Genomic DNA, 125353 nt, shown 5'->3' with positions numbered 1-125353 from the left:
GACTAACTGTAGTAACATTGTTATCAGCCATAGCTGAAGATTTGGCAGGTTGGCTCCGAACAGTTTTTGCTTCCTGGATGGGTGGGAGTAAGAAATTGTGTTTCTGCCACTAAACTTTGGCACAAATTAGATAGTTGCTAAAAGTTATCAGTAGTGAAACAGTTAAAAATATTGGTTTTGAAATTACCATCTCTGGATGATAATGCTGTCATTTAAGGCATTGGAAAATTTACAGTGATACTGTTGTGTGGCTCCACAGCGTGTTCATACATGGCTCATGACAAGCTACAGATATTCTTCTATTTCTTATGAAGGGGAAACAGTCTTGTGCCACCTCCATGGCAGATTCCATGCCCATGGAACAGGGCTCTCTCTGTGCAGAAAACAGATTTCATATAATTGAGATTATATGCCTGATACTTCCAATTGGGGAGTTATGGTACTCGCATGAAAGCCTAGCTTGGTGATAATTTCAGAGGAATTCTAGGAAAGACATGTTATGAAGTCAGCTACAAAAGCAGTGCTAACACATTTCTAAACCCCTCTCAGGCTGTAAAAGGATGGTATCTTCCAATTTAGGTTTCTACAATAATTATCTTCTTTATGAAAAAATATTAAGCAAGATCATGCTGTTGTAAAGTTTGCTGTTCTGTTGCAGTAACTTTTCCATGAAGAGCCCTTAAAGAAAGAATTCCTGATACAAAATTTACAGTTACCTTAAAGAAACTAAAAGAACATGAGATAGGCAAGCAATGCCAGAAAGCAATGTAAAAATGTATGGGTTACTGCTATTTGTGCATATTCATACTTTCAAACTGTTGGACATTTAATTGGGACCTTAATTTTGAATTACCTGATTTTGTCTTTATTCATTTATTTAACCACCGGATTCCTACTTTGTGATCTTTATATTACTGATTTGTCTGCTAATCTAGCTATAGGTTAATAATGTTTTAGATTTAGGAATTAAGAATAATTAATGACATATTCTGTTCAATTTAATCTTTGTATAAAAAAGCATATATAAAAATTTTCTTTTGGGGGGATCCTGTAAGCAGAGAGATTAATTAAAGTGAATGTTCAGGACAAAGAATTGTAACATTTGGCATCAAGAGATGGAATTCCTTGAAACACAGAAACATCTATAGGTGCATACTTGGTATCTTGATCTTGTTTCACATTGAATAAGTTAATTTATCAATTAACTTTTAGTCAAATATTGCTTCATAGACTTGTGAACCTCTGTGATGTGCAAGAACTGCTTCTAAAAAGTCACTAAAATGTTGTAACAACACTGACATACTTTGCAGCAGTACTTGAAAGATTGCCTACAGGAAAGTTAATGTGATATACAGTACATGCAAGTATATTTTACAAACTTATATCATAGACCTATGGCTTATCAGGCAGAGAAGACCTGAGAAAACGTAAGTGCTTTATCCTAGCAACCTAATAAAGAAGGTGAGATAGGCAGAATACTGGGGTCTTTTTTCACTTGGTACTTATTAATATCTTTTTAAAAGTCAGAAGGAAGTAGAAAGAGAACAAACCTGTGCTCTCAAAGACTTATGCATGAATGAATATAAAATTAAAATATTTGTTAATACCAAATAAGATTAATTTTCATTTTCTTACAGCAGCACTTTTTCAAAGAAGAAAGACTAAATTCTTTTTAAAGAATTAATTGGGCTGTAGTAAAAATCATAGAATCATAGCATCATAGAATCGTTAAGGTTGGAAAAGACCCTTAAGATCATCGAGTCCAACCGTAACCGTAAAAAGAATCATTCTGTTTAGGTAAACTTGTCTGAAGAATGGCAAGGAACTGAATCCTCATAATAACAAGAAATGTTTTCAATGGCTTTTGTTTTTCTCAGATACCTATGGTCTCTAAGTATATCTCACACAATTATGGAAATCAGCTTCTTGGCTGGACACCCAACAGCTTGTTGGCTAGACAGTCATTTATTGGTGTTTATTGTTGGCTGGACAGTCATTTATTCCACAGTCATCATTCTTTAGTAATAATTATTAAAGTGTTTATTTTAGTGCACTATCTTCCATATTTTGCCTTTGTCTGCCTAGAATCAATTGTTTAGAATACTATGAAGAGTTTTATATTTTTAGACAATTCATGTCTACCACTTTCCTCGCCCCAAACTATTTCTGAAAATATTGAGTGCATTTTCATTCCATGTTTACAGCAGTTTGTAGGTTCTATTGACATTTTAAAATGTATAGTGAGAAAAGGAAAAATAAAAAGAAGGTGGAAACATTTGTCTTGCTCCATGCCTTCCCAAAATAAGTATCTAAAGGGTGTCCCGAAAACGGTGAAAATTTTTTGGTCACTAAAAGTTCACCTGCATTCCAGTTCAGTCAGAATTTAGGTAATCTGAGTATAGATCTAAGTTAAAGTACCCCAAATTCATGTGTCTTAACACTACCTAAGATAGATCATTCACTTGGTATTTAGCGGATGCTTCAACCGCACAAGGAAACATTTATTTATTACTGCAAGCATTTACTTTAGAAAATAAGCCAATTTGTTGAATAGGGTACTTGCTTGCCATGATAATGTCCACTAAGAATGTGATTTTATTTTCAGCTAATGTAGTTGGTAAGTGGTACAAACTGTAGTGTGAATGCAGTTATGTTATGAAGGTGTATTACCAGTATGGTTTATTGCCATTCCTTCTGGTGGAAAAGTCTATATCGACATTAGCATGTTATGTGAATTTTCTTTACTTATACTATAGTGGGGATTTAGTAATTTAACAACTTAGTTATAATGATATTTTTGTTGTTGCTGTTTAGATAAGACCTTCAACAGGAACTATATTTTTATCAGCAATGTTTCTTATAATATAGATCATTATAATTAGTTATGGTCAACAGTGCAATAAAATTGTTTTGTCCTACAAATACTATGTCTTTAGGGAGAATTACAACTTCTTATTCCTGTGAAAATCCTACCTTTCTCTTGCCTTCACTGAAAGTTAGCAATACTGAAGGATATTAATTTCTAAAGCTCTACAACCTGCTCTGGGGAAACGTGATACATTTCTTACACAGTCCTCAGCATGCTGTCTTTGCAAAACTCCTGTCCTCTTCTAGTCCAGACCATAGGGCTATGTCTGTATTACTAAATAAAATACACCTGAACCTGTTCTCTGACTCTTAAAGCAAATGTCACATTATGCCTTACTTTCATATGACCAACCTTTCTCTTCTTCATCTACATTAAACATTGTGGCCGTATCGTACTGTCTGTTGGGAGTAAGTGCGTGGCCCATGCTGTCCTAGCAATGCGGCATAACTTAGGAGAGCGGTAGCTGACACAGCAAAGACATAGTCAAGGAGCATGCTAAGAGTTAAATATGTTAAACAGTATAAAGAACTGCAAGACAGTGCTTGAGACTGTCCTGGGCCTGTTTAATTCTCTAATACAAACTCAGCTTTTGAGACTTTCTGTTAGTCAGAGGATGCTGCCAGGGAATTAAGTTTATGCCTGTGCTCAGACTTCACCGTAAGATACTGATTATGAATAACATAAACATGGACTTGATCAGACCCTTTTTTCCTAATTCTTTCAATGTTGTTATTACTTAAAATAATGAAATGTTCCTGACTGATTAATAACTTTGACTTTAATAAGTCATGCAGTCATTTCCTTTTCTTCTGTTGAGGCAGCAGAGCTAGTTCCTATGCCCCCTATGCTAGGCTTCAGGATGCATGGCTTACAAATAAAGATGCAGAAGTTGTCCAAGTATTCCTTTCAAAAAACCAGCCATGACTGATAGTCCTTTCCTGACCTGCCTGTTCCTTTTTAGGTCCTTTTTGTGTAGATAAACTTCAAGTCAAAGGCAAAAATTGATATGCGTGCCTTACAATTCTTAACACCTAATAGTATAAATTTTAGAGGAGCAAGTTAGACTGATTTTGCAAAACCTGAGTTTCTTGTTTGTTTGACCACAAAACAGAACCAGATATGATAAAAATATAAACTTAAGACTGGAAGGGGATGTCTTAGGTCATTGAATCAGGATCCTCGGAATTGCATGTAACCTTGCATGTAATTGTCATGTAACCTTTTGGTTTGCCTGAAGATTTTTTGCAGGCCTCAAAATATAGGTTTTTAAAAAAATGTTTTAAAGAAGAATAGCTTCCTTTCTTTGAAGGTAAAACTAATTTTTTTTCTCCAGACAACAACCCCTCACTATTTTAAATTCAGATATTTCTACTGTGTATAGCCAGATCTCTATTTCTATTGCAACTTGGTTGTACACTGTACTTGTAGACCCCTTATAGTGTAAGTTACCTTCCCTCTGTGATCGCGGCGGAGTCCATGCATGAAGAGCACTCTGTATACAGAACACATCCAAGTCAAATGCAGAAATCAGTTTCTTATTGGCTAAAACACACAAAAGATCACTAGGATTAACAAGTTATTCAGCTAAGCATTAGTATGCTCCCCACCCCAGTAAGACACCTGAAGAGTATTTACTGGCCAGACAGGTATTAGTGAAGTGGAGGATGGTTGACTTCTGCTCCTCCTGGAACAGATCCTTGATGGTGCTGAATCATCATCCTCTAACTCCCTGTTTTTTCCCCGAAAGTTTTTATACCTTTATATGTTGTTTTTCTTTTCCCTTTAAATTGCTGAGGATTTCTATATCTCAGTAATTCTCTATTTGCAATATTACCTTTCTTATCTTGCCTGGCTTTACTCTACAGATCCTCTCATTGCTCTTTCTCACCTTGCAATTTGGTTAGCAGTCAGAGCTAAGGTTACACAGCTGGCTGTATCAGAGCTGGGCCTTGGATCTTTGGTCACGGGCAGCTTTGGTGGTGGGAGCAGGCCTTCAGGAGTGGTTAGAGAGAGGTAGACTTACAACTATGTCAGTATAAAATACCATTGTATTTACAGTAATTAACATTTTCTATACATATCAGTGTGTTTATGTTCTCAACTCTATTGTTAAAGTTATTTATGTACAGGCCATTGTTCTGAATGCATTAAAGATTTTTATTACATACTTTTTCAAGAAACATGTTTCTGACCCATAAAAATTTCTCTAGTGAAATATTGAAATTGTTTCATCTTTTGAGAAAGTTTGTTTTCTTTCAGTGTAGCATCAGGGAAAGAGCATGCAACTGAATCACTTCCACATTAAAAAGTGCAGCCTTTTATGTGTGGTGCTCCAACTAGATATCCAGACAACACTGTCTTTTTAAGCAGGATATCAGATGTGGAGACAATGAAGGAACTGGATGCAACATCAGAAGGTAATAATATATCCGTTCTTATTGACTGAAAATCTGTCCCAAAGGCCTATTTCTCTTCCTCTAGAAAGTTCTGTGTTCTTATTTTTATTGAGAAGAATTTATATGGAAATACAAAAGTACATAGTGCTTTTATGGAACATAAAAGAGAGTTCCACTTAGTCCCTACACAAAGTGTGGGCTGGTTTTTGTTGGTTGTTTTTTTGGGGTTTTTTTTGGTTTTTTTTTTAATTGTCAATATGGAAAGAATGGATAGGTAAGGAATAAAAGGCTTAGAGTGGTGTTTGAAGATAGGTAGGTAGATTACATTTGCTGATTAATCTGTAAAATATAATACGTGCAAAACTGCAGATAAAATAACTGCAGGCAAATGACCAAGTTATGGCTTTTTAAATGTAGGCATAGATTTTTATTTTCTTGCTAGAAACACCTAAATTAATGCTTTTCAGCAATACTTGGCAGCAATACTGGGTTGCTGATTAGAAGGGTGAAGGTTCTTATTATTAAGTTGAATTGCTGAGAAACATTTTTGTGGTTTTTTTTTTTTTCCTCCTTGAACATGTCAAATTGATTAAACTGAATAAAACCAGTTAAAGAATAGTAACATTTTTTAACTAGAGGCACAAGGGAGAAGTATTATACCCACAGGGAAGGTTCAAAACAGATTTTTTTTTTTTTTTTTTTTTAAATACAGAGTATATTTGTATGTGTAGGTTAAACAGTGAAACAACCCACGGAAAAAAATTAAAACTAATTGAAGTGCAAATGTAAACTCATTTCTGGTTGTTGTTTCTCCATAATTTGTTTTGTTTTGTTTGTTTATCTAAACACTAATGTGGAGGTAAGATGAGATTTTTGTTTTCATGAGGCTAAAACAGCCTCATGAAAATTTGCTATCCCAAAGGAGAGAACAGCAGTGTTGGCATAAGCAGTTTTACACAATTTCTTTCCCAATATTTCTTCCACATTTTACCATCGTGAACTATGAAAGAAAGTGAAACTTCAGACCATTTTAATCCATGCCAATTTTTTTCAGACCACAAGACAGCTCTGTAGATATTAGGGATTGTTGCTGGGAACCCAGACAAAATTCAAGATGGCCTCAGTGTACCTGTGTTGGCGTTGATTCTGCGCTGTCAGACCATACCTAGGCTAGTGGTAAAGGCAAGCGACCTTTAGATCTGTTGATGCAATCCTAGCATGCCCAGTGTCACTGTATTCAGAGTTCAACTAGACTAAGAATATGAAACTAAATACAAATGAGATTTACTTAACACACCAGTATGTTTTGGAAAAACTAGACTAAGAAACAAATCCCAATTTAGTGCAACACTGGAACAGACGGAATTATATGAAAAAATGTGCAACAGGAGCTCAACCTGAATTTCATTCCTAAATTGTTGTCAGTAGAACAGCAATAGAAGTGTCATCACAGGGATAAAGTACCAGTTATCCTGCATGAAAATCATCAGTTCCAGATCTGTGAAGTAAATGATGATTAGTTAAATTCTTGTGGTCAGTATATGTACATGCACATACACACACATGTGCAGGGAAAAAACTGTGTTACTTCATCACTAAGGAAAAAGACCCACCTCAGTAGAAGGAAGATTTTAAAATTCGTAAGCCAGACAAATGATGGCAAAACATTGGTCCTTGTGCCACGGTCAGCAGTAACAGATTTTGGTTATCACCAACAACTGTGAGCTATGTGCTTTTTAAAAATACTTTTGACACCAGAAACTGGAAAGAGCTTCTTGGTTTTAAGCTTATTTTTTATCTTCCATACCTTTTTCAGCCATGGTATACACCTGAAGGAAAGGAAACCAAAGCAGGATGGTGCTGCAACTTTTTAACACTAGTGAAAAAGCTGGCAGCTAATCAGAGTATCCTTTGTATGAAATACATCCTTTGACTCTTTACTGTGTAGTGTATTCCAATTTATTATTTTTTTTTATTTATTTACACAATAGCTTAAAGGAAAAACACATTCTCCTTTATGTCTGAAACCCATCTTTTCCAGCAGAGGTACTGCAGAGTTCAGAAGCTTCATTGGCAAATAGTGCCTGGATTTGCAGTCCTTAACTTTTACAGTTATTGTTAAGAGCACAAGTGCCTAACACACACCAGGGAAAATGAAGCACCTTAGAAGTAACTTCAAAGAAGCTGCAAAGATGAGTGGAGAAATGCAGAGGAGAGAAATAAGATCTGAATTCCATTTCTCAAAAGTGCTTGTGTGTGGTTGGGATCCTTAGAGCTCAGCTTTGTCCCTGCTGAAGTAGCTTCATTTTAGTGTAGCTGAAAAAACTGAAAGGTAACTCTAAAGATGGCACTGGTTTAGTTACGATTTGCTGTGTAATGCAACTGGCAGTCCATTTTCTCTAGTTTAAAAAAAATTAAAAGACTTGTTATTTCTCCAGGGATAAGCATGTTTAAGACTACAGGCTGGTTTGCAGTTCTTCACATGGAATCATAGAAATATTTGTTGGAATGTATCTTTGTAAGTCATCTAGTCCAGCCTTCCACTTGTAACAAGACTGTTGCTGAATCTAAGTCATGTCAGCTGTGAATTTGTCTAGCTGAGTCTTGAAAATCTCCAGGGATGGAGTTCCCATGGTCTTTCTGGGTAACCTGTTCAGTATCTGCCTAGTGAATGTTTTTCCTAATGCCCAGTATGAACCTCAGCTTGAGGTCATTGTCCAAAAAGTTTGACACCATCATTTTTGTAACTCCCTTTCAGTTAGTTCTTGTAGGCTGCAGTTAGTTCGTCTCAGCCTTCATCTCCTCCTTGTCAAACTAAACATGACTTTTTCCCTCAACCTCTCCTTGTAGGCCATGTGTCCTCTGCCTCAAGAGCCCTCTCCTGTACTTTCTCCAGTTATCTTAATTTTCTGCTCAAACTAGGTGGCACAAAGCTAGATACACTATTCCAAGCGTGCCTCACTAATGCCACGTAGAAAGAGATGTAGTCACTTTCTGCAGTTTGCTGGCCATAATCCTCCTGTCTGTGGTGTTTGCTTTATACGAAGGCGCTCTACTGGCGTATATGCAACTTGAGATCCACCATGGTGACCCCAGATTTTCAGCAGGATTTCTCTTCAGCCAGTCGGTTCCCAGTCTGTTACGATGCATCAGAGTTTTCTGCCTCAGGTGCTGAACTTTGCACTTCTCATGGAACTTCATGAAGTTTCTGATGGCTTGGTCCCCAATATCTTACTGAACTGAAAGTGATATTTTTCAAAATAGAGTTTTTCATTCAATGTCTGTAACGGTGTAGAATTAATCTGGTGTGGTACTTGAAAAGTTTGAAGTACTTTTAGTGGCAAATAACTTTATAACAAGTGTTTCCAAACAAAATCTTTGGCCAGAATTTGCCACTTTTTTGTAATTGTTTTATTGCTGTAGAAGTTAGGTTTCATTTCCAGAAATGGTGTAATGTAGGAATGAACAAGACTTATGGCTTAACTGTAACCTTGTTTTCTCTAATCTTGGAGCCACTAGGTTTGAATTAGCCTGTGGTCTAATTTTATAGCAGATACGATGGTTCCTAAAAGAAATTTTGAAGAAAGCTGAATCGATTCAAGATGTCCCAGGGTGAGACCTAGAATTGTTAACAGTGACAGAAGTTTGCAGATCCCTGAAGAGATTCTCTATAAATCAAGAATATCTACAAATTAAATCCCTGTTCATTTCATGTGGGTTCAACTACTTGAGGAGGAGGAGGGAGTAATAATTTTAACCTTCTCCCCTTTTTAGAAATGTACCGATGTTGATTGAATTATACCTTTATTGCTATCAAATGCTGTTTACCAGCTGATAGGATAGTATGCCTAAGACTTTGCCTGTTGCTCTTTCACAGCATGGTTACAACTTTATAATGAAATCAAAGGCTCACAGAGGCAAAAACACAGCTGTTTAAGCCCATAAAGTAAGTGGTTTACAAGAAAAAGCATAATCAGTAGTATCAAGTATTTTGTCAATTATATTAGCAACAGAAAAATAGAAAATGGTGCCTGTTTGACAAGAGACTGTTTCTGAAGACGTTATATTTGCATAATGCTTGTCTTTTCATACTATAGAAAGCAACAAGACATCATAAAAGAGATATATCCATTATTCATGAATTTAAAGAATCTGACTTGCATGTAGAAGATAAGACAAGTAGATTTTATATTGTTATAGTGTTTTTTTAAGAAAAATTAAAAGCAATTATTGTTTGTTGGTTTTTAACTAATCCTGTTTCTTCAGAGGCTGATTCATTGTGTGATCCTGCAGTTGGTAAATGAAATATTTTCTTATTAACTTCAGTATAATTGACACCTTATATGACTCAGAGTGCTGAGAGTAAACAACTCAGGCAGAATTATCCTGTCACATCTGCGGGGCTGATTAGACATAAACATCAGTCATGACAATTTAGGTTTGCTGTAGTGCATGTGGCTTCTCCAGATGCCCCTGTACTATAAGCATGGATGTCAACTGAGACTGCTTACCAGATCTATGTTGGTTTCAAAAGACAAAAGTAATTTGGAAAAAGAGTAATATTTTGCTATTGCTCCATCTTGTTTTTTAGGCAAGAACTGTTTGTCTCAGCACAGAATTAGTGACTAGCTATAATCGTCAATGGAAGAGGCATAAAGAAGACTAGTCTGTACCTGTTTATCCAAATAACATATGGAACAACCATATTACAAAACATAATACCTAAAATTTGGTTAATTCAAAACGCTTGGATCTCCGTCTTTTTTCAGCTTTCCTGAATATGTTCCAGGTACTCTTTCTGTGGGCTTTATACCCATTTCCTGAACATAAGCTCTTCTCTCTTTCCAGTGAAAAATTGCAATAAAGCAACTCTGTTGTTCAGTGCAACAGCTCTGCAGCTGCATTGTGCAGCTCTGAAATGCAAATGAGATTCTGTTGCATAAGCTCTAAAGCTCCATCGTCTGCCTCCCACAGCCACCCCAGTGGGATGTTAGAACATCTCTCCCTCTCTATATTCAGGCTTTTCCTTTCCAACTGTTAAGGCACAGTCTCAACTTGACCAAGCTGCCTTTGTACTTGTGACTCTGCAACTTTATATTCTTTAAAGATAATGGTGTATCTTGTAGAGAGTGGGTTATCTAGTAACAGTGTTACTGTAGCTGTGGTAGCCTGAAGATGTAAGAAGGTTTATAAGTATAAGAAACACCTTTTATTTATTTTATTAGTTGAAACATTCTATAGAGCAATGAAGACTTCTCTGACATTGTTCTAAGGCAAAATGAGGGATGCTGATACAAGATGATTAATATATAGTTAAAGGAGGAAAATATAATGATAATTAATACAACTTTATGTAAAAAATGACATTGTTAGTTGCAACAAACATTCTTCCTCACCAATGTCATATTTTTGTATCTTACCAAAGATATTCTTTAATCTTTACTTTCACTGTTGATTAACTTTCTCATTTTTCTTTGACCAAGTTCAATTTGAACTAGGAAAATACTGAGTTTCTATCCAGCGATGTGGTCAGGGATCTTTAAGACAACCTGGACAGGACAGAACCCTTTGGAGCTCACTTTGGCTTTGTGACCTGTTACGAATGGATTAGAGGTCAAGATTTTTATATTTAATACTCTTTAAATTTGTATCTTACTGTGGTAGACACTACTATGAGACAGCTAAATGATCTAATTATGTGGACTAGAGCCCATTCCGTTGTGACTCAGACCGCTTCTGATTCACTAATATAAGCGAAATTTTAAATTAGTTTTGCAAATCTCCAAACCTGAAGAGAGGTTTTGTAGCTGCTGTCTGTAGCTGCTGTAGGAATAGGAATGTTCCCATGTTTTGTTTGAATTACAAAAAAATTTTCTTCAATGTTAAAGAAGGAGTTTCTTGAACTCCTTTAAATTGATCATGTTTTGGTGGGTTTCCAAGCTATTTTTCAAAGTACTTGTTTAAAGGATAATAGACTTAAATCTTAAGAAGTATCAATTCTCTAACAGGAAGTCTTTGTTATCTCACGGTTCCCCATGGCCTCCTCCTGGAGAAACTGATGCTTTATGGCCTGGACAAGTGGTCTGTGCAGTGGGTGAGGAATTGGCTGGCAGGCTGCACCCAAAGGGTGGTGGTACATCGCTCTTTTTCAAACTGGCAATCTGTCACAAGTGGGGTCCCCCAGGAATCGATATTGGGCCCAATGCTATTCAATATCTTCATAAGCAATCTGGATAACAGGATCAAGCGTAGCCTGATGAAGTTCACAGATGATGCCAAATTGAGTGGGGAAGTAGACACTCTGGAAGGGAGAGCCACTCTGCAGGAAGATCTGGATAGGCTGGAAGAGTGGGCTAACAAGAACCTTATCAAGTTTAACAAGGACAAGTGTAAGGTCTTGCACCTGGGAAAACATAATCCAGGAGTGCAGCTCAGACTGGGATCCACCTGGCTAGAGAGCAGTTCCGTGGAAAGGGACCCGGGGATCCTGGTGGACAGGAAGCTCAACATCAGTGAACAGCGTGCTGCTGTGGCCGAGAAGGCCAATAGGATGCTGGGTTGCATCTATAAGGGCATCACCAGCAGAGATAAAGAAGTCATTATCCCTCTCTACTCAGCACTTGTCAGGCCACACCTGGAATACTGTGTACAGTTCTGGTCCCCACTATACAAAAAAGATGTGGACAGGCTGGAGAGGGTCCAGAGAAGGGCCACCAAGATGATCAAGGGTCTGGGAAGCCTGCCGTATGAGGATAGGCTGAGAGAGCTGGGTTTGTTCAGCCTTGAGAAAAGGAGGCTTAGAGGTGATCTCGTCACCATGTACCAGTACTTAAAGGGGAACTACAAAGAAGATGGAGACTCCCTTTTTACAAGCAATCACAGAGTGAGGACAAGGGGTGATGGGTACAAGTTACTCCCAGGGAGATTCCGATTGGACATGAGAGGAAAATTTTTCTCAATGAGAACAGTCAATCACTGGAATAATCTCCCCAGGGAAGTGGTTGACTCTGCTATGCTGAACATGTTTAAGACTCAGCTGGATGTGGTGCTGGGCCATCTCATCTAGATTGTGCTAGAAAGGTTGGACCAGATGATCTTCGAGGTCCCTTCCAACCTGGTATTCTATGATTCTATGATTCACTGTAGAATATGCTTCCTGTGGCTCAGGGTTAGGTAATACTCCGTGATTCTCATCAAGTCTACGTTTTCATTTAGATCCATTTGGTTACACAAAGAAGAGAATAAGTTGACGTGTGTGGTACAGTATCAGCAGTCAGCTAAAGTAAGATGATTACACAGCTTTTTTAGAGAACCAGTTCCTTGGCATGGATTATCTGGTAAAGATTTTTTAATATTGTGGAACTGCAGGATTATAAATTATTACGCTTTACTGTTCAGTCTAGTCATTACTAGGAAAATAAAACAAGTTTCCTGCAGTAATATGTATCAGTTTTAGTTCTGGACTGAGGTTATTTTATGCTTAGTCACGTGTCAGTTTGAAATGCAGTTTAATGAGCCTAATTCCTTCCAAATTTGAGGATTTAACTTCTGACACATTCAGACTTTTGCAAAATGTTGTGGCCTGTAGTTACAACTAGGACGGAAGTGATGTGGAGTATCAAAAGTTCCTCTGAAGCCTCTCGGTACTGTGCAGAGTTGGAATTGCAAGCGCGTGCCCTGCATTGAGAGACCAAGTTTCCTGACTTAAGATATAGTTACTTATCAAATAATTGAAGAAGGTTGCTGTCCTTGGTAGAACCTTGTGGCTTGCTTCTGTTGTGTTTAGCAGAGGTCTGGCTGTCTGGTGTAGTGGTTTGGAACAACTTCGCATCCATGTAAAAATTCAGACAGTCACGGTTTCCATAGCAGTCAGCAGCAGGCTTGCAATGGAGAAGCAGCATTGCATATGGGAGATGAAACGAGTCTAAGAAATGGCAGCATGTATCTTCAAGAAGTGTATTATATTTATGTCTCTGGTTAGTATTCATTTTGGCGGCATTTGCACAAGTTTTCCTTGCTAAAGATTAACTTAAACTATGTTGCCGCTCTTGGTGTCAAGGCTTATCTAATCATCAGAGCATCAGTACCAGTGTTTATTAATTTTTGAGGAAGCCAAAACCACTTCAGTAAAAATTTATCATCATAGTAAGTTTCTCTAAATACAGTATTTTTTTTCCACTAGAGTATAGAAAAAGACTGTGTTTGTCTCAAATCACTTTGAAATATTTGACAAGAGGCTTTGTGTAATGGATTTTCAGAATAATATTATCCTATACTGCTTGCATACTTTTATCATAAATATAGTAGAATGGAGGAATGCATAAAGTTTCTTTTGCATTGCTTTTCTTTTTTTTTACAGTTAAGGCATTGATGGCTAAATTACGTTTCTTCTTTGTGATCTAATACAATCTATTTAATTAAGGAGTGTATTAAAATACTTCTGTTTTTAAAATATTCTCTGATTCTGCGTTAACTATTTTTTTTTTTTTATTCTCTGCATATAATTTTTTTACCAATGACATTCCCTGTGTTTATTCAGGAAACATTTTTGTTCAGGGGGTTGGAATCTCTTCCTCCCTTTGACTTTTGTAGGACTGGAAATCTTCTATTGCATTCTCAGTTATAAAAATGGAAAGCCTAATAGTTCAATTCGTGCTTCTTTTACTTTCTCTGTGGCAATGATGGTTCTGTAGACAACAGAGACCACATCTAGCTGCTACTGAAGCCAGAAAAGTCTATCTTTTAATCTCAATGGAGAGTGAATCACGTTTCATGAGAACAGATGATAGCTTTTAGATCAAAGGTACCAGTATGTTGCTGTGGGATGAAGATGTATCTCAGCACTCTTCTGTCCATTCCTTGAATGGAGAGCACTGCTGCAATATATTATAACCCAGCACTGCAGCCTCGGTCTGCAGAGCCAATAATACTACTGATTAAGCAGCCTAATCAAAACTGAGAATTTCTGAGAATGCCGAGATTTCAAGAAGTTTATGTTCCCATTGAATATAAAATCTATATTTCTAGAGTTCTTTTCTATTTGAAATTTATTTAAAAATCTTTTTAGAAAGTGAAACTGTCTTCTTTCATATTCCAAACTGAGCTGAATGCCCCAGCTTTCTGCAGCTCTTAGGTCTTGTTCCTGGAGTAGTAAGAAAATCCTTGTTTCACCAGATGATTCACTGGCTGTGATTGAAGGCAGTGTGCCTGTAACTTCTGTGAGGGCTTCAGCTGAGGGCTTCCTGTGTACTATTTGCAAGATACTTCACATCTTAACTCACACCTGTATCAACGTTTGTGCCCCTAAAATGAGACTACTAGCTGCGAGAAAAGACTATTTGGGGTGCTACAGAGCTGATAGCAGTCAGCATCCTCTGGGAGGTGCTAGTGCTTTACAGTATTGCATTCCCAGTTTGTACATTGTGGGGCTTATCTTCCGAAGGAGGCAGTGAATGCTATTTATTCTTATTGAACTCGGGGAAGATGAGGAGGAGCAGTCTTGAAAAACTGGTCGTTTAAAAGCATTAAAACACTGTATTTACCCATTTTAGAACAGTTCTCTGTGTGGCACTGTTAGAGTATTTAGAATTACTGATAATTTTTAAAAAAATTATAGAATCTCTGGAAATTTCCCTTTGCAGTACAGAATGAAAGATTTTAACCAGAAAAACAGAACATTATTTCTACATTTAACAGTCCCTGTGACAGCACATCCATCTACAATGACACTAAACAAGAAAACCATCTTGGTCACTTATTTTTATCCAAGCCTAGTTGCACATACCTTGTTTTAACTGGAATAATCATGACCATAATGCAGCAAAATCTGGAGGAGATCCTCTGTTCCTTCAGAGGACAAATAATGTAAAGAAAACAGATTTACCAAGGCCATATCAATAAAGTGTCTTTGTGTTTTTCTTGTCAACCTTTCAGAGGCTTAGTGGTTATTTAAGCTTGCTAAAAAGAGCCATTATTGTAGCATCATAGTATTTGATTTTAATTTTCTTAGTGTAAATAATTCAGATAACTACTGTGGCTACCTCGGTCCCTGCTTTGGATCCCACAGGAACAGTTACTCTTTGCAGGTCTTGAGGACCAGTGACCTCTGCCTGTGCTCTCCCTGCTCTTGCTCTGGAGAGCTCTCTTACTGCCTTTGCTCCAGGTGGAATAGCTTGTGCAGCTATGCTTACATGGGTCCCACCTCTGCATTAAAAAGCTCCTGCTGTCTTTTATGCACAGATTAGAAACTGGTTTTGTTTATGTGGCAACCCTATAGTAGAAAAAAAAAAAAAGAAAACAAAGGCTAGATTGAATTTTGGCGTAGTTCTGTTTTTCACGCTTTTTTAATACTTAAAAAAAATTAGCAGGCCTATTTTATCACCTCAATCCATTTCAAGTATTTAGCTGCTTTTTTAAGCACCATTAAAACTTTATGGTAAAAGGACTTTATCTTAGTATTATTTTTAAGTTTCAGGCTTTAATTCAAGTTGTTGTAGCACCGTAATATTGTATTTTACAAACATTCTCAAAGGGCATTTTAGTTTACATTGAAGTTCCTTTTATCTTTTAATGGTATGACATACTAATGCTGAGGTTTGGGGGATTTTTTAAAACTATGGTTATCTAAAGAAAAACTAATGAATATATGATCAGATTCTCAACATTGCTTGATAGCTGTAGTGCCCAGAAAACCCAGCATTGCAGAGTTGGTTCAGAGACTAAATTTAACGGATAATTTAGGAAATTTCCAAAACTCTTGAGGTGAAGCTAAGCTCATTTTTTATGAAAACAAAGCACACGCAGCTCTCGGGCCAACTACTGTCTGCATGCCAGCTTTCAGTCTGGGAATATATAAATAGCAGTAGAAGTAGGAAGAAGCATTTGACCAGCTTCATAGCTTTGTGCAATTGCATAACACTACATTACTGAACCTTCGCAGCAAAGCAAATTGCTTCAGAGAGAGGCATTGCACTAACTCTGCAGGTCTTGGTCCCCGCGTCTGACTACATGGCTTTACACTGTGCCCCTTTGCTGGCAGCTTTACTGCCCTGGATTCGCTGGATCACTAGGTTCTGGTACAGATAATATGGCATTTTACCTGTTCAGGCCTGCCAAGCAGTCAGACATCTCTGAGTTTAGCTACAAGACATCTACATCTTGTCAACTTCTAAAAACCTTTTAGCCATGCCCTCCTGCGGCATGCCCTGTTTAACCTGTAATAAAATCCCCTCTGATCTCCTTTTGATTTGCTCAGATTATGAGATTCATACACTAAGGATTTTCACTCTGCTCCCTCAATGTATAGGAAGCCCATTTGCACTGGGATATTCCCCAAACCCACAGTAATACAGGAAGAGCTGGTCTTTTCTGTTTGACTCAGGTTTTTGTAACTCACAGACTACAGCCCTTGATTCTAAAAAGGATGTTTTTCCCAAACGGTAAGACTGGGACAAGACAAAACGTTGCTCTGCCAGAATCAAATACATCTTGGTGTATGAAGTATATTTCAGACAATGTTAGTAAAACAATTGGGATGTGAATCCTCCCAAGAATATAAGGTAAAAAATAAAGAGAATAAAGGTGATCCTGCAGCACTTGGTTTTAGGCACTTTATAGCAGAAGCCACAATCTGAAACCCTGACTTGCCCTAGATCTGAGAAGGAATTTGTGTGCCAGCACCTTGGTTGAGCCTGAAGTTTGCTGTCTTGTCCCCCAAAGCTTAATCCAGAACCCTGTAGCTACAAGCCTTGGCTCCCCAGACAATGCGCACATATGTTACCCAGACCTAGCCAGGGGTTCTTCTGGTTCTGAAAGATCACTTCCCTTCGCATCAGGGTCTCCCCACATTCACTCGGGAGTGTTTTTTCTCAAATAGTGAGGTGCCTGGGAAATAGCCGCACTGTGCAGCGGAGCTTGCTGCAGAAGTTCTGAAGTCTTTCAGGCAACAGAAATAAGGAAGATGAGCTTTACAGAGAGATTTCTAAGCAGTTACTCTGTATTCTTACATAAGTCACAAAGGACATCCAGAGCTATGCAAAATAGCAGAATTTACACAGCTAATTTCCTCTTGAGTGTTTTTGGGGGATTTGATCCAGACCTGGACTTTTTTGACAATCAAGATGGTTCTTCTGCCTGAGAAAGCATGTCCTTTAAACCTCTCATCTGAAGGTTTAAAACCCAACTCTGATGCTTGTTTTCACTCCCTCAACTCTTTAATTTTCTTTTATATCTCTGTGGACAACATAAGGAGAAGCAATTTCCCAGTCTAACTCCCTGCACAACTTTTTCGGTTATTGATTTTCTCATAAGGAGAAGATCTGGTTTCCAATTCCCTGTCCTGCAGCATACCAGTTCTCATATAAAAAAACCTCCAGAAAACAAAAAGGACAAACTTAGGATTGCAGACATAACAGAGAGCTCATAGCATGCAGATTTCATAGTTTTTAACATATGGAAACAGCATGTCTGAATTTTGCTGTAGATAAAACAACTCTATTCAGTACTTGGATGGATAAAGCCAAACCAGCAGACTAATTTTAATTTCAATCAATAAAACAAAGTGGTAGGCATGAAGTCTTTTTTTTCTTTTTTTTTCCTTTTTGTGCATCATAGCCTGATTTGGTGACATCAGGAGAAAGGCCTGAGTCTTTTAGAGGTCTTGGGTATCCCAGTATGAAGTAAGTCTAGATGCCTTTTTGCATGTGTCGATGAAAGCTTTCGTGTTCTCCCAGGATATGTCCTGCTGGTGCACCCTCCTACTCAGCTTCACCTGTTCCAGAGGGGATCTCAGAGATATAGCTGGGAAATTTTAAACTATATTACAGCAATTTTGGACAGAATTCTGAGTCAGCCTGTTTTCAAAAAATGCAAACAGAGAAGGTGGTCTTAAGACAGTAGGTCTGTGCTAGGCTTGTCTAGTATAAGAAGGTAAAATTTCATGGCTAATTTAAGTTAAACCAATGGTATTTGCATTCTTAAATTTAGCCATTGAAACATGTGGCCTAGTTTTCAGAGATTCTGCAGACCCCTTTGTTTTTTTTTATTAAGAAAATACTGATTACATTTGTGATGTAGAAGAGGGATTTAAAGGAACACTGATGACAGCCTCTTCAATGAAAAATCCATGTTTCAACTTAGATGCTCTGTATAGCCATAACAGGAGACTTGCCTGCCTCTCATGTGCATACAACTGAGTACTTGGAGGAAAGCTATTTAAAAGGTTGTGGGGGGATGTTACTGATAGAAAAAAAATAGACAGAAGAGGACAGCAAAATCCCATTTAGTCCAACACAGCAGAGAGAAATTAAGAGACCCCTTGTGACTAATGAGTTCAGGAGCAGCTTTGACTCAGTGAATTACTGAAAACTCATTTTAATCCAAGGTATTGAAGACTTAATAGCAGTGCAGTTTACTGTACCAGCTTTAACAGATAGTGGTGTATACTCCAGAAAAGTCCATGACTTATTTACTTCACTATAGCGATTTGTTCTACCTTTAAACAAAAAGAAAATGCAGACTATGATGAGGTCAAGCAGAATCGCTCGCAATGCACTGTGGCAGCTTTACAAGAAGACCTCTTTGAAACGTGTTTATCGCTTTGGTCAGCATAATCCAGTTTTTCATTGGAATGCAGAGGAATTGTCACGCTTCTGTTTTCTGCCCTGCTTCTTCCAATTTTTTTGCACTCAGATGTGTGTGTCACAGCAGCTGAACCATTGCTGTTCATGGGTAATCTTTGTAAATCTTTGTAATGCTAAAACATTTCAGCAGCTGTTGCATGAAAAGCACAGACATACCTGAAGCAGGGGTAGGATTTTCCAAGAGGTTGAGGCCAACACAACAGGAATTCCTGGGTAATCTCTGTGCATTCATGAATTACAGCCTTCAGCTTCATCTAAACATCATATTTACAGTGCTGACTTTGCTATAGTGAAGTTGATATGCTCTTCAAATGTAAATATTGGCTCGTTTGGAAGTCTAAATTACGCATATGTACTCAAGATTATGAAATCTGGCATGTCCTGTGCTGACGTGGAATAGCACTTGTGACTCAAATTCAGGCAGGAGTCTTGAAATTCATTTTCCATTTCATAAAACAGGGATTTTTTAGCACTAGAAAGTGAAGGTCACATTGTTTGGGAAGATGTGACCTGCAAATCATTAATCTGTTTATATCTCAAATGTTCTTAGTTACTCAACACTTATCCTAGCCAAAGCAAAGTACCTTGTGCACCTCTGAGGGACTTGTACGGAGAGCTTAATTCTTTCTTTAGGGAGACTGGAGGGGGTCTCTGGGCCAATAAAATGTGGCCTTGTGAAGTTGCCATTTGAAAATGACTTTAGTGGGAGCATACTGTGGCCACTGAACTGCAACACCATCCAGTCTATATAAAGTTCATGCTTCTCATCATTGACAAAAATCAGCATTGAATTTAGAAATTACTGTTGGAGGAAACTGTTTTTGTTCTTTTTACTTAAAGAAAGTATCTTATGAAATGTTCTGCTTTACATGGGTTACAATTCAGCTAGTTCAGAAAAGAAATGATGTGTGAAAGCTTGTCAGGGGCAGAGACTTTATCCTTGTCAAGATAAAAAGCTGGGGAGGAAAAAACTTGGCTTTGCAATGGAGAGAAAGGGAAATTATGGGAAAAGGTGAAGTGTTGGGGCAACTCTGGGGAGAATGGCTGGGGGGGTGGAACTGGAGAAGTAGGAGCAACTGGGTTTATAGGGGATAGAGGTCAGTTGCCTCTTAGTGTGTACCAGGATCTTGGAGGAACTCATCTTTCATGAGCCTGTGAACCTGGAGTCCTTCTGCAAGACCTGACATTAGGCCTCTTACCTTAGAGGCTAGGAGAGCCACTTACCCTCTCATCACCTCAGTCTTCTTGTCCCAGACTCCATCTTGAGCAAGCTGAGTGGGGCATTAGACACCACAAAGCAACCTTCAACTTTTGCCTGCCACTTTTTGTTTTGTCAGCGAAGAATAATGCTGGCAGGCTCCGGCTTCCTGCTTCCTTCGCAGGTGCTCGGCACAAAAGCAGCCAGCCAGCGGGGGGGCAGAGGGCAGGAGTCCGCTGCTGAGGTAGGGGGGCTGCTCTGGGCCCTCCTGAGCTCGGCCTGTGACACGGCGTTACCCACTCTGTGAACATTCCCCACCTGAGGGTACCCGTTTTGTTTTGGCTGAGTCGTTTCACTGGATACCATTTACTGCCTCACAAATGTGTCTTGAAGATTACTTTACAAAACAACTCAAGAAAGTGGTATAGAGAATGAATGTTTAAAACCAGCTATTTTCCTGTGACACTGCAGCAGTTTAGATGAGATGACAAGTCCAAAACTGAAGATGTGCCTTCACAGGGGTATTTATTTCAAATTAAGCTTAGCTACTGCTCATGAAAGCAGCTGCAGCTAACAACTAACAATGCAAAATAATTAGAGTGTACTGACTGCCAAGACAGTGTTTGTTCCTCAGTCTGTTTTGAAGGTGCTTTAAGTTCACTGCTTATTGATGTAGTACAGACAAAGATACACTTTCAATGTATGGCAGTCCTTCCGTTGTGTTTCACACCAGGACCAAGCAGTCCTTTTGCTGTCAAGCCTTATCCGGCTGTGGAGACAATTGTGGGCATTTTTACCTGCACATCCCTGGCATCATTGTCAGCAGAATATGGCTGTGGTACTCCAGCGCTGTGTCAGCCAGCAAGGGGCAGATCTCCGTGACTTTGGGAAAGAAGGAAAGGTTCAGGATGGGCTTGAGAAGTATCCTCTGAAGGGGTACCTGAACCAGGAGGCATCTGGGCTAGCCTGTTTTATTAACACAGTGAGGTAAAAGCAAATTGTAGAAGACCCAAAAAACAAACAGCAGGTTTCAGGAGTAGGAAAAAACAAAGGAAATGAGTTACCCATGGAACTGAATCTCCTAGCTGGACTCTCTGGTATTTAATGACGCTAGCTGTGATTTACACTACAGCAACAAGGACATTCACGATGTATTCACTCTTGTATGCAGTAAGTAGCACGTGAAGTGAGTTCAGCCTTTCATTCAAGAGGGATGCTTACAGGAGGTCCCTCTCCATCTCCTCTGCATACTTTCATGAAACTTGTAGGAATCTAACATCTGTAACATCTCTAGCATGACATGAAATGAGATTTATATTGATCTCTAAGTTCAAAAGTTACTGGGAACATACTCATGTACACACAGAGTTATTATGTGTCCTCTCTATAGGAAATGACAAAACCCAGACCTCCAGCAGTATTTTTATCGTATTCATGTTCTGACAAGCTGGATGGCGTTTCGTCAGAGAGCAGCCCGCAGCAAGCCTCTCTTGGCTGCTGACAAAGCCAGGCCCTCCGAGGTAAGGACAGCTTCTGGTTCACAGGGCTGATGAGAGAGAGAGCCAAGAGGGTTCTGGCATCAACCAACCTGTCTACGTTGGTGGTGTTTCTAGTGTGCCACATACTAGATTTAGGGTAATGAAACTTTCCAGTGAAATAAGTTTCTGGAGCAGTCTAGAAGCGAGGCATCCTTGAAAGCATTTTGATTCAGTTGTATCATTCGGTTGTTGAGATGACACTTATGACAGATGACTCATAGAATTATGTCACGGTGATAGAGCATTTAATTGCCTAACAAGGCAATTCTACAAGGAAATCCTACAGGGGTTGTTATAACCAGTGAATGAACTTTGTACCTATCTGCAGGATACACAGAAGGTACAGCTGTAACTGTGCCAGGCAGTACTCTCTTATCATCTGCTCCACCACTTCAAGCTACACCCTTACATGCCAGCAGCATTTTGTGAGGGAATCAATCTGCCTGTGTCTTGCTGAGTTTCCATTTACCTTCTTAAACAAGTACATCTGTGCTTTTTAATGCTAGATGCAGTCTGCCACTGTACAATTGTTAGCTTACTTCCTGCAGGAATTCAAAGCATGACATTTCTTCCACAGCTTTCCCAAGTATTTCCCTGCCAATGTCCTCTGAAAGATCTTCTTCCTTTGCCCACTGCAGTGATGGGAACCATTGCTGTTGACAGTCAGCTCTTCTTGATCAATGGTCCACAGCAAAAAATCACACACCTACTCCCACTGGCCACACATCACAGGAGTACAGAGGGACGACTCTTGACCATATGGTGTCATACTTGAGGAAAACAAGGTGGGGAAACAATTTTTTGTCTCCAGTCTAGGAAAGATGCAAACAGCTCTTAATTGAAGGGTATGGGAGACCGCATCTTTTAAGTCATCCAAGTAAGAAGTCCGTGTTAATCTACCTGCCTTCCACAGTAATGGAACATGAACCATTGGTGCTGTCAAGGACAATTTCCTCCTTCCTTGCAAATCTGTACAAGAAGGAGAGGAAAATCAGAGGAAGTGCTTGAACAACATCTAGTAGTTTAAGAAGGCTGATAGCAAGCATTTTCAGGACCATTTCAGGATCCCACTTCTGTTTAATATCTTTATCAACGATCTGGACGAGGGGATCTAGTGCACCCTCAGTAAGCTTGCAGATGACACCAACTTGGGTGGGAGTGATCTGCTTGAGGGAAGGAAGGTTCTACAGAGGGATCTGGAGAGGCTGGATCGATGGGCCGAGGCCAACTGTATGAGGTTCAAGAAGGCTGAGTGCCGGGTCCTGCACTTGAGTCACAACAACTCCATGCAATGCTACAGGCTTGGGGAAGAGTGGCTGGAGAGCAGCCTGGCTGAAAAGGACCTGGCGGTGTTGGTTGACAGCCAGCTGACTATGAGCCAGCAGTGTGCTCAGGTGGCCCAGAAGGCCAACAGCATCCTGGCGTGTATCAGAAACTGTGTGGCCAGCAGGACCAGGGAGGTGATAGTGCCCCTGTACTCAGCACTGGTGAGACCACACCTCGAGTACTGTGTTCAGTTTTGCGCCCCTCACTACAAGAAGGACATGGAGGTGCTGGAGTGTGTCCAAAGAAGGGCAGCGAAGCTGGTGAAGGGTCTAGAGAGCAAGTCATATGAGGAGCGGCTGAGGGAGCTGGGGTTGTTTAGTCTGGAGAAGAGGAGGCTCAGGGGAGACCTTATTGCTCTCTACAACTACCTGAAAGGAGGTTGTAGCGAGATGGGGGTCGGTCTCTTCTGCCAAGTTAGAAGCAATAAGACAAGAGGAAACGGCCTCAAGCTGCGCCAGGGGAAGTTTAGGTTGGATATTAGGAAAAACTTCTTCACCGAAAGGGTAGTCAGGCACTGGAACAGGCTGCCCAGGGAAGTTGTTGAGTCTCCATCCCTGGAGGTATTTAAAAGAAGGGTAGATGTGGCGCTTAAGGACGTGGTTTAGTGGTGGACTTGGCAGTGATAGGTTAACGGTTGGACTCAATGATCTTAAAGGTCTTTTCCAAACTAAACAATTCTATGATTCTATCCCTCAAGGTTGGAAAGAGAAAGATGAGTGGTTAGCCCTGTTATAACTGAAGAAAATCTCACCGTAAACAATGAGACTTGGGAAAATAGGGATAAGTGAGTATCGCTCCTGCAGATAAAGAACAGGTAAATGGCTTCACTGGAAAGCAGACTGAAATAAGGCCTTTTTTTCCTCTTCTTTTTTTTTTCCCCCCTCATATCACAGCTTATTTTTTGCATAGGTCATAGCATAGGGCATTAAGAACTGAAGGTTTAGTTTGCGGCCGTACTGAAATAGGACACCCAGCTGAGGGCTCTCTCCCACGCAAAATCCTGGCCCTCAAGATACCTGAAACAAAGCAGGCAGCTAATTGTAAAGTTGGAAACTGGTAGTCTCTTGGACTTTGACAAATTCACGCAATAGTTTCTGTAAGCATCAATATTTAATGACTTTTACTCTTTTTAAGTTTATGGGCTTTCCTCTTCGGTGTAATTTATTACAGCAAAATGAGTTCTATTTATTTGTTTTGAAATGAAGAAGAATTTTGCATCTATATAATTGAAAAAAAGTTCTATAAAAGAGCAACTTTCAGCCAAAGAAGTTCTGCTTTCATATTCAGCAATTTTCATGAAATATCTGAAGGATTTTAAAGAGACTCCCTGATGTTTTCATGAATTATAGATGCCAATGTATAAAGAAAATAATTAAGATCTCAGTGAAATATGTTTTAAGTTGGGCAGGCTCCAAGACAACACACGACCAGTTTTCATGAATTTCTGTGTTGCCTTTCATGAATTGTCCAGACCCCATATTTTACAATATTCATTAAGTTTCATAGCAATATTCATGACATTTAATAGCAATGTTCATACAATATTAACTTAAACAAAGCATAAAAAAACCCATCACAGCCACAAACAATAAATCACAGGAGTATAAACTTCCTTCCAAGCTGTAAGAGAACAGTCATCTTGCTTCATTTTTCTTATATTTCATTAAAGAAAAACAAGCAATGTTTCATGGTAGATTCACAAAATAGGTGTTAAAATTCTTACCAGCCATTCATAGGCTAGCCATTCAAAATTACACACAGCATGAAGACAGCACAGCCACAGCTTCACATTTTATTTTAAATTAATGATAATAAAAAATAGCCCTCTCCTGTCATAGCAAGAATGCTGCTCTGACAGACTTCGTGAGAGGCTGCATAATGTTCTTCTGGAGAGAGCAGCTTTCTAGTTGCTCATAATTTCTACCTCTGTGTCTTGAAGTATATCATCTTAACACTAAAAGGCTGTTAAATGGAAGTCTCCAGCCTTGCAACTTGCCTTTCAGTTTTCCAAGTTCACACTTCATCCTTAGCTTGCAGCTAATCAGACATTTGTTCACCAGCCATTCAGGGAAAGGCTTTGTTGATCAGGGAAACAGAGGAGAAGGTGGGTCTCCAGAGGGAAGACCATCAATTCTACCAGTTACAGTGGCTGTGGAAAGAAGTAGTTGCTTTACAGCACGGTGCATTAATGCTGACAAACATATCACTGTGCTAAACCGCACTTTGGAGTAAGGGACTCCACTAATAAAGACAGACACATAATGTAACAGCAAGGAGAAGTAGATAAGGTTCTTTAATTGCTTCCACCCTTTTGAAAATATATCACTTCCTACCTGCACCAGCTGTACTTTCTTTACATCAGCAGAGCACAATCCCATCACCAGCCAGCAAATGACCTGCTCAGGCCTAACTGATTGCTGCTGAGCACAGGCGGCAGGTTTCTGGGTGGTGCGGGTGACTGGCTTTTGCAGAGATTAGGAGTCTGGTATTGGTGTGCTCTTCCGCCGCTTTGCCAGTTGTTTGTCATTCTCTGGAGATGTGATCTGTCTCATGATGAGGTTCTTCAGTCAGGGCAGGTCACCCCACATCTGAGGAACTGATTTCTCCCTCCTTGAGCCCTGAAACCTTTTTATGCTGCATCAAGGGCATCCAGGAGAACTTGTTATGGGATACGGGTCCATGGCTCCTCGTCTGTGATCTTCTGGAGCTGTCGGCAAAGCTGCTTCTTGTTGACAAGCAGAGTGGAGGCTGTAAGGAGCAGGCTGTCAGGTGCACCTCTACAAGACTGTGTGGGTGTTAGCAGGGCTGTGGAGTGGATCATCATGTCGGACACAAGCACTGGTGATGATCTGGAGAGGACTGGCTACCTCAGGAGGCGAAAGGTCGTGGAGAGGTGTTAGCAGCTTTTGGAAACCACGGCTTGGTGCTAGCTAGACCTTCATGTAAGTAAGCTCTCAGGTAAGAAGGCAAGCATTCTCTTCTGGGTTGTTTCTCTTATTTGTTTTTTTTTTTTAATATTTTGCTATACTCAGCTATCAGTGCCTGTGGATGGCAATACAGTACAAAACGTATCAATTACTGTGTGTAGCTACTCCTGAGTAACGACTACTCTACCTGTAATGTTAAAGCACTCGGGCAGTATGTTTTGCTGCTGCAGGGATGTGTTGTGCGTGCTGGGCAATGGGGAGAGACACTTGGATTTCTTCTGGAGTTTATTCAGTTACTTCTTAGGGAAAGCTTCCTCTAATGGGAGTTTGTAAGAACCTAGCTTATAATTTGGCTCATGATGATTAAATTAATAGAGAGAAGGCAGTGCTTTGATCTAATTTTTTGGTTTCTCCTGAGAGGAATATGCTTATTTGTCAAGAGAGGCCTTAAAATATTCTCCTATCCTCAGCTCCCACTAGGCCAGTAAGTGAAACCTTCAGCTTTTCCACAGGCAAAGAGCATTTGGGCTGAGCAAAGTCTTCAGGATAATTCATGTAAGCACTTGAAGCAATTGAATCCCACATAAAGTTTTTCTCCTGTCTGTGTATGAATGAGAGGTCTGTTGTTGACATTTGTGATTCAGACTCCAACACCGACCACTTTCTCTGTCAGCGACAGAACTGTTTCACTATATAAATATTTAATAATGATGTTTAATATTTCCAGACATGACAGAGCCGAAGTACGATATACTGAAGTGACCTGCTTTTTTAATGTGTGTGGTGGTTGAGAGAGGAAACTCTCATGCTTACTACTTGGAGAAGGGTAGAACAAACTGACAACCACAGAGAGGGGGAAAAAGAGTCATCATAAGGTACCGGTAATGCCTGGAAAGCACTGCTGACAGTAGGATGTTCCCATGAAGCCATTTGATGCAAGCTCATTAGAGGTCTTTGGCAAGGATATTTGGCATAAAATAGATTTTATTTGGAATTAGGGACTGCGCTGCCTTGCTCTTGGCACGGAATGAACTTGCAAATTAAGTTGTCTTGTAATATAATGACATTACCTTGTATTATGAATCATTCTAGAATTAGAAACATGGATCTGAATAAGAAATTAAGACTTCTTAAGTGGAGAAACATGTACAGGTGACATTCAGGGCCGGTACGTGTATGCATGTGCAGAATGTGTTGCACGCTGTCCCAGCGCTGCAGCACTGTGCCACTTTTAAGCCTGTGTTCAACACCTGGATCCTCGTTTCCTAAGGTTTTCAGTTACTCCGTGGTTGCTTCAGTGGTTATCTTTTTCTCAGGTTCAATATCTTTAAAAACCTTTTCTTCTTCACTAGATGTCTCAGGCGGCTTAATATTAAAATTTTATACTTGCTAGGGGCTTACTTTTCAATTAGGACAAGTTTGAGAAGTCTAGGTTAGGTGGAAGAAAGTTTTAAATACATGGAGATGGTGGCTGGGCATGTGATGCCTCTCTAAATGTTTAATGAAGCACAGGGCTCTGTTCTGGCTGCCCATACTCTGCATGGGGCAAAAACCCCACGGGGATGGTTGTGCATTTTTGGAGCAACTCACTAAGTATAAGTTTGGCTTGTTTCCTAAAGTGAATTCAATACTTAAAAAACAAAATGAAAAAAAAACCTTAAAAGAGTCTTCGGGGTTGGTGTCCTCCTTGTAAGAAATGGATACGTTCTGGGTATGATCAGCTCGTTTCCCTCAACATGCTTCAAACTCCGAAAATTACAAGTGAACACAGCTTCCCTGGTATTTCCTTGCAAATATTTCTCTCTCAGATGAAAGATATTATCCAGTCCTCTGAAGAAAGCTAGTTTATGGAGCACTACAGCTATTTTCCTCTAGCCTGAGCATACAGGAATGCAATAAGCTTTTCTGCATGCGTTGCGCTTTAGCATTCATGAGTATCCTTATGAAGGCAAGCTTTGAGTCACATGCTGTGTCACACTACAGGGAAGAAGAATATCAATTATCTAGCATGCTTAATCATGAGAGGAAATGGATTTGACTAACTGAATATGCAAATGCAAATTCAAAATAAAATTATGAGCTCTTCCTGATGTGCAAAATGCCACTGGTGGAAAACATTTTAATATATTAGTACTTGACTTCAGGAGAGTGTGGTTTATGAAGGGAAGAAAGAAAAAACATAAGTAATTTAATTTCTCCTTGCATTGTATTATTCTTGCAGCTGTTGGTATTTTTCTAGCTTGGAAAAGCGTAGCTGACATGAAGCTTTTAAAGCATATTTTGACATTTAAAATGCAGCTTCCTGCACTTGCATTCATGCATGGTTTCCTGAGACGAAGGGCGGTAAGTAAATACTCACTGCTGGTTTTCCTGCAAACACCACGAGGCTGTACAGGATGGGATTTGTTGTACACAACGACAAGCTGCTTCTGGAACCTTACACCCTCTTGCCCTAATAAATCAACAGCTGTTTGGCAAGGAGACAGGAATTTTCTTATTTACCCAAAACTTGGTATTTACAGCTATTCCCCCATGGCGTGGGTGGTCACAGTTCATTTTCCGTGGCTGCTCTGTGAGAACAGCACCTCCCACCCGGTGTTACAGTAGTCTCTGGTGGAGCATCTTTTCCAGTCCTCATCGCAGAAGTGTTTCACTTCACGTGGTGTGGTGGGCTGGCTCAGAGAAAGGTGATGTGCTGTACTCAAGAGTAGCACACTCTTCTGAGTGGGGAAACTTAATCCCCAATATCTTTAAATACTGTTTAAGGTAGCTGGAGTGTTGGCAATTGAGGCCAGTTTCCAATGTCCTGTGAGTACTGGAACCAGTCATCTAGTTAAACGGGAAAGTCTCTTTCCTCTCTTACCATCTCTTGTTTAGAGCACATGTTTGGAGGTCTTGTCTAATTGTGCCCACAAGGTCAAGCTCTGCAAGGAGATTGTGGTGGGTTGACCTTGGCTGGATGCCAGGTGCCCACCAAAGCCACTCTATCACTCCCCTCCTCAGCTGGACAGGGGAGAGAAAATATAACAAAAGGCTCATGGGGCGAGATCACTCACCAGTTACTGTCGCAGCCAAAACACATTCAACTGGGAAAATTAATTTTATTTATTACCAATGAAATCAGAGTAGCATAATGAGAAATAAAAACCAAATCTTAAAACACCTTCCCCCCACCCCTCCCTTCTCCCATGCTCAACTTCACTCCCAAATTCTTCACCTCCTCCCCCCGAGCGGTGCAGGGGGATGGGGAATGGGGGTTGCAGTCGGTTCATCACATGTTGCCTCTGCTGCTCCTTCCTCCTCAGGACTCCTCACACTCTTCCCCTGCTCTAGTGTGGGATGCCTCTCACAGGAGACAGTCCTCCACGAACTTCTCCATCATGAGTCCTTCCCACGGGCTGCAGTTCTTCACAAACTGCTCCAGTGTGGGTGCCTTCCACAGGGTGCAGTCCTTCAGGAACAGACTGCTCCAGCGTGGGTCCCCTGCGGGGTCACAAGTCCTGCCAGCAAACCTGCTCCAGCGTGGATTCCTCTCTCCATGGGTCCACAGGTCCTGCCAGGATCCTGCTCCAGTGCAGGCTTCCCATAGGGTCACAGCCTCCTTCAGGCATCCACCTGCTCTGGTGTGGGGTCCTCCATGGGCTGTAGGTGGATATCTGCTCCACTGTTACCTCCATGGGCTGCAGGGAGACAGCCTGCCTCATCATGGTCTTCACCACGGGCTGCAGGGGAATCTCTGCTCCAGTGCCTGGAGCACCTCCTCCCCCTCCTTCTTCACTGACCTGGGTGTCTGCAGAGTTGTTCCTCTCACATATTCTCACTCCTCTCTTCTGACTGCTGATGGTGTTGCCCAGGTTTTTTTCCCCTTCTTAAATACTTTATCCCAGAGGTGCTACCACTGTCGCTGATGGGCTCGGCCTTGGCCAGCGGCAGGTCCGTCTTGGAGCCAGCTGGCATTGGCTCTGTCAGACACAGGGGAAGCTTCTAGCAGCTTCTCACAGAAGCCGCCCCTATAGCGTCCCTGCTACCAAAACCTTGACATGCAAACCCAATACAGAGATGAATAGGGTGAAAATTTATGGACTTAGAGGTGCTTGTAACCCCGAGCTGGGTGGTTTGCTACACAGCCCGCTGCAGGCTTCCAGCTGGATGCAGAAGCAGAACTGAGGGGACACCGGCATTTCGTTGACAAATGCAGGCACTGCTGCAGAGTTCAGGCAGGGCTCTGGGAAGATGAGGTATAAGCACTGACATCACCTCAGTAATGTGAACCTTGTGCCTGTTCACTGCAAACTGCTCTGACTGTTACCTTAGTGCTGACCAACAGCCTTACTGCCAGTAGTGCCAACTGAGCTTCTTACCTTCTTCTCCTTCTCTTTCCCTCAGTGTGGTTTTAAAATACCATTTTAATGGTGAAACAAGACTCCAGAAATTAACTTGAACGTTAGACTCCAGAACGGACTTCACAGTTCCCAAGCTGCTTACCCATCGTGGCTGGGCTTTCAGCTGATGTTATGGTTGATGTTCCCAGTTCATCAATCACATCCTGCTTTGCTGGTAGCCTTGGAGGCCTGCTTGCATGCCTTGCCTTCTGCATACGAAGGCTCGAAATCCTGGGGGTGGGGCGGCACCGCACCTTCAAACCATGCACTGTGGAGGCTGTGGGGTTGGCCCCCCTTTCTCCTGGAGGGAGGGCAATGGCCAGCAGGGTTTCTCAGGAGGGCAGCTCTTCTCTAGCATTGCGTACACCCAAATGCGCAGGCTTGCTCTGCAATGCATGTGAGGCTGCAAACAGCTTGGGTGAGGGAAGGAGCCGTTTCTGTATGCTGAGGAAACCCTAACAGAGGGCTAAAAGCTGGGTTGGATTTGCTTAGGTGGCAGGATGATGTTTGGTGGAAAAATGCTAGCTGGGTCCTACTCTGCATCCCATAAAATCAGGAGTTTTTGAAGTATGCTATGTCTCCCTTGACTTTTCAGTAAATAAACTGATGTTTATTAGCCTGTAGGATATATGGACTGGCAGAAGCACTCACATGGGTGCCCAGAGCTGTGCAGATACAGGGTGCTCCCCTGTGAGCACTGGGATGCTTCTTCTCCGCTGCCTGCAAGCTCAGTGGTTCTTCCCCGACCCTCTGGTGGTATTGTGCTCATCACGGCTTTGTCTGAGTGGGGTTTGGGGTAAATCTGATGGCTTGAATAGGAGCTGTAGCTGAGCTATGACACTCAAACTGGGGATTTCTGCTCTGGGAAAGACAACCGAATAAATAAATGAAAAGTGAAAGATGGATGAGCTGGAATGAGCTGTGAACTGACAGCTTTGTGACCGGTTTTAACTTATTTCCTTTTTGCGGTCTAAAGCTGAGTGACTCATAAATTCTGAAGACATCAAAACTGTAACTAACACAACTGGAACCATCCTAGGATTGCGGGAAATGTGAAGAGCAGTGACTGTAACTAGAAGACAAGAGACAGTGAAAAGTGAATGGGTTCTCTCCTTAAGGTGATATTTTTTGGTATTTACTTAATTTTTGACATTACAGGTTGAATCAGCACACTGACACAATTGTGGGCATTTGGGGTCACACAGCGACTATCCTACAATTTAATATGGACCTAAAAATGAAAGTAGTTTCACAGTTTATGGTTCTGTGGTATTTTACTGACTGATCTGAAAGATCCTGGGCTCCTCAAATAGCTACCTACTAACCCTCTCACACTCTGTCAGCCATGAGGTGACACATGGTAGACACCATTCGGCAACCTCCGAGCAGCATGCTGGTCTCAGGGGCCATTTGGCGCCTTGCCCACTGGGTAGACAGGAGGGCTGCGGGCTTTTCAGGTGGTGGAGAATGTAAAACAAGAGCAGCTGCATTGGGTCTGGTCAGAGCCCCCATAAAGTCCAGTGCTGTGTTTCTGACAGTGGCCAAAAATGGGACGAGCCATTAGAATGGGTCAAGCAGTTTGTAGCTGAGAGGAGCCCTGAGTTTGAGTTACTAGCTTTGTGTCGCAGAGCTCACAGTGCAGCTGTCTCCTATGAGGCTGTCCTAGATCGCTTTAATCCATGTAAGCATCTGCAACACCCTCTGGCAGGACTTGCAGCTTAACTCTTGATTAAGGTTATTTAGTGGAGAGCTGGGGAAAGAATTAGAAAATGAACGACGGTAACAGTACTCCAGCTGCAACTTGATATCTAGCATCGCGCAATGACCAACAAACCTTCTCTCCAGGGTACGTGCAAGCAAGAGCCGCTAACTGTCCAGAGGCAGCAGTTCACTGTGCAATTGCACGTAACAATTTCCTGGCTGCCATCAATTCCTCTTGTTTCTTCAGAAGAGCCACAGGGCAGCTGATGCCCAGCAATGAATTCCAGAAAAATACTAGCTTTTCAGATGGTTTGGGTTCTGGGTTTTTTTCCTCTTCACAGAAACTGTCTCTAAATAATAGTTTTGTAATAGGCATTAGAAGTTTTGGAGGAGATTCCCAGGAGCTCCACATTGCTAAGCTCAAGTCTGGCATCCACAGCAGGACCAATTGCTTACCCAGAACTGGATATGCCTGAAGATTCTCTACATGTATTACAAGTCTCCAGCAGCTAATTCTGGTGTTGATGTACACATTTTTGTGCATCAAGAGCAAGCTGGTCCTCTTGTCTTTGGGTGAAACCAGTCTGTCCTGGCTTGTTCAGATAGGGGCGATCTCCTGAGTGCTGGCCTGGTACGCACTTACCGGATTTGTAGATTAGGTAGGCTGTAGCTCAGTCATCTGAATCCTCCCTAGTAGTTATCTTAGTTTTACTATTTTTATACACCTATGCCAAACAAGCAGGCATTACAAAATATTTGACTTCCTGCACATAAATCAAGTAGTCTTGTGGCACGTCTGGGTGCAAGACGAGCAGGATGTCGTTCCTTGATAGGGCTTCCCACTCCCCTTCCAGCCTTGCTTTCTGTCCTTCTGCAGTTCACATACCTCGCCTGTGTATGCCAGCACTGTATTCTGTCTGCATTCATCAGATGTCTTATCAGAACATGGTTGATCTTTAAATAATCTATTTCCCTGAGTAATTTTAGGTATTAGAAACCTGCTTCAAATTCAGCAGGGAAGGTACCACCTTTCCTCATCCAGAGAAGCACCTGGAGCTTCACCCAAGAGTAAAAATGAAACAGAGGCGAAGACCTGGCTTAAATGGTCTGAGCCGTCTTCCTCACCCACGATGGAAGAAGACAGGGAACCTTCTTCAGCACCGCAGCAGATGTTTCATGCACAAATACTGCTGTGGGAATGTGCCTGAGGGTCTGTAGCATCCACTATTACCTTCGTACTATAAAAACCTCACTACTTGGCCAGCTGTAGCTGTACAGCATTATCTGGTTTCAGACACTGTATTAAAAATATAATAACCATAATTTTTTAGAAGCCATCTTTATAACAGTAAATTAAATGGTGCCAGGACACGAGCTCAGAACAGAAACTTGCCCATCTATCCTGTCGGTTTGTTAGGATGGGCCGCAGCATACTTCTGGCCAGGCTGACAGCTTTCCCTGGCAGGGCTTGGGAGCTGGCGTGGGATGCATTCGGTCGGCAGAGTTTGCATGCCGCTGCCCTGGTTTGGAAGGTAACAGTCTGACAGTACACACAGGCCGCTTCTGTAAGAAACAAAACTGATCAGTTCTGAAGCCTCACTCCAGTTCTAGGTCTGCAAAGCCTGTTCTCCTGGCCACAGAGCTGAATCTGACCCATCTGATAGTACTCCTTTTCCTCTTGGCTGCCTTTTTTTTCTTCCTTTTCTTCTGCCCTCTCCTTCCTGGGAAAAGAAGTAACCTTTCTCTAAGGATAAAAATCTTTATACTCTTTTGTGAGGCAGAAGAAATCTTGAGGGCTTTCAGCTATATAAACCTAATTTGTCAGGTTTTTTTCCCCCTCCCCGTCTCTCTTAATGGATCTCTTATGCATTTATGATGTACTCAGTACCATGGTATCTAGGGACCTTATACACAATTTATAAAGCAAACATTTTTTTTGCAAAAAGTTACTACTTCTCTTCTGGCTATTTATTGCCAGTCTCTGAATCAGGCTGTTCTCTTTGATTTGCAAAGGAAGCCCAGTTGTCTGTTTTAGACTGACACGAACTGTCTTACAGTATCCTGGCTTTGCATTTGTGGGATGGCAAAGTCAGGTTCACGTTGATTTATTTTAGCAGCTATTAACTATAGAAACTGTCTGTAGTCAACAGAGCTGGCTGCATTTCTCCATCAGCTTCAACACTGGCATAAGTCAGCACTGGCAGTTCCCTAGCTCTGTGCAGAGCGGTAGCCGAGCTAAGAGCCCAGAATGTTCAATACACATTGAAGTGGCTATATAATTACTATATAGAGAAAATAATTCAGTGCTGATGAAGAGTAAAGTTTGACATTTCCGTGTCACTGGTTGTAAGCAGCTGGATGCTGCAGGCACCTGTTGGGAATAGCTTCCTACTCAGTATCCCGAAGAGTCCGACCATTGCCTTGCAGGGTGACCAACCCTTCGCAAATGCCGAAGGTGTGCATCTGGTTGTGCGAGGATGTTGTGCTCGTTCTGGGCCTGAACCTCTAAAGGTGAGCTCTGTAATCCTGATTGATAGCCTTTACTGGATCCAGCTTTCTGGTCTCCAGTATAATACAGCAGTAATAGTGGATTTGTATTTTACTCCACAGTGGTAGTGGGCAATGTATTCAACAGCCGATGGAGACCGGCTGAGTGCAGTGCTGGCACAGTAAGTAACACTGATCAGAGCCTTTACACACTCCTCGCTCCAAATCAACGTGCTTCAATTTTTCTGCTGCACTTGTTTTCCAACACTAATATATAACAGCACTAAGAAGAAATATTATTTCAACATTCATATCTCTATTTACACTAACTTTTATTTCTAGGTCACCAAAAAAGTTGACCAAAAAAACCTCCAAAACCCCAAAACTTTGTTCCATGGATGCAGACCTACCGTAGGTTATCAAACTCCATCTGAAGAGACTTCGAATGGCTGCAGGGCAGCACTGAGGGCGAGCTGTGTTGCTCTCTAGGGTTACCTCTGGATTTGAGACTAAACAGAAAGGATCTACAGAAATTTAATAAAAAAGGAACACTGATTAATAAGTTGCAAAAGTAACATATTCAATCATGAATTAGAAGGATAAGTCAAAACTAAATTCCTTCTGTTAGAAAAGAAGAAAGTGTCACTAAATCTTCATTGTTCTCAGCTAGTCAATGTGCTAAAAGCGCTGCTGATAGTGCAGTGCCCTTCTCCGCAGCTCTGGACACTGGACTACGCCTGCCATGCCCATCACCCCTTGTCACACTAGCAGCTCTGCTTCTCCTCTGTTTCCCACCAAAGTCTCCACTGAACGGTGCACGGCTCAGCCCCGGCTTGTTAAGAATAACGCTGGGGCTGTTTCATGAGCAGGGAGTGCAGGAACCTCCCCGGCAATTTCTGAGAGGCGTGGATGTGCAGACCTGGCCTCCTCAGCATTCGGCGGGGTCAGCGTCCTTCTGCTTTGTTCTCCCAGGCTTGATCTCCCTCAGACAGGAACCCCCCACTAACGTGAGAGTCAGACTGACTGCAGATGACCAGTTTGACTGAATACAAATACTGATGTAAATGAAGTCTTGAATTAAGGCTCTATACAATAGTGTCTCAAAGCATAAAGAACATTTTTACTAGCTTGTTGACTCAGTGATAAAAAAATGACAAGCTGAAAGGTGTTAATAATTTAAGCTAATATTTCTAATTTCTATTAAATTGTTAAACTACAGATAATCCTTAGAGTATTTTCAGTAAACTGAAAAAAAATACTCTGAAACCAGCTGTACAGAAAAGCCCCATGTAATTCAAGAGGGAATACAGAAATTTTGGAAGTGATCAAGGCATAAACAAAAACATGAAATGGAAATGAGCATCCAAACCAGCAAAATATATTTAAGCAATATCACAAATACACCAAAAAAGCCTATTTACAGATCTAAAATTGGTACATCCAGTAAAAATCCTCCCACAAAAAAGTATTTATAAACAAGAAATTTAACCCAGTTACATTGTCTGCTGCTGGCAACAGAGGTGCTTTACAGCTAGCATAGCGTTAATTATGTCTTTGCAAAATAAAGGGAAAACTTAATAAAGGCGAAGAAATTTCCGGGAAAAACTTGAACGGAAGGCTGGACAACAACAATCGCAAGGCATACAAAGCATAAGGAACTGCAAATATGTAACTCTGGTAGTGCAAAAACGAAGAAGAATGGCTTTTTTCCCAAATACTTGTTTAGAGAAAAACACTACTGTGAATTTGCAATTTGAATTACTTTTAAAGACTTAAGTTTGTAGGACTTAGTGCATTTTTATGTTTCAGCAAGGCTGAAGGTAAGTAAAGGAACTAAATGAAACAAAGTCAACATAAAATTACTGTCATGATATAAATTTATAACAACCTTTATAACAAAATGCCTGAATATACAGTACAGAGACAAGCCTCTAAAAAACAGTTTCAATTTTCTCCATCCAGACAATTAATTCGTAAGGATATTACCACTAAAGAAAAACAACTTGTATGTAACTGATAGCATATATAACATTCTTTGGAATCAGATTTCAATTCCGCTTTCAGGTGTTGCCCCTGTGTTTCATACAGGGAACAGTGGAGGGGTAACTCCTCACTCCTCACTGGGATTAGGAGCTCCTGGTGCACCCGCGGCTGGGCAGAGACCGCGGAGGCGCCTGCGTGCCAGGAGCTGGAGAGCTCCACCTCCACCTGGGAACGTGGGTCACAGTAGGACGCCTTGACATTAGTTGGTGTAGAAGCAGGAAATTAATACTTTTGAATTCCTGAGGCTCATCATCCCTCACCCTGGGTTCTACTGTGTTTTGAAACACACAAGACAGTCTCTTTGTCCAAAAAGGCCTCACAGTTTTGAATGGCTGTAAACATTTTTTTTAGTTTAAACCAGCATTTTCACCATACCTTTGCTGTTTAAAAAAATAATAAAATCAACAGTAGGAATACATTAGCTCATGTTAAAACTATTTCAAATTCAGAAAACTAGAGTTCTTTAACTGAGAAAACTGAAACAAATCTGCAAACACGTGATTAGTTTTGCAAATAATCTTCCTGCTATATTTTTAGCTGACTCTTTATCTAACTTTCAGCAAACTGCTAAAGATCACCCAGTCTATTCTAGAGAAAATCTAAGAGTTTGATAAGTAAGCTGGAAACCATTTAAAGAGGGAAAAGATCAGCACCAACTGTTGCGTTTCTTCTGCCCAAAGCTAGGCCCATTACTGCACTGCAGAAGGGATGCTCTGATTTAGTCTGCTCACCGTCCCAGGGCAGGTCAGGAGTGCCACACTTTTCCTGTTCCCCTTGATGTACAAGAAGAAAGATACAGATGATGTTCATAAAAATGTAACAGTAGCAGATACAGAGTAAGATTTACCCATTATAATTAGCGAGAAGTGTTACAGTTGATGTTCAAAGGTTTTCCAAAACAAAAAGGACTAATTTCTTGACTTTCAAATGTTCATAGGGTGCCTATCGCGTATTACGGTGTTGCTTTAAGGGGACTTTGTTGCAAATTTCTAGTGCTCAAGTTGGAACAGTTTATGATGCAATCAGATGAACTTTTACTGAAATAGCAGTCAAAATAATGATGTTTTTACAAACCAAATGATTGCCTTTATGCAATCTTTTTTCTCTGTACTCAAGGGTCGTTGCCCAGAAATGGCTGCAAATTACTTCTGCAGAAGCGGCAGTGGTGCTTTTCTGCAACCTGACAGGTGCTCGTTCAGCCTAACTTCAAGTATCCAATTTATGTGCTTGAACGAGGAGCTTACGTACCCAGCCCAGGCTCCAGAGGATGACTTAGAACAGAAGTGCTCGAAGGTTATTAAACAGACATAGGGGATTTGTCTGCTTGACCTTTGACATATGAAAGCAAAACCAAAACAAATCTAATAGGCGCAATCACAAGAAAATTAATTCTAAAATAGAGATCAAATGAGTCTTCCTCAATTGGAAATTATGTATTTCTCTTTGTTAATGAGCAGTGGAGCACTTCAGGTCACTCGCATGGATTCAGATTTCTAGCTTTCAGACATCTGAATGTAAATGAGATGACTCCGACCTCAGGCTCCCACGTTAGGAACTTAAGTTGGATACCTGAAGTTAGATGGTGAGACTATCATCTCTCCTTACTGAGAACTGTCACCTCTCGAATCCATGACAGAGCTGCAATCACAGCATTTACTTAGAGAAGACCCAATGGAACTGAGTCTTGGTAGGATATCTCATCTCATCTCTCCTTTCTTTATCCCCTTTGCACTTTATGGAAGGGGATAGAGAAAGGCAAAGCGGGGTGGGGATGGTGTCTTGCTAAACAAAGTTGTGTAATACACAATAATGAAGAAACTTAGTGACTGTCACTTGTAAATCCTACAAAAAATCACCATTTTGAAGTTGGTGGGTGCAAATTACTCTGGCTATTGCAGATCTCATAATTTATTTTCAGGAGCTACTAACGGGTATCAGTGTTAGCAGATTCTGTAACTTAGTTGGCTAAAAAGTTTAAATGGAATTAGAAAAACCCTTGATGGCAAAGACTTAAAGAGCTCCTAAAATATTTTCAGGTCTTTAAATAAAAAAAAAAAATAATAAGTTATATTTTAGACAAATATCAGGAAATGCCTAACATTTTTATTAAAATACTGATGGAAACAGAAAAAAGTAAACTCTAGGTCTACTGGATTGCACACACATATGCAAAAAACCCACCACAAACTGTACAGTCTTAGCTGCTTAGTTGTTTCACTCCTTATTTTCTGCACTTGAGAAAACGAGATCAGAAAGCTATGCAGCTTCTCTGACTGAAGAGGAAAGGCCGGGGCAGGATTTCTAGAGTCCTATCCAGCTCTGTAAATGGAAGGATTAAGATTAGGACCTTGTGGCTGGGAGAACAGAGTTGAGGATTACTCATGATTCACTCCTGTCAGAAGGGAATAATCTATTCTTTCTGAGAAACTTTGCTCGTGGTTTTAATAGATAATGAACTCGTTGGTCCGATCCTGTACTCAGCATTTTACAGAATCAAGGTCTTAGGCACAGCAAAGACTTCATATAAAAATGGAAGCAAGGTAACACTTGTCTTTCCATTTTTTATCTAGGGATTATTTTCTTTGTTAAATTCCTTGGGTTTTGTTTTTTTTTTTTTTCTTCAGGGTAGCTTTCCAAAATACAAACTAGTAAGAGCCTAGAAAAGACAGAACTGCCCTAACAGGTGAGGGAAAAACTCTCAGTGTAATTTTTGGTTCCATATATGAATTAACTACTGGGAATATTTACAAAAAAAAAAAAATAACCAGCAAGATATTGAATTTTGAAAGTAACGCTGAAAGTTTTTAAAACTGCACTTCAGAAAACATTGTCTAAGCAGCACCAGAACATTTGAGGGTTGTCTGATTTCCTTGTTTTCTGTGGCAAATTTCCACTGACAGCAGTAGAGAACTGAGGCAGGGACTGAAGATGTAAAAGCAAATAAAACTAAAGATTCTTGGTAGCTACTTACCTATAATGGCTATTCATTCTCCTATTTTTTTGGCTCAATGCTGTTTTATAATACCCTTGACCCCACCATGTAATTTCAAGGACATATAAATTGATTTTAGTATTAGCTTGGTTTCTTTCCTGTATTTGAACCTTATAGTGGATATAAATGACAAATAAGCATGCTATAACATTCACAGGAGCTGTTGTCCATCAAACTGGTGACTCTAAACAAAGGCTGCTTTAAGTAACACATATGAACATGCAAACTGTCTCCAAAATGCATGGTCATATTAAATAAGTCTCTTACATATGTACACAGACCAGTAACAAAACTCAAATATCATAGTCCTACCCTCTTCTGTTTAAGATTGTAGTTTCTATCTGTTGCATATACTGTAGCTGCTCAAAGAGCTGAATAAAGTGAGCGTAGCAGACTTTTTCAGAGAAAAAGAGTCATATAAAAAGCTGTAAGTACAGTACAGTGAGAAAGTTCCCAGAGCTCTCACTTCATTTTCTCTTTGGTTGCTAATTAGGATTTGACAAGTTTGAAACCCTGTCCCGTGTCCAGCACTGTGGGAAGAAACCAACTCATTTTCAGTCTTTTCAAGCACCTAAAACACGCTTTACAAACCCAGAACAGGTTGAGACCACAAAACCAGTTTGCCAAATGTACTAATGGATAGGTGATACGGGGGAAGTATATCATCCAGTGTTTGGCAACATCACTTCCTGTTGGCAAATGCAAAGTGTAGTCGCTCCAGCATTTTGACACACCGTACACCGCTTTCACTGTACGTCCCTTTTCGGACCAGCTGATGTTACTGTCGGGGTTGCAGTTGTACTCAACCCATTGCCTGGTGAAGTCACCAAGCTGTGGAGGGTCTGCTTCCTCGATGTCTACAACTCTGGCCATTTCTGCTCCTTGCACGGCAACATACTGGTCATTTACTTTTCTTACTTCTTTAACCCAAGGCTGAGAGTTCTCACAGTCTAAAACGATGATGAGTCGAGAACAAAAAGTGCTGTTCTTTTCTCTCCACCATTCCAACAGTGTGTCAAGTCGTAAAGCATCACCCCCTGCCACAAGGAAAAAAAGATTTTAATATTAGGATGAAGAATGAGAAACCTCTCTAGAATTTTGACTGCGGGTTCCAAGAACCCCTTATTTTAACAACTTGGACAGATATAACAGAAGTTTTCAACTGATCCTCCCTGTTTGTAGATGTTGCAGATCTCCAGAGAGGTATTAACTGATTCCACCTGACTTGCTGTGGCAGATGAGGCCATTAACTCACCCTTGATTTCAAAACAAAACAAAACGAAATGAAAAAAACAAAGGAATTCCCTCACAGAGTGAAAGAAATTACACCCTATTGAAGAAATCTGCAAATAGCTAAACAAGAAAAGAAAACCTGAAATAGTTTATTTTGTATTAAATCTTAATAATTTTAAGGAAAAAAAAAGGCTTTTTAATATGTTTTTATTAATATTAAAAAGGACTCCAACTGTATCCTCACCAACCATATCCTGGGCCAACTGTACCCTGGGCTGCCTCAAAAGAAGTGTGGCCAGCAGGTCAAGGGAGGTGATTCTCCCCCTCTACTCTGCTCTCGTGAGTCCCCACCTGGAGTACTGCGTCCAGCTCTGGAGCCCCCAACAGAAGAAGGACATGGACCTGTTGAAGCAAGTCCAGAGGAGGGCCACAAAGATGACCAGAGGGCTGGAGCACCTCCCCTATGAACAAAGGCTGAGAGAGTTGGAGTTGTTCAGCCTGGAGAAGAGAAGGCTCTGGGGAGACCTTATAGCAGCCTTCCAGTACCTGAAGCGGGCCTACAAGAAAGCTGGAGATGGACTCTTTACAAGGGCACACAGGACAAGGGATAATGGCTTTAAACCATTCTATGGTTTCATTTTATGATTCTATGGCTCCTTTTAAGGAAAACAGAGGACTTTTGAACACAACACATGCTAACAGTTTCGAAGCACAATGAGAAAGCCACCTACAGGCACAACCATCACTTTGGCTTGAAAAATTCATGTTACGAGAAATGGAGAGATTCAGTCTATAGACAAGAGTTGTCTTCAGAGGTTCAAGAAGACTAAAATTGGTATGGATTTACAAGTTAGTGAAACAAAAATCTCAGAGGAATTTTTCCACAACGTTTATTTGCTATCAGCTCAGGAAACACTTGCAGCTAGAATGGCCAACTTCTCATGTTCCATCTCAGCTCTTGCTCCAATAATGCTTTAAAAGAGTAATTGTAATTAAACAAAGTTACCTGTAGTGGGGAGTCCTTTTGTGTAAGTGTAATGGATACTGCAGAATCTATGTACCTTTGAAAAACAGACTACTTACTCAAGTGCCTAAGGAAAGCATCTTGCAAACGAGTGAATAAATCTCCATTGGCTCCACAGTGACTATTAATGTGAAGAACTGATATGTCTAGGTGTTGCCAGGTTGGAGCTATGACACAGATTTACAACAAGGACACTCTAGTTTGAAAATATCAACTTTAAAAAAAAATTAAGACTTTTAGAAGAAAGGTAGAAAAATGTGATTTAAAATAACTGCATTTTAATAGTGACTTTCATTTTGGAATGTAAGTACATTTAGCACTGTTTAAAATCTTGTTAGTAGGAATTTAACTGCACAGATGAATCTCAAACAGTATAGCTGCATATTTCAGCACTTACATTTCTATCTGTAAGGGGTGACAAAAAAGTGCTTCAAATTAATAGCTCAGAGTTAAAACTTTGAGCATGCTATCGCAGCTAAAGTAAAAACAAAATTGCTTTCTCCAAAAAATACAAACCTGGAAAATTTAGTACCAAAGAAAGTCTTAATATACAAACCTACAGTAATGACTTGTCTTGGTACATGATCCCCAAATTGCTGTAGTTATTTACAGCAGAGACTTGTATAGAAACAGTTTCCCTTTTCTAGGTAAGCCTTCTGTGTCAATTAGCAGTAAAAATTTCTTTATTTGTTCATGTTTTAAAGGCTTATAAATAAACTTTATTTTAGTGTAACTACGCAGGGGTCCGGGTGATTTCAAAACAGTAGTGGGCAGAACTGCCCAAAGAAAACCATCTCATCCTTCAGACACACACACAAACACCTGCTCAGCTTCTAACCCTACTGACCTCAAACACATGGACTTACCAGCCAGCACGAGATTTAGGCACCAAGCTGTGTAAGAAATCTATGCGTCTGGCCACATCTGGCTCTTTGGCAGGTTTCGCAGGCAGTTAAGCCAACAGTTCCAGCAACAGAGACAAAGCTTCATTAGCTCAGCTCTTGCCTTCGCCTTCACTCAGAGAACACGACCTCCCAGGTCATTTGACTTCTCATACTTTATGCATGACTAGTTAACTTTCTTTTGTACACCACTGTGTTACATCTCAGCTTCCAACAACAGAGAAACATCATTAGTGAATTAATAAATCCAGTAAGCCTCCTTTAAAAGATGCTATTATAAAGCAAAGACTACATTGCTACTGCTGTGCTGTACCATGGCATAAGCCAGCAGTAAGACACTACTTTTTCTATGAGATCCAAATGTTATATTTCACTGTTGCCATCTCTCTTCAGCCTCTCCAGAGGTCGGAGGACAGTACATGTTACAGGAGCTGATGACCAAATGCTCCATCTGTCAAAAAAATGCCACTATCCAATACACGCGGTATAATTGCACAATCAAACAGCCTTCATCTTTTCAGTTTATACTCCAAGTTACATTCAGGGCCAATGCTATCTGGAAGGAGTATCAAGTTACCCTCCATGATTTATCTGTTGAGATTCAACAAGGCTAAATGCCGGGTCCTGCCGGGTCCTGCACTTCGGTCACAACAACCCTATGCAACGCTACAGGCTGGGGGAGGAGTGGCTGGAGAGCTGCCTGGCTGAAAAGGACCTGGCGGTGTTGGTTGACAGCTGGCTGACAGCTGGTTGATTGGCCAGCAGTGTGCTCAAGTGGCCAAGAGGGCCAATGGCATCCTAGCTTGTACCAGGAACAGTGTGGCCAGCGGGACCAGGGAGGTGATAGTTCCTCACCTCCACACCTCGAGTACTGTGTTCAGTTTTGGGCCTCTCACTACAAGAAGGACATCGAGGTGCTGGAGCGTGTCCAAAGAAGGGCAGCGAAGTTGGTGAAGGGTCTAGAGCATAAGTGTTACGAGGAGCGGCTGAGGGAGCTGGGGTTGTTTAGTCTGGAGAAGAGGAGGCTGAGGGGAGACCTTATTGCTCTCTACAACTACCTGAAAGGAGGTTGTAGCGAGGTGGGGGTTGGTGTCTTCTGCCAAGTAACAAGCGATAGGACAAGAGGAAATGGCCTCAAGCTGCGCCAGGGGAAGTTTAGGTTGGATATTAGGAAAAACTTCTTCACCAAAAGGGTGGTCAGGCACTGGAACAGGCTGCCCAGGGAAGGCGCTGAGTCTCCATCCCTGGAGGTATTTAAAAGAAGGGTAGATGTGGCGCTTAAGGACGTGGTTTAGTGGTGGACTTGGCAGTGATAGGTTAATGGTTGGACTCAATGATCTTAAGCATCTTTTCCAACCTTAACGATTCTATGATTCTATGAAAATTAATCACAAAAAAGGATGCAAGACATGTGGCAGCTGTGTGTTCCTCTCCTTTATGTGACTATACATATCTCCAAGTAGAAGCTGAAGATGTGCTTGGATTGAGAACTGAAAAGCAACTTTGTGAAAAAGCTGAACACCACTGCATTTATACACTGTTTCCGTTAGCAGAGAAACTTTCTTTTTACTGTAACGGTTACCTTGGCCCTTATCCTAGAAGTGAAGACAGAGCGTAATTTGGGCTGCAGCTACCTGAACAGGTATACAGAGACCTGAGCTCCCCTGTCGCACTCCTTGGCTGGCCAGATGTAAGCCAAGACTGGGCTGGAAGCTGTCCGATTTTTGCAGCAATGCTCTGTTCTCGGAGAAGTCATTCAGCCACCCTGGCATACACTGCGGGACATCACTTGCGCTAAGCTCAGAGTACAGCTGTGGCTTTTTAAAATCATTGATATGGATGAAGCCTTTGACAAAAAAATACGTGTTGCTCTTCAGCAGGTGTAACAGTTCAGGCATGGAGTTGCACCAGAACAGGTATGCAGCCTCCAGATGAAAACCGACCTGCACCTGAGAACCGCAGCACGACCGCACGCAAAGCTAGTAACTGTCCACACTTTTGAAGAGCACATGCCCCTGGAGAGAGACTGCTGACAAACAGCCAGGAGCTCGCAGGCAGAGCGCCATCCAAGAGAATTAATTCTGTCCCAGGAAGAAAAAAAGTTGCAAATTTTCCATGTATTTACTACAAGATTCACTTTCTGCACACAGCAACCTCAGAAGCCCAGTTCCATACAGCAGGAGAGCAAGGCTAAACCTGCCAATGATTTGAAAACTTCAGCAGATTTACGAAAGAATACAGTTGAGATAGGACTGCCCATTATAACGAGATCAAAAACAGGCCAAGAAAGGGGAAATGGCGATGTCTATGCCAAGCATATGACGAGGCATTAAACCTGCCCTTTATACAGGGGTTTGTAGTCTTGAGGCTACACTGTGCCCACAGTGACTCTCAAACTCTAGGATGCCAGCAAACCATAGCTGTTTTCATGATACGAGATTTGCTATATGTTTGAAGACATGCTTTTCTAGTGTGGATTGTACACCTGCCTCCTATTTCTTTTACTGATTCTATCTGTTACAAAAAAAACCAGAGCACATCTTAAGGACATGAATGTGGTCCTTCATGACAGCCTAACTGACAGAGTGACACAGAACGCTGTATAATTCACTCTGCCATGCCCAAGGAATGAGAAGAGATTATGCTTGTTCATTAGAGTGAACAAATATTCCTCAAAATACAGGGGAAATCTGTCTTTAGAGCAGGAGGGTGTCATTTCCACTTTACTTTTTTGGGAAAAAAAAGTAACCTTTAAAGTTAACTTGTTGAATTGTAAGGGGAATATGAAATCATGTTTAAACTTGTAAGTGTACGTTTGCGGTCAACAATATTTAGACAATTTTGAGAACAAGTGTAAGATTAGTTAGCTGTAAAAGGAATTTTATCAAAGTGACTAAATACTAAAATGACACAGAAGTTCATAAAGTAACATACCTGACTGTCATACAGAGCAAGGTAAGGAAAGAGCTGCTGCTTTACATCAATTTAACTGCATACAAAAGGGCCTTCTGCATTTCTCCATTCTCTCCACTAGCAGAGGTAGTTAGCCTGCAACCTTGCCTATTTTGATGATTCCTTGTAGCCCGTGAATATCTTAACAGCCGTGCTCTGTATATTACCCTTTCCTTTCTTCCTTCCCTGCCAGGAGCTTGTATGAGCCTGTTCTCCAAAGACTGGTGGTTCTTTGCCATTCCGGACATAATAAATGTGACCAAAACTTCAAAGTTTTGCAATACAGTATGATTTTTTTTAAAGAATGAATTAGTTGATTGGGAAAGCTTATCAATACCAAAACTATTAATAAAAAAAATCCCCAAACCACTTACCTGCCAGTGCCCATTCGCCAGTGCCATGGGAGTGACCGCTGTAATATAAAATGTAGGTATCATGTCTGGGTCCATCTGCTGTCCGAAGTTCAAGAAAAGACTTGATCTTGGAATGAAGGGTATCAAAGGTCAGTCCACTTGTAGAGTAATCACAACCATATGTCTCAATCATGTGATATGCAAAAAATCTTTGGATGGCATTAAGCATGCCAGTAGACCTCAGATTTAACTCTTGTACGTGCTCAGGTGGAAGAAGAGTTGGTTGGCCATCAGGACTAAAGAGAAGAAAAAACAGCTGTGATTATGATTTATAATTATTTCATGCTTAGTGGACTTGGTCATTTTTTTGGTCATAGCAATTGGTAATTTTTTTTTGGCCATAGCAATTGGTCATTTTTTTTCCCCTGTGCGTGTTTTCGCTGAAGTAGCACTGTTCTAAATTCAAATTGACTTGAAATGTACAGTTTATAAACAATTCAAAATACTGTATTTGAGTGAGGGACCACTATCTCCCCTTCCCTTTTGTCACATTTCTTCACTTAAAGCATAGTCCTTACACAACTCCATGCTATTCCTGCAGCTGAGAGACAGAGGGAGAGAGAAGGGAGCTGTGATGTGAACATGCTGGGCTTCAATGATTTCATTACGTGCCACTGAAAGAGCACTGCCTTCAGACAGGCATTTGTTCACACACAACTGGAAAGAAGTGGAGGGAGAATGAGCATTAGTTTGCACAAAACATCATGCAAACTAGTTTCCAATAACAGACTAAACAGAAATCCAAGTACACATTTTGCTCAGATATTTTGAATTAATTTTTCTCTGTTCCAAACTAGCTTTTATTCAATATGGTACTCAGGCAAATACAGTAGTTCTTACTTGTGTGTGCTGTTCAGATGCTGATCTTTCAGCATAAGAAATACGTTTCAGATTATGGTATTCACCACTTAGAAAATTAAAGTTCTAAGAAAATTACAAACTAGACCTGGAACAAACGACATATATATAGATGTGTGTATGTGTGTATGAACATGCATATATAACAAACGAGTCCCTGGGTTCCCTGGGCAATGGACAGATTTTGTGGATGAAAATATGGAGATGGTCTTAATCTACTAATACAAAATATGACTTCTGGTTTTTATATATATATATTTATGTATGTATGTATTCTTCATGTATTTTGTTTGCAGGTCAGTGTGTAAAGCTCCCTGCTTTCTTTTTTGGTCTAGCTAATTGAATTTTGCACCTCCTCACCTGTCTAGTGCCTTCATGAAGGCTACCGTTCCACTACTACAATTATATTGAATACATCATCATTACTGTTTGTCTCAGCAAGTGAAGACTGGGTCCATTACTGAAAGAGTCAAGCTTTGTTAATAAGGAAGTTTAGTTCTGTGAGGTCCTAAACAGTTGCTCAGCAGTATCTCATTCACTCAGAAATTAGAGGGAACTGCAGAGGCAGAATAATATAATACAATGAAAGAATTAAATTATTGCCATGGAAACAAAAATAATTTATTTCTATTGTAATGTAAATTTTGAAAAAAAATTTTTTTTATCCCCAACAATAATTGACTATATGGATCTTTTTAAAAGTGCACAGCTGAAGACTGTAGATTGAAGCTCAGAAAATTTATTTTTACAGTACTTTACACTATTTAAGACACAGTGATCTAAGATGAGCACACTACCTTCTGTTTCTTTGCCCGTTAATTTTTTTCCCCATCCACTGAATCCATTACACCTACTGCAAGCTGGGCAGTTTTCATAAATTGGGCAGTTCTATTTTTAAGCCTCTCATTTCAACTTACCACTCTGTTTCTCTTGTAACTCAAGTAGATAACTTACATAGCTCTTGTTTATCATTTACAAAAAAAATGTGTACACACAATTTTAATTATACAGGTAAAGTAGCATTTGCAAGTTTAAAGCTTATAAGAAACACACACAAATGGGCAAATAATAATAGTACAATCCCTCCACCCTCAAGCATTTCTCATATGGTAACATTTATATTGGAACAAAAATCACCTGTAAATTCACAATACCAATAACTGACACGTAGTCCACTCAAATCTTACTTCAATGTCCTTTAAATGTAGACACCATCTCACTTAATAGAATTCAAAATTGTTTTAAACTGATCTGTTTGGTTTATTAAATCTCCTGTTATAAAATATCTGCACTCAGTCAAATGCCCCGATCCTCCTTTGCATGAGATATGGACTGTGGAATCTGCCTATGCATGATTGGTGTGTAAAGCATTCACTGGCTTTCTAAAAGCAAATGAAATACATATAAAAAGGTGGAGCTGGAGTTACTCATTCTTTTTGGAAAGTGAGGAAAAGGAAAAATACAAAATCTGCCTATTATTTAAACTTGTATGTAATGATTGAAAAATACAAGCAACAGCACTGCATTGCCTCTATGAGCTAACAGTACACTTACACTACTGTGAAGGTAAAATACATGGTAACCATACCTACAAAAGTTGGTGGGAATCACAACAGCATACCCAACACAGGTTCCTCCCAAGCAGTTTCCCAGCTCATGGAAAAGCCCATGAGCCATGGACTCCAGAGGTAACACGATGAGAAACGCACTCATGAAGATCCCATTGGTTGGCTAAAAGGAAAACAGAGAGATTTTCGATTGCATGAAAAATCCTTCCTATCTGTTGGTTACATTTTTATGAATAATTCCCTGTGTTTGATCAAACATAACTGGGTCGTGAAACACGCAAGTTATTATACGTAATGTATACTTATTTTTCCACATACTACACGGTGAAGCACTCTAAAGACAAATGGAAGGCAAATTTGGGGGTTTGGGGAGAAGGTGGCTGGCAAGCAGGGATCGCTCTTCTGAAAGGAATGCATTTGAAAACACTAACAGCACAGGACTTAGGTTTAAAAGCCCTGATCATAGCTTAGCTTTACCCATTTAAGTAGGAAAATCAAACACCACAAAATTATTTATAAGGATAAAATAAGTATATCTGTAAATATCTGCAGGATCAGGCCTTAATCAGTAAAGTACAACACAGAATATTATGTACCAAGCATCAGATGGTAGCACACTATATTGTGTAATTAAAAATATAGATTTAACTATTCTTGCCTTTTAACACCAAGAGTTTTTAAAATATTCTTTGTGGAATACTATATATCACACAAAAGATTATTTGTGAGAACATTTATAAACATTATTGCAATTAAAAAGTCAATTCTTAATCAGCTACATAAATATCAGATGAGAAGGGACATCCACTACAGGACTTTGTAGCATTCACACAGCTAATACCCTACACTGAGCTTTCCTGTTTTGTAAGTAAAAAGCAGTTTTGGAAAAGATTACAGTCACTGATATATGGATGATTTCTGTAAAAAAAGAGAAGTTTCAAAAGTTAAGTCTCAACCACTAGTACTAGTAAAATAAAAATGGACTTCTGAAATGCCAGCTGTCAGTGACAGGCAGAACAGATACAGATTCATTTTAATTATTTTAATGTGATGTGAATGGGTTTAATGAGGCATTAAATCCTTTAGGAAAGGTAGAAACAGTATTATAATATACAATTAACCATGAACTTTGATATCCATGATGCAGTTATTAAATATTAATGTTTGTTACATAGCAAAGGAAATAAATTCATAGCTACAGGTTTCTGTCTTGGAAGAGTCCTGTGGTCTCTGACTACATCTATATTTTTTTTTTTTTGCCCTCTTTTCAGAAATATACAATATTTATGTTTTTAAAAATCTGGGTATTGCCTCATTGTTTAACATTCAGTGATTTAATGTGGACTGGTAGTTCAGCTTAACACACAGACAAAGCTGTTAATAATTTGGAAAGTAAATTACACTGAAAAAAATTACACATAAACCAACTCAGTTCTTGTTAGCAAATGGCACTAACTCAACTATATTCAGTTTTTAAACACAGAAATATTAAACGATTTAGAAAGAACAGCTTTACCCATCTAAATATGCTTCCTGCCCTAAGGAAGAATTGTTTGCTACTTGTCCTGGTTTTAAAAAGTGTCCCATTATACTTCTGATGGAAGGATCTCACCTATGTGTCCTTGAAATGGTCACAGTAATACTTCTAACTACAAATAAACACCAGAATCTGATATTAACTGATAACTAACTGATAGCACTATTCTCAAATAACTGGTAACTGTTAACTGATAGCACTATTCTCAAATTCCAACATCTGAAACCACTATAAAACGATATCCAGCTCCTACTATGCTTTATATAATTCATGACAAATGAAAATTTTATTTATTTAGCTTCTAGCTCTCAAAGACATGAGGACATGACACTGAGCAGACATCAAATCGTGTTACAGAACAACCATGGAGAGCTTCCCTTTACCCACAGCCCTGCGCACCTTATCACAAGTGCAATTAATATGCTCATGGACTTGCTAACATTCGAGCTACAAAACTGGTTCGGATAGAACAAGTCCATCAACAGGTGATAACGCTAGTGTTAATACTGCAATCCGATTTCATGTGGAACCATGCCATTTGATGTTTTGCTGCTAATAATTTGCATCTACACGGAGCAATGTGTGCCTACAAAGCGCACATACGTTATAGGAGATTCACAATCACTTTCATGTACATCATTTTCTTAGCCATCTCGGGATCATGCCAGATATATTCCTTTCCCCGTCCCAGTCTTGCCTAAACTCAGAGGGTCAGGATCAATGAGTGAATGAGCAGCTGGAATGTATTTAGGACAAGTGCAGAGAAGCATTCACATACTGATTCTTGAGTTTTGCATCAGAGAATAAGGATTTCCAGAATAATTTCCCCAAAATCCACACAATTACCTGAAATCACTGGAAGACAGGAAAGCTTAAAACACTCTAACAACTATGGTGCAACCTCAACTTGTTTTGTTATCCGTAAGGAGAAAAAAAATCCTGTAACTAAGACAATACAATTTTTGTTTCAAATGTATCAGCAGGAAGTGCTCATTTTTGTTGCTCAGTTTTCCAAATGCACTCAGAAAATGAAAAGGACTCAGAGCAGCAGCAATAAAAACTTACAAAGACTTGGTTATTTTCATTCTATAGAAACCTTGTGAAATATAAGACTTTGATGAAATAGTGGAGCTCTTTAGCTAAATTAGTTTCAAGATTTGGAAACTTACTTTTGCAATTGTAGATACAAGAAGGATAATTTGCTTTAAGTTTAAAAAAAGGAAGACTTGGCTCCCGCAGAAATTGAAGGGCTCGTCTGGAAAAACTTCCTATTCGTGATCGGCTAGTTAGAGGATTTTCTAAGCTTTGGAAAGACTGAACACATGCACTGGGAAGTATTATAATGCACTTTTATGACAAGTTCAGCTTTTCCATCATATATAAATACAACTTTTCTTGGATCTTGTTAGAGCAAACTGCTCTTACATTGCATTAGTGTTTTGATCACAGTGAACATATTACAAAACAAAACCCCCATTTGCCCATAAAAACTACAGCAATCATAATATCCTAAATAATATTATTCTATTATTACTTTATATGAATTTTATTGTAGAAGTTTTCTTACAACATGCCATGTTGTTCTAAAAACACCCTGCATTTCCCCAGTCCCCTAAACACAGGCACGTTATTAAGCCCACAGTGTTCTGCAATAAACACAACTTGAGATCATCACAAAGATAAACAGTTTTCACCAAACTTCTGATTGAGTCTGACTTCTAAAAAAAATTCACATTTAATTGTTGAAAGTATTCCTACTAATGAAGATACTGCCAAGAAAATTCACAAGTACTTGTGAGTTAAGGATCCTACATAGAAACTGTAAGGATCATCTCAGGGATCCATCTTACTCTGCATCCTGCTTTGAGTTTGTACCAAATATTGAAGAGGAATGGGAAATATGCTCTATAGGGTTATGAATCAACTCAGCTCTATCTGAAGTTTCAATTTAGTCTTCATTTAGTGGCCATCTTATGCTATGGAGTAGGAAAGTATTGTTAGTATGGATATTTTACATTTATAGATGTCTAATGTAAAGATGCTGGCACTTGCTGTCAGCGCTTTCTCAAGAGTTTTGATTTAGAAGAAATATATGACTAACAAATATAAAAATGATTAATGATGTTTAGAGCAGCTCTATAGTAAGATAATAAAATATTTTAATTCAGCGTGGCAAAAAATGAGTGGTGGCATTTTGAAATACCTAAACTATAAGAACTTGAAATAGCAAAAAATAATATCCAGTTAAGTTAGTAATTACTGTAAATCTGAAGATAGGTTCCTCTTTTAAGATAATAGCTAGGATGCCAGGTGGAGACTGTCAGTGCTTTACTAAATCCAACAGATTTGATGACTGGTCCTTAATGGAGCAGATGGCCATGGATGCATAGGCGGAGCCAGAAAGGGATTTTGTTCTTTCATCTGTTCAACCCATTTTCATTCTGTTTTCAACTGCACTGGCAATCTCAGCCTGCAGTACATCCCTGTATTCCAAGTGCCAATTGATTCCAGACAGGCTGCTCAAAAAGCAAACAAGTCAGGGACCATCTCGGCAATCCCACTGAAAACACAAGGAGCCATTTTATCTCTTAGTCTTTGGGTTGTTTTTGCCTTTGTCTGTCTTCTTCTAAATGAATATTTAGGAAATACACAGTGTGTTCTCATTTCAAATAATGTGGAAAAGGTAAAAAAAATATACTTCTTGCCTCTGATGACTGAAATGACAGACAATAATATTATCTTTCCGCTTTCTTTAGCTTTTCAAGCAATGCTTATTGTTAAGTGTAACTTAAAACAACAGAAGAATTTAGAGCTATTTTACAGCCAAGATATATAATTTTATATTCATGGATAGGACAACTCCAGTCCCAAGGAGTAAACTGCTGTTGGAAGTGGAACGATTCTGGAACTGTATTTAACTGACACATGACTGATGAAAATATTGAGGAGGAAGAAAAAAAAAAAAGAAATGTTAGTTTAAATTGGAAGCCAGTTACAAAGACCTATAGAAGATCCCTTCTGATTAAAATAGAAATAAATTACTAAACATACGTCAACTAAGATGCTCACAGAATCACTGAATGGTTGCGGTTGGAAGGGGTCTCTGGAAATCGTCTGGTCCAACCTGCTGCTCAAGCGAGGCCACCTAGAGCAGGCTGCCCGGGATTACATGTAACAGACCAACAAGTGAGGAGGCTTAGAAAGGTGTCTTTGTGTATTTCCAAGCAAAAATTCTGCCCTGCTTTCCATTATCCACGCTGAATAATATTTACTTATTTTTATATATCCATATACACACACACACGTAAGTACAAAATAAACAGTTCTGCTTAGCTCCTCTGCAGTGATTCTGCAAAAACAAAGAAGTTTATATGCTCCATCAGGGCAAAGGCTCAGGAGAAAAACGATAACGTGATAACTAATCCACAAATATTTGATGGATAGCTTATTCCAAATGAAAACAAGATATGTACATTACAGGTAAAAAGAAGCTTAAAGACAAAATTTGTAAAGTTACAATGTAGATCTGCTGCCAGAGGAAACTGCCTTATAACAAATCATTGAATGAAAGAATAGTCTCTAGAGAACAATAAATAAACCATTACTTCTGACTATTAAAACAGCCCTAGGAAAATCTAGACAACAGTTTGCAGAAAATAGTCATCATGTTCACTGGCAGGCGGATTTAATGTGTTACATTTCACAGCCCTGACTCCTGTTCTAACCATGGGAAAGCCTGTGCTTTAGTCTACATGCATTTGTCCCAGCAAAACCAGAAGTGGTTGTCAATTTAAAAGCACTCTAAATGGATTTCTGATTTTTTTTTTTTAATATAAAAATTTGAGTTCTGGAATTAATGAGACTTTGACAGCAAAGCTTAACACGTAAATCAGATTCTTTAGACTAACACTGAATGCTTCCTTCCTCTTGTCACCCGAGATCCCCTTCAGGACCTAGGGCCTCTAGAAGTGGTGGTGACAGCAGCAAGGTGTGCTGCCAGCGCGGACGTGAGCAGGCAAACTGACGTAGCCCTCGGGACAGGACTGGAGAGGTAAGAGCCAAGGAGGTCTGAGCACCTACTGCGGAGAGGAAGATGGGCAGCAAAAATAAACAGGATATCGTGTGAGTTTGAGAAGAAATGATGAGCAGTGAGCAAGGGGGATTAAAGATCCAGCTTAAAAGATGATGAAATAGTTTGGAAAGAGAGAACAATGTTATTGCAAAAGAAACTGAACAGATGAGTCTATAAAGAAATAGCAAGGCACGGATATGCAAGTCAAATAGGCAAGGAGGGGAAAAAATGGCTGAGGAAAAGAAAGGGGGGAACTAAAGATGACGAGACAGACAGAGAGGGGAAAAAAAAAAACCAGGAGTGGAATGGTTATTTGGGAAAGTATGGAGAGAGACCAGAGGGTGCAGCAGAGCCACAGGGAGGGGTGGGGGGAGAATATTTAACTGCACAAGCAAAGGCTGAGGAGGACTGGATTAAAACTACAAGTCAGGAAGAAAAGCAGAGGAAAAGGAAGGAGAAAGACTGGATATGATTTGCATTCAAAACAGTTATTTAATCTGTTATGCTAACAAAAGTATGTGCAGGTAAATATAGAGGTTACTTAGATAACTTCTTACTATTCATAAAATAATCTTGTTTTTAGAGACGTTAAAAAAAGTCACCATCTTCAATTTTAAGGCATTGTAAACTGAGCTTTCAAGAAACACCAGCCAATCATGCCACAATAAAGAACACAAAATCACTAACTCTCCCCAAAACAAGAAAATACTCATACATAAACTAACTTTTCTTCCATGAATAATTTGAGTTCAATAGTATCGTCCATCTAAGTACAAGTACCCATGAATATCATGAAGACTATTATTTTACTAACCCATAAAATTCACTAAAACCAAGAATAATATACTGAAAGTACTACATTCCATTACTTTACCTGTCTCTGACATAGTTAATTTTTCTCTTGGTAATACTAAATACAGGTCTTCCAGGGATAATAATTCTCTTTGGCCAGTAATTCAGAAAAACTGTACTGTTATCTTGGCATAGAGCACTTAACAAAATCTGATTTTAAATTTCTGAGAAAAAGATTCCTCCAAACCTTTCCAAGATCTTTGCTTGCAAATTCCAAGACCTCCATCTGCAAATTTTTCATCATTTTACTGGCTTCTGAGAGAAGTAATGACTGAGTCATTTGCATGACTTCTGCTGGATCTTGTCCCATCCAAGGGCCTAATTATGGACAGGCATGTGAGCAATTGCTGGAATGAGTACGTTGGGAGTTAAAGAGTCTATTGATCTGACTGAAATTACTCACAAAAATGTAAAAGCGGGTGCAGAACATTTCCTGCAGATTTTGCAAGGAAAATGTCAATGTATTTCCACTGACAAAGCAAAGTGTCTCTCCTCACCAGCTAAAGCAGGGATTATTCTCAGAAGCAGACCATGTCCCAACTGAAACATGCCCCACTGAAAAGCTGTTACTCCATTTCTGAATGCAACCAGCTTTAACAAATTACTTTTACGTTTCTCGTGCTTCCTGAGCTCATCCTCCAGCTTCAGAGAGACCCGATAATTCTGCTCTTCAGATTTAAAGCCTGATCTGTTGGAGAGAGATTCTGCTTTCAGGAGCCACAGTTCTTCCCAAGCACATACCAAAGCATCAGGAACAGCGACTTTCAACCCTTGGCTTATTACAAGGGTTAAGCTCCCCTTAAAGAAAGGTCCTTGGTTAACAGGACTTCCAGCCTCAACAGTTCTGCATGAGTCAGAAAACCAGTGTGTCTGCAACAGCGAGTTAACTGACCTCACTTTAAAAGCCCTTCCACAAAAGGAGATTTGATATTTTTCTGGCAATTTTAATCAAATAGGATACTTCTAGCCACCAATTAGCAGACAACTGTCTCTTTAGGTATTGACCTTTCATACACTTGAGACTTATATGATGCATAGATATTATAGTTATTAAGAATGTTAAAAGGGCATATATAATGTGCCTGTAACAAACTTTTCCATGAAACAGAGCCCCTCCCCTCCACCACCTCATTTCTGGCTACAACCTAACACACACAGCTGAGCTAGACTTTTTATATGCTAGGGCTAATTATTTATAGTTGACTGTTAGGAAGTACCTTTCCATGGCTTAGGTTTTTAGCCAATTCTATTCATTATATAGGAGGTCAAATGGCAGACCATGAAGCAATTTCAAGCCACCTCTCTTATCAAATGCAGTATCATTAAACAAGCTTTCAGTACATCTTCAGAGTGAGGAAAGGTATAAATAAAAAATGCTTCACCTTCTAGGTCACACTTAACAGATTTCAAATATAATTAGTGCTTACTAAAATGACAACATAAATCCCAAACCACAAGTTGCAAAGACTGAAAACTGTTAATCTTACATATATGAAAAATGTTTTAAACATTTTAAAAAGCGCAAGCATATTTTCAGGAACTGGTGACTGAGGAATACTTGGCATTCCTAAGGATATAAGGAAAAAATATGTTGAATGTGTAAGTAAAAAAAAAAAAAATCCATAATATAAGAATGTAAGAGTGGCTGTATTAAGCTGCACCAAAAGTCCATCTAGAAGATTGTCTTGTTTCCAAAGAGGCCAAATGTATGCCTAGGAAAGACTGTAAGGACAGACCAAGCACATATGTTTCCGGAGTACTCCAACCACTGGTGGCTCAAGGACTTCCTGAGCCAGATGCGGTTTCCGTACAGTACATAAACCTCAGTGAATTTGTTTCCATGAACGTGTCCAGCTTCCTCCCGAGCCTCTGCAACTGCTTGGCACACGCAGCACGCCACAACACACAGCCCCAGAGCTACCTCAGTGCTGTATGAGGAACTATTCCCATCTGTCTGGCTCCAACCTGCTTCTTGCCAACTTGACTCCTCTCAACTTTTGCACTGGAACTGATCATTTATTGTCTCTTACTGTTTACCATCTCCCACATCACACATGATATTTTATATGTTCATATTCTCACTTAGTTTTCTCTTTTCCTGACTGAAGCATCCTGGTTTATTCATTCCTTCCATGTAAACTGTTTCATGTCTATAATGAATTTAATTGCCCTTCTCTGAACGTTTGCTTGTTTTCTAACCTATGGGATGGCAAGTAAGAATTGCACTGTTATTCAAAATATGGAAGCTATGGATTCATACAGTGGCATAATGATACCTCCAGTCCTTCCCTAATAATTTCCAATATTTAATTTGATTTTTTGACCACTAATAAACACAAACCTAATGCTTTCATGGAAAGGCACCTAACACAGCCCTAAGATCTCTTTCTACCACATACTGATGTCACCTGATTTTTTCTGCAGCAAAGTTTTCTTAAAAATAAAACCAAACAAAACCCTGAAATCCCAACCCGCTAAGTATTCAGCAATAACTATTACTTTTTAAAGAGGAAAGGCAGAGAGCGTTCTTTAACAGTCTGATTTGTCTCTTTAACTGTTACAATACATATAAATCACCATAAGGCAAGTACATATTCACTGGAGAAGCTTGTTTTCTGCATTACTGTTGAGCTTGTTAGACCTCCTGAAACAGCAGACTTGGAAATCCAGCAAAGGATTCTGAGGCCTTGAATTCCCCCTACAAAGAAAAAATACTAGTCTCCTTAAACCTCTAGAAAAAAACAAATGCCCTGCAAAAGGGTAAATTGTGTGCTTATGCATCATTGCTTTCTTACTTCTAATTATTTTGAAACCTGACACTATCCAGAAAAATACAGAAAAGGCCACAGTTTCCTGCAATCACTATAATAAACGATACATCCATTTATTAAATTATGTTCTGGCCAGGTCTGATAAAGTATTTCATTTTCTGACAACAGATGGAATAGGCACAGTGATCTGCAAGGCAAACATCACAACATCTTCTAAAGTAGAAGCTATTTTAGTTGGAGACAACTGCATTCATAATCTTAAGCTAATTCATTACCATAAATACATGATGAAAGAAATATAAATATAGTAAAAGAAATGTAAATGTAATTATCTACTAAAAATAAATTATTATAAGAAAAAACTGGATTTCCTGACAAGCAGAAGTATTTGGTCTGATGCCTTTCACTTTTGCCATTACAATTACTTCTCTTCCCACTGAATAGGCAAATACGCAACCTACCCGACAGAGGTGATGAGCAACAGCTTCTCTTATTTACACATAGGACGCTACAAACTGAAATTAGCCAATAACAAATGTTAAGATTTTAGACGCATTGCCAGTTCGCTGCTTCTGAACAGCCACAAGTCATTCCACAATACAACCGCACTTCTTCAGAATTAGAGAGGCCTGAAAATTACCAGACATGTAACAGTTGCAGTTATTTTGGGGCAGAGGACAGAGACAGAAAAAAATTACAATGAATTATCAATCAACGTGAAGGGAAAAAAGAAACAAGATGAGTATGAAGCCAATCCTCCTTGATTACGCAGATAGCTTGCAGTAATGAAGCCGTTCTAAAGCAAGCGCCTGTGTGCTTCGAACAGATGGCATGGGGAGAGGGAGCTCTTCCCCTGAAGGGCTACAGCAGGAGATCGGGCCCAGGTCTGGTGGTGAACTCCCTGCGGACAGGCTCCGGGTGCCACCAAAAGAAGCTGCCTCTCTCCAGTGACTACCTGGACAACTTATTCACTTGATTTGTTCTGACTGCTTTGTTAGGTATAACTAGGTGGAGTGACTCCATCCAAGTAATTTTAAAACTACGTAATTATTAACTAATGTGTCTCAGCATGTTAAAGGAGGAGGGCGAGGACAGAGAGATTAGCGAGACTATCTGATAGAGATGGTAAAAAAATGCTTTTACTGAAAAACAGTCATCTAGCATATAAAAATTGAAGACTTGCATTTTGATAAAATCACACAAGTATCAGAAGTATGGAAGTTAGAAATATTATCATGCTGATATTCCATCTTTATGGTTTCTGTCTCCCAAACCACTTCCCCATTTCTTTCAGTGCATTAGCACTGTCGCTTTCTGTAAATACATTTTGGGCATTTTTCTTCTCTGCTTCTTTTTGGTTCTATTTCTTCCTTTTGTCCTTTCTGCCCACACACTATAGCTATGCATGCTGATATTTTTCCAAAGAAAGAGCAGAACTACCCAGTTTTGTCTGTTAACCTCTAATGCTCTTCATGCGAAAAAACAAACAAACAAACAAAAAAAAAACCAACCCAAAACCAAACAAAAATATACAAAACCAAAACAAAATCAAACAAACCAACAACACACAAAACCTCACAAAATGTCAATTTCCTTTTCCACCAAGTTCTTTAACACCTTTCATCCATGAGGTTATTTAATCTAAGAAAATCTGCAGGAATGGGCAGCAAATTGTTTTGGAAACAATATAGAGACATTTCTGTAAACTAGATCTGCCTTAAATAATATATAATTTTTATATATGTATCCCATACATATATGTAATTAATTGAAGAGATGCATGGGGACAAAAATGATTGTTATCTTTTTTTAGATCAACTTAGAAAATAGACACCGAACTCCCTTTTCACCCTACTGCAACTGTGACAACACACAATGTACTTTAATTTGGGCACTGGACATTTTGAGAGAAATGTATATTTTCTGCGAAAGAAAAGACAAAGTCCTTAATTCAGAAACGGAAAGAAAAGTCAAAGAACGCTGTCTGATTTTAAGAACTGGTCTTTCAGAGGAGATATCCTATGGTGCATAACCAGATTTGAAAATAAGACACTTAGACCAGTTTATCAGCTGATCTCTAACTCCACATTAATGGTTAAATGCAAACAAAAATTTTTGAAAAATACATTCTTAAAACATGAATTTGCCTTGATTCAGCTAAAATAGTCCATAAGAAAAGCCCTCCATATAGTGTGCATTACTAGGGTTCAACATTGATTTACTTTGAAAACAAATTTTATGGCACAATGAATTCAAAAGCAAAATAATTTCATAGGTCAGTAAACTTAAAATACTTTGCACGCTTTTGCCCTGGAAGCATTAACTCTTCCCATTCTGCCCACATAAGGAAGCTGGTGAGTTCCAGCTGCCTTAAGGCAGCACAAAGTGTTAAAATTCGAAGAGCATGCTGGTGAAACCAAGTCTTCCAACATTGAATTGCTGAGCCACAGCACACCATCAAATGTCACAGGAATTTTAAGGAGTCAACAATTCTCAGGAGCATTCTCAAGAGGGAGCTCAAGATAGAGAGGTTATTATTTACCTGCCAAGAAACGGCCCCCAAAACAGCAGTCGCGACAAGACTGAAAAATACTAGCTGTTCCGAAATTAAACAGAAGTGACGCATTCCTTTAGATGCCATAACTCTGTCAAGGCTGTTGTTATCTGCACGGTGGGTATAGTATACCTTGTGACAGTCATTTAGCTTTGTGTGAAATCCCCAAAGAGTTATAAAAAAAATCACATGACAAATCATCCAGAAAATTCCAAAAATAGAAAAACCAGGTATCACAAAATACCAGAGATCCAAATCACGTAGTTTAAAGGCTGCAAGAATGAAAAAGATTAGTTCAATGACTCCAACCGAGATGACAGAAAGCCTTCTGCAAATTTTACCACGGTACAAGTACGGCTTCCATCGTTCAGTAACTGAAAGTCCACTGAAGTAAACGTCGAGAAGGGGATCTGAAATCAGGCAGCTGAAGAAACAGGCCAAGGCAAATGGGTTTGTGGGGATTTGCAGCGATGGAAAAAAGAGTAAGGATGCAATGGCTCCAAAAATTGCCAAATTTGGAATTGCCAAAAAAGACTTCATACGTAAGTCAATAATCAACATAGCCAATGCCATGACCAACAGAATAATACTCATAGATTTTTCTACCAGCATAGTTGTGCTGGCAATTGCAAATCCAACTAGCTCCAAAAATTCAACTGTTGTCAGCAGAGTCGGTCGATGATGAATACAACCACAAATCCTCTCAACCAAAGCGCATAATATCCTCAAAACAATGGCAGAAAGGAGCAAATACTTAGTAGCTTCTTCTTTCACATCCGTTTTGAAGGCAGAATTATTAAGAAAACAGAGAAGGCCAAGCAAAAAACCAAACCAAAGATTGGAGAGGCTCAGACTTGCTGTTTCCATTGAAAAATAGTAGTACAGTATGCTGGCAATTCCAAGAACAAAGAGCCCCAGAATAAATATTACCAAAATCAGTGCATCCGCCGTTTTTTCCCACCTGACATAAAGGCCCATGCAAATGGCAACCAGTAAGTTGATTCTGGCAAGATAGCCAAGGTATCTGACTGATGAGTGCATGTTCACTTCTCTGTTTGCTTCTTCTAGCCTTGTCATTGCTGCATAGAGACAATGACTAACACAGTAACGCAGTGACCTACACATGTAAACTGCAGTTAGGGGGTTTTACCCGCTTGACTGAAAATAAATATTTGGGTTTCATCCAACAAACACAATGCAATCGCCTCCTTCTGTAATATCATTTCAGTAACAGTGGTCCAGAATCACTGAAGTCCTGGAAGAAGAATTAAAAGAAGTGTTAGTGACAAGTAATTCCTTTTAATAATACACAGCATAAACATGACACACCCTTTCTCACCAAGGAATTTAACATCTAAATTAAAAAACACACGATAACGATCAAGTAAGTGTGTTGTTAAAGGTCTTTCAAATTGGGGTCATTATTAAAACCAATATAAAATGGGTTTTGCATAAGTCTTATTTCACAATTTGAACGAGAGGAAAAGGTAAACCAAACCTGGCCTGTGCAGTTTTTCCACAAAAACCACCCATTAGGCATCTATAATGGATATCTATGGGTATTCAAAATATTCCTATGATACCCATTACCTTCTAAAATATTTCAATATTGTTTTAAAACATTGTTTTACTTCACCATTACATTTGGCAAGTTCTCACTTTATACTAAACCTTTTCAATATGCTTTGCAAGACTTCTTTTTAATAGTCAGATAGCTACAGGATTTATAAAAATAATCATGATCAGTTAACGAGCTTAACCCACAGTAGATCATGAAAAAGGATATTAACATTATCTCCATTTCACAGAAGCGGAGTGGACACATGGACGTATCAACTGATCTGGCAACATTTTCAGAGACTTTTCTTAATGTACAATCAAAGCCTTAATTTTCACCCCTCCAAGCCACTTTTTTCCCCACGAAAACAAAAAAAAATATGATCAGGATGAATATTATATTTAGTACATAAGCTCCCCCTACTCAGGTCCATTTAACTGACATGCTTTTCTTTTTAATATAGTATAGGAACAGATAGTAATATTTTTAGGGGGAATTTTGTAAGAAAACGTGGCTAGGCAGACCTCACTGGAGATCATTACTATTTTATGGGATATGCTTCTTCCTGGTCTGAACTCAGTCTTGAAACACAAGGATCACTGTAATCCTGTTGGTGTTTAATCTTAACTGAATTTACACATAAACAATACTATTAATTGCTATAATTGGAAACAAAAAAGTTATTGAGGAAATTCAATTTCCTTGAAAATCTCTATTTCACTATATTTATATACTTTTGTACTTATCCCAGAGTTGTCAGAGGCATAGTCCAAAGCTCTCTAATTAAAGGCAAAAAAGGTTTGTACTTTGAAGTCACAACCCTGTTCTGTAGGCAAAATGTGTTATAAGTGACAAATTGATAAGAATTACTCAGAGAACAAGCTTTTTGTGAAATTACATGTAAAGAGAACCACATGTAGTTCTGATTTTTGATCCTTCTGTGCCTAGAAATTCTAAACCAGGAGCCACTAAACAACAAAACCAGAGCCTATACCTCCAGAGAGAAAAAGGCAGGAAACAACAGGTTGATCACAAGAAAATACAGAAACAAGAAAATCAGCATCAGTATTTTTTTGTCTCTGATTTTCTTAAGAAGTATCACAAATTACAAGGAGCCCCAGAACAACCAGTTGTCCAAATTCCCTTAGTTAAAACTTAATGAAATCCTATGTAGTATTTATATTTATGTATAACTTTTGTTTTTAAAGTTATTAATGAAAAGTTTATTGAAGAGTATGATTATACAGATTATGGGCAGAATCCCCAAGAAGTGAGAAGACTCATACATAGCATCTATCATTTTGGAAGTAATTACCTAATCACCCATCTTGCAGAGACTTCTGAAGAGTTAATAGTATGAGAGAGCAGCCAATGTGTCAAGAACACTCAGAGCTAGATTATCGCTTACTGCTTTCATTTATAATGCTGGGGGAAGTAAGAAAGGACACCTTGACTGAAACTCAAAACTTAGACTTTATTCTCTCTTGATTTTTAAATTATCATTTTTTAAACCAGTGAACAACAAAAGAAAAAGTGAATTGACCGATTTGCCCATAAGTTTTGGCTGATTTGAAGACTGACATCCAGTATAAAACCAGCTTATGTAATTGGTGTAGAGACAAACTAGGCCTAAGAAATCCTATTGTTTAAATTACTTAAGTTTGATAACATGTATTTTCAAATTATGTTAAATACCTAACAACACTGCAGATACTACTTTGGAAAGAACTGTTCATTAAAAATGTGTTTAATTGAAACAGAATACATACCATATACTTAAAGCAAATGGTTATTACATGATGCCGTTGCAAGTTAAAGTTCTTTGGCTTTCAACTATGAATTTTCATAGTACTCATTATTATTACTGTTTTAGACATATAAACTTAATTCTGAGTTGCCTGGATGCTTAAGATCTCACAATATTTCTCCCCTCACTTGGTAATATACTTAGTGTTCCCCCAACCTTTCATTTGTTTTCTACTGCATGTAGCTGACACAGCACAAAGTTAGTTATCATATTCCAGGTTACAATATATCAGGTATCATAGCACTGGCCGCAGTCTCACTGTTTCTTGTACTACAATCAACATTTGCTTTATGGACAACTTGAGCCATTTATTTCAACTCCTACACACGTCCTCCCCCCCCCCCCCCCCCTTATCTCTCGTTCAAACCATGAATAGAATCGTAGAATCGTTCAGGTTGGAAAAGACCTCTAAGATAATCGAGTACAGACGAATGATTTCACATCTCCTTCCAACCCACAGCACTGATGCGTGACTACTGCTACACTGAAGGACATCTGCCACCCCGTCCTATTATCTTGGTTCCTGAGCCTTTCTGGAACCCCTCCAAGTCAAGGGGCTAACACTGTACGTACTCGCTTGGACACCAGCCTCACAGAAGTCAGCAGGCTGGCTCACATGCAAAAGGCGGAAGCTCCCGCCTAACACCTGGCTTAAAATTTTACTACTGTCGCGAAATCATTTTCCAGTGGGATTCTTACACTAGCCAGCTCCCTTGCAAGCAAGCAGCCACTCTGACAGAAAACTACTCGACTGGTTCAGCTCGCGCCAAGCAGAGTTTTGCTGCCACCACATCGTGAGAAACACGAAAGAGAAGCTCCTCTGCTGCTGCCCCACGTGCTGTGCCGAGCGCCGGGGCGGGGGAACACGCCTGTTCCTGCTGGGAAGACACAAAGTCTGCTCGACCACTAAGTATTTGCAAAATGACAGCTCGGACTGTGAATGCAACCTCCTCTTCCTCATCTTCTAGCCAGTTAGCAAAAAGGTGTACTACCAAACCACACTGTTAATCACTAGTCTTTTTTCTAACCAAAACACATGGTCAACGTTTTGAGGAAAAGAGGAAAAGGCAGCATTTTCATGATTAATGTATCCCATCACACAGATGTTACCAAATAAATATAACACAGGAATTCAGACAGTTTTCATGAGAAATTTCAGTATCTGATTTATTCTTTAAATTCTTTATTCTCAACATAGCTATTTGTTACTCAGTTCTGTTAAGACTTTGACTGTTTGGACAAAGACTGCTCAAAGTCGGGGTGGGGGTGTTGTGCGTGTTTGTTTTTTAAACTAATGGCCTTAAAGTTTCAGATTGCAACATCTGAGTTACATATCCGAGCAAATCACACTTAGATCCAAAACAAACAGAATATGTACACCCAGAAATATCCGTCAACTTTTGCCAACACAATTTTAAGCAAAACCTGGACTCTAACTATAGATTTGGACACTAAGCTATCCAAGAGCTTTCCCATACGTAAAGGAACAGCATTCCCAAAGTAGTTTTTAACATAGTCTGACTAAGAAAGCAAAAAAAGAACCAAAACCCAAAGATGGTTCAGTAGTTTAACTGCAGTTGATCTGAAGTCCAGGTGAGGCCTATCTAAAATACTGGAGCCACTTTCCTTCAGCTTTATTCTTCCAGTGCAGTGCATATTTTTTTAAAAAAGCAACTTTATGACACTTTTTTTTAAACAAAAAGTCGTATTTATCTAACGCATGAATACAGTAGGCTCAAACCTGAGAGGAACGACTCTGCTAGTTTTCGGACGCTTCCAGCGAGCCCACATTACGGATGGCCGGTGCCACCCGGCCGAAGCACCAGCCGCTGGGCTGGCCCGGCCAGGGGAGTTTCGCGGAGGCCCTTGGCCCCGCGGAGCGGGCGCTGCCAGCTGCGGCTCCGCCGGGGCAAGGCCGCTTACCACAAGCCGCCGCGCCGGGAAGCTGCTCTGTACAGACGGCCCCCGCCCCGCCAAGGCCCGGGCCTGCCCGAGGAGGCCGCGTCCCCCCCGGGGCTGCCCGCCAGGCTCCCCTCGCCGCCGCCTCGCCGCGGTGACGAGGCCTCGCTCCACGCACAGGGCGCCGGGGCGAGCCCCGCCCGAGCCCCGGGAGGCCGCGGGCCCCGCCATGCCCCCCGCCCGCGGGCGGCGGCCCAGCCCCGTCCCGCACTCACCTCAACAGGCGTCCCGGAAACTTCCCGCCCACCGCGCAGCGCCGCCGCCATGTTGAGGCTGAGCGAGGCGTCCCGGCTACGGGCCGCGCCAAGGCTCAAACGCCGTCGCGGCCACCCGGGCGGCGAGGCCCGGGACGCTGGCGGAGCTCAGCTCGCCGCGGCGGCCAGGCCAGGCCCGCGCCTGCCCCGGGCGGCAGGGCGCTCGGTGGGACCGTGCCTGCGCTCAGGCGGCGCCAGTCAGACCGGGGGCAGCTGCCGGCGGCGGGGAGAAGGGGGGCCGCCCCCCACCCCTAGGGTGACCTGTGCTGGAAGGATGCAAAAAGTCCTCGCCTTAGCGGGAATAGGAGTTTTCTTAACAGAAACACTTGTTGCTATATTGGGGTGGAATGGAAATACCCAGGGCAACATGGCCCGGCCCCTGAGGCTGAACCCAGCACTGAGGAGTCTGGTCCAGGGCCTGTAAAAAGGTGAGAGGAGAGCGGTGCTGGGGTTGGGGCGTGCCTGTGCCAGGCCTCGGCCTGGGCTGCGCTGCTCCAGCTGCATGGAGCCCAGAGCAACATTTTCTCATAGGAAGAGTCGCCGACATCTCGCCCTGTGTCGATGGGCCGGAGTGGGGTTGTAACAGCATTCCCATCGGCACTCTCCAGCCCCGCAGCTGGCTTGCTCTCGGGGAACGCAGTAGCATCTAGGCAACAGGCAAGAATGAAAACGCGTTCTCCCCTCCACACACAAAAAACCACAAGGTTAATAGGCTGAAAGAATGAAAAAAAAAAAAAAAAAAAAACAAACCTCTAAACACTGTCAACTGGTGCTTAGGACACAGAAGCAGGAAAGCTGTGTTTCAATGAGAACTGCAAGACAGACTGAAGACTCTAGCCTTTCCCATCATTTGCCAGTAGGAGCCTTCTGGGGGAGACGACTCTGATCCTGGACTGAGTCCTGGTTCCCAAACAAAACCTGTCACCACCCTAGCATTATACAGAAGGTATGCTTCCTTGACCATCAGTGTTCTGCAACACTTTGTGTTGGAAATGCATGTTTTGAATTGGCCCTCGCAGGGAGGTGAGCAAGAGTGGGAAGTGGCTGGATCTCAATAGCTCCGTTGCTTAGGCAAAACAAGGGTAGTTTGAGTACGTTTAGACAGCTGCTGCACAGGGGCTTTTTGAACTGCAAGAGGGCTGGCCTGTTGCGGATTTATGTCCTTTGTTCCTGTAATCCCTTCATCACAACCAGCGCCTTCATCAAGAAACACCAGTGCTGACCAGCGGCAGCTGGATACTCGAGCATCTAAACTTTGACAGTCTCTCTTTCCTGCCTCAGTTATTCAGACAACTGATTCACAAGAACCTTGGTCTCCAAAATCCTTACCCATCTTCAAATTTTAAATAAAACTAGCCATCAGGCCTCAAAGTTACATGGGGTTAAAAAAAAAAACAAAAACAAAAACCTAAGAGGTTTTCCGTTTACAAGCAGAACAGTAGAAATCTCAGTTGCTTAGTAAATGTCATTTGCTTCAGATGCTTTACCAGCATCATGGACAACACAGTTGTTACTATATCCATCTAACTGTGATTTAGGAATACTGTTCAAGCAACTATTTGTTGAACTTCTTGGAGAATATTTTACTTAAAAAATAAAAAAACAGCTAAGTTTCTGTGCAACTTTGTGAAATGCAACCCTTCTAAAAAATCTTCCTGCTGTTCTACAGGTACAAAACAATGAATTGAGGAAAATTAAGGAAAACAGGAGCAAAAAACCTGAATATATACATATCTCAAGTGCAAGGAATCAAAGTTATGCTGCTGATTCATGGAGATACAATTAAAAAGACTTAGAACGATCACACTAATAAAGGCAAGTCAGCAAGTCTCCCTGAAGAAGAAAAGAAGTATTCTGCAGGAAGCAATACTGAAAACAGCTGTGAAATCACGTTTTCTGATCTTCACTGTCAAGTAAGAGACCAGAATATACCAGCTAGGCTCTGCAGTGCTAGGGACACACTTCAGTTCTGCTGAAATCTAATTTTCTTAGAATCTGGATCTGAGTAGGAGCCTTGCCTTTTCAGTTCTTTGCGTTTCTTTTCCCATTTTCAGCTTTTCCCAACACCTCCACTACTCAGAATCACCATGTAGAAAAATACAGCATGACCTCAAAGGGCCAACATACAACAGGTGCTGCAAACATATTTCAGGGAGATAGAGGAGACATTAAGAGCATCTAGAGAGAGAAGAGAGGAACTGTGTTAGAAAGTGGTCACATCCTAAGAGGGCAGGCAAAGAAACATGATACAGGATCAACTGGATAAACTCCAAAAACCCTTCCGTAAAGCAAAGACCACAACAGAGATGTAGAAGCTGAAACGGAGCTACCAAATTTAACATCTTTACTGTAATTCAGTTGTTTATAAAATAAACCCAACACAACTATTTTCTTGACAATAAGGAAAATAACTATGCATTGATTTCACTGGATTTCAGCATTAACTCATCTCCACCCCAAAGAAACAATTTTTAAAAAGGCTTTGTTGTTTTTTTTTTAATAAATGTGCTTTGTTCACAAAAAGTAGTGACATAAAGACAACAGAAATGCGAATACACATTTTTTTCCTTTTCTTCTCCAGCACCTTAAGAACAGATCTCTTGCACAGTCATAACTTTCAAATCTCTCATAACCTAGAGCATTCTTCTTGCACCAAAGCCAAATATCCAACAACTCCTGATATCGCCACTTTATTGTTCAGGGAGGTATAAATATTTATGTAAATTCCACTTTCTTCCTTCTCCACAATCAACTGTCCCTTGTTAAAAAAAAAAAAAAAAAAAGAAAAAAGGAAAAAAAGGAAAAAAAAAAAGAACACTTCAGGTATTTAGAATGAGCAGCAAGAAAACCAAGCTGTTATGAATCTCAGGTCCCTAAACCACAAATACAATGGTGTCACCAACCTGCCAAAAAGACTTAAATTTTAAATGTTAATGTTTTAAACTAGTTTGGGGGGCGATAAATCTTGGTCTGAATTGCTTTTTTGTATGAATCACAAACCAGTTTATATTAACCAATGCCAACATATATGTTACCTGGTCTACAACTTTTTTTTTTTTTAATAAGGAGCATCAGTTAAAATGTTAGGTACACTTTGAAGTATGCACAGATTATGTTTCCATAAACAGCTGAATTTGTAGCACCAATATTTTAGCTTTAACATGAGCACTGCTGGAGTCAGTGGTTAACTGGGAAGAAGAAAGGCTTTGAATGACAAACATTTTAGTGTAAGTGAAGTGGTAAATCATTAGATGCAAATACTGACTTACAGCCAATTTTGAAGCCATTACGTATTTCGTTAGAGAAGTATTCTCTTAAAAAAAAATTAAAAAGTCAACCATGATACTTTTTCTTTTTACACATCAGAATGTACTTGCTTGGTTTGTATACAACTGTATCATACAGACTGAATTTGAATCAGGTATTAGGGGATGCTTTAAATTTAAGAATTGAGACACAAAAAGCTTACATTAAAGAACAAAGTAATGCAATCCAGTTCATGTTCGAGTGTAAGCAGGACCAATGCAGGATGACTTTTTGTAGGAACCAGTATAAAAGAAAAACAGGTAGGTTAAATTGTGACACTTTCAGTGCAAAACTTCAATGGAAGGGGTAAGTTTCATTTTTGTAGCAACCACTGTAAAATCCACACTACAACTTCAGTTTATCTGGTAACTTCTGTATTATAAATACAATGTGGTAGGTTAATATGATGTAAGGTATATTTCATCACAACCTCCTGTGAAACTATATATTAGTACTTTCTACCATGTTGCTGAAGTCAGTCTTAAAACCATGATGTGGCACCTAGTTCAAATCATTTATTATTAGGCACTTAAATAAAGATTTAACAGCCTAACATTCAAATCTGAAAATTCTGGCCATTATTTTTAAATGGAGGGAAATCTAAGCAAAACTAATACCAAATCCTCTTTTTTTACCACTGAACAGAATTGTTTTTTCCTGCAAAAAGTCACAAATTTATTACACACGTTAAAAAACTTAATAGATGTAAAACGCTTCTGTTCCATCTCCTTACAGCACAGACCAGGTTTCAGACAGCTATGGAATTTTTATTTAAACTAAACCAGAAGATTTTTGGGTCCAAATAAACAAACTGTGTGTGTTAACTTCACTCGTGTGGTCTGAACACACATTTTTGTGCAAATATGTATATCCTTGAAAAACTTGTATAATTATGTTCCTTTTTACAAAATCGGTCTGTAGTTACCATATAACTTGGGAGGGTCTACAAGTAAGGACAATTAAGGAAAAAGTTGCTTGTTTTTAAAATGCATAAATAATTTACTTTAAAACATGACAAAACCCACCCTGTCCCCCAAAAAACACAGTTTGTAGAGAATACAGAACACCATCATTGGGGAAATACTGATATATGTTAGTGCTTGTACACTCATAAAATTGCAAAACCATGTTTTGAAGTGAAACATAATTGTCTAGACGTACCGTACTCCTCTGGGGCAGGGTGGGGGGAGAACCTCTTCAGAAATCTCATGTCTAACTACTATTTATGCAATGAAATTACACAGTATGTATAACTATAGATGAATATATTCCAGTGTTTTGGTGTTATCTTGATTTGGTGTTATCTCAAGAGGGCTGCAATAAACATAAAATCAAATGTGCAAGCATTATACTTCCTCCAGCCCAGGCTTAACCAGAGTGAAACAAATTTTGGAAAAAAGTTTTCTTCCATAATTCAGAAGGGACGTGTGTAACCAAGTGTCTTAACCTATCTGCACATTTAATTAAAGTGCAAATTATTTCTTCCTACATATACTTCTCAGAAGCCCACCAACTCCAGTGCCTTAAGCTCAACCACATTGAGTTAAAATATAGAAACAACATTTAGCAACTTAAATAGAATTCACACTTCACAGCACTAAAGAAAAGAATGGTACCTTTCCGGAAAAAAAAAAATTAGTGATACAAATCTAAAGAAAGTAACAGCAATTTATGCTATGACATGAGTCATTTGCATAAAACTTGTATTTTTTCCACTTTCATACAAGAATAAATTTTAAAATTCAAAAGTAGAAAAAAATATCAAACTCTGTAAACCTTTGCATTTTCTTTATGCAAACCATTTTTTGTGTGTTGAGCCCATGTTAGTATAGCAAAATTAGTTAAGGAAGAGGTTTCACTGAAAGGGCATTTCAGCGACTACATTAACTTAGAAGCAATATAGGATCTTCTAGCTCATAGAAAGGAATTGAACTAGACTGGCTTTCTCCAGAGTCTGAGTCATAAGGAGCATCAGGTAGCTCCATAAAACCGTAAGCTAGCTGCTCATCTTCTGTATCTGATCGAACATAGCAGGAAGTGTTGGAATACTCCTCATCCTCTATACTGTTGAAATCCTGTGGGATATACAACATTCCTGGGTAGTTCCTGCTAACCAAGTCACTTGTCGTTTGCAGGGAAGTTTTCCTAAATGCCATCAGATGCATGTGAGAAAACTTGGAATACTTGAAGCGTTTAAAACCCAAGGACTCTATGGCAATTTTCCAGCTTTTCATCATCATAGCCCGGCGATTCTGATGAGATGAATCAGGAGTTATTACAAGCAGTAAGCCATTTAATACGAGAAGTTCATGTGCCTTCTTGCAGCATATCCATCGTTGATAGGGTGAAGGAAAGTAAGAAAGGAGGAGTGAGAAAACGACAACATGGAACAGTTCTCCAGGTAGAGAATCAATGGGATTTTTCAGTTGCTTAAGAAAGGCATCTATAGCATCTTGTGCCAGTTGGAGAGGTTGCTGAATTTGAAGATTTAAGAAGTCACACTTGTATACGCTCTGGTGGAATAAGAAAAACAGAAAAAGCCAAACAAACATCAAGGTTAGTTTAAAGAGCAAATACAATTCAAGCCTACAGAATGATCAGTGATAATCTCTTCATTCCCTTGAGGAAAATTCAAGCCTGCTGAACATCCCCCCTTATTATTAAATCAAACAATCCAAACTAACAATTTAAAAATAATGCTTATTTCCAGCATTTCATGTGCAGTAATTTGCTGGAGATTTGATAGCTGAGAACTGTTCATTTAAAAAAAAAAATTTAGCCTGAATAAAACAAAGTGTGAAATCAACTGTCTCACAGATGATTTTAAAAGAACTCAGGTAAGCCTGCATTGCTTTTGTTTCTCCAGATGCTGGAAGCCAAAAGTATCCCCTATTGACTGCCAAAATTCCATGTTTTCCCAGTGTACCATAAATTGTCAAGATAGTTGCATATTAAAATGTGGCAATAGCCTGAAACAATGGCGTTCTTAAAATTTACATCTACATTATGTGGTGGTTTGTTTTTTGCCTTTTATTTTTTTTTTTTTTAATAAACCTGAAATCAGTAATTAGAAAGTTTGATACCTCAGTATTTCTACCAGTTCTTTAAAGAATCCAGGAAATTTAGTAGTTTGGTCACTTGGAAAAAAGTTACATTCCTTACTGGCACAGAAACATAAAGAAGTTACAGCAAGGCAAGATATGTTAGAAAATTACAGCACACTAACTGCTTTGCAGCCGTGATGCAGGTCCATGTTTTAACCTTGCTGTAAAGGCAAAGTGTAGTGGTACACATTTGGGCAGTTATCAAAGGAAGGTAAGGGCTTTAAATGAATCTGTTGATCATTTGTGTGCTCGAGCCATTGAAGACTGGAAATTACACCACAATACAACATACAGAAGGATAAGTTCTTAACACCCTTATCACAGAGCACTCAAAAAATGAGTAACTGTATGCTATTGACTATGTTTAAGTTTTGACACTTTAATAGTCATCAAAACCTGGGCTGATCTCTCTCATAAAACAGATATTAAGATACAAGGCTTCAACATGATAGCAACAAAAATTGTTGTTAACGCCTAGAGAATGTGCAGTGAATGACAGATTTCTAAACAGGTAAGTGAACATAAAAGCAGCGCCAAAACATTCTGCGGAGCACATCTGAAAGGTGGAGCTAGATCTGTTGCATTTTCATACTGCAAAAATATTTATAGCATGTTTTATGAAACAATATTCAAAAAAAGAGATCACTAGAACACTATTGTAAAGGTATTCATAAAGCAACTGATGTGCACAATTGCTTCCAAGTAGAAGAGAACATTATTTCTGTTCATATAAAATCACATTCTCTTCTGAGAATATGCAGTAAATTAGAAAAAGTAATCAGTGCTCATAAAAAACCCCCTGTGATTCATTTTTCAGTAGCTTTACTCTTGGCCTCCAATTTGCCAAAATCAAGAAAGGGACTTGCATTATGTGGCTATAATCAAGAAATTTTAATTGCAACCATTATACCTGCAGGGCTATTTTCTGCTTCCTTGTAATATTTAGAACAGGAAATTAACACTAGTAATTTCATGATATTCTCTAATAAGTTTTAAAGGAAAGAAATGCTTTGAAGAATAATTGTTCAGAGTAACATGCTAACTATACTTAGAAGCAAGACATAAAAAGTTAGAGGTTATACATACACAGTTGACAAAACAATTTAGACTGCAAGTATTTCTCAGTATTGGAAAAATATTCATAAAACATTATGCAGAAATAACGTTAAAGAATTTCAGGGCTAAAGCATGTTCCAAGTGGAATTTGAACTCTGCAGGCAGTTTTAGGACAAAAATGCTCCTAAACTGGAGATTGCTACTGAACTCTAGATATACAAGTCTTGAACTGATGTTAAAGTCCTAGACAGTGAAACAGCAGTCATATTTCAGTGCATCCACTGACATTTAAGAACACAATCCTACTTGTATTTTCAAGCTTTTAATTCCAGTACTCTTCCAGCCTCTTTTTTTTGGTCTCAGACTATATTTATTCCAATACAACAACATGTTTCCTAGCAGTATGAAATTATATTCGGATTTTCTCAAAGTGGAGATTCTCCCTTCATTCCAATTTTGCCTTTTTTTTTTTTTTTTTAAGTGTAGACAAATTAAACTCCTCCAAGAAAATAACCACTGCTAATTATACCCCAGAATATCTGTGTTACAGGCAGAATGTTTGAAGGAATGGCCAACAAAAACACCAAGTCAAGAAGAAACCTGCTCTGCGTACCCCTGTCTCAGTTCCCTCTTCCTACTTGATAATACTGCATGTTTCCCTCAGCGTACCTTACACCAAGACACTGGAAGTGATGAGTGAACAATGCCAATTGAAGAGAATACCAATCTCTTCTTGGTGCAGACCCACCCCAATCAAAACACAAAGCCAGATTACCATACTCCCATATTCACAGCTCTACAGTTCACATTTTCGCTCTGAAACACACAGATTCTGAACAGTTTGAAGACATTAATTCTTTTATTATATAACTAACATTTCAGGTCCTCTCCTACTTTTCCCACAATTACATCCTTATTCCTCAAGTTAGCTCAAGTATTTTACTCACCTACTTGGTCTGTATCCAGAGCATTTATATATGCAGAAAGTGGATTAACCTATTTTTATTAATAAAGAAGGAATTATTTAACCCTCTATTTAATATTATTAAAGAAACTGACTTCCTAAGAAGCCTCTATGCTTCAATGTGTTTAAAAAAGTATTTTGGTATCTTATCTAAAACATCTGCTAAAATAGAAGATTTTACCAGTTCTTCTATTTTCTGCTTCTACCACTAAGTTATCAGATCCATTTTTCAGGTCAGACAATGACATTAGCTACCATAAGAACCCTCTGGCTGTTATTCTGAAGTCTTAAATCAGTGCAGGCAACTGCTGGCCTAAAGATAAATTTATTCAGTAGGTTATGGTGCTGATGCAGCTCAAAGTAGAGTCATCTTGAATACATCAGGGCTTATTAATTCTGTTTTGGAGGTAAGCCTAAGCTTATTCCAGGAGATGAGTTTGAGTGCACAAATTGTACTCCATGTCACCCCAAGGACGCTTGCTAACTAGGCTGCAAGGTGCCCTGAACACACCAAGTATCCAAGAGGATGGAAACAAGAGAAGCTGCTGAGCCCGAGACAGGCCTCACAGTAACTACGCTGAATTGTATAGTAGCACTCTGTGCAGTTCCTATCATCAAGCTATGGTACTATGTGTCAGACGACAAGAAATCAATTATCTTATCGTTCCCTTGTACTGGGAGAGGGCCTGAAAAACTGGTTAGTACACAGAAATTGCAGCTACCTGACTACTTCCTCTCCTGTTGTCCAGCCTGGATTACTCATATTCCTCCATTACATCCACAGAAGTAACCTTTCTGGGACTCTTCCAATAATGGTTGGTCACCGTATATTTAAATTGATTTTCATGAGAACAAAAGTAATTGTCTTATGAAAACAGCATGATAGACTGAATAGCAAAATATTAACTATCCATACACCAAAATCAATGGTTAGATTCAGCTCATGTAACTTCAGGTGCCTAAGCTCCCATTGTAGTCACTGGAGAGCTAGTCAATACAGCCCATGAGGTCAGAACACAATTCACCTCACCGTGAAACACCAGATGCTTAGGTTTCACTGACTATTTTTAATAGAACTCCACTGACTGCAATTGGAACGTAGAACCTTAGATGTAGACACCCATGCTCTATGTATCTTAGCTGGAAATTTACTTGCCCTGTATTACCATTTTAGATGCCACAGGCTGCCACTTCAGTGGCACGTGTCTCCTTTACATCCTGTGTCATGGCCAACAGTTCTATGCAGATGTCCTTCCAGTGGTGGAAGGCAATGATGTTTGGGCAACCGATGCCTATGCTTCAAATTAGGCAAGATGGAGTCCACTCAAAGCTTCTTTGTGTTTTAGATGAAACTAACATTGAATTGCTTTAAAAAGCAATTTATCAGACTCAGATTTTTTTTTTCCCCAAGAATATCTTTTGTTATCTCTGAGCATAGCAAAAATAAAAAATTAGGCATTAGAGGGCTAAACGTGGTGACCACAACAAAATACCATGCATTTAGCATGTAAACCACACTGCAGCAAATAAGAGAACATTACTTTCAAGTTAACTGTATTATTGTACTTGTACACTTCTCACCTCTCCACTTCTAGAGGGGGTTACCTTAGGCCACTGATTTTAATAGAGCCTGATTTTAAACTGTAAGTGATCAAAAGTTTTTCTGTTTTCTGTCAGAAACGCATTCCTTTCTGTATCTTTTAATTTTCACTCCACTTTGTCATTTTGCTTGGTTGATAAATGCTATTAGGACAAGCAAAAGTTGAGTGAACAGCAAAAGACAGAAAGAACATATTATTACAGTAGAATTAATGCATTTGAGAACCTTACTACCTAGAGAAAATGAAGCAATTTACCCCAGAAGTGCTGATAAATTTGTCCTCAGGATTGTGGAAGTTCAATAATATGTGTAGCAATAAACTGAAAAGCCCCCTTTACAGTGCACTTCTGGTTACTGAAACTCCCCAAGTACAGTCATTGATCATTTCCTTCTGTCAGCAAATGCAACTTCGGAGAGGTGCCATTTTTATTTATGCCTTTTAATATGCAAGGACTCATCTGAAATGCCATTAAAAGATGGCTACTAAAATTTTCCAATGTTAAGATTCACAACCGCATTATCAAGGCGTAACTCTTGAAAAAAATTAGATTTTTAAAACAAAAAACAACTACAGTTTAGAGCCTGTTCATGGAAAGGAGGTAGTAGGAGGGCCACAGTTCCTTTTAAAGCACAGATATTTAAGATACATACCTAAGTATTAAACACACTTTTTTTTTTTTTACAGTCATTTTGAAGCATTCTAAAATATCTGAGAATCAAATTTATATTAAATTCAGCAAACATTACATACCTCAACAGCTGGAACAATATCTATGCCAACTGTCAGAAATTCTTCAAACTTCAGAAATGGATTAAAGCAGCTACCAACATCAAGTAATCTGATCTTCCCCAAGGAGTGGAGCAACCTAAGAAGCAGCAAGAATTCAGTTTTATCAAATGTTATTTTTGAAGCTATATTCTGAATTACAATTTCAGATAACTACTGCAAAAAATTTCTCATAGAGCACCACAGTAGTGACTAATACAAGTGAATGCCTTACTTGAATTGCTGAGATACCTAAAGAACCAAGCTCCATCAGTAATGCAGATGGTCCTCAAGCAGAAAAGTTCATGTATGGAGCAGCTGTAATACTATTAACTTGTGTACTTGTAGTAAGAAACTAAAATGGCAACTTATGTGTCCACTAGACAGGCTCCGTCTATTGCTTTGTGTTTCCCGCTTACCTTTTTGTGGTATTTATTGGTGTTGAAGTCACACAAGTCACCAGAGTTAAAATTTCAGGAGATTAAAAGAGAAACTGACAACGCTCCATGACCTACCTACTTGTCAGTCTCATTTTAAAGGACATCTGAAGTCAAGTGCCATAATTGGTTTAATAAAAACAAGAGAACACGTAATGGTATTCCAAGGTAAACAAAAAAAATATCTAAAAATGAAAGCATTTAGTTTTTCCCTGCAAAAATTTTAAAATATTTTATTTAGTTTATGTTGGCTAATATTTTTGAAAACACTGGAGGTTCACTCCAATTCTATTTTCAATAGATACTGTGAAAGAGTTAGATCAGTCCATGCAGAGCCACAAAGTTAAAAACTGTCTGCTCAAGTTGTAGGGAAGTTATTCTAAACATTTAAATGAACTGAAGTATTCCCTCAAAACTACTTGGGAAAAAAAAAAAAGTCTATTCCATGCCATGTAATCAGTTTTCTTTTGGAGTATCCAAAAGCTTTTTAATGAGAAATAGTCAAAAATAGCCATCTGGTTTAGGAAGGAGAGTCCTAATCAGAGTACTTCTGAAGTTCTCAAAAATGAAGATTTATCCCATAAGAATTCTGGAGAACATTTTAGTAAGCCAAAAATCTCCTTATCTGCTACTGTGCCATGACCCTACTATTCAAGGTGAAATTATAGATAAGGTGGCCAGTGGCTGTAATGCTAAATACTTAACTATGCTACCAAACAACAAAAGGTGAATGATTAAAATAAAAAAAAAAAAAGATTAACTTGACAAATCATGACTTACTGCTTGGACTGATAGAAAGAGGTTGACAGACTGCTAAGGACACTTTAATAGTTTAGTTCCAGAATGCTGCAGAGATGCACATATGCCCTTCCAAAACATCATGGAAAAAAACTCAAAAAACCAAAAAAACAACAAAAAAAAAACCCAACGACAAAAAACCCCACACTGAGTAACTGGCCCATAATCTTCTCAACCAGATTCCAAAACTTCCTGGGGTAAAAAAAAACTGGAGGACCATGAGATCAGAAAGAAAACAGTAGACTGAAGAAATGAAGAGAAGACATTCTTGTCCTGTCTGGTGGAAGCTCCCATTATAGCACAGCAGAAGATATGCTAGAGGCTGGCAGATGAGATTTGCCTTTTCTTGGGAAGCTCTGACATCATCTGTGACCAACTGCAAAGCCAATCTGAAATGCCTTTATGAAGATAAAGACATCATTGCTCTTTTCTTTAAGTTAAATATATAGTTCATAAAAGAAAAGGAAAAAAGATGCCTGGCAACTTTTAAGGATAGTGACTGCTGCCTTGCCTCTGAAAGCATTCTTATCTTCCAAAGGACAGTCTCCTTGACCAATGCCTAGAGAAACGTTTGTGGTCTTCAAGTTCGCAACCATAGGCGTTTTCTTCATGACTAAGGCAGTTACCAGTTTATATAATGTAGCATCAGATAAGATCAATGCACCTGTACAAAAGTACTGGCAGTCAGCTATCTTGTCATCATCTAAAGGTTTTGCCTCATCCTCTTAAAAGAATTAGAATTTGAATGTCGCACTCAATTATCACTAATATCAAGGACTCAGCTGCTGAATACATCCTACAATCAAAGACATTGTTCTTCATTTTTTTATTTTTCTTGCATTCTGAATTTGGAGGCCACTGCTGTTTATTCTTTCTTTGCAATTGCAACAAACCAGTAAATGCTGAAGTTCAACAATTCTGTTCAAGTCCTCTAGTACAGACTTTATATCCGTCTGTTCTCTAAAACACAACTTGATGAGTGCATCCACATTATCAAGGAAAAAAAAAAAAAAAAAAAGAAAATATACAGCACCACTAGCACCCAACAGTCTGAGCTCTTTCTGTTGGATCATTTACAGGGCTGCATCTAAAAATTTCCATCATGATTTGTAAGATCTTAGAATACCCAAAATCCATTAACAAAGGCAAACAAATGCAAACTCACAGCTTTCACAGGGAATAACTTCCCAGCAAGCAAATGTTGCTTTTTGCTTCAAGTTTCTGTAGCCAATTCCAACTGGCATCTCCAAAATATCATTTGTCATCTTGCTGAGAAAGATTCAGCCCTAGAGAGACAGATAACTGCAAAAAACTTTCAGAAACAGATCTGCAGGGCCAATGGTGTCCAACAAAGCCATGGTTGTATTCATAGCAACAACAAAGCAGTAAGGAATACTGCAGGAAAAAAAAATACCTTTAAGCTGTAATAAAGAGATCTGGGCTCTCTGCGCCTCGTAAACTATCAGTGATCTACCACAGAGGGATGTTGAGAAGCAAGAGAAGATTTCTTGTTGCATTCGGCAGAATAATAATGCCAAGTTTAAGGATTTTGCTTCTACGTGGAATAGAAGATATCCAGAGGATTCTGTCAAAATACCAGCATCACCAAGGCAAATAGTGCAACAATTATCTTTAAGTTAAAACTGCACACATTACCAGGCTACCCTGTAAGTCAGTCAGTACTGAGTGAGATTTTAGAATGAAGATCATAGCAACAATTTTTTCCCAGCTTGGATGCCAATCACAATGTAACCTGTACAACAGGAATCTGAGTACTGCAGAGGGACCATTCAGGTCTAAGTGGCCGTAAATCACAAACATGGGCTGAAGTCAAGTAGTGTCTTTTTCCACGTAAGGCTAGTATGACATTTCTCAGACCAGGACATCTCCTTGTCTAGGAAACAGAATCTGCCATTAGCGTCTCCTTCTCATTCAAACACAAAAACGTATGTCTGTATACGCGCTTACATTCTACATAAGAGTCCAATGGTAACAGCAAAAGAATAAAAGACACATGGGACCACAGGAAACAACAGATGGAACGCAACTCTCTAGTGCAGAGAAAACTTCCCATAAGAGTGACAGCCTCTAGAGATCTTAACATTTTCCATCTAAAGTGTTCGATGAAATACTTGTACAGATTAAAATTAAGCAACACAACCCAGAACCTCCTAATCTCTGGAAGAGCTCACTTCACTTACAGTAGAGTGAAAAATCACTGCGATGTGTTCTGTCTTCCTCTCTTACAAAACCTGCATTCTTGGCTGCAGTGCTATTTTTGACTGGGTGAAGGGGGACACAACTTCAGACTACTACAGCATTGGAGCACACTTCTGGAAAGCTACAACACTGGATTCCAAGCTGAGCAGAAGCCAGAAACTCTTTTCTGCACTAATGGACGACAGATCTAAGGCATTTGATACAGGACAAGTTCACTCTGATAGCTGTGTCACGGCCAAGGAGCCTTGTAGTCCAAGTTCAATGCAAATATACTTTGAAACCTTAAAAGTAGCAGAGATTCAGATGCTCACTTGTATCTTGACTTCCTGTTGCTTGTCAGGTTTTGCTGCCTCAGTAGTAATTTTCAGGCTGCCAGTTATCACTAGGAACAGGATCCTAGTTAGGTGCTTGAAATAATTTTGAAGCTCTTCAGAAGCACCTAGATTTGGTCACTGAACATATACAGAGAGCACAGACCACCAATTCAGATGGTCTGAAGACCACTGGTTCAGATACCTACATTTTCAGCACTGTAACTCTTAAGCCAAATTCCTCAGTGAGAATGTAACTGTAATCTAGGTGATGATCACTGATCCAGTGACTTTGTTAGGAACGTAGTCTTGCTGAATTCACTGATAATCACCCTTCAACCCCCCATTTCCTAATGATTTTCAGTCAAAGTGACATTAAAAGCAAGGGGAGTATTTTGCCACTGTAGGTAATCTCCAAGCACATCTTGAATCCACAGTTCTCCGATGCATTAGTGTACAGGTAGAAAAACAAGATGTGAATAGTTAAAGATAAGGAACTGGTAATGAAGTGTATATAACCTGGGAAATGAGTGCATTTTAAATATATACCACACTTGTTTATTTCAAGAACTTTATTAAATGGACTGCAGCTCTTGATTATTATCCCCCTTAAAAATGCACCTATTATTCAAGTAGGTGCTCTACAGGTAAGTGACATTTTCTCTTGGAAGTAGATAGAAATAGAGCAGTTAAAGTGAATTTCCTTATGGTCATATATCTCTGAAATTAATGACTTCAAGTGCTGATCTCCTAGTTTACAGTTTTCAATTACTCTATTATTTATCAAGGATGGGAGGTGAAAAAAATTCAGAAGCCTTATGCTGCTGTCAGAAGAGCAGAACACAGCTGTACATCTAATTCTGAGTGGCAACACTGGAATGCTTCAAATCTTTCATAACATCCATGCATAAAGATATTCAATGGGAAGGTCTAGCTTGCTGAGATACATATGAAAGAAGGAATGATAGGTTATGCCTTAAGAGACAGTCAAACCAGCACCTGAGAAGAATCCATACCAAAAAGGTTGTGATTTTTACCATTAAGGATAAAAAGCAAGACTGCTTAACTTGATGGAAAAAAGAAGAGAAACAATACTCAAAAAAAGAACAGAGCAGGGACTGATTTATTGAAGGGAGGAGCTGTTAAGCAGCAGATAACAGCCACTTTTATCTTGCAAGACTGAGCCACTTTGATATCCAGCTTCACAACAGGTGCAGTTGTAATGTTAGAGACATAAGAACTCATTCTGGGATGGAAGGAAGTACTGTGGACAATACATTACTTTTCATATAGATGAAGTAAAAAAGGACTGTTCACATTAGTTACTTCTGTGAGACCCACCAATTTTAATCTGGCAAAGAGGTGAGCAACACGAGCAACTGGAAATGGGTTCAAAGTAGCTGAGTGACTGAGGTGCAGTACACTTTGTACTTCTGGTTCCTATGATGTTTCCTACCATCACCTTTAAGAGCTGGCTGAGTGCTTCTTGCTTCTCTCCACATCTCCCAGCGTCTTTTTCACTATCTGTGGAACCCTTTATTCCTGAGCTAGCTTTGCTCCTTACCAAGCAAAGTACAGTGGCTTGCCAGTAAAGGTAAGCTTAGAAAGAGCTCCTACATAAGCAAGCTGTTTTTAATACTACTTGAGAGATGATTATGTATGGGAAGAACAAGGTTATTGTCTTTACACTTAACAGAGTAAAACAAAAAGTCACAGGCTTAGCCATACCTATAGGCAACTCTTCAACTCTTATTTGTAGTGGTACATTACCAGAATGGAGTGACAGTATTTGAACAAGTGTGTGTGTGTGTAGGTTCCCTCATACCCCTTGTACCAAGACCTCACCAAGATTTTCAAAGACTTCACTAATTGATCAGTGCAGACATGGTAGAAAAGCATTTCAGGAGAACAGTATGCTTTGTGTAATACACAATCCATTTTCATTCTGATAAACTCTGTAATTTCTTCTATAAGGCATAGAGAAAGAAACTGAATTTTGATTTCTCTGGGCAGTAACTTGGAACAGCTATGCCTTGTTGTTTTAAGGTCTGTACGGCTACTAAAAACCTTAGTACCATTTGTTGCTTACTCAGGTAAATATCATAAATCTTGCCTTTGCCAGGTATGTCTTTATGGACGTATGTATTTTTAAAGTTTTAAGAATGATGATAAAAATCATCATCACTCACTATATTAACAAATACTTTTAAAGTTATTAAACAAAAACTTCTCTATTAACTACTTTCTATACACACTAGTCAGCATAAAAGGTCAGGCTACAGACTACTCGTAGCAAGAAGAAACTCATGTGAAGTTAGCTCGTCAACAGCCGTTATAAACTCCGTACAAAGTATGAAGATAGAGCACATGCAAAGAGAGCTAACGCTTTATCACGACAAGGCTTGCCACTGGAAGACAAACCAACGTTAAGTAGTGTGTGATCATCAAACCTACTGATTTAAACAAACAAGTACCAACAAATTGCTATTTATAGTAATGCTAAAATTATGTGTTAACAAATGCCAGCATTATTGAGATGTTATAAGGTATTAGCATCTCATCACCCCTTTGTGCGAAAGTGCCTGGCAGTTCTCATTAAAACAGGTATTCATTTTGATGCTGACTTAGCAAAATGAGCACTAAAAAGAGGAGTCAATGAGGGAAGTCAGCTCATGAGAAACCACTACCTTCATTTTGGAAGCATCTGTTTTGTCTTGTCATAATAGGACAACAATGGGGAAAATGTTTTCATTTTGCATGTAACTATTCAACTACATACGCATTTGGGAACTTTATGCCTTTTGCAAGTTACTTTACAAAGATGAGAAACCACAAAAGATGCCAGCTGGTAGGGACAGACACATCTGCTAACAACATCAGTAACATGCTCGTTCCTTTCCTAACTAGTACTGTATCTAACTTAAAGTAAGTGCTGATCACAGACGACATGCTACAATAATGAGAAAAACCTCTTCACGGAACAGAAAAAACATTATTGCAGACAGTTGTAGGAACTAGTCTACAAAGAATACGAAGCAAGATCATAATTGTAACATTTAATGATAAGATGCTTATGCATTCATTATTCCATTATACTTGCAAAATATTAAATTCTTTCCATCACACATGGAATAGCCACAAACACGACCCATGTTATTTAGGAAAAAAGGAGGGTGGGACTGTAACTGAAATAAAGCTACTCCTGAATGCCAAAAAAAAAATTCTTACTTGAGTGAAGGTCAAAAACAAAATTAAAACTGTTGCTAGGAAAATACCTCAAGGATACTACAACTTCTGCAGAGCCAGTCATCAGAAAGCTAGCACATGTAAAATTAAGGGTTATAATTCAAAATTGCTTTTGAAGTGTATAATTGGAATCAAGAGTTTCTCTGCAATTACTTATGAAGAGAAAGTTTTAAGTACTCTGATATTTACATTTGGCACTTAGTACTTACATAAGCAATTGACTTTTCAACAATGCTGAACAGCCATTAGATTCTAACTTAATTAACGTCTCCCTTATTTCACCTCAAGGTTTAATATAAATTGCATTGCACACCAATGACATACAAAAGCGAAATTGCTCTAACACTTAAATGAAGATGACTAAGTTGTCATTCTCAAGCAATTTTTTATGGCATCCACCAAAATATACTACAACATAGCTATTTCTTGAAACATGTATATCTGTTCACATGAAAATGCCCTTTCTTAACTATTAAAAGTACATCAGACTGATCTAATGTGTTATGGGGAAAAAATGTCCAGGTAAGTCTTATCACACATAGAAGGGAAAAAAAAGTCTGGAAAACAAGTAAAACTTACTCTTCTGTTATAGCTTCATGATTTGTCAAGCCAAAGTTTGGCAAGGGATCTTCAATCTTGGGAGCCTGGGGAACATTTAAAGCTGGAGTGGTCTTGGAAGCAAGAAGTGCTCTTTTTTCATCTTTCTCAAGTGCTTTTCTTTTCCCACCATTCTGAAAATATTCTCGGCACACACTGAAAAAAACAAAAAGTAAAATTCCCCAGAAAAACAGAATGCTATTTTTGGTCGCTACTATAGATAAGACGGAAGACAGAGGTTTAAAAGACACAAGCACTGTCAGCTTTTAAATAAATCTGGGTGTTACTGCAACTTTTGTAAATCAGCTTTAGGAAAGATGCAATACACCCGAAGACACATCTGAAGTCGATTGGTGTTTTATTTCCAGAAATTAGGTTGTAAGCCACAGCTGAGTAAACAGATTCAAAATAGTTTTATCTGGATAGACTTTTAGAGCAAGACAGCAGAAGTCTTGTCAGAACATCGCCACAGGGTAAACTGCAGCTGTCACCTGAGCACCACAGTTCTCCACTAAGGTGCAAACAGTTATTAACTAGCTCCCCATAAATGCAGGGGCTTTTGAAACATCTGTGTCTTGCAAGGCATATAATGTGGGGGAAAAGAAACATAATCCAGGTTTATGGGCTAATTTACATACACCAGTTTTTAATTTTAATTGAGTTTGCCTAGGGTGCTTTTTGTTTTTAAGTAACAGATATCTGCAGTAGCTGTATTATTATGGAAGACTTATTTTAACTTTCAACTTTTTCCCATACTTAATTATTGTGCTAATAGGAACCAGAACAAAATAATCTGGTCACACTCAAACAGAACTGTTAATCAGTTTAAAAGAATTAATGTTATGAAAAAAGTAAAATTGCACCTGCATACTTCAACCAGTAGTCAGCATTAGTGTATGAGAAGCAAGAATCATGTGCGAGAATAACCGAATTTTGTCCAAAAAATAGAACTAGAATTGGAAACAATTTGTTGCTGTGAAATTAAAAAGCCTGACTCACCTGGCACAAAGCAGTATTTTTAATTAGATGTGCCAGCCAAGTATTTGCACGAAAAGTTTAACAGAAATAGTGCTTGTTTGAATGATGTTTTCATAACAACCCATTTTTATGATGCTTTCTTGAAACTCACTCAATTTTCCTCTAACAAAGCTGTACAGGTTTGAAGGAAACATTCCAGAAAACATGAATTCAAGTGTAGTTTAATACCACCTTATACAAAGCAGGATCAAGATAACATAGTATTTCACATCACAGATTCAGGAAAGGACATGTTGGTATAATGCTGCATTTAAATCACAAATAGGGACAAGGACTTGGAATACACAGGCCTTATCTAAGGGTTGGTGATATAGGCATCGAATATATCCGGCCTCTCCACCATATAAGATGTGAATGAAAAGAAAAAAAAAAAAAAGTCAGTGGAGTTGAGTTTCTTAAAGGGAAACATACACAATCAAACAGGTACAGATAAAAGTTGCTTTACTCCAAGCTGGTAGGAAATGAACACCTTGAATCAGTAAATATATAATTACAGTAGCACATTATGTCCCAGTTACTAATTCTTGCTGTGAGGGGTGGGGGGGGGAAGTTATCCTGGACTCATTTCTGTGCTGACATGCTTACAGGACCTCAAGATCAAAACTGACCTGCGTCTAAAACTCAAAGCACAAGCAAGTTTTACTTGCTCAAGCAGGCCCTAGGCGTTCTTGCACTAAATACAAAAAGTCTAAAATGCAGACAGGAACCTTACAGGAGAACACACAGCTCTATGAGAAATAAACTCAGCAAACATTATATTTATAATCAACAAGCTTATAGTTACAATTCCTCAGCAATCAAAGCTCTTTGAATATCAAAGATATACAGACTGAAACGATACCAACTCCATCCCTTAGAGATTGCACATATGGAAAGACAACAATTCTAAAATTAACAAAGTGAAAGTAAAAGGAGTCAGTCATTTAACTTAGCAGGAAAGAGATTAAAAACATCAGTGAACAAAAAAGAACCTTAGAAAACCACTTGAATTATTGCTGGTGTGCTAATAAAAGTTGTATTTTACACTATATTGTATTATTTGTTTATAAGCATATGATCAATTTAGGTATTATGTCTTTCCTAACTATTTAGTTCTGTGTGTCATTTACTCAAAGAAATGAAACTCAGGAAAAAAAAAATAAAAAAATCTTTTTCCTCACTGTTTATCAGCTACCTTACTACTTTGTCAGCATCTTACAGTCACTGTATTTTTATTCTTTTTTCTCTCGTTATAACTCTTAAAACATCCAGAATCAGTGGCAGTTTAAACAGTGTTGCACTGCCATCAAAAAGTTCCCAACCTAGGGGGAATGTATTGTTTTTTCTCCTCAGCTATTGATGTTATCAGCTTTTTAATTTACTAGAAGCTGGTATGTTGCCCACCTTACCACTTAACGAGCTGTTGCACAAGAGAACCACCTACTTGTAAAGTGTAGTGTAAGCTCCTCTTGTCACCTAGAAGCCATTTCGTCCTCATTCTTGTTACTGGTGCAAATTAGTATTTTTTCCACCCGTCTACCCCTGTCTATCGTGTCAACTGAGTTCTCATAATTCTATGTTCTTCTTAACTGACCTTTCTTGTCTGCACAAGAGACATTATCAAAGTCAACCATGAGAAGAAGCATCTTCTACTCCTTTTTTTTGCTGGTGGATGGAGGGGCCAGAGCCACAAGAGGGCCCAAGAATGGGTAAAATTCTTCATATTCAGATCCCAGTCTGTATACCTCTGCAGTACCACAAGGAAGCAAAAAAAAAAAAAAAAAAACCAAAACAACAACCCCCCCAAAAAACCCCAAAACAAACCAACCAAATCCATCCATCCAAACAAAAAAAACCCCAGGCAACACTGCACTTCATAACCACTGAGGGTTATCTCCATTTTATGCTTCTCTGAAGTTACAGCAATTCTGGCAGCATTACTACATGTTGCCCTTTTGGCTCCTGTGGCTTCAGAGGAGCTGTCTTTGTACTGCCCTCATGGAAGCAGACCTCACACTTACTGTGGGGTAACAGTGAGCACGTAGGCAGTCGTTGCACAGTAGCTAACCAGAGGTAATACACTCAGTAGTTTACTCCATGGTAACTTGTTGATGTAGCCACATGTTTAACTTCATGGCCATTAAAAGCCACCATTGATCACCCTATGGTTTTGAGTATGCAGCTATATAAGACTCTGCATTTAACAACTGTCTCAAGTAATGAACAGAACATCCCTTAATTCTCTACGAAGAGAAATAAAATTAAGGAATCTATTTTATAATTCTGAGAACTGACATGGCTCCATTTTTAACTGACATTTAAGCTTTCAGTCTTTGATGATACAATAATAGATCTACAATTAACATACTTGTTTGTGAAGAATTGTGCGATGTAAACTACCCAAGCTAACACTTGCTACAGTTTACACAAACTCCGAAATAAACATTTCAAGTCTAAACTGTTTAAGGTTGCTGGCAGGCAGACAGGTAGTGTCCAGTTCATGTCTTTGCTTTAAAAAAAAAATCTAGATATTTCCTTAGTGAAATTTGTTTTCCATACTTCAAATCTCAAATGGTAAACAACCTGTTCAAGTTGACCCCTCTGTTCCGCCATTTGGGCTGGACACGTATAGGGAGTTTCAGAAAAAGCGAATATGAATACATACTCATCTGTTAATACTCTCCAGCAATGAAAGAGAAACTTCTTTTTCGAATACAGTGACCAAAACCAAGGGTTTCAATAGAATATATAATTTTAAAAAAGGAGGGGAGAATTCCCAAAGAAACACCATATGAAATTTAAAATCCATGAAAGAATAAGTAGGTAGTTCTTCTAGTCAAGTAATAATGAACAACTAAATTACAGCTGGTGTGGTCAGCTTTGTCATGGCAAAAAGCAGTTTCTGATAGCTGTTATCAATGCTCAAGGGTTTCATGCAGACAGTTTTAAAGGCTAAGAACTGACACAGTCCATCTCTTTCCTCCTGTTTTGTAATGAGGAAAAGGTGAGCTTTACCTGTGTTCCTTACAGTATTTACTAACCAAAACCTCATATTGAAGATGAAGTTCAATGAGGGTACAGAGAAATAACATTTCCCTTTAGAGCTGAAGGAAAGCCTGGACTTCTCATCATGGTTTCTGTCTGCAAAATGTTTCTCCCCTCCTCCCACACACTGAGGAATAAGCTTATTAATGTCAACTGACAGAGCTGCTGGCCTGAAAAAAAAAAGTGTGAACTCTTCTACAGGTTTAACCCACCCACTCTGCAACCTCCAAAGAAAATCAAGGAAGGGAGAATTCCCAGTTTCCCTTGTACACATTAATCATACCTAGAAGAGCAGAAAACTTGCCTCTGGAGTGAAAAATATTTTGCTATTTTCATGTGCACCCAGCCTTAGGTTAAGGAAATCCTGTATTCAGCATAGGTGAGAGCACTAGGTTTATCAGTGCAGGGGATTATAATTTTTTATTATCAGAATTATATTTTGTTAAACTTCAAGTTGAGAACCTGGTATACAATACATTTTTCCATTTTATTTTTCATACTTGGTCTCAGTTTTAGGGTTTTGAGACATTTTCCTTGTGAGAAACATAATTAGGTCTGTAATCAGATGTTTCTCTGGTGTTGTGTCCACTCCTCCACCCCAAGCCAGCTTCTGGAAGCAAGATCTTTCATTACTGGAGGATCCCAAGAACTTGAAAATAAGCGGCAGCTATCACATGATCACTGCTCTAATTAGCGCTAGTGTTCAAACAAACAGATATGGTTTTGTCAGAACAAAGTATTATTTAAAAGCAAAAATTAAGACTGTCATACAAACGTGACCAATGAACATTGTCTTTTTTTCTATTTTTAAATGGTTTCCCTCCTCCTGTTTACGCCACTTCCCTCTTAATTCTGTTCCCCTCAAAGTGAATTGCTCGACTAACTGCATTCATCAAAAAAGCTGCAAAACAGTGTTGAAGGGACTTCAAACATTAATTCATTCAATCTTCCAAACCCAAACAGGATCAGCTTTACAGTTCTAGAAGATACCTCTTATTCTCAAAGATCTTGTAAGAGATCACTTAGCCTTCTCTTTTTTTAAACTACACAGCTCCAGCTTCTAGGAAAAAAAAAACCACACCACAAGGCTTTTGTGGAAAAAAATAGAATATTTTTGATCATTTCTTTATCTTTCTTGGAGTTGAGCTGTTTATTATTTTTAAATGCAGTGGCCAAGGTAATATTTTGGCTAAGAGCAATGCTAAATAAAGTTAGAGGACTACTTTATATATCTTGTGGACAATCTCATTAACACACTCCAGTATGATATGTGCCTTTATTGCAAAAGCATCCCATTGACTGTTTCGTATTCAACTTGTGCCCTGCTACAGAATCCCAATGCTTTTAGAAAAGACTGACATAACCAACTCCCTGGCCCGTATTTGTATAGTTGATAATATTTGGTATAGTTAACAACACTCTTAATTTTAATCCTGCTTTCAGAGTGACAACTCTTTTCTGTTTGGTCTCATTTGCAAATTTAATAAACAGATTTTATTCTAGCAGATTGCTAATGAAAATATTGATTAGTAATGGATGCAGGGACAGACACTGACAGAGTCCTTCTCAATAAATCACATTTTTAAGATAAGCTTCTAACATCTATTCACTGCAAGTTTTTCCAAACAGTTTGGCACTCACCTGACATTAACTTCATCAAGACCATATTTCTTCAGTTTGCTCATGAAACAGTCAAAAGACCTTTTAAAAAAATGCAGGTCTAGATAGTGCTTTGTCATGATAGTTAGAAGTGCAGATTTTGTTTTTTGTTATTTAAAAAAATAGCCAAGTCAACACAAGTCTTAACACTGATGCAAAAGCAACAGAAAGAAGCAAACCTGCTGGTCTAGCTTATTTTGTTCTAACTAGAACCAGAACAGGCTAGCATTCATTGTCCATACAAAGGCTCACCAGCCTACCTATGCCAGCAAAAATTAAGAGTTTGGACAATTATTCAGGGTAAACATCATCTTACCCTATTTGGGTTTGAGGTTTTAGTTTTGTGTTGTAATATAAATGCAATGAAAGAGAAGCAGAAGTGTTAATTTCCAAATACCATTTGCTACTCTGTATTCAGTTTTCTAAAAATGTAAAAAGAAAGCAAGGGAAGGACAGCTGAATGTTGCCCAGGCTTTTTACAATACCACTCAGGGGATCATTAACCTGCATCTGGAAGGGGACACGGTTTTAATCCTTCTTCCTCCCTCCACTCTCCCCAACTAACAGTTGTGTAATGTTGCCCTAAAACAATAAATAAAACTGGTCCTATACAACGCAGCATATGGTCATCAGCACAGTCTATTATGTACTGCTTTCCATCTTTGACAGTTTCGAAAGTCTGGATATGTGCTTGTTTAAATCAACAACTAATAAAGAAGTAAAATAATAACTTTTAATGTCATCTGGTTTAAGAATTAATGTCAGAACAAGCATTTTTCCAGTGTCTTCAACTAAATAGCAAGAAAGACTTGTGAAAGGAGAGCTCTGCAAGAAAATTGTTATTCTTGATCCTGAGAAGTACACATGGCTTCTCTAGTGGCTATTCTGTATTCTCTGATTTACTTTATCCAGTGCTTGTTCATAAGAGAATACAAGGAAAACAAAGGGGGGGAAAAAAAAAAAAAGTGTTTTTTTAAACGAGTGGAAAAAACACTTCTCAGTTTCAGATGCCTGAAAAGATCTTCCTTCAAAGAAAAACAAAAAGGCTCAGACTATCCTTTCTTCAGCAGGGATACACCAGTGGTTCCCGAGTATTTTCAGCATTGCACTCCCAAATTAAACTTCATCTAATACATCTAATACATCAGCTACCTTCCTGCTGTCATGGTGACACTGTTAAAGCATTGAGCAAAAGCTTTCAGTGAAGTCTCATGCAAGTCAAGTTCTCTTGCATGCAATTATGCAACCAGACACAAGGAGGAGTAACAACAATGGGAGCTGCCATCTGTCTGGCACACCTCTTGGCCCTTCGAGAAGGAACAGTTTAATCTGAGCCACAGAAAAATGAAGAGCACTTTCTTGCTACTGATGTTAAACTCCTGACCCCTTGACTTTGCAAACTGAGAAGGTACGTCCTTTAATTGAAGCTTTATACTGAGACGGAGCATTTTAGTGTCTCTCACCAGGTGGATTCTCTTTTCAATATGAGTTCATGCTGCAAGGCCCAAACTGGACACTTTATTTAAATGTTTACTTTGTAAATCTTGTAGGAACTACAAACAGAAAACAACTGAGACACAGAGCCAAAAATCTTCAATACCCAGGCCATTAACTGTTCCTTCCTGTTCACAAGGAACATTATCCTGTCCTACAGGGTAACAGACAAGTTTGCCACAACCTAAGAGAATACTGTTTATTGGAAATTACTTTAAAGTAAGTGCACACAGCTCTACTGAAAAAAGTTTCATGTATTAGTTGACAATCAAATTGTAAGAAAGTATCGAGCAATATTCCACGGGAATCTGTCCTGGGTCCAGTACAATTAGCATTTTCACAGATAACCTGAACATTGGAACAACAGTCAGTACTCCTCTTAACTGATCTGTGAACCATGCCAAGTGGGGGGCGGGGGGTAAATGCTGCAAGAAATCACAGTATTAGAATTCAATATGATTCAAGAGTGTAATTTAGTAAAGAGAAGTACAAATATCAGCATTTCCACAGAAGTAATGAATAGCACAAATACAAGAAAACAACTAGCAACTGAGATAGCCTATGAAAAACAAATGGGCAGCTGGGGATCACAAGTGAGCATAAATCAATGCCACACCAATACAACTCCCCCCTCCAAAACCCCACCAAACAAGGTCAGTAGCATAAACAAGAGTTTACTGCAACCTCAATAATATTTCTTCATTTTATTTATTCCTGACAAGGTCAGGGGAATGCTGTGTCCATTTTTAGGCACTGATTCAGTGCCAACTGATTCAGCTCTCTTGTTTCGTGTATCCTTATTCCAGTTACATGTCCGGAAAAGTGTCTATAGAGAAACAGTCTCTATAGGTTTTTTGGGTTTTTTTTAAGCTAAAGGATACAAGATTGATACATAAAGGAATGTTTTTCAAATATTTAAGAGCCTGTTGTAGGGAAAAAGGAAATCAGCTTATTACTTGCTCCATTTCCAGAAGCCACAGAACAGCTCGAGTTACCACCAAAATGTACTCTAGATCAACTGTTTCACAGTTGTTCCCCCCACCTTTTTTTTTTTTTTGCTTTATGGGCTCAAAGGACCATGTAATGAATTTAAATTTAGCAATACCATGCCTGCTTTTCTTTGCTGCCTTTTGCTCATCACACTGTAACACTCACCTACAGGACCTATAGACTGGCACACAATGTTACTTTTTGCCTATCTAAAGTCATTCCCAAAGGCAGGGCCATGGATAAATTCTCTTCCCAGTTAGACTTCAACAATATTTTGTTTTATTCTGCTGTACAGATTCCATGGTAAGCCTTGGATGCCAACTGTTTGCAGGAATCCAGAGTGACCAACATTTCTCTTTTAGGAGTTTCTTTTCCTCAAGAATTGAAACAGTTTAGCTGAACTCACTTCATGACTTTACTATCATGACAACCCAATAAAAATTAGATGTTTATGACATATAGGAATTTTAAAGTTTAAAATCCATTAAAATAAAGTTGCACAGAGGTTAAGTCAAGATTAAGACTTGAAAATTAGGCAGCAGAGATTTGCATTTAGAGATTGTTATTATACGCACAAATCAAACCAAAGCCCTGAAAACTGAACTTGAGCTATGCTCGCTGCATTTGCTCAGTTTAGGTTCAAATGTATAGAAAATTACTTCATAGGTTTACTTGAAAACAGCTTCAGTATTTCCAGGGGGGGGGAACCAAAACCAACCAACCTTGTTTGTTGAAGATACTTTAAAAAAGGGTCACCTTATAACAAAACACTTCATAAGCTGTATTTCCTTAGTAAGTTGGAACAGTAAGAAGGTATTTGTTTTAGGAAGCAATAAAGCATTAACATGTTATAGAACAAATCTTAAAAATTGGCAAAAGAGCAAAAAACGCTTAAGCCTTGTATTATAAATAATTGCAAGTAAAAGAGTGCAATTGCATCTTTCAAATACATGAAGATTTACCTGCAACACCATTCAATTCGGCCTTCCCCTTCACAAGTTTTTGCCCAGTGATTATCTGCAAGGTTTTTCATTGCCACAGCATATTCACACAGAGTTTCCTCATCCTCACAGTGCTCACGCCAGATCTTATCAAAGTCTCCCACTAAACAAAACAACAACAGAAAAAAGCTGCACATTAGATACAAAGTGTCTCATTATCTCCACGGCAAAATCCCCATCTTGCAATTAAAAGAACTTACGTAATACACCAAGAGATTACTTTACCTGTGTGTAACAAAAAACAAGGTCCCCTTTCTCTAGTCAAACACAAAATTCCAGGTTTTGAAGAAGGAAGGGGCTATCAGGTACTTGAGAAACTAGCAATATTCTCAGTGTACTGATTTTGTTCAGTTTGTTCTGTGAAATTCAAGTCCCTGGGAAGTTTTGCTTTCAGGTTTCTGTGCACGAGCATTAACACGACAAACATTTTAGAAATGAAAGACTGAAAGGGATCTTAGTAGCATTCATGTTTGTGGCAAATACTGTGGATGATATTACATGCAAAAATACCGAAATGGAAGTTTAACCCAGACTACAGATTTCGTTGGATACATTGGAAAAGGAATTCAAGCCTTCATTGATGTCTGTCTAATCTAGCCAGGCCCAATGAATTAGCTTCTAGGGGACAGTACTGAAGAATCAAACCAAATACGGTCAGGAAATCACAGATAAACTCATCTGCTGATCTTTAGGGACAGATTTATTTCCATGCTCCCCACCTTGCTGAAAAGAAGTCTTGCAGGTTAAGTTCTGGCACTTCAAAGTAATTAAACATGATTATTTTCCCCCTTTTGCTGCTAAGTATCCACTTTCCTAGCTTGCTTTACATAATGTACTGCTAAACAAAAACAACATAACTGCTAGTGGTGGCTAGCCACAATTCCTATTGTGGTTTCTACAGCGTGCAAACCCTTGGTATACCTTACTGAAAGGACATTTCTGCCCTAAGAAAGAAAAATACATGCTCACTGGTATGATCTTCACTAATTCCTTTTGCGTTTCTTAATCACAAATGTGCACACACATCTAGTATAAATATAGATAAATCTGCAGAACAAAAAATTATCTACTGATTTTGTACCTACAAGCCGATAAAGCTAACAAGTTGGGAGCTATATTTGAAGCTTTCACTCAACCAACACACTTTTCACAATGTGGTTTCAGAACCAGTTTTTGTAGCACCTTCATATTACAAATAAATATTTAAAAGGCGTATCAAGCACAAGCTAACTATTAATGTCTGCTAAAGCCTGAAAGCAGCTTACAGTATCACCTGTCCTTCTCATATCAGTAAGAGATTTCTGCTTCTAACCCACTTACGGCAATTTCTTCGATGTGCTTTGTTTTAATTAGAAGTAAATAACTAATAGATTTCTTCCAGTGGCAACTTTTTCCCCCCTTGTGCGCAAAGCAGTAACAATCCCTCACTTCACGTGTCTTCCAATTACAATTGCAAGACTGGGTATGATGGACAAGTACAGACAGTTGCATACTAAGAAGATTTAAACCAACCATCCAGGTTACTCCCTGTTTATGTTTGGTTTAGGGATGTCACAGCAATTTTACTCTTAAAAAATAATCATCTAGCACACTTGTACAATCATAAAAATAAATCATGTTTAAAATTAGGTGTTTATGCTCCCTTGTGTGAGATGTCAGTTAAGATGGAAGGGAGTGAACATGATTTAGTTTTAACAAAATAGGGAAGCTATGCAAGAAATCACATACTCTGCTTGCTATTCAACAAGCATAGATGAGAAAGTTATTAGACTGGACAAAAAAAAATATAGTATTGTATTGGAGTGGTATCCCTCATTATTTCCCAAATGATCCCAGTTCAGAGAGAGATGCTATATAAGAAAAGGCGCTAGCATGGTCACCAACGGACCACTAAAGCAGAGAAACATGCAAGTTGCAGGCAGGTCCCCACAGGGGTTTCTGGTAAAACCTGTGGGTCACTTTTCCAGAGCTTTCAGGAGAGCCTTATGCAGAAACAAACATGCAGGACAGAACATACTCTACTGCTGAAAGAGAGCAAGGAATTACATAGAGAGTAAAGGGGACAAAACAAGCACAACTCTTAGGAATCTTTATTTCTCATGTCAACAAAGTGCAGAACCTATACAGAACCAAGGCAGAAAGCACTAGCCAAGTTCAAAGCGTATTCTCAGTAGCCGATTAATTCTGGTGCAATTTAGATAAAGTTTCATAGTTTCTCTGCCACAGTACTCTGAATCTTGTATGCTCCAGGCAACTGTGAAACACTCAAATGACATGTAGTTGCTAAAGTTCTAGTTGAAGCATACATAAATAATTAGAGAGGAAAAAAGAACAAGTGAACACTTACTGAGGGAAAACGTCACAAGTACAAAATCCCAAGTTTAATACTGTTCTTCTTTTAGTCCATTACTTCATTTGGTCTATTCTTAAGCAATTATTCTATTTCCAAATACCACTTTTCCTTAAAACTTAAGAAATAAGACAGAGGGGGAAGAAGAAATATGCAAAGACCAGATGTTCTTAACTAGCCACTCCTTTCTTATAGCAAAGTAGCGATGCCTCCTAACACTGAATCCTGCTTTCATAGCAACTCTTCTTATTTCCTTCTGAACAAGGCAGGCATTTGCACCTCTCTGTGAAAGTCAGATGAGGGGCAAAAGAGTCCACAGATAAGGGATCTTAAATTTAGATATATAGCAACAGACCTGGAGCTGACTACCAGCACTCTGGGACATAAACTTTGGGTTACAACAGAGCTGCCTATGACAGTGACAGCTTCTTGGCACTGAGCTGACAAGAAAAATAAAACTGAATGATACAGACTATTAGAAGAGACATGCAAAACAAAAGCAAAAAATTCATCACAAAGCAATTCCGTCACGCATCCTGTATCAACTCAATTCTGTGTGCACTGCCGGTTGGTTTTCATCTACCAATACAATAGGTCAAGAGAGATACAGAAAATGGCAGCATGGGACAAATACAGCACAGCTTTTGTATGAGGAACACCTAAATAGAGGCAAGAAAAAAGACAGATGAAAGCAGGAGAGGACAGACCTCCACAGGATCATGAATGCCACAGTGAGCAAAATGTATAATTAAGCTTAAATGTATAATTTAGCTTAATTAAGCTTAAAATGTATAATTAAGCTTAAAGTTCATGTAGCTGGGCAAACTAAGGGATGAAAATCCATGACAAACTCCATATCTGAAGATGTGATTTCTAACTCAGGAGCTGCTAGACCATGAAAGCACTGAAAGACAGAATGGTAAGCAAGCGTACAGTGGTACTCCTGCAGCACTGCTCATATATTCTTGTCTAAGTATCTGCTGTTGACCCACTGTCAGTACTGGGTTTGATATGATGACCATTTCTCTGCCCTTTCATTAATGTAAGCTCCAAAACAACTGCAGATAAAGGGTTTTCTTAAGACACTGGCACCATTGTGCAGGGACTTTCAAAGAAGCATTTGAGGTCCAGTTTTCCTTGAGCAAGTACCATGGTAGTGAGTTGTTTTCCTCCATTCTTCTCCAAGGTGAGCTTTGAGAAGGCATAGACAGGCGCATTAGACAGATTTACAGGAACTTTTAATTCCAGAATCATGCTCTAATACCGAGTTGAAAATGCAAATAATGCTTTCTATCTGTTGAGATTTTGAGGTAGTGACTACAACAGGACTTGCAGCATCCAATTTCAAACTGATACTCAGAACACAGTAGAGCTATGTATTAAATTTTTCAAACAATACATTATAATCCACTGTGTATTAATTTTTCAAACAATACATTATAATCCATGTACAAATACTGCATTAAGTCTAGTGGAGTTAAACATTTATTTATGAATCATTGCTTGTGTAACCAAAGAAGCAGTAAACATATGCAGGAAGGGTTCACCACAAAACTAATGATTACTAAAAGAATAAGATAAATAAAATCTTCTGTTAAACAAGCAATCAATAATGCTGTAAATTAATTAGAAGTTTATGGTAGGTTAATCTAAAGGAAAAAAAAAAAAGTCTTGCATCTTCGATCACATCTTAAAGTTAATATTTGATTTTGTGCATTGAACTTTTCATCTCATGTACTCATGAACATACCATAACATAAAGTTTAAGGCTACTCAACACTCTTGCTATGCACTTGGAGATCACCTTTTATGTGATTTAAAACCTGTTTTGAGCACTATCTCTTCAGACATCTTCATACACCTCAGATCTCCATCAAGGAACCAGTGATGCCAACATCCAGCTGAAAAGTGTGACTGGCAAGACTGGCTTATAACAGGAGTTTCCCACACCTCTCCAATCACTACAGTGACATTATTTTAAATTTATTTAGTGGTTGCTCACCTCTCTATCCAGAATTGCCTAGAAAATAAATAACTAACTTACCTACTCTTCACCTTGAAGATTCACTATTCCTTTAAAAACAAAAGCCCAAAGCCCACCTCTTTCTAGCAATTCTGCCAGTAAGCAAATGATTGACCAGCTTGTAAGTTGTTCGTAACACACCCTTTTCTAATGCAATAACAAAAATCCAATACTATTTACCTAGAACAGACAAATCCCTCTAAATCATTTCCACCCACATTAATATTGCCTGCAGAACAGCCAAATCACACCCCCAAACTCAACCACAGAGTAATCAGCAGTTACTGAATCCTGTCACAGAGAGAACAGGTCAGGCATGTAGAAGTTACTTTTAAATGATCCTAATTACAAGATAGTTTTAATTGTGGGTAACAGCAATAGAGACCTAACGTTAACTGTAATTTTCAACAACTGAAAACATTTTTAATAAAGAAGAAAGAACCATACAAGCTCAGTAAGAACTCCCCTTATTCCACATTTATTTACAAGATCTTAAAGGTCCCCAGCACGTGTGAGAAGACCAGGTTTGCCATTCTTGGTGGGACAACCCCACACCATAACTCCTCTCTCCAAGCAGTCTATTTTTAAGCTTTCTTCCATCCTATTTTTTGTTTGTCTTTTTTATTTTTAAAAGACATTTCTTCATAGAGTGTTAAATGGAACTGCCATTTAAGGTATGTTTATGAAATAAATAGAAAAATTAATTAGTCAATTCATCTGCTATTTAAAGCATCTACTGGGGGTCAGCTTATATCACCCTGAAGAATGATCTATGTCTCCAATCTGCTATAAATCTCTGATGGCTGTCACACAAACAGTGGGGAGCCTATTCATGATAGTTTAAGCAATTACTGCCCCCAGGTGTTGGATCTACTTTATTGGAAACTATCACCCCTCTCTCCTCTTCCCCCAATATGACTTTGTGGGATGGATTACGTGCTGCACCTTAAGGACACCAACGTGGAGATGAACATGTTAACAGAAACTACTGATTTTGGTAGACTTGTGCAAATGCAGGAGCAAAAGTGAGAAGCAGCTGAGGCACAAGTACAGATTGCATTATGCTGAGCCTGCAATAGGAATGCGATCTTTCCTGCCAAGGCAATAAAGAAGCAGGGAAGGAGGTTACATATAGCTGTTTGTGCAGTGGATGCAAGTCTGTGCCATAGCCAGTGGGTTTTCAAAATTTGTGGGCTAACTAAATGATACGAGTGATTAAATCCCCCAAACTGTAAAATATCATGGGATTTCTAATGAAAGTTTCACTGCAAAATGTGGTATGCAAACAGTAAGGGCAATCATATCTTAATGCCCATGTCATAAAATAGCATCAGTTTTAGTGACATGGCATTTAGTTTCTATTGCTTGAAAATGTATCAGTATTACAAAATGTCTCCCTCTTTCAAGAAATTAATGCAAGTGGGGAAAGACAAATGGAGATCTTGAAAACTTAGGTTTATTTCTACAGTAAACCAGTTATATTTAACAAAAAGGAGTAACAACTGTTAACTTATCACATAGAGTTCAGTGACAAAGTTTTCCTGTCCTATGAAAAATGCCACTATTTCAAAATGTTTCCTGTTTCACATCAGGACGAACTTCAGCTCTCTCAAGGTTTTTCAGGAAAAACATGAGAGGAAGAAACCATAAAGCAACTGACTTCAGAACGACACTTCTTACATGAATGCCTAAACCACTTACCTACTCAGGCTATGTATTATCATCAGGCAGGGTCCTGTAAATTCTTCCTCATTTTCTGGATTTGAAAAACCTCTTAATAAAGCTATTATCCATTTCTTTGAAGTTTCAACAAATCTTTATTTAAGGAATCAAACTACCACTTAGAAATGTTTCTATCAGCTTGTGTGATACAGTAACTAATATCAGGACAAATACCAGTTATGTGTGATTCTAAGCTTGAACAGCCTTAACAGGTGTACGGAAGGAGAAATGAAATGTTTTAGTGAGCACACAGCAAAATATTTCATAAAATACCTTTACAGATACCTCAGCAAATTTTTTTCCACTTGTACTCAATATGGGATTTCCAGCGAGAAATGATCTTTCCAGACTACACGCAAAACCATCTATAACTGAGGGTCATGCAGCACAGAAAATGTTTACTTGATAAATACAACTCTGCATGACTACAAAGGCAATAAACAACTCCGAGAAAAACAGGCTGCCTCTGTATCAGGGGAAGGGATTTTTATCACAGTAAAAATTAAACCTACTTGGCTGCTACAAGCAACTGGAAACAAACAAATATCACATAGCAGATGTTCAGTAGATCATGTTTAGTTCCCTACGAACCACTAAATCTGCTTTTACAAGCCTGTCTGTCAGGCTTGACAGACATCAGCATACATGCAGTGTATGCAACATACATGCATATATGCAACCGATACAACATGATCCAGCCCATGGCTGCAGGTGCCTAAAAGATGCATAGAGGAAAATCCTGTAAAATTTGGGGTCACCTATGGTACCAGGCAACAGAACCAAGAGGAAGAGACTAAACCAAACATTGTTTTTTCCCAATCCTCATGTTGTAACAGGCTACTAGGAGAAATTCAAGTCTCATGAAAAACCCTAATTTCTGTACTTTCTAAGTGCTTGTGTCAAGCATGCAGAACGCTGAAGTTTCTCATAAGTGAATAACTGAGCACTTAAGAGCTGTTTCAGCTTCTGGAATTTACTCTGGTGTGTAAAGTAATTAATCTTAAACTAATCCATTTGGACAGGAAGCAGAAGTAAAACTTCAGAAAAACACGAGTCATGCTAATGACATACACTCCTAAGTGAACATGTTACACCTCAGTGTGTTTTGTTCTCACCTAAGGAAGTTTTCTTCACGAAGACAAAGTTTATAGGCTAACCTGGGAATGATGTGTATTTTTAGGAACCACTAGACAGGTTTTGTCTGTCTCTATCACTGCCTTAAAGTAGTTTGAAACAACTTATTAATGATTAGATAATTTAGTTGACACATTTACTCAGTGTGGACAAGGACCAATCACCTTAATTAAAAAAATAAATAATTTTTTCCCCCCCCACACTAAAAAACCCACACTCATTTGTTAAACTTCATTAAACCATTTTAAAATATATGACATATACCATATACTACTACTGTAGGATCCACAGTGGAAAAAAGAATATCCTGCAATCGCAAAATACCAAATCTGTTATGGCATTTATGATTACAAGCTTCCCTTCTTTATTTACTATTTAACAACAGAGAGGGTAGAAGGGGAAGGGAAGGAAATCAAAAAGGATGAAAAGGAGATGAAAAAGGAAGAAAAAAATATAAATATTTCCACTAGAAGTCATATTAGATTAGTAATATCCCAAAAATAGGAAAAGGTAAGTACTAGTCACACAGTAAAAAAGTTAAAATTGTTGAAAAGAACAAAAAAATGCACTTCAATGCAAACTTAAAAGAATTTAAGCTGAACCATTTTGAACATGGCAAATGCTTATCATAAATACACTGGCATGCTCTAGGACTATGATATGACATGAGCCACAGTACAGAAGTATACACACAATCCATCCACCATACTTACAAGTAGAAGTGGTTCAACAAATGCAGAAATTAAAAAAGAAGCCAAGATTCAGCTTTGACGAATCTCGAGTCACAGTTTTTCACCAAGAAAAAAAACATATCAAACCCTTCAGATGACATGATGCTGACTAAACTTTACTAATTCCTTAGTAACTGCAAAAAAATTGTTGTGATGCATCCCTAGTTAAGAAATATTGCTTTTGCACTTTGACAAGTACGCAACTTCTTCAGAAACATGTTAGCTTGCAGTTTTGAAGCATATTGTCACTTTTCCACTGACTCATCTTCAAAAAAGAGGGGAACCATTGTGGGAAATGAAACAAAGTTATAACAATGGTGCCAGTTATAAGCAAGTCAGATAATGCACTGGCTTGCCTTTTACAATGGCTCATTGAAACTCAAGGCTTGCTAACATCAGCAAGACAAATGAATTCTCAAAGAAATCAGCTTATTAAAATCAGGCCTGTATAACTTCTATCAACAAACATCTCAGTGTCTCAAGGAAGCATCTATTTCCCTTCAACACTTCTAACAGAAGGCAGTAACTTAAGATCATATTACAATTCCAAGGGCTTTCCTAGACTTATTCACCCTGTGCAACATAATCAAATAGCTTTCAGAAGGATACTCAGCATGCTTTTTCCTCTACCAACAAAATTAATACACAATTCTATTTTTGTATCTACAGACAAAGCACCGAAGTCCATGCAACAGCAATTCTCATACTGTTTGCTTATTTAGACAAAATGGAAACTAGCTTCATAGAACTCTAGTAAATGTAAGAAGAGACAGAGTTAAAAAAAAAAAAAGACAACAAAAAAAAGGACAATACAAGATTCTGGAATAATACAGATAGCTCTGTTTCTGCTTCATATGGAGGTGGGTGCACTGCACTGTGGAGACAAGAGGCTTTCCTTAATAAGCTGTTAGCATATAACCAAGGGTGCATTTTTTACCTCTGCTTTTTCATACCCAAGTTATAATTCAATTTGTACTGAGAAGTTACAGACGATTTGTTGCTTTTTTACTTCTTTTTAGCAGACTGTCAACTTTGATTTTGTCAGGGTAAGGTACTGGACAGTCGGTGCCTCTGAGTATTAGAAAACAAAACAAACAAAAAAGACCCAAGAAAAGATCCTTCAGAGGTCAAGCACTTACTAGTATTACAATTTCAGAATGACATTAAAGGCATTTAGGAAGGAGATTCAAGTCGGCTTCTAGAAGCGTAAAGAAACGTAGGGAGAAAAGACTCCAAAAATAAAATTCTGAAGTTGAAACAACCTAGCATATGAAGTACAACTACTAATCGCTAGTATCTTGTAAAGCCCACCTACTATTGGATGAGTAGGTAATGGGTGGAGCTCTCCTTGTTGCATAGAGGTGATGTGATGAACTGTTCGGGTTTTAACTCTCACCATGAAAACAGATACAATGTTGCTAATTTAGAGTGAGGAGAAAAATCACTGTAAAGTTTTCACTAATACATGATTTACAGGACATACGAAGTAAGTGAAAAGTACTATTTGCTCTTTCGTTTAACCAATATACACTGAACTAAAGATAAAACACAACTTACCCTTGCATACTAACTTGCTCTTTCCTAAGTAGACTTACATAGATTTCCATGTAATTTAGGGTGTCATCTAAAAAAAATTCAGTTGTTACTGAGATTGCTCACATTTTTTTAAAGTTAACAGTGCCAATGTTTGTCTGTCTTAATCTGCAGGCACTCTGAAGTAAGAGAGAACTATGAACTGCTCAAAGCTGGGCTCTTTTGCCAGGATTTGACTGTTAAAACGTACTATGTTCCTTCACCTAAATGTCAGAACAAGGGAGAGCCTCTATTCAGTTTTGGTTCACCAAGGCCAAAATAAACAGTGACTCTCAATCAGTGCCTACACAGGTAGATATCTGTGCCCAAATCCCATGGACAGGCTCCCGTGGAGACTTCTGAAGTCCAGAAAGCAGAATGACCTTGTTACTTTAACAGAAGTGTCATATGCAGACACAGAGGAGAGGCAAGAACTAGTGCCTACAACAGGAAGAGTTCCCGCTTCATAAGTGTCCTTCTTGAGGTACATACCAGGTCAGCAAAGAGCAGTGGACTCACTGAAAGAATGAATGGATGATTTTTTGTGACCTGTCTTACAAAGATTAGGCAGATCGTTATAATTAGCCTGAGGAGACTACAGATTTCAGCAAACAAACCTCAACTTCAACACTCATCTGAAAGCACTTCTGGGAGGTTTTAAGCATTCCAATACCACCCATAAGAACCTTCCACAAGGACATTACTAGTGATGACAAAGTAGATTTTTCAGGGATTCAGAGTAACTTATTTTATAACAGCTTTTCCCCAACTCTTTTGCTTAGTGCTCCAGCCTGAACTATTTCTCCACGTCTGAAAGACAGGAGACACAAACAGTTCACAAAGACCTGTGCTCCTCCAGATCACCATTCAATCTCTCTTGGCATTCATGACCTACTGTCCTCCACAATCCTGCAGATTCCCGGTTTGGAAAACATTGCCGTACGACTTGGAAGCAGCCTGTGGTGAAAGGCCTCGCTGTAGCTATCAGCTATTAAATGTCACACAGAGCCGTAACATAGGGCCACACGGACCCACGTCCATACACAGGTGTAGCACACCTTCAGCCAAGCGCACGTTGTCACCTTGCAGCACTACCCGTGCACGCCAATCCTCTTCTCCATCCCACGGGAAAAGCTTCTAGAGACGTGCCGTGAGCTCTCCTGAGCCAGGATGGGGTCTCCACTGCCAAGGGCCCACGGAAAGCGGCAAAACCTCGGCAGACCGGACCGGGGCTCCTCGCTCGGCAGGGCTGCGGGCAGCCGCTGGCAGTGGCGCCCCGGGTCGCCCGGGGAGGAGCACGAAGCGAGCCCGGAGCTGCTCCCAGCCGCTGCTCCCAGCCACCCCCCCCGACACACCCCCTTCGGCAGCGGTCCGCGGCCCAGCCGGCCCGCGCCGCCCCGGCAGCGGCAGGGGGACCGGGCCACCCCGCCGCGCCGCGCCGCGCCCCGCCCGCGGGGGGACACCCCGATCGGCGCGGAGCCCCCCGCGTGGGCGGCTCCCCTCCTCCCGCCGCGGCACGGCGGCTCCCCGCCGGGCCGGACCGACCCACCCCGCCCCGGCCCGTCTCGTCCCGGCTCCCGCGGTGAGGGGAGGGGAGCGGAGCGGCCCGGCCTGGGCGACGCGGAGGGGGCGGCCCCCTCCCCCGCGGTTACCTTCCCGGTACTTCTTGCGCAGCCGCCGGTGGACGCTCTTCACCACCCCCGACAGCTTCTCCTGCTCCAGCTTCCGTTCCTGCTCCGGGGGCGGCGGCGGCGGCAGGGGGGCGGCGGCGGCCCCGCCGGGCCGGGGCCGGGGCCGCGGCTGTGGAACGGCCTCCATGGTGTTACCGCTGCTCCGCCGCGCGCAGCCCGGCTGAGGGGAGGCGTGAGCGCCGGGCGCTATGGCTGGGCGGGCGGGCGCGCGCGCCGCCGCGCTGGGCATGCCGGGAGATGGAGTCTTCGGCCGCCCGCGCCGCCGCAGGGCCTGGCCGGCGGGGCCGTGCGGGCCGCCCGGCGGCTGCTGCCCTCTCTCGGCCTTCAGGGCACGGCGCTGGCCGCACCCCGGAGGGGTGGCCTTGGTTATTCCCAGCCAAATTTTCCACACCCTGCGGTGCTTAATAAACTAGCGGGAGAAATCAGGTGAAAAACGCATTGAGGGTACAGGAGCAGCGCATCTTCCAGGGCACGGCTGCAGCGGAGGCTCCGCTCTCCTCCCGGCATTTGCCCGGTTCACGTGCTACCCCAGAGACCCCTGTAAAAGATCTGGGGGTGAATCCCTCTGAAGTGGGGTGGTAAAACCCATTCCCATACCTACAAAAGACCTTGCGGAAACAAACTGAATTCAAAACAAGGTCAAGCAAACCTTGGTAGGATGGTGTCCATGGTGTGGACGCGGGCATTTGAAGAGCAGAGTTTTGTAAAGGCTTTTTGGCTGTCTTCATGGAGCTGCTGGGCCCATTCCTCGACAGAGCAGGGTTTCTGACGTTATTTGGGTGGAAATACACCTCCGGAGCAGGAGCGGCACCTGCAGCCGGCAGAACTGCCCCTTGCAGGGGAAGGCCTTCGTCTGCAGCTCGCTCTGCCCGGCCTCAACCTTCCACCAAACCCAAAGTACTTCAATTCTCTCTTTCAGTTGACATTGGAAATACGATAGATGTAACCACTCCTCAGGAGATTACAGCGGGGAAATGTGCCATGAAGTTGCTTGCTTGTTTGACTTGGCCAGAAGCAGCTAATTGTCTTCTCTGAAGATGTTCAAAAACATTAAGGAGGTAATCGCAGCTACAATTAAATCGGTGACAAATCTGACTTGGGTAGGGTCAAGATTTCATCCTAATGAGAAGTCAGTGACACATGTGAGATTATGCAGTGGGGTGTAGAACAGGTCCTTATCAGCACTGCATCAGCTCTGCCAAAAAGATTTTAAAGCTAATCACGGAGCACAGTGTTCTGCTTTTCTGATAAACTTCTTTTTGAAGGTGCAATTATCAAGACAAAACAGCAATGTCCGAACAAAAGTTTTTCATCGTTATTAACTGGACTGCAAAGACATCCCTTTTTCTCTTCACTCCAAGTTATGAAGGCAAATACTACATCGCACCCATTGCCCTGAAAGTGGGTTGCACATTATGCCTAAAAGTCTAGCTTTTTCAGTACTGTTATTTTTCAGTAAGTGCTTAAAAAACTTCAGTGTAGGTTGGATCTTCCATCACTATACTTACACGCCATTATGTATTTTATTGTCAGAATATTTAATTTTTTTTTTTTTCTCAAAATACAGGATGGAATGAAAATGTAAATTTTTGCTACAGACATCAGCACTAAGAAAGGAAAGAGAAGTGACTTGTTCTTTTAGTAACCTTTTTCTTTTAATTTTGAAACTGAAAAAAATTATCATGTGTTAATGAAAAAAATACCAGTATATATTAATTTTACTTCGACTTGGAAAACATGCAAAAATCAGCTTCTTGTATGGGTTATTGTATTTCATATTCACCAAACTGATCCAGGAAGTTAAATCTGAATTAGAAAGAAGACTTGGTGCTGGGGTTAATGATAGCTTTCTGAAATATTTCTATTTCTAGTTTTATATGCATGTCCACATAAGAAGAATTAAGACCACGTAAAAAGAGATTACATTGATAACTACTAGGAACCTTTTGGTTAAGGGGCAGCCTACACGGTAGTTAATATTCCTTCCATTTTTATATTGTGTAGAATTTGGGGAAGCACAAAATGAAGAGGAAAAGCATGAGCCAGTCTTCTGTGTGTGGCATGATACTAGGAGAGCACTGAGGGAGCCTTCTCAGAAGAGCAGGAGTACCAGAGTGACAGAAAAAGAGATGGAGGCATTTGGAGGATGCCTAACAGATACTGCTGTGGCATCAACCCCCCTGAGTCGTGAGCCTCCAGACTCAAAAGCGTAGGATACACAGTCAAAATATGAGTGTATCTGTGGTTTGGAAAATTGGAAATCTAATTGTAGAATTGGAAATCACACTTATGTGAAATAAAAAATTGGAAATCTAATTGTAGAATTGGAAATCACACTTAAGTGAAATATACTCTCTCAGAATAATGATTAAAAGTCACTGTTTGAATGACATCACTTGTTTTTCAGTTCTCAAGAATTCTTTCTAAAACTAACAGTGTTTTTAAATACAAAGTGGTTTTAATTTATCACAATTATTTCAAAACTTACAGTACTAATATTAGGCATACTTTATTACTATGACTTTACACTACAGTTTTTACATGACTCCCCTTTTTTAATAAAAGTTAATGTTGCTTTATATTTTCAATATTTTGATTATTTTCTGATATTTTAGAAATATGTCAACAAGGGAAAAAATCCAAGTCAGTACTTTAACGCACAGACTACTTTCATATCTAGGTGTACAAGCTATCATTAAAAAATAGGAAACAGAGAAGTATCAAATTTGTAACATAAGTGGTTCTATATGAAACTAAACCAAGATATAAAATACATTCTTCCTTCTTAAAGAAGTAACTTAGAAGTTTAGTTTCAATATGCAAGTAAACAGCATTTATCAGATGGCAAGTTTTTCCAGGAACAAAAATAAAAGAATACTCAAGGAAGAGGCTTTATGCTTTCAAGACACACAGATATTTACCTCAGAATATGTGGTGAGAGCTGGCTCCCAGTGACAGACTCTGAATGCAAAGTGATGGAAGGAGGCGCTTCCCCAGAGCGCTGCACGGAGATGCCGGGGTGGGGGGTGGGGGTGTGTGTGGGGGGGTGTGGGTGGGTAGGTGGGGGGGGGGGGTGATGGAGCGGGCAATTAAAGCAGGACCGGTTCTGGCAGGCCTGGAACTGATGACCCAGTGCTCTGTCAAGGTGGAGAAAAAACGTCTGTGCTTAATACATTTCTTGAACACAGTACAGGAGGAGTCGAGGAACAAATGAAGATGAACATAAATCTTATGATTGTCCCTGAGGCACAAGAGCAGAATGAGTGATAAGGATGCCAGCACTTACTCCAAAGGGATAAGACAATAAACTACCTGTGTCCTGATGGAGACAATGGAGTTTGACCATCTGGGAAAGAATCGTTTTGAGCAGGTGGACTTACTATCTCAAATGCAGAAAATGGCCAAACTATCCTCTTGTGTATTAGTTACTTTCTTAAAAAAAAAAAAAAAAAAAAAAAGCCAATTTAGGGCAGACTAGAACAGTTTCTTTTGACATTTCTGCAATATTTCAGTGCCCATCAGTTTTCTTGAATAGCTTTAGAACAAAAGTCTCGATTCACAGGCCGGGAGGAGGAATGACCCCAGCCCTTTCCAGTACTCAGGTGGCTGGAACATTCACTGAGGATGTGGGAAAACCAGTTCACATCCCTGCTCTGCCCGAGGGGATCTGAACCCACATCTTCACCACGAGATTATACAAAGTGGAAGTGTTCTTCCTTCCTGAGGGAAGGGTGACAGCAGCCTATATTTTCAGTCTTTCTCCCCAGGGAAACTGTGGAAGAAAAGTAACATAAAAACTTTCTGAGCTGCGCAAATCAGCAGTGCTCTGCTTCCATCTCTATTTCAGTAGTACTTTTGACAATAAAGTCTTCTCAGCCTCTTCATCCCTTCTATCTTACAGATGCTGGTTGTTTGAAAAGGAACAAAAAAAAAAAGACACAGCATCAAAGAGAAGAAACCTTTCTAGACAACACTCTCTCCAGTGTGATGACATCATCATAAGAGTCTCTAATGCAATGTAATCTGCAAAAATATTACCAAAAGCATGTAATGATTTTAATGGAATACTGAAACACTGTGGTAATTTAAAAGGAATAAAAGGTTTCTTGTTAGATGTGGAACTGTTTTTGCTACATGTATCCAAAGGGGAGATAAACAGGCAGCAATAACATATTTGGTTTGAATTTAAGATTTTTCTTCTTCATTGATTGTGGAGTCCTATAAGCCATGAAAATAAGATAATTTGATTTAAAAAGTGGGAGTCACATCCCTGAATTTGCAGTGACATGATTATTAAGAGCCAGTCCATTATTACATTTCTCCAGACTACACACTTCAGTAATTTAGTAATTAAAATTACACTGTAATTAAAACTGCTACCCCATAACAATAATTTTATAACTACAGATCCTGGATTCCATTCCTGGAGGTTGACACCTCTAAAAATAAGTTTACATCAGCAGTCCCCTTACTTAGTCCCCTGCGTATTTTAGTGGAAAAAATAGGCTTGCTATTGACTTCAGTGTGCATCAGAAGTCCCAATATTTACAGAAATAAATATTTTGCTTCTGGAAAATGGAGAATTCTTCTACTGAAGGACCAATTAAAGTTGCTCCTCAAGTGGGCTGAGACACCCAACTTGGAGAAGGCGGCTGAAAAATCCTTCACACCTGGGGGCTTATTGTGGAGTCTAAATATGTATCCTCAAGACCACGAGAATTAGATACTGGTAGCAGATTTTATTTATTGAAATCGTGTCTTTTGCTTGTTAGCCTGTGTTGCAATAAGGCAGGAATAATTTTAACAGCAGCCAGCATTTCTGATAAACAGTACATTCACTGCCTCCATTGTTGCCAGCAGATACCGCCTATGTCTGTCCATGGAAAGGAGCTGTTTCTTTTGACACAGGAGGGAAAAGTGGAGAATTTGTTAAACACTTCAGTCTATCACTTGTGTAATAGTAAAGTGGGAATTAAATTCAGTGGATCTGCTGAAATGTTTACTGAAAACCAGCAAAGTACTTTAGACCTGAGTTATTCTGAACGTTATGTGCATGTGTAAAAAGTAAAACGATCCTTTAATGCTGAGAACAGATAATGCATTTTTTGAATAAATGCTGTACTTCATTGTACAACTTCTTTGCAACATGAGCATGACAAACAGACTTAATACTCTATTAACAAGGATCATTAAATATAAACATAACTTATTGAAAAGTAATCCCAAATTCCCTTAAAAATCTGTTTTTTCATTGATTTTAGTCTGAGTACATTCCCCTGTTATTTGGAATGTATGAATTATTAAATGAAGAGAGTCAATATAATGATTACTTTAACAAAGACAACTAGCTACTCTTTCTAGATTGAGTTTCTTCTTAGCTGATTTCTTGCTGCCATAAAAGATTAACTCATAAAATCACTTTGATTTAGCAAGAGATGTCAAAACATCCAGCAGGTCTAACTGGTTTTCTTCCAATGTCAGTCAAAATAGTATGTGGTTTTAGCACTGATTCATGTTTCTGTCAGCTGCTATGCATACACTTGCTGAGTAATCAATTCAGACACAGCAACTTTAAGAAAATTCGGTGCTAGCAGGAAGGCTTTTATGTTTGATTATTTGTGCATCTGTGGAACCTGATAGCTTTAAAGATGTTCTCAATTCTTGGGATTCAAATTCCAGTCTTCCTGTATGGGTCAGGTATGTATAATTCCAGTTCATCTCAGTAGCAATGTAGCTGTACATTAGGTCATTTTCAACTTGGGAAATACTGAAGAATCCCTGTAATCTTGTATTGCAGGTATGGTAGCCTGACTCATAAACTAAAATGACCTCACAGTCTGATTGGAGTTGCAGGTGCTAAAAAGCACCAGAGAAACACTAAGATGCGTGTGAGTTTTTGAGATAGAAAAAAAGAAAAATCTATGGAGAATAATCTGTTTCTGTGATGCCATGGATAGATCAGGGTATGCTGCATCATTTCACTTTTCTCTTTCTTTCCCCTACTAAGTCCTGAGAGGGTGTGGGAGAAGATATTTTGGGTATCATTAGATATGACCTATAAAGGAATACATCTCTAGTACGCATAAGCTGTTCTTGTCTATTCCAAAGATTTCCCAACTCCTTTTAATCTCTCCTGCCTCTTGAATACTGTCATGTGGTTTATTTGGGACTCTACTGAAGTTTAAGTCAAGTTTTCAGTTAAGAAGATGAGAGAACAACAACAACAAAGTTGATTCATACAACATCAAACGGAGCTCTGTCTTCGGGACAACATATTGCAGGCGGTATAGTATACTTCAGGAAGAGCAAGGAATGCCAGAGCTCTTACTTACCCTGCACACATGGTATGCAGCTTGTGCACAGTTCATGTTTTAGGTTTGTGAAGTCTGGCCTTAGTGACACTAATGTCTAAGATATTATTAATAAAATTAGAAGAGTTAGTACTCTCTTCATCGGTTTGAAGGATCAGGACTTAGGAGCCTAAAGAATGGTGGTAGGACAAATGAAACCACAAATATTAACGCTGTTCCAGAATTTTTGACAGTAAGTATGCAAAGGCTTGCAATAGTTTTCCCATATGAGCACCACAGATAAAGATAATCTACTGTTAGAATAATGGTTTCTCTTTTCTTCTCCAGAACGTCTAATAAAACAACTGTGACACAAATACCATGAAGTAAGCATTCTCCATGCTAGATTTTTTTAAAATTTTATCTCCTATTACTATGGATTAAGAATGATCTGATAGCAGCTGCCCTGAGGTAAGAGTGGGACTACAGTCTGCAGAAGAAGAGAGCAGTTCTGAAATGCTTATTTAAAGATAGGTAGAGTTGTGATAAAATTAAATAACCATTTCAATTTATTGAGGATACACTGGTAAACTGTTATGTTCAAAAACTAGGAAATAGAATAGAAAGGTGCTGTAGCAGTTAATGGAGACATACATGTCACACTGATGTTCAAATTTTAGTTAAGACTTGGCCTTTCAGATTTCTGGCTAATAGAAATGTCTATAACCTCTCTGTGTGTCTAAGAGTGATCTGGGACATTAACCATCTTGTTATCTCCTAGAAAAAACTTTAGACTAATAGGCTTCCATTACAGAGTGTTATAATTATGGTTGGAACCTTAAGCCTTGTTAAAATAATTAATTCTCACATGCTGAAAACATGTCAATAATAATTTAAAATATGTGTGTTTGAGCTACATATAACATAAATCATTATATTAAATGCAGGTTAAAAAACTGAAATTGTCAGACAGCAAGGGAGGTAACATTTATCTTCAAACTCCCTTCTTTCAGTTCCCATTGGATGTTCCATGCGTGAGGGGCCACAGCAGCTCCTCTGCCCCAGTTCCACATGAGACTGGGGGCTGTCATGCAGAGTTTTTTGCTGTTCTCCTGTGCTTTCCGTCCCCCAGCAGGTCTGGCGTGGCTCCCACCATCTTCTCCACCTGACCCCCTGTGATGGCAATGCTGCGCCAGGCCTCCATCCTCCCAAAGCCTCAGCCACCTCAGATCCTTCCAAGCCCCCAGTCTGACTTCTGATGCCCACTCCTGTCTCATTTTCCTGCTTTCCTGTAGAATTTTCTCAAATCACATCACTTTGTTGCTGGGCACAACTTCAGTCTCACTAAAAGCAGCAGAGTGCAGCGCCTGTGCTGAAGCCTGGCGTTGCAGCCCCACAGAGAAACACGGAGGTGAAACGGCTGCTGTAAACCCATTTGTCCAAAATGGAAGGTGGCAGCCATGGGGAAGGAGGAAACACATGGGGAAAAGCTGCATCATGGCAAGGTTCAAACTGCTGCTGTCAGGAGAGTTCGCAGCGCTGAAAACAAGAATGGTTCATTTATCCAGGGAGGATGGGGTGATGTGGAAATGCAGGCTGAGAGACACGTCAAGCAAACCACGGAGGAGACACACGTGTACAGACACACGGAAAGTTTGGGTAGCCACGACAAAGCATGAACCTTTGGAGTCTGAGACCTACAGCATTTCTGTGCTTTCTCCCTGGGCAGCTTCAAAACGTTTCAGACCACGACCGTAATCTCAGTGGCATCCTAACAGGAGAGGAAAGAAGCACCTCCAAGCCACACAACAGCCTGCACCTTCATCTGGCTTTGGCAGAATCCCAGCTGTATGATCTGAACGGCTCTGTAATTACAACCACAACATATTTTTCAGCCCCTACAGGGGCCGTATCTTTTTCATTAATTAAAAAAAAAAGGGAAGGGGAAGAGCTAACTGCAAATACTTAATTTCTTCAGATTTTGTAGTTGTCAAGTGGAACCTATGTCTTTACAGAAAATGTAGTTCTGCTTTTGAAAAGCAGCTAAATTTTGTTGAGGATCCAGTACTGAAGTGCTCACGTTTGCCATTTCGACTTGTTCCTTGAAACACATTGCATGTAGATACTCCTTGTCAGAAAAGTTTTCAAACTGGTTGAAACACTCCTTAGAAGTGTTGATGGCTTCGTGACAGAGAAATGACATTAAGAATTCTTTTATAATAAAAATATCTATTTAGGCTACTCATTTTTCTGCACTGGTCACGAAGGAAAAGATATAATTTTGGAAGCCATAATGACAACATACTACAAAATGGGGAAAATTGTAACATAGGAGGTAATGTAAGAAGGTTGTAAGAACCAGAGGCAGAGCTCCTGCTTGCTGGAACGTGAAAGGTGGATTTTTGCTGAATGACTCCTTTAAATCCAGGTGAAATGGCTGTCAGGTCCCAGGCTGTATGCTCAGCAGGAACATAATTTCATATTATAAAGTTATAATATTTGCCACTTTTGGAGCCTGACGTGATCAGCAAAATGCAGCATGAGGCTTATCACACAACCTAGCAGGTACTTGAAGCATTGCTGTCCTTGCCTTTTCAGAAGCTAGAATGGTCTCCTGGAGGCTTTTCTGCATAAATAGAAACAGCCTTTTCATAGAAGACATAGAAATAATTATGAAGCATCAAAAAAAGTAATTGTGGCCAATTTTCTTATATAACTTGTGACCTTTCAAGCTCTATTTGTACTCATAAAGGTGAATTTTATTCATCATTACTTAAAGGTCCCTGAACCAGAACTAAAAGCATGACCAAAAATATATTTTAAAAATAATTTTAAAGCCTGCCTTTTCATTAACTTTTTTTTTTTTTTTTTTTTTTTTGTTCTGAACAATACTAAAACCTGTGTGAAAAGGTGGGAAGAAAGTTTTGGTTTAAAAGTATTTCAGGTTGTACTTCCCTTTGGTAAAAGGCTACCTCCATTTTTTTGCCATTCAGGCTGAAGTGTAAAGACCCATAGATATATAGAAAGATCTAGCTGGCCTTACAGTTGTTGGAGGGTTGTCCATGTGTGTAGTTATTTTTACACAATTCACTAAAGAAGTTGCCTATAAACCCACTTGGGTGGGACAAACAGAATTATATTGGTCTATGAAGGCTCGTTTATGGGAGAAGCAGCTCAAATTAGATGGTGTGAAAGACATTGGTTTTGGTATGGACACTGGTTATATTTAAATCATGTTTGGCAAGGACTCCTGGGGGCACTCGGAATTTCACCCTGTTCCCAGATCCAGCACAAGGCATCCTATGAATCCTTGTTGACAGATTTTTTTCAGGCTACCTACAAATCTCATTTATTCTATGGCCTTGACATTGCTTAGGATGCATAGGATTACCTAGGATGAAGATGCATTCTTGATCATGTTTTATGCCTGATGGTTTTCCTTAATTTTAGTCTGTAATTTGTGGCAGCCCAGCAGCTGCTTCATGAACTGGCCTTATAAAGGAGGCAGAAACCTCTGAACAAGGGGCATGCGTCCAGCTGCGAACAGCAGCTTCTGTAGCTACCCCAGTGTAACCTGCTGGACCCCGAGAGCCAAGAGAAACAAGACAAATGGCTATTGTACTTTAAATTCACACCTGGCTTGTTTGTTTTGCAATAGCTTCTTCATGCAGATGAACACGAATGGGACACTGGCCAGTTTTCTTTTGCTGGAGGAACTTTTTGCTCCCGGGGAGTGAATGGGTCTGCGTATATTAGCAGTTAAGAGCACTACATAAATGTTTCTATGATGTGAATCGCCCTTGCCTATGAATCTCCTACGCTTGATGTTCTTTAAGTTACATCACTTAAGGCCTTTAGAGGACAGGAACTAGATTTCTTCCTGAAGAAGCTTAGCTGGAAATTGCACACTAGGGATTTTTCTCACACACCCCAAATGTAATGGGAATATGTAATCTTCGGGCTGTTGAGAAAGAATACAGAGGTATTCCATTCAGTCTCCATTGCTGAGACTTCTATAGAAGTGCTAGGGTTTCCTTTTTGCAACCTGAGCAACTTGATGAGGTTTTTGAAACTGTAAAGAGAGGGATTTTCCAAAATGCCTGTGTCATTGGTATGGTGTAAGAGACTTCCAAAAGAGTTACCTAATCCTCAGTGTCATGTTTTTAATGGAATTTTATTTTAAATACATTGTCTTCTACATTCTCTCCACTCTGGGCTATATATGCTCAGTGACTATAATACTTGCTGTTCTGTTATTTCAAGTTACCAGGTCATCTGTGAATGTTTCTGAGACTCCTCTTCCTATAGAACCTGACACCTAGATGAAGGTGACAAGCAAATGGCTATAGTCTGAAGTCATCTTTTGCTATTGGGGATTGCTGAATTCACATGTGCTTGCTGGGTCTCAGAGATGACTGATGTAAGCAGCTACCACTTCTGACAGCAGTTGCTTATCAGGTCTAAATTTGAGTCTCTTAAACTTAGTGGCAAGGCTTGGGTCAATATGCTTAGTAAGTGATTTGTGATCACTATTACTCTGCATATACTCTTTTTACAATAGTTTTACAAACAGTTGGCTCCAGACTAATGTAATCTGTCTTTCCTCTAACACAAAAACAGTAATGGCCATTGAATCGCATGTTGGCATCTGGTGTGCAAAAATACAAATCTTGATCGATAGATGGGCAAAATAGCTGCATAGTTTTGGAACAGGCTGTAATTCTGACTGCAGGAATAGTAGTCAGTGTGCTCAGAGGAAGTATTTTCTCACTTCAGTCCTTCACTGTTTCTTACGTGATCTTATAATTTCATGTAAGTGGAAGTCTGATGTAAATTTCTTTCTAAACATACTTGTATAGTTGAGTCCTTGAATAGGAAGACCAGAAGAGATTGCAACCAGAAGAAATTTGTAAACTGAGTAAAGCCAAAAATAAAAAAAAAACAATTTTTTGATCTTATATATAAATCAATTGGCACATTACACTATTTTTTACCATTTATGTGATTGTGTTGAATGTGGTCGTGAGTGCCATAGGAGCAACTCACAAGCCTCAAAATGGGCATCTCAGCCAATGTGCAAGACCTCATATTCAGGTTCATATGGTGGGGAGAATTCCTGATGTGTAGGAAGTGTTCTCTGGTTTTGGCCTCACTGAAGGATGACCCCCTGCCATCCTACTGTGGCCCCTCCCTGACCCAGCTCTGTCTGGCATGGAGGTTACCAGCAAGGAAGGGAAGCGTTGTGATGTAAATTAATAACATTTGGACACCCATGCAAGGAAGCATGAGGCAAAGACCCGTTCAGTGAAGGTGACATACAACCTAGAAAATCTGACAGGTCCATGAATAAATTTAGGTTTACAGCTGGAGCAGGATAAGGGCAAACTGGGCTCTAGGTACACTACAGTACAGTAGATCAAGTACAGTTCCCCTCTTCAGTACTGTCCTTTGAGATTATTTCCAGGCAAAAAATCAGATCATTAATTGTATCTGGTTCAGACTTTGAAGAATTTCTTAACTAAAAGCAAGACTATATTTTAAATTCTATATTCTCGAAGGAAATATGATGTTGATGCAACTGCATCATCTCACAAGCCATAGGTAAATTGGCCTGTAGCAGCTATGCGTCAAACTAGTGCTGATCAGAATATCACTTTTAAGAAAGCAGATTTCTCTAAGAGTAACCAGGGGGAATTGTGTCCAGTTCCATCACCTTTTATAACTCAAGAGAGTTGAGTCATCTGTTTCTTGTCAAGTCACACACTTTGTGTAGTCACTTGTGCACAGTTTAGATGCTAAGAAAAAACCTAACCCTTTGCATTATATAGAGTGTTAGACCTACTGTCTCAGAGGACCATTTATTTAAGTCCTTAAGTTCCTCTTGCCACCTGGTTTCAATGTGGATATGAAGCAAAGACTCTTATCTTTCAGCCATTTTGGCACAGGGTAGCCTCTGCTAGAGTGCCACAGAGATCCTGTAATTTCCAGGACGCCCTCCAAAATTAACCAAGGGGCCCAACGTGCACTGCAGGTTTTAAGCCATCCATCTTTGAATAGTTGAGAAAAAAGTTGCTGCCTGCTGATAGACCCTTAAGGCAGAGCAAGTTAATGAAGAACTGGGCCATAAATCAGGTTTTTGATCTTGGTACTGTATGGTTCCTGGCTCCCAGTTCAATATTTTAATTGCAAAATAATACTTCATAATTGAAGAATGCATACTTTGAAATTGTAACTTTAGCCAAGTATTGACTATTTTTTAAAATTTTACAAGATTCGTTGTACATGATGGGAGGTGACCTAATGAATCACAGAAGAAAAGCAAAAATTAAAACTTATACTAAATATCTGTCTTTCTAGATTTCACCAGATTGATTTTAAGTCTATAGGCTAAGTGAAGATAATATCTGTGAGACTGCAGTTTCACAAAGATAGTTTGATTTATCCTAGGGAAGCTGGATTGTAGTAGTTGCAGATTTCCTGTAAGTAAAAAGTGTAGATTTCTTACAGGAACCAATTACTGGTAAATGGGAAGTGACCAAGTAAATACAGCACTTAGAGACAGAAAAATATAACAGAGGAATATAACATTTTTCTAAAGCTCACAATGTGTTTAAAATAACAAGAGATACTATAAGGGTGGTCTGCAATCAGAAAAAGAATTGTAAACTGATTTTTAATATGCTCTAAAGATTTAAGAAATAGAAACTAAGAGGAGGAAAAGCTACATACCAGGAACACAATTTAATCCAATCAGCCAGGTAGGTGATCAATTAAACAACATAGCAAGGGCAAACAGATCAATGGTTCTGTCTTCAAATGAAAACAAATGTGTTTACTTACCGACATTTTCATCTCTAAGATAAGCATAACCTCCTTTCATGTCAGTTAAAATTCCAAGTCTTGTTGATGTTGCCTCTTTTTTTCCCTAAATAATTACTTTTGCATTCACTTGTTTTGCCCTTACCTGACCTTGAGCAGAGACTGGCTGTCAGAAAGGAGTCAACTGGTGACACGATGCAGCTTTCCTCAGAGCATCCTAGGGTAGGAGATTCGTTCACAGAACTCATTCTCCTTCACCCTGAAGTCACAGACTCAGATCTATCCTAACTGGAATTAAATATAATTAATTTCTCATGACTGCTTTTCAGTAGCTTCTTATCTGTCAGGGACAGTTCCTAATGGACAAGTGCCTGTGTGGCAGCTAGATCATTATCGGCATCTGTGAGTTGTTGTAGGAGCGGTGGAAAGGGCCACTGCATTCACTAGGACTTATCCACCACAGTCACAGGAGATCCTCTGATATGTGTGTACTTCACAAGCATCCACAAATTGTCCTACTTCATGTGCAACTGTGAGTTTGCTGCACTTTGAACTGAACTAGACTTGAAGTAGAAGCTCAGAAAGCATAAGGGAGGAAGAGACCTCTTAGGGAGGACTGTTTCAGCATGGAATAAAAGTACCTCTTGCAGTATCAAAGGACTTTATTCTTTAAAATAAAGGAGGAAGACCTCAGGAAAGTGCGCTGACACTTCCTGAGCCATTTCCAGAACGTGGCCAAGAAGGATCTGTTCCCAGGACATGAACCTGAAAGCTTCCACCAACCCTACATTTAATATTAGCAGTCACTTTGGTCCTTGCGCTGGTGAATTCAACAGTAAAAACTTCCAGTCATAAAGCCCGTGCAATTTGGAGATGGTTCTTTTTAGCCTCGAGCTGTGCAAAGAAGGCATAAGATGCTCTTGTCCTGCCTGGTGTACAAGTAAGCAGTAACACGTTGTATACAGTAAAGACTAGAAAAAACAGGTTTGTCATTCTCAAGTTTGAGAAATCTTGGGAATGCTTCTTAAATCATACTTCTTGTGAAACAACTTGTTTCAAAAACAATAAGTGATATGATCGGTGATTATGATGATATTGTCTACAATAAATTAACTCCTCCTCAGAATCTAAGTATTGTGGTGTTCCTTTACCCCTGGGAGGAAAACCAGCTGGAGCCACAGCTGCACTGGCAGCAGATGTCACAGCCATAATGCTCATTGTCTTTAGGTGTAAGATACATGAAAAAACCTATTTCCATGGAGAAGCAAGACATTAGTATAGTGCTGTCTGAGCTATGGAGACTAAAAGCTAGTATCCATAGCTGAAAGTCAAATGAAATACAATTCAACTTTCTGGGTCTAATAAATGTAATAGTAAGTTTAGCCGGTATACAAATCCATCAGTTCTGCAAAACACAAGTGAAAGTTTAAAAACAAATCTTTACTGCAAGGCTTCATCTTCCTGTTACTCTGGAAGAGCAGGAACATCCTTCTCTAGGTATATAAGCACTGTGAAAATACATGGCACTCTAAGTGAAATATGCCATCAGTGCCTCAGTGTTTGCGTGCAATTACAATACATAGGAACTGGACAAAAACAAGTTAATTGCAAAATCATCCTCAAATTCTGTTTCCTGCTCACCACATGAAAAAGCTGCCTTTGTTTAATCTTTAGGTTTGGTTTGCAAATTAGAAGTCACGAGGAAAACTACAGTTTTTGGTTGGGAACTTAGCTGATAGAGAAGTACAAGAACACGCATCATAATTTTTCTGGCTGGCAGTAGGTAGGTGTAAAGGTTAATGGGATCCAAAGGCACTCTGAGTTCTGGGAAGGAAAGTCTGGGGAGAGACTCTGCTTACTGCAATTCAGAGCAGCTGCGGGATGTGAGAGTGCTGGGATTTTCTCAACCTGCTTTCCTGTCACTTGGTTTTTAGCTGCTTTGCAAAGTCTGAGTTTCAGTGATTGCTGTCCTCAGCTGTCCTTGGCATTATGTCTTATTGACAAAACTGCTAGGAAGAAGCCAAGCTCCCTCTTTCTGTCCGCAGTCGTATGGCCCAGGTCAGGGCTCAGAAGGCGAATTCACTCGGCACTGACAGGAGTAGTATGCAGAGAGTTCATTACTTGCTGTGAGTCACCCATCCAAGCTGCCAGAGAGAAAAGGATCTTTTGTATTTTCTGCCTGCTCCTGGCTCTTGTTGCTGTTGTGAGACAGGAAAAACAAGGCATCCTTTGACTCTGTTTTTATTTTTAGATGCATTTTCTCTTCTGCCCTTATTCAGTATTTGACATCTGAAAAGCACTGAGATACAACTGACTTTCCTGCTGCTTTCATAGACCAGATTCCCAGAAGTGTTCGGAAGGAACCTGTGGATGTCATCTACCCCATCTCCTGCTTGAAGCAAAACTCATCCTGGAACTAAATCAGATCAGCCATGGCTTTGTCTAGCCAAGTCTGGAAAATTTCCAGGGATGTAGGTCCCTTAGCCTCTCTCAGTATGTGCAGTGTAACTGAGTAGGAACAGAAGCTGACCACAGGCTTTCCTTTTTCACAAGTTTGCTGCTTGGTAGGAATGCAATCAGCAGAGGAGAGACTGAGTAACCTGTCTTTCAAATCAGGAAGCTAATTCTGCAGTGATTAACCTTGTTGATACAAAGTAAATCATGCTGTAACTTGGTGCACGGTTTTTGTTTTATTTTGGTGATTTTCACAAAGCATCAACTTTTAGAATCATATCAACTAAGAATGTCATCTTCCTCTGCTTTATGTGGTATTGATTGCAGAAATATAACGTAAAATGTGACTTCAGCATACTCCCATATGAAATAGCTTAGAGTCCCCTTGCCATGCAGAAGAAAATGCCCACTTGCCACCAAGCAGGAGTTTTCCAGCTGTGTGAAGCTTTGAGGGAAACCAGATATGGCAGAGCAATCCTTCAGAGAGGTGTTGCTAATGAAAAAATGCAAAGGTGATTATAACAAAGCAGCAATTCTTGTTTCTACCCTCAGGTATAAAGAGTGATAGGCTGACACCAGGTGTGGAAGGAACACTTACCTTTCCCTGATAGGACTGGAGCCTCTGGCACAGTTTTTTATTTTCTTCTCCATTTCCTCTCAACCCACAGCAAAGGTTTTCTGAGAAGTAATTATAATAGGATTAGTGTGCGGTGGGAGTAAATGTGCTTATTTGCAGTGTGACTAGGGAAGATGGAGTTAGGAGAGGAGAGCAATATTCCGTTGGATTGTCTGAATTCTCAAAATTCTGGGTAAGGGCTGATTGAGTTGGTTATTTTTACTTAAGGCCAGTTCCCTAATCATAAGTTTTAAAATGCAGTAATGCAGAGGAGGACCTGAGGGTGATGGAGAGCAAGTGAGACAGGAGTTCACGATGTGATGAAGTTGCAAAAAATGAGTACTGTACCAGATATATAAATAGGGTATGACTTTTAAGGACAGGAAAATAATTCTGCCTCATGCAGCTTTGCTTACACTTGGGAATACTGTACCCAGGTTTAAAAAGATTTTGAAAATTTGATGGAATCCTAGACAGCTGGCAGTAATCCTAAGGTTTTGGGGAATCATTCCTATGGAAATAACAAAGGAATTTAAGTCTAGAAAGAAAAAGCTGAGGCTATAATCTGTTCCTTAGCCTGGAATAACCTATGATATTTCAGTCATGTGAGACAATTGCTGATATAAAACAAAGGGAATGTCCTAAAATCCAAATAATTGTCCTGCTGTTTAATTCTAAATGAGCTTTTGGTGATTTTTCCTGTTTCATTAGTGGCCTTATGTACCAGTATAGGCCAGTGAGGTATTTCCTGCATCACAGAAAATTGTCAGATGCATCAAAACCAGGATGGTGGCAGGCACTAGACTCCCCCATATCAGCTTGTCTGCCAGCATGTCTTAAAAATATGTTATTCTTTTCCAGAATTTTACAGCATGTGAGTTACTACTTCTGAGCAAACATAAATGAAGAATACGTATTTCTTTCCATGGATAGCCATGCACAGAGATATCAGTAGATCAATCACAAAATGCACTTTATCTAAAAACATGGGCCTAGAAATAAGTATTAGCAGATGGGTAGGTTACTACAGACCAATATGTTTGCTAGCTCAAGGTATCTGGCCATTTGCTTAGTATAGTAAGATGTGAACATACTGGATTAAAACCAGGCAAACAGCTGGTGATGTGATTAGGAGTTGCCAGAGTAGATGCTTCTACTAACTCCAAACAGCTTCAAAGTTTTCACAGGCTGCTTGTTTGCAGTGGTTTTAGTATGAGCAGCATAAAAATGCTGGATTTGTCTATAACACATGAGCCAGAAAAAAAAAAAAAAAAAGCATTATTATTTTATATAAGTGTGTGCACGAATTATTTAATATCTGTATTTGTCCAACTGCTTTACAAATCATTTGGGAAAAGCAGACTCTTAACTAGCCAGATCTCTGTCCTTGGATGTGACATGTCTAACTCATCTTCTGTAGATAGAAACATTGTGGATGTCAAATACCAACAGGAAGTCAGGTACATTTTAATGCTGCTTTAATGTACAAGTAGAGGCTGTGTGGCTAATGCCAAGAAAAATATGCAGTCTTTAAATTGCACGATGTCATAACCCAGTTTTTCTCCAAACCAAGAGGAGACTAAGTAGCTGAAAGAGTGGATAATTGGAAGTAAAACTTTTTGCTTCTAGGTTTAAGTAGTTAGTAAATAATTATTATATCTTATTAAATATCCAATGAGCAAATTAAAAGACACTATTTTTATGGGTCTCCACATGAGAAAAGCAGCATGTTTCAACAAAGTTGAAAAGCTGAACAAAGTTTCAATTACTGACTGCTCCTTTTGAGGAGGATTTTTTTTCCTAGGAAACAAATATTTATGAACATAATCAATCATGAGCTTTCTTTTATGTTATTCGTAGAGAGAAGCAACATAAAGTTAGGTCAGATGCATTCAAGCTCTACGCCATCCTTTTCCTAGCATTTCATCTATTATACACAAGCTAGAAGAAAGCCAGGGATAATGACATGGAAGATCTGTTTGTAGTGATGCAAGCGGGAACTTGCAGAAAGTAAGAGTGTTGCTGTTCTTCAGTGTTTTGTGCCCTTGAGGTGCCTTTCCAACCCTGCTGATGGCTGAGTGCCAGACAGGGGGGCCTTTTGTAATGCAAGTTGGATTTTTCTCTTGACTTCTTCAGTACTGTCACAAATATATCTCATCAAGTACAGAAGTTTCCATGAAATGTCCACGTGACTTGTCCTACCTTCACAGTCCGACTTCTCTCCACAAAATGAATATAATATTGTGTTCAAGATCACCTTCCTCTTCTATAAGGCCCTTAAAGACATTTTGTAGTATGCATCTGGGTTAAGTCAGCAGCTGTCAGCTCAGGTACAATGAATCCGACTATCACAACAGAAGAGTCAGGGGATGAGGCAGCATTTTCCTGGAGACTGATTCAGGATCACTTCTGATCTCATTACTCTCTGTGCCAGGTAGAAGAGGAACTCCAGGCCTGCCTTCATGTATAAAAGCTCACAGACTTGATGATGAATGAACGCATATGCAACTTTTATCAGGAGAAATAGGATGGGCTCTCTACATGACAGATGCTGTGGATTTTTCTTTTCTTTCCTTGCTGTGTTATGATTTGAAAATGTGGCATGAAAAATGGCATAGAAACCTGAATGGTGCTGCATAGCCAGGGCTACTGTTAATGCAAATTGTCTTTTTCCAAAGGCCAGGTCCAAGACAGAAGTAAGGGGTTTATATATACATATATATGTATAAATGTCTTCTATGTATGTACTTCAGTGTTCATTTTCATGAGGGCCTTGTGCCCTGGGAGGCCAGTTTGGATGAGTACTGCAAGGTTCTGTTTCTTTGGTTTTGTGCCTTTTCATATGGATTTTTTTATGAACATTGGCCTCACAGTAATTTCTTGTCCTTTGGCACAAATGGTTTACCAATATTTGGAGGCTCTTTTGGCTTCTCTCTATCAACAGCAGAATTTGATCATCCTTGGTATTTATTTGTTGCAACTTTATTTGCTTAATTGCCCTAGCACAGTACACAAATAGACTTCCACAAACAACTTTTTAGCTTATGGTAGCCAAGTTTGACTTTCTAACTGGTCCTGTACAACACTGAGCCCTGCATTTTCTCCTGATGAATGCAGTTTGTGCCGTCTGCTTGGGGTGCTTTTAGCTCTTTGGTTTCCCTCGGCCTCTAATAATGCAGAGCTAAAAGACATCTATGCCTCAACCCATTGCCTTGCAATCAAATGAGAAATCAGAGAAGCCTATTGACGGAACTGGCTTAACTGCTTACCATACTCGCTTTAACCTTGGGCAGCAGTTTCTGTTTCAGGTGTCATCACACATGGGAATATTTAATTACTCCTTCCTTTAGTCTGAATGAAAGGTACTTACCAGACCTGTATGAGTAATGGATTTTGTTGTGGGGCAAGCCTAAAAATCAGATGTGAAATTGTTTGGATTTACTCTGTGTTAAATGTATCATTCTGACTGGAAATGAAAGTGTAATTTTGGAATGAAACTTGGTTTAATTAAAAAAGCATTAAAATTATTCACTTAATTCAACCAGTTGTAATTCTTTGCAGATTTGCCTTTCCTCAGCATAATTTCTGATCTCTGAAAATGTCTTCTACCTCTAGTGTTATGTTCAGTATATGCATTTACTTTAACTGTGCTGGTAAATTAGTGGCATTTTTTATGAATACTAAAAATAGACTTTTGGGGATCATAGCTTGAAAGTGTCTTTTTCGATCCAATGTCAATTTTCAAAACCATTTTTATATTTTGGTTTTATTTTCTGGTTCCTCCTTTCACTGATTGCTCCCCCCAAATGCTGAGCAGCAGAAAGCTGTCTAATGCTCTTTTCCCAGCACTTCATCCAAATGTGAGGGTCCTTGTGTTTTCCTTTACTTGCATTTACCTACTTATGTTAGCGGCTCATCTTCTCTTACTGCATGCTTAGACTTCCATACTGTGTTCAATATCGTACTCATTTTTGAATCATTGTTAATTTCTGCCCCAATCCTAGACCTATGTTTTCACATATGTACTTGGTAAAGCCCTTTATAATCCTCTTACCCATTTGCCCAGCATTACTAACATGGATTCCTTTTCTTTGATTTCTTGCTCTTTCTGAAGTCCTTGAAATTTGCCTCGTGGAATATAGCCACAAAAGTTTTCATGTTATGCCAAGAGATCTGTGATCTCTGGGATTAGTTCTTCAGAAAGGTGGATTCTCCCGTGCTTGAAATCTTGATTTCAGGATCATAAAATAGTAGCCTGTGTAATTTAGTCTTCTCAAAGCTTTGTGCTAACTTTGACTCGTGACCAGAAAAAACATGCAGCTGGAGAACCCACATCTAATGCCAACTTTCACAAATTTCCACGGAAAGATGTGGTTCTTAGATGTTTTAATAGACTAGACTAGATAGTGCTGACTCATGCACTTAAGGCCTATGATGATATGGTTATGTTTACTGGTTTCTGTTGATGATCTGTCGGTGCAACCATGGAGCCTTTCTGATATGCCGGTGAACTCCTTGTATTTTGCT

The 125353-nt window shown here is 39.4% G+C and overlaps 2 protein-coding genes and 1 long non-coding RNA gene across 9 annotated transcripts; 1 reads left to right on the top strand and 2 right to left on the bottom strand.

Annotated features, from left to right (window-relative positions):
- Positions 1-35737: 35737 nt before the first annotated feature.
- TMEM168 (transmembrane protein 168) lies at positions 35738-65950 on the bottom strand. 5 transcript variants are annotated; one of them, XR_015706448.1, is made up of 6 exons: positions 65775-65920; positions 60224-61490; positions 48470-48612; positions 45985-46259; positions 38689-40536; positions 35738-37280 (listed from the first exon to the last, which is right to left on the bottom strand). XR_015706448.1 is itself a non-coding variant. In XM_087765409.1 (5 exons), the coding sequence occupies exons 2-5, from the start codon at positions 61358-61360 to the stop codon at positions 39989-39991; spliced, it is 2103 nt and encodes a 700-aa protein (XP_087621535.1). In that variant the 5' UTR covers positions 61361-61490; positions 65775-65920; the 3' UTR covers positions 35738-39988. The 5 variants fall into 5 exon arrangements, 3 of the variants coding, with proteins under 3 accessions (XP_087621535.1, XP_087621536.1, XP_087621537.1); XR_015706449.1 differs by having other exon boundaries at positions 39479-40536; XM_087765409.1 differs by having other exon boundaries at positions 35738-40536.
- A 159-nt stretch (positions 65951-66109) lies between these two features.
- LOC148054539 (uncharacterized) lies at positions 66110-71376 on the top strand. Its single transcript, XR_015706450.1, has 3 exons — positions 66110-66241; positions 67483-67726; positions 71255-71376. It is a non-coding gene; the product is annotated as an uncharacterized LOC148054539 (long non-coding RNA).
- Positions 68221-104826, bottom strand: SAMTOR (S-adenosylmethionine sensor upstream of mTORC1). Of its 3 annotated transcripts, none has more exons than XM_087765412.1 (6): positions 104609-104826; positions 93386-93527; positions 89922-89981; positions 84201-84374; positions 76595-76709; positions 68221-71632 (listed from the first exon to the last, which is right to left on the bottom strand). In XM_087765412.1, the coding sequence occupies exons 1-6, from the start codon at positions 104772-104774 to the stop codon at positions 71003-71005; spliced, it is 1287 nt and encodes a 428-aa protein (XP_087621538.1). In that variant the 5' UTR covers positions 104775-104826; the 3' UTR covers positions 68221-71002. The 3 variants fall into 3 exon arrangements, with proteins under 3 accessions (XP_087621538.1, XP_087621540.1, XP_087621539.1); XM_087765414.1 differs by lacking the exon at positions 104609-104826 and adding an exon at positions 104015-104313; XM_087765413.1 differs by lacking the exon at positions 89922-89981 and having other exon boundaries at positions 68222-71632.
- Positions 104827-125353: the final 20527 nt, after the last annotated feature.

The sequence above is a fragment of the Nipponia nippon genome, unplaced genomic scaffold (genome assembly GCF_047370975.1).
Source record: "Nipponia nippon isolate SJK-2023a ecotype South Korea unplaced genomic scaffold, ASM4737097v1 scaffold_3, whole genome shotgun sequence".
NCBI lineage: Eukaryota > Metazoa > Chordata > Aves > Pelecaniformes > Threskiornithidae > Nipponia > Nipponia nippon.
This window is presented reverse-complemented; position numbering and strand designations above follow the sequence as displayed.

Coding starts and splice junctions, on each gene's coding strand:
- TMEM168 (XM_087765409.1), bottom strand. CDS start 61,360: ATGTGTAGGTCACTGCGTTACTGTGTTAGTCATTGTCTCTATGCAGCA. Junction 46,260..48,469: donor ATTCCCACCAACTTTTGTAG/GTATGGTTACCA, acceptor TCTTCTCTTTAG/TCCTGATGGCCAACCAACTC. Junction 40,537..45,984: donor TGGCGAATGGGCACTGGCAG/GTAAGTGGTTTG, acceptor TCCTTGTGGCAG/GGGGTGATGCTTTACGACTT.
- SAMTOR (XM_087765412.1), bottom strand. CDS start 104,774: ATGGAGGCCGTTCCACAGCCGCGGCCCCGGCCCCGGCCCGGCGGGGCC. Junction 93,528..104,608: donor GCGCAAGAAGTACCGGGAAG/GTAACCGCGGGG, acceptor TGTTTTGTTTAG/TGGGAGACTTTGATAAGATC. Junction 71,633..76,594: donor ATATTGTTCCAGCTGTTGAG/GTATGTAATGTT, acceptor TTATTCCACCAG/AGCGTATACAAGTGTGACTT.